At 51.7% G+C, this 121,896-nt stretch overlaps 1 protein-coding gene across 1 annotated transcript; it reads left to right on the forward strand.

Annotated features, from left to right (window-relative positions):
* Nucleotides 1-32,821: 32,821 nt before the first annotated feature.
* Nucleotides 32,822-121,382, forward strand: RNF165 (ring finger protein 165). Its single transcript, XM_036245388.1, has 8 exons — nt 32,822-32,882; nt 104,780-105,095; nt 106,611-106,721; nt 111,789-111,918; nt 114,848-114,952; nt 115,280-115,375; nt 120,637-120,743; nt 121,265-121,382. The coding sequence occupies exons 1-8, from the start codon at nt 32,822-32,824 to the stop codon at nt 121,380-121,382; spliced, it is 1,044 nt and encodes a 347-aa protein (XP_036101281.1).
* The last annotated feature ends 514 nt before the right edge of the window (nt 121,383-121,896 follow it).

The raw sequence follows: 121,896 nt of genomic DNA on the forward strand, positions 1-121,896 counted from the left end.
CGGGGTGGCGCCTGGCAGCAACTCTGGCACCGCTGTGCAGGAGGTGGTGTTTCTCAGGCTCCAGCCTCCCCCTGCCCCTCCTCTCTGGCAGCCCCATCCCCAAGGTGCCCAGGCCCTCGCATTACCAGAGTGCCCATTCAGGAGAAAAGGGGTTTAATAAACTAATTTTCACGAAGGTGAAAGGAGTGCACTTCATTTAAGACAAGGCGATACCTTGTAGTGATTTTCGAATGGCAGCAGGTCCTTTCTTCAAATGCTCTCCCGGCTCAGACTGGGGGCCTGGCATCCTCCCTGAGATTCCTCTGTGGGACTCTAGGGCTGGGGAAGCAGATTTGAGAGGCAGGTGGGCCCATGGTCGGTGAGCAGTGGGGACTGAGGAGGAGCCTTTTTCTGCTCACCTGCCAGGTCAGCTCCCGAATGCTTGGGCATGGCCCCAGGCCAGGCCCACTGTGCCCCACACCCTGGGGTCCAGAGCCCTTCTCTGGAAGCTTCTGTTCCCTGGTCCTGGGAGCTGGGGAGAAGGGGCTGAAATGAAAATCTGACCCCAACACTCGAGCCTCCCCTGCCCAGGGATCGGGGACAGGCAAGAAGTGCTTCAGAGACAGCTCCACAGAGCCCAGCTGAGCCGATGCCGTGAGCTGTCCCACCTCCACTCCCTCCTGTCCCCTGCAATGCCTGCTGGACACCCAGGTGTCCCCTCTCCACCCCAACAAAGGCCAACACCTCTGGAATTAATGGACCCATGGCAGCCACAACAGCTGATGGTAACTGTGGCTAATAAGCTGGACCCTGCTAGAGATTAGATTGGACAAATCAAATGTTTGAGGGCCTCGGGCTGTGCACTTTCAGATAACTCAAACCCTGGACCCTCGCAAGCCCCATGTGCTGCCCACCAGCCTCCCTGTTCTATCCTCGGATCTGTCCGCTGCCTCCCCATGCAGAAGTAACAGCTTTGATGTACAGACGGCTGAATGGAGGAGCTTAAAACAGAGCCCAGGAAAAACGTCAGCGAGTGAGGTCCACAACCATTTGCATCAATTGAAGTGATAGGTGGCCCAAACAAGCATGTTTGCTGCTCCTAGGAGCTGGGGGGAAGGGGGCCAAAGATGAAACCTGATAGGTGTCCCATGGAGAAGGAGAGGGAGAGGAGAGAGGGAGTGGATCTAAGGAAATGAGAGGAGAGAGTAAGAGAGAGAAGGAGCAGAAGAGGAGGAGGGGGTGGAGGGAGGGAGGGAGGGAGGGAGGAAGGAAGGAAGGAAGGAAGGAAGGAAGGAAGGAAGGAAGGAAGGAAGGGAGGGAGGGAGGAAGGGAGGGAGGGAGGAAGGGAGGGAGGAAGGGAGGGAGGGAGGAAGGGAGGGAGGAAGGGAGGGAGGAAGGAAGGGAGGGAGGAAGGGAGGGAGGAAGGGAGGGAGGGAGGAAGGGAGGGAGGAAGGAAAAGTCTCTACAAACTACCTCCAAATGTTTCTTCTGGGAATACAGTTTGGATTTATTTAACATGTATATTTTTCACATGAAAACATCAAGCACATACAATTAAAAAAAAAGGGAGGAGATGTATTGATCAATAATTTCTTAAAGGCATAGTTTTTTTTCTTCTTTTGTCCAAAAGCCATTTCAAGGCTTGCACAGCAAAGAACAAAGGACAGACATAACCTCCTTAAACACAGTTAAAAGCAGAGACTGTATCTCCCTGCGCAGGAAGGAAAGGAGCACGGCGGCCGATCACAGGTGAGCGACCACCGGCCACGCTGTCCCGCGTCAGTGCCTCTGACAGTGCTCCTGTGAGATTCAGGCTTTGCACCGTTCCACCACGGGACCTGGGCCAGTGGGAAAGATGGGAATGGAGAGCTGCGCGCTCTGCTCTGGAGAGCTACACTCTAATGAGGGAAAGGGTCCTGCAGCCTGAATGACGCTGCAACCTCCATAGATCAAACGTGAACCAAATACTCGAATCCTCACTGAGGCTTTGCATGGAAGGCCGTGGTCAGGGGGTGTTAATCCAGCAGGCTTCCTGGAAGAGGTGAGTGCAGAAGCCAAAGGCACAAAGCCAGAGGCTGACAGGCGGAGTAGGAAATATTTTCGCGGGGGGGGGGGGGGGGGGGGCAGCTGATTTTTGCCCTTTGATCTGTAGGGGGACAGGTAAGACCGCCCTTCCTGGCACACTCCCTTAATTAGCCTTGCTCAGCACCACTGAAAGGGAATGAGCCCAAGAGCTGGGGCTGCTCCTGGAACAGGAGGCCTCTCTAGGGCACGTGTTGAGGGTCGGCTGGGCCTCCTGGGGAGCCGGCCAGTTCACACGCGCTCGTGTGTCTGTGCATGCACGCACACGCGCTTGTGTGCATGTAGGGTTTGTCAGGGTCCAAGTTTGCCAGTGAAGAGAGCCCCAGTTTACAGTTTTGGTCACCAGAACACGTGGCGATCCAGCCCAGCAAACCCCAGGACAGGACTTCAGAGAGCAGGCTCAGTTTTGAGGAGGCCATGACCAGCAAGGGCAGGGCAGGGGCATGATGACTACAACAGGGCCCATTAGAGGAGAGGGCTCAGAGTCCCAGGTACCTGGAGGGGCGGCCGCCACCTGCAACGGTGTCAGTGGAAATGACATGTGTCTTCTGGGCTGGAGCTTTTAAGCAGTGGGCGTTCCCCCTGCAGGTCTCTTTCCACCAGGCAGTTGCACACAAGAAGGCTTAGGTCACGGATGGTGGAGCCACAGAGGGACTGAGAATGCATCACCCCGTGGAAGAGAGTGGCTTGGACTGCGCCGTGGATTTCTACTGTGTTCTACTGTGTTCAAGCCTGTCTGCGTCTGGGATCCGTTCATCACGGCAGTTTTCCTGCCCACAACGACTCCAGCGTTTCTAGGTTTGCAGCTGCACGTGTCCTAACCCTCTGGGGTCTGTCTCAGCTTGGGTCCCCACAGCTGCTGTGGGCCTTCCTCAGCATGCACACTGCTGAGTGCTGGTCCCTACTTTGTCCCATGTGGCTTAGACTCCCCACTGCCTTTTCAGCTTCTCCAAATCCCACTCAGCAGTCACAGTCTGGTTCAGGCTCCATGTGTGCCCAGAAGCCCTCGCTGACCGCTTCAGGCCAGGCCTCTGGTAGGTCTGACCCTCCCTGCCCAGCCAGTCCATGAGTCCCCTTCCTTTCCTGGTAGAGCATGTGAGTCCTCCCCAGCCTGGGGTGGTGGGAGTCTCAGCTGGCAGAGGGAGGCGAGAGCTAATTTTAACTACAAACCCACAGGTTGCAGGCATATGGAGGAAACATGACCTCTTGGTAATGGATTACATCCCTCTTGGGTGTTCCTGGGCATGTGCCCCTTGCACGCTCTCTCTTGCGCTTTCTCATTCTCTCACACACAGATATCTTCATGCCCGCAAACAAGGCAGCAGTGCCAGTTGTGCCTGAAACAGCTGAGCAGTTGGGTCTAGAGCAGGAAGGTGCCATGTCCACTGCCCACCGGTCTAACCAGCGTGGGGAAGTAAGTGCTGTGGCAGCTGGCAAGCCTTGGCTGACCATGGGCCAGGCAGAAGAATGACTCCATGAAAGGACACTGGAGTGGCCCAGGAAAAGGGCTGGGTGGGAGGTGTCTGGGCTTGGCCTCTAAGCCCATGAGTCGGAAGGTACTGGAAAGGACCTTGGGGCCCTGGCTACCTCATTCTCTCCCCCAGTCTTCTTCCACCTGCACCTGTTTGCCTTTCTATGTTTGCAGTTTTGATAGCTTTCTAAAGGTCACCGCCTCTGTGAAGCCTTCCTGAATTCCACCAGGCAAAGGCATTTCTCCTAATTTTCCTGTCTTCATTACAATTTTTAGGATGATGTGTCGAACTCTTCTTCTAAACTTGACCTCCCCAAGTATGGTGGCTGGCACAAAGGAGGTAGAAGCTACACAGTCGTCGTAAAATGAGATATACATACTCCAGAAAGAATGTTAAAAAACTGAAGGAAAAAAAAAAAAGTAAAACTTTATAGAAAAATGGGCAAAAGGTATGAACAGACAAAAAATTGAGACAGCCCTTAAACAAATTTAGAGAATTGCTGATTAAAACTACACCATTCAGCCCTGGCCGGTTTGGCTCAGCGGTTAGAGCGCCGGCCTGCAGTCCGGAGAGACCCGGGTTCGGTTCCCGCTAAGGGCACGTACTTCGGTTGCAGTTTGTCCCCGGCCCTGGTTGGTCGTGCGGTGGCAGCCACTCGATGTGTCCCTTTCACATCAATGTTTCTCTCTCTCTGTCTCTTCCTCCCCCTCCCTCCCACTCTATCTGTACAAAAAATGGAAAAATGTCCTCGGGTGAGGATAAAAACAAAAACAAAAACAACAACAAAAAAACTACACCATTCAGATTGGCAAAAAGTCAGTAGCTTGACAAGCTCTTGGTTGGCGGGGATTTGGGGAGACAGACTGACTTAGACATTGCTGGGGGCGCCGCACAACAGGCAGCCCACGGAGAACTGTCACCTAAGAAAACCACAAGTATGTTGACCCTTCCACCCAGGAACCCCAACACAAGAACTTACCCTGAACAAACACCCCAACGACATGGAAATACAGGAGCGCACAGGAATCGTCGCAGCGTGATCTGTGATCTCGGAACACAGGAAGCTCCTAAATGTCAGAGCGGGAGAGGCTGGTGGAATCAGCCAGGGAACCCCTCCCCGCCCCCCCCCCCCACCCGTGGGCTGCGCCGCAGCCGTGAACTGAACAAGGAACAGCTCTTTTACTTGCTATGAAGTGATGTTCAGAATACATGGTTAAGTGTAAAAAGCAAAATGCAAACAAGAACATTTCTGTGTAGTATACTTACTGCCTTTTCTAGGAAAGAAGGGAAAATAAGAAAATATGAATGAATTTCTCTATTTTCCCCCGCAAAAAAACATATAGGAAGGATAATCTAGAAACTACTGAAATTGATTATCTACAAGGGGTAGGTGGGGGAGGGAAGCTGGAAGGAAGATTTATGAGGGTAACTTTTTATTTAGTTTTTACTTTTAAAGTTATGTTAATATCCTATGTATCAAAAACAAAACAAAACCCTACTATTCAATCAGCAAGGATGGGGAACCCTGCAATTGAGTTCGAATGGAAAGAAATGAATCCAACTGCATGTCAAATGAATAAAAGAATCACACTGAAAGAAAAAAGTAATCTATGTAGTTTTTTGAACACAGTACTTTATCCCTCAATCTACACAAGAAAAGAACTAGCAATAAGTCTTGATCTCTTAGAAAGCTTGCTCTTTGTAGTGGCATAAAGAACAATATTGGGACCACTGACAAAATTGGAATATGGATGTTAGATTTTAAAAAACTGGATTCATATTACAAATGCAAGTAAAGTTCACAATGTATAGAATTCTCCAGATCTGAAAGCTATACTGTAATTACATAAAATAATATTTTTTCCTTAGGAAATACATACTGAAGTGTTCTTGCAACCTTTCCTAAATAAGTTTGAAATTATTTCAAAATTAAATTAAAAAGAAAAAGGAAAAACACACTCAGTTTGTGCACTTAAACCGAGCTAAGACTTCCCATCACCTCATTTAACCTCGACAACACTGAGACAGGAGCTCAGCGAAGTGACATGATTGACCCACGGTCACGCTACCAGTTATTTTGGGGATAGCTTGAATCCAGGTCCAATGAACTCTGAAACCTTTTGCCCATACCTACTGCCCTCCCAAATGCTGAATGAGTGGAGAACCTAGGGCACCAGATACTACCTTGCCATGTCTCCCTAGCCATGCCATGGGACTTGCTCACGCCTCAGTTTCCACATCTTTAGAACAATCCCCTGCCTCGAGTGTGTGATAGGCTGAGGTGACAGCAGTGCATGAGGTGTGACAAACAGAGGAAACCTTCTCAGTGTGTTTCAGGGGTTGTGACTTAGCCAGGGGGAGGGCACCAGGGACACCGGAGACCGAATGGGGCCTCTCTCCAGGACAGCGAGTGGGGCTCACCGGTGCCAGTGGGTGTCCCCTGTGGGCAGGAGGGCGGGGGGAGGACCACATTGGAGAAGCGAGTGGGCCACTTCTCATTGTCACTCTGGCCTCCCCTCAACTCCTCCACGGGGGAGTGAGCCCTGCGCAGGGAGATCCTTTCTCCACGTGTGCTGGTCATTCTGTTTCTTCCTGTGGTCAAACAAGGGCAGGGATCATTCAGCTCATTCTTCACCGACGTGAAAGAGACAGGTGGGCTGGGTCTAGACGCTCAGGTACCTGGGGTCAGGGTAGGGGGCACCTGATGTCTACCCCAGGGACCTTCACTTTGCTGTCAGGACCCCTGTTGGCAAAACAACAAAGAGGTGCTCTGATGGAAGCAAGGGGGTTGGACGCCTCTCCCCCCCTGCCCCCGAGGGACCTCCACTCAGTCTCAGCACAGCCTGGAAGCCACTGCCCTGGTCACTAACGAAATCCTTCATCTCCCCGCCTCCTCCCTGGGGTTCCCCTGCCTTCGTGAGGCTGCCGGACATGAAATGAGCTTCGTTTCCCCTGGACTGTCACAGGAGTGGGACGTTTGGACACACCCCTTAGCATCGGCAGCAACTCGGGGACTGCGGCCAGACCTGGGACTTCCTCACCGCAGGAGGGAGGGGAGAGGAAGGAGCTTGGACTGGAAGGGACTTGCCTGGCTACAGGCCTGGCCCAGGGATGGAGTGAGAAACAAAGTATCAATGTGTCTTGGGAGGAGTCTGACCTTTGGGCAGTGTCGCCAGGAAATTTGTCTCCAACACTCAGGAGAGTAGAAGGTACAATATTAATAACTACACCGGGTACTTTTCCCTGGAAAAGTGGGAGGAAAGGTCACCTGCCTTTGGAGAATCCATAGGAAATTAAGGCGACAGGCTCCGGGGTGCCCATGGGAGTTGGTGGGTGTAGTGGGTTGAACAGGGGTTCCTCCAAAGATATGTCCAGCCATCGGAAATCATGAATATGACCTCATTTGGAGAAAGGTTCCTTGAAGATGTAATTAAGAATCTTGAGATGAGAGCATCCTGGATTACCCAGGTGGGCCCAAATCCAATGGCCAGGGTCCTTGGAGAGACAGGAGACAGAGACACCGGCAGTGATGGGAGCCATGTGGCCACAAGCCAAGGAACACCTGGAGCCAACAGAAGCTGGAAGAGCCCAGGAAGGGTTTTCTCCCAGGTCCTCTGGAGGAAGCATCACTCTGCTGACACCTCGGTCTTGGACTTCCAGCATCTAGACCTGTGAGAGAGTTCAGTGTCTCTTGTTTTAAGCCACTAAGTGTATGTAATTTGTTATGGCGGTCCTAGGAAACATAGCGGGCCAGGAGGGTTTAAAGACACATTTCTCCAGAAGCTCTGTCCCTCCCAGGGACTGCCTCCCAGATTGCATTGTTCTCATGCAACAGAGGTCACTCACCACCTCCACCTTCTGGGTCCCCTCGTGGGTGTCGCCCCTGCGCAGAGAGCAGGTGGGGCTCCAGGCCTGAAAGGGTCTCTCCGGGAGCTCCGAGCCACTGGAGCCCTGGCCCAGCTGTGAGGGGGAGCAGCTGTGCAAGCAGCTGAGGATCTGAGGGGGGCCCTGTGTGCTGGAGAGAGGCCTAATCTGCTCTGAAGGGGCATCTGGCCAGGCGCTGGCCAGGACGGGAGGGGGCGGGAAGCAGGGTCAGCAGGACTGGCCAGGAGCCCAAAGGAGAGAGCAAGGGAGGGTGAGGTTAGACCATCTCCAACCTTTCCATCTGCGCCTTGTCTCTCCTGACCGCAGGCATCGGGCCCCAGAGGACCTGCAGCTCTGCCCTGCCCCTTTCGTCACTTTAAGAGGATCTCATAAACGTGTTGGTTCCTGGGCTTGATTACAAAGCTTTCCCTCCCAGGGCACTTGTAGTTCTAACCGGGGTGGGGAAGGCTGCCTCAAGCTTAGGGTGGAATTTCCCAGGGACTCATTTTGGGGCAGCGCCCTCCCACCCCTTCCCCCTGGAGGAGCCGTGGTCCTGCATCATGCTCATCACCCTTCCTAACGTCTGAGGTTCCTGCATGATACCTATCAGATCGGTAATGACCTGCGGTGTCTTACTGCGCAACTTCTGCGATGGAAGCCACTGAGAGCCCCTGTCTGGATCCCCTGACGGGAGGGAAGCAGAGCCCTGGAAGGAAGGAAGGAAGGACGGGAGGGAGGGAGGGGGGAGGGAGGAGGAAGAGGTGGAATCCGAAATAAACTTCTTCTTCTGCAGCTCACCTGGGCCAGTACTGGTGCCGAGAACAGAGTTAGAGGTGGCTGGGAGTGTTTGCATTCGCATTTCCAGTGGCTTCTCCACACATGCCCAGCCATGCTCTTCCGGCCCGCCTTCTGTTTTCCCCAGGCGGAGCTCGGGGGCTGGCCTGCTGGCGTGACTCGGGGCCTCACATCCATCCCCCGTTCACTGGTGTGACCACAGGCAATGTGCAACTTCCCGAGCCTCCACTCCTGCTCTGTTAAACCGGGACAAGGGTCCCAGCCTCGGAGGATCTCTGCAGTACATGGACAAGACATGCTGAATGCTGAAAAGGTCCCTAGGTCTAGTGAAAGCTCAAGAGGTACAGGTTTTCATTGTGATCAGGCCCTAGAGGTTTGCCTATGTTATTGATCTTTTCAAAGAATCAGCTTTTGGGTCCCTTAGTTTTACCTATTGTTTTTCCGTTTTGGGTTTTATTTTTTATTATTTATTTATTTTTTTATCCTCACCCGAGGACATTTTTCCATTTTTTTGCACAGATAGAGTGGGAGGGAGAGAGAGGAAGAGAGAGAGAGAGAGAGATACATCAAGTGGTTGCCACCCCGCACGACCAACCAGGGCCGGGGACAAACTGCAACCGAGGTACATGCCCTTAGCGGGAACTGAACCCAGGTCTCTCCGGACCGCAGACCGATGATCTAACTGCTGAGCCAAACCAGCCAGGGCCGTTTTGGGTTTTATTGATTTCTGCTCTTTGTTATGTCTTTACTTGTGCTTGTTTGGGGTTAATTTGCTCTTTTGTTGTTGTTTGTTAATCCTCACTTGAGGATATTTTCCCATTGGTTTTTAGATAGAGTGGGAGGGAGGGAGAGAGAGAGAAACGTCAATGTGAGAGACACATCGATTGGTTGCCTCTCTCATACAAGCCCAACCAGGGCCGGGATCAAACCCACAACCCAGGTACCTGCCCTTGATCGGGAATCCAACCCGCGACCCTTAGGTCCTAAGGCCGATGCTCTACTTACTGAACCAAACCGGCCAGGGCTGCTGTTTTCTTTTCTTTTTCCTTTTTTTTTTTTTTGGTACGTGCCCCTAGCGGGAACCAAACCTGGGACTCTCTAGTCCGCAGGCTGATGCTCCAACTGCTGAGCCAAACCAGCCAGGACTGCTGTTTTCTTTTTTTTTAAAATTTATTAAGGTGAAAACTTAGACTACTAATTTGAGATCCTCTTTCTTAATCAAAGTATTTAGTGTCACAAATTTCTCTCAAAACACTACTTTATTTGCATTCCACAAACTTGGATATTTTGTAGGAGAAAACCATTTAAATAGCAATAAGATATTTTTTAAATAGCTGGAGATGGGAATTGGAATAAAAGTGGAATAAAAGGCTTAGGCAGATTGGAAGGCTGCATAGGGAGCTGAGACCACTGGAGGTTGGGGGTGGGGCAAGGTTCACTGAGTGAAGTGGGCTTTCGAGATGGAGTGGCAGAGGCTGCCGACTGCCCGGCAGTGTCTGTCCAATCCCTCCTCCCTAGTTACAGAACCCCGAGCAGCGTGCTCAGTTGAAAGACTGCATTTCCCAGCCTCCCTTGTAGTTAGATGTGGCCAGGAGCCAGGTGAGATGCAGGGAGGTTGGCTGTGGGACTCCTGGAAAGGCTTCTTAGAGAGAGAGAAGACATAAACCAAAGAACTTATATGTATATGTGCATAACCAATGGACATACACAACAATGCCGTGGGGGGGGGGGGCGGCGAGAGGAGGGTGTCAATGGGAGAAAAAGGAGAAACATCTGTAAAATAAATAAATAAATAAAACCATTTGAAAAAAAGAGAAGAGACTCATGGGGGAGCTGTGGCTGTCCTTTCTGCTTCCTGGGGGTCATCTTGGTCCATAGGGCAGCCTTGGGTATGGACTGTGCACACTGAGGATGTGCAAACAGACAGAGGAGCCTGGGTCGCTGCCGACCTATGGAGTGACCACACATCATCCCTGATCGCTCACCTGTAGAAACCACACACCAATTGTCCAAAAAGTGCTCCTATACGGGATAATTCTATTTATTGTCTCAGAAGTCTTTTTTTTCCCCTCCACATAACAAAAACATTATTATTTGAACCCTAATAGATTACAAAAAAATGACTCAATACATTTAACAAATTTCCCCACAAATACTAGCAGGCCACTTGGATTAATACAGTTCAGCAGACCCTCAGCGTTCTCCACACACCAAGCCAAGATATTTTCTGTTCCCAGACGTGCTCTGCCCAGAGAGACTGCAGCCCTGGGGGTTTGAGCACGCCTGCTGGGGGGGGGGGGGTCGTTAGAGGCAGCTGAAGCCAATCTTGATACAGATGCAGAGGATTTGGAAGGTGGAGAGGAGGAGAAAGGGCATTTAGCACAGAGGTGGGGAGCAATGTCTGGGGGACAGCCTGGAGGTCAAGTGTGTTGAGTAAAGCAGGGAAGGTTGGTGGGAGCTGGACTGTGGATGGCCTTAAAGGTGGTTCTCACCCTTCCTAATGCCGTGACCCTTTAATACAGTTCCTCATGTTGTGGGGCCCCCCAACCATAAAATTATTTTTGTTGCTACTTCATAACTGTAATTTTGCTACTGTTATGAATTGTAATGTAAATATCTGATATGCAGGATGGATTTTGAGGGGTCGCAACTCACAGTTGCGGTTGAGAACCGCTGCCTTAAAAGGACCTGAATGCCACTAGCCTGCTGGCAACCTTCGGTAACTTGCTTTCTCTCTCCTGGCCTGGGATTTATGTGGGGATTTGTGAAACCTGGGCATTTGCTTAGCGCAGAAGCTTTTAACCTGAAGTTCTCAGACAGATTTCATGGGATCCAAGAACCTCCTGCCAAATCACGTAAGACTTGCATCTGTGTGTGTTTTTCTAACGCGAGGTCCATGATTTCCATCTGACTAAGAGTCTGCAGCTCCCAAAGAGTGAAAAATCATTACCCAGCTGCTTCTGCACGCAAGGTCTTCCTGACTGTATTACATGCACGCGAAGGAGCTTTTGGTGTTGGGGAGGGGGGGGAGCAGGAGAGTGGACATAGTAAAATTAAGGTTTTGGTACCTGGAAAAGAATTAATCTGAGAACAAATACCTATAGAAAGGCTGAAAAGCGCACACACAAAAAAATTCCCATAATTATTCCATGCTATTATCATTATGGTAGCTTTTGTATTTTTATGTGTTATATATATATATATATAGTCTGTGGCGCACATATACCACGGTGGTCCCATAAGATTATAATGGAGCTAAACACGTCTTATCATGTAGTGATGCTGTCGCTACTTTAACGTGGGCACAGCACAGTGCGTTGCTCGCGTGCGTGGTGCTGCTGCTGCAGACAAACCTACTGCACTGCTAATTGTATAAAAGTACTGTGCGCACCACTGTGTTACAATTGCCTGCAGCATTCAGTACAGTAACATGCTGTACAGGTTGGTAGCCTAGGAGCAGTAGGCTGTACCATCGCCTAGGTGTGTAGTAGGCTAGACCATTTAGGGGTGCTGGGGAAGGGACCTCTTCCTCCTGGCGCACTCGGGCTGGGGGATTTGCTGGAAGCCCCAGCAGAAAAGCCGCTAAGCATTTCCAGCCTGGGTCAGCTTCCCCTTCCCTGCCCAGGGACCTCCTCATGGGAGGAACCCCCAGCCTCGAAGCTGCTCTTTATGCTCTGGTGACAGGTAGCCCACTGGAGAGTGCTGGTCAGGGGCAGGGAGGGCCCGGAGCCCTGAGCTGCAGGGCACATGGATGACACCCAGGCTGAGTGAGGACCTCAAACTAGCTTCCAGTCCTCCTGCTCTCTCCCTGCTCCACCGTTCCTTGAATGGAAGGAGCTAGTTGGCTTTATAATGAAGTGCAAACGTCTGCGGGGTCCCGTGGTTAATTGAACCTGGCTCTGCAGCCAGAGTTTGGGATTGTAGCCCTGCTCCTCCACATCCTGGCTCTGTAACCTTGGGCAAGTGATTTAACCTGGGTGCCTCAAAGCCCCCGCCGGCTGTAATATGTAGCACAACAGCAGCTCAATCAGAGGCAGGGAGAGAGGTAGTCGAGTTGACAGTGTCAAGTTCTCAATGCTGGCATATAGTAAGTGCCCAGTAAATGTGAGTGATCATTACGGTTTGGCCATTATTCATGCTGCGCTGCTCTCATGGCGGAATTGCAGGCATCCACCGATGAGGAACATTTTAGGGACAGGGAGCCCTCAGGGCCATTCTCAAGTTTGTACATTTGTAGGTAGCTCCAGCCCTAGTTAGAAAGTCTTCTGTTCCTATTGTGTCTCCAGCTGGTGAAAGGATTTCTGGGAGCATTAATCTTCCCCTCTCTGTTGTGTCCTGTGACCCCTGGGAGGGAGATTGACCAGGTCTTTTGTCTCACGAAGATTGAGCTTGGTGTACGGCTTAACACATGCAAGACTGGCTGGAAATTATGGAGCTGATGACATCAGGCATGGAGGCTGTGTGTGTGTGTGTGTGTGTGTGTGTGTGTGTGTGTGACAGAGAGAGGCAGAGGCACAGAGACAGAGACACAGAGACAAAGAGAGGAAGAAAGACAACTTGATGCCCGTCGGAACTTGTGCTTCTGCCTCCTTGGCTCTAGTTGTCACTAGAAATGCCTGTCTAGCTACGGATAACGTTTTCAGACCTCTCCTCTCTCTCCATCTGGGCGGAGCCATGTGACTAGTTCTTGCCTATGGCACTGTGCAGAAGTGATGGCACGCTTCCCAGACAAGTGCTGGCTGTTAAGAAGCAGGTATGTCTTCTCCCTGCTCTCCCTCCCACCTGTCCAGAGGAGGTTGGAAGGTTGGCAGGAGCCTGGGACCCAAAATCACCATATGTGAAGTGCTAGCTAGAAACACCCACTGCTGTGTGTGGACTGAATATCTGTGTCCCCAAATTCATATGTTGAAGCCCTAACCCCAGTGTGATGGTGTTAGCAGGTGGGGCCTTTGGGAGGTAATTAGGTGGTAAGAGTGGACCCCTCGTGAATGAGATTAGTGCCCTTATAAGAGGAGACATGAGAGAGATGCTCTGTCTCTGCCTTTGTCTATGAACCAGGAACTGGGCTCTTACCAGACACCGAATCTACCAGCTTCAGATCGCAGGACTTCCCAGCTTCCAGAATTGTGAGAAATAAAAGCTACCCGGTCTGTGGTATTTGGTTATAGCAGTCCGAGCTCTGACCCCACGGTGATGAGGAGGGATGCAGTCTCAAACATCTGAGGCTAACATTTGAGGCTACTCTGATGAATGTGGAGGAAGCTGGGGCTTAGGAAAGGCTTCACAGAGAAGTTAAAACCTGAGCCAGGTCTGAAGGATGAGTAGAAATTGCAGGGGTGGAACCAGAGTGGTGCGGGCCAATGTCAGTTCAAGGTAAGAAAGAATTGTTGGCCCTATACAAGTTCTGTTTGTGAAGCTTCTTGGTCTTAGGAGCATGGAAGCAGAGACTGTCAGGGATGCTACTCTGGGTTGCCATCAGCTCCTTCCCTTGCAGAAGGAACGGGTGGGGTACTCCGCAAGGTTGCCCAGAGTATCCCACACCCTTCTTCAGGGCTCTCCGAGCCTGGAGGGAGAGCCCACTATGAGCTACCCACAGTGACCATGTTAATTGGGTATACTGAGGAGCCACCTACAGTTCCCAACCAGGCAGTGTTCCAGAAATCTCAATGTGAACCAGTTGTTTGGAACTCAGTGCATTTTCCCATAGAAACCAAGTTATAAATGGTGGTTGGTTTTTTAGGCCAGTCCACAAATTTCTGCTTAACTCATAATGTTCCTGAAGTTTATCACTAACAGTGCAATCAATGTTAACTGCACTTGGTCAATATTTAAAGGGGGTTTCATGTGAGAAAATGCATTTCAGGTTCCAATTTGGAGTTCAGGTATGCATCTCACTTCTAAGTGGCATCAGGAGGTCGGGGGCTCCTTGGGGAGGCTGGGGGATGGGACGACCATTTTGGATGCCAGGAACTCCTTATTTCTCCTCCATGGTGAGTGGACAGAGCCCATGCCTCAGAGGTTCTGAATTGGGGAACAATGGGTCAAGTCCCCACAGTGAGATAGGGCAGGGGTAGGAATTCAGACACAGATTCCACTCCTCACCTCGTTGGAGCAGATCAGTCATGGTGCCTGCACACACTCAATGGCCCTGCCCAGGGAAGCAACTGAACCCTGACTGGTCAATGCAGGTCCCAGACTGCAGGCAGCCTACGTGCAGGCCTCGTGGGGACCATCTGGCTGGAAGAGCTCAGCCCGTCAGGAGCGATGGAGGTGTGTAGAGCCACCCACCTGACTGCCTCCAGAATTCGGACTGTGGACTAGAGAGGGGCCAGGTCAGCTGGTAGCCAGGAAGGACTGCAGTGGGGATATACATTCATTAGCCAGAGTTCCAGGATGCAAGCAACAGACCCTGACTGGCTGATTAAACATGAAAGAAGTTCCTACAAAACACACTGTAGAAGGCTCTGTCAGTGCCCTTCGCAGACCTCCTTGCAGTCACCACCACGGTCTGGTTAATGGAACAATGTGCAGGGCTCTGGCCATGGGGACATGCTTGGCCTGAGAGCAGGGCAAACCAGAAGTGCCAGAGAGCTCATGCCCCTGAAAATGGCTCTCAAAGCATGATGGATGGAGAGCTGGTGAATAAACACCCCAGCTCTCTGAGGCATGTTCTACAGTGCCGCCCAGAGTTCCCCCACAGGGTTGAGCTCCAGTTGCCCCAGGTGGTAACTAGCTTGATAGAACAGTTATCTGTTGCTGTGAAAAAAAAAACCACACATCAAAAATTGTGTGGTGTAAAACAATAATGGTTAATTATTTCTCCTGCGTCTGTGAGTCGGCTGGCAGCTCTTCTGCTTTCTCACCTGTGCTCCCTCATGCACCTGCATTCAGCGGGAGGTTGGCTGGGGTGGAGGGTTCACAACAGCCGTGCTCACCTGTCTGGCAATTGGCTGGGTGGCTCAGTTCCCCTCCACGTGACCTCTCGTCCTCCACGCAGCTAGATGAGCTTCCTTATGAGGAAGCTGCTTCTGGTGGCTTCCCCATCTGGCCTGTTCCATGGCAGTTTCAGTTGTCACATTTCCTAATCACCATGTCGCTTTTCTTAAGGTGGTTCAGGTGAGTCTTGGTTTGTTTCTACCAAAGGAAATCAACTAACAAAGCCCAAGTCCCTGTGTACCCCATGCCATGGGGTTAGTTGTCCCACGTGGGTCTGGAATTGGGACCACGCGACCTCCTACAGAGAGGGGGAGTTTCCTGGGTCCCGACTGAGGCTGCCTGCTCTTGCGGAGTCATCTTTGCCTGGGCCCCTAGTGGATGGCTTCTGTGACACACCAGTCTCCACTGGGCTCTGATGGGTATGTTATGCTTGACCTCTGGTGGCTCCCTGGCTTTTCAGTACATTCATTCACTCCACAAATGTTTATGATATATGTTGGAAACATTCACCCTCTTGGGGAGAATCACAGACCCAAAGCTATTAAGTAAGAGCAAATTTGTGAGTCTTGGTACAATTCAGTCAAATCAGACACTGGAACAATTGCCAAGTCATAGCCTTCCAATATGCTTTTATTTGTTTAATTTTAAAAGTCTAGGTGATATATACACACATTTTAAAAAGTTAAACAGTATTAAAAGGTATGACATAATGTGATAGTAAATTCCCTGCTCTATCCAGTTCTCTTCCTTCAAGGTAATTACCGGACTCCATTACCAATTTCTTCTGGAATTTACTCATTTTTCTGTCTGAAGAATATGACTATGCTGTTTGTCATCTTTTGATTGCTTAATTATAGGCCTTATCAATTGATGTCTTATTATGATAGATGAGGCTTAGTGCTCTCACACCAGTATTCTCTCTCCGTCCCCTCCTCGCCCTTCCAATATAGTTATTTTACAACTTTTGCTTAACCCAACACTCAGAGTCTAGTTATTACGCTTATTACACTGAAAAATTATTCACAGCTGAGCATTGTAATGCCTGCTATTGTTTTTGTTTTCTTTCTTTTTTGCTTTTGTTTTTCCTGAAGTTAATAATTGTTTTGTTTTCATCTGTTCCAACTTTCTTTGAGCCCATTGCATCTTCTTCCCACAGCAGACTTTTCCATAAGGTCAATCATGGGAGGTAATCTATCATTTCCATTTTCTTCCCTGAACTTGTCCCTCCTGGAGACTTTCGTTTTCCTCCAAGCTGGACTTGCTGTTCTCTCTGCCATCCAGTTGTCATCCTGGGACTTCCTCTTGCTGTTGTCATCTTTACAATGACCTTTGCCTTTCTTTTGAGTCGGGGGTCTCTGTGCCCTGGATCTCATGGCTTCTCTTCCTTGGTTTACTCCCTTGCTCTGGTAAAGCACGTCGTCAGGCGAACAGGGGCCTAACAGTGGAGGGCAGGATTATGACCGTTCTGGTCTGGACTGACTGCCTCCGGGGCCTCCCTCCATTGTCCTCCCCGAAATCCATCTGGCTTTTCTGTCGGCTAGATCTCCTGTTTCCTACATCCCTCTTTCTTGGTTTTAGTGGTGAATAACTTCTTTGAACTTTCTAAAATAGGGTTTGGAGTGGTGATTTTGGAGACTTTGCATGGCTGAAAACAACAGCAACAACAATCTCCCAACTTTATTGATAATCTGTCTGGATAGCGAATTCTGGGGTGGAAATCGTGTTCCTCTGGAGTGACGAGGGCCTTGCTTCATCTTCTCTACCACTATGGATGCTGAGAGGGTCCAATCCATTGAGCTCACTGGCCCCTATGTGATCTGTGCTTTTCTCCCTGGAAGCCTGAAAGGTTTTCTCCTTGTCCTCAGTGTTCTGGAAATTTCCAGGGACGTGCATTGGAATGTGACTGTTTTCAGCCACTATGCTGGAAACTCAGTGGGCTGTTCAGTCTGCATGGTGCAGAATTATAAAAAGACCCTGGGTTGCCTAGATATGAGCCAGCTGGACTTCAGGGTCCCCATCTCCTTGTAGCAGGAACTACACCTAAGCTTAGCTTCCTACAGGACCACCAGCTTTATTTCTCCCACTCTTCCCTAGTGGGGTTCTGGGGTACACCTACAAATCCCCACAGACTCCAAGGACCCCAGATGCTGGGCAATTGGCATTACCCAACAACTGCAGACACCAGGCACCCTAAATCCAATCTGTCCGGTGTTCATTAGCCTGTTGTTACCCGGTTGACAAGGCTGCTTTCCTCCAGTTGCCTATAAAAGGGAGACCCACAGTGAGGGTGAGGACCCTCCATTGGAACGAGACCCACACTGTGCCCCAGTAGTGCCTTGGCTCCAACATGATGTGAGATTCAGGGGGTTCTCACCCCTTGTCTTCATGTCTCTTCTTACAGACTCTGGCCTTGCGGTTTTGTTTGTTTGTTTCTTTTTCCAGTAAAGACTCTTCCTTTACCACTTTACTGTGAGATGTCGTGAAATTCTCCTTGAACCCTGGTGCACGTCAGAGGTGAAGACCCCGAAGGACCTGTGTTTACATAGCTCTATAATGCATGTTCTTCCGGGTGGGGAAATACTCTTTTTTTAAAAATAATTTTTTTTTGCATTTATTTTTAGATAGAGTGGGAGGGGGGGAGAGAGAGAAACATCGACGTGAGAGAGACACATCGAGTGGCTGCCACCCACACAACCCCAACCAGGGCCGGGGACAAACTGCATCTGAAGTACATGCCCTTAGCGGGAACCGAATGGGCCTCTCTGGTCTGCAGGCCGACGCTCTAACCGCTGAGCCAAACCGGCCAGGGCTGGGGAAATACTCTTAAATAGTTTTGCGACTGATTTAATCATCTCCATTTGCTCTGTGTTTCTCTGTCTCTTATTCTGATGCTGGAGCTCCTGGGTTTCCTCGTATCTGTCTCTTTGTTCTCCTTTCTGGGAGATTTCCTCAACTTGATCTTTCGACCTTCACTGGGTTTCACATGTCCGCTCCCATGTTTTTTATTTCCAAGAACTCTTTTTTGTTTTCTAAATGTTTCTTTTAAAAATAACATTCCATTCTTAGTATGAACCATCTTCTTATTTCTCTGGGGACATTAATGATCTTAAATTTTTTCTTCCTCCTGCACAGTGCCTGCTGCCTCCCGTCATTTGGTCTCTGTACTAGAGAGGTTTTCCTGGGCAGTCGGGCACCCTCTGAGTGTCTGATTACGACTGAGTGTGGTGGTGGTGAGGAGGAACCAAAATGCTGATAGGAACCTGAGTGGTGAGTGGGGCACTTTGAGTTTGAGCTTCACTGTAGGATGATATTGGTGGGCTCTTTGCTGGGAAACCTCTGGGTCAATGTCTTATTTTGTTTTGATTGATTTTTAACAAGAGGAAGGGAGGGAGAGAGAGAGAGAGAAAACACACACACAAACAAAAAACCACATCGATTTGTTCTACTTATATATGCATTCATTGGTTGACTCTTGTATGTGCCCTGATCGGGAAAGGCACCAACAACCTTTTCGTATTGGGACAATGTCTTAACCAACTGAGCTACCCAGCCAGGGTTGGGTCAACGTCTTTGTATAGGTCTTTTCTTTTGGATGGTCAAATGCTCAGAGAGTTCTTTTCTGATCTCCTGTCTGGAGGGCAAATGTCCAGTGCCAGTGTTGCGGAGGCTGAGTTGGGGAGAGAACTTGGGGTGGGGCACTAATTAATTCCCGGCCCAAAGACTCTGTCTGATCTTCGGTGGAGAATAACCCTCCAGACACCCTGTGCTGATGGAGAAGGGGCTGATGCCCAGCACTGTAGGTGCTTCTCAAATCTGGTGTTCAGCAGCCCCTGACTCCCAGTCCCAAGGACACCAGCGCCATCAGCTCTTGAGCCCTGAAAATTCTGCAGCGAAACCAAATCCTTTCTCGGGTTTTCTCCCCTTGACTTAGGATTCAGCCCCCTTGGGGCTGCTCATTTCCAGTTACTTCTTGTCCATTTGCTTTCCAACCTTTGCGAATTTGTTGCGGCAATATCTTTTCCTGTCTTTCCTGTCGTTGTAGGTTTATGTCTTTAAAAACTGTCTTAAAAATTAGTTTTAGTGAATTGTAAAAGGCAACAAACTCAGGTGTGAGGGTTCAACTTGTCAGTTTGGCCTGATCGCCCACTGTGCTCTGATTGTTCTGTCAAGGGATCCGGTCCTCTTGGAGGCCTCAGTCCCGTTGACTTCATCTGCCTGTGGCCTGGCAGTTGGGCTGGGCTCCTGCTGGGCTGCTTCTCAAGTTGCTGCAGCTGGGAGGCAGGGACAGGTTCCCTAGGGACAGAGCCCCCCGCCCCCCACTCCGCCCAGGCTTCTCAGAGCCTCAAAGACCTACAGCTCCTTCACAGGGAGCAAAGATGGACCAGCGGGTGAAAGGGGATGGAGTCCAGCCAGGCACGGCCAAGGACACCCAGTCCAGCTGCCACGTGGCCATGTGGCCGGGTGCGGTGATGGCAGGGAAGATGGAGCACACACTACCAAGAAGATGACATCGTTCTTTCTGGTCTTTATCCAAATGCTTGTCTTCTGAAGCTTGATCATTTTGGGGCCCAGGTTCCTTCTTTTCAGAACTGGGGCTCACTCTCAGGTCAACCCCTTCCTGATGACAACGTCCTCCTGTGTGTCAGAGTCCGCAGTCTGCAGATTGTGTTTCTCCCTGAGGGACAGGGTAGCTCTTGGGACACTGTTTGTACCCGTCCAACAGCCATGGCTTCTCTTCCTGCCTAACAGAATATTGATTAGTGTGGCTGGTGGTGGGCCAACCCCAGGGTGGGTCATGAGCGGTCGAAGCCAGTCACAGCAATCCCATTCCCCTGTGTCAAAACCAAACCAGAAAGATGTAGGAGGCATCAAGCAGAAAGAGACTAAACAGGATTCTCCTGATGCTACCACTGAGTACATCAGGCCACGTACAGGGCAATGCTGCATTCATTTTGCACACCAGCCACTTGTGGTGGGTAGTGGTATTATCCCCATTATACAGATGAGGAAACTGAGGCTCAGAGAGCTTCCAAAACTTTTTCATGGCAGCACAGCTCATAAGCATTGGATCCTGAGCCCACCCTTGCTCATTTCACAGGTAGACAGGTAATGAGTGTCCCTTTTCCAGCCCAGAACAAAAGGAGGCGATTTGGCCGAGATAATAGGGAGAGTGCTCTGTTGGTTCACTCAGTCAATCAGCCAAGCAGCTAGTCAGTGAGTGAATGAGCACTGATCACCCACCAGTCAAGTACACGTGGATTCATCACTGGCTTACCCTGTGCCAAGGGCACCCTAGGCTCTGGGAACATGAGGCTGGAGAAGACCCTGTCTCTCCCTCAGGGTACTCACCAGCAGACAGAGGACAAGAGGTCGTGTGACAAGGGCTGCATTGTCCTAGGCATAGGTGCCTCGGAGCCCAGGGAGGGCCTGCTTATTTCGATGTAGGAGATGGGGAGAGAGCTGGAGATGGAGGGTTCACAGTGGAGGGGATGTTTTGTGGAGTTAAAAGCAAGTCTCAGGAAAACAGTTTGGTGGCTCCTCAACAAGTTAAATGTAAAATTACCATCTGACCCAGCAATTCCTCTCCTAGGGATATACCCCGAATAATAAGAAATGGGGCTCAAATACCCATGCGCACCCATGTTCACGGCAGCCTTATTCACAACAGCCAAGAGGAGGGAGCAGCCCCATGTCCATCCACAGATGGCTGGACCAACAAAAGCTTGCCTGTCCACACAATGGAATAATATTTAGCCCTAAAATGGAGGGAAATCCTGACACATGCTACGATATGGGTGAACCTTGAGGACATTATAAGTTAAATAAGCCAGTCACAAAAGGTCAAATGTTGTTACAATTCCACTTAAATGAGGCACCTGGAACAGACAAATGCATAGAGACAGAAAGTAGATTGGAGGTGTCTGGGCGCAGGGGGTAGAGGAGGGGTACTTATTGGGTATAGAGTTTCTGTTTGACGTGAGGCATAAGTTTAGGAAATAGTAGTAAGGGTTGTGGATGTGCATAATGTTAATGTGAAGACAATTAATATGAATGTACACTAAAAACGGTCAAAATGGTGAGTTTGATGTTATGTATATTTGATTACAATAAAACAAAACAAAAAAGTGAGGCTCCGATTTTTCCCCGGTTGAGAATGTTTGTACCTTCCACTGGACAATGTAAGGAAACAAAACCACACAGACAGGCGGGGGCCTGGAGGAAGCAAGGTCAGTGAAGGGATTTAAGAACATGGGAAATAAGAACCCAGGGCTGGTTTGGGGGGTGAGGCGAGGGCCAGCAGGGGGAGGTGTCAATCTGGGAGAGCATCCTGGCAGAGGGATGAGCCAGGAATAGCAAATTCAAGGGCCCTCAAGGACCCTCAAGGGCAGGCAGGCGATGAAATGAGAGTGTGAGTCTGGGTGGGGAGTAAGACCATAGGGAGTGGGACTACATGGTGGAGTGAGAAGCTTTGACACAAAAATCAAACACCACCAAGGCTCTGTTGGCTAAACGGTCATGCACATAACCCCCCCTCCCCTTGTCTCACCCCCCCACACACACCTCTGCTGCCCTGGACATCTTGGGGCTGCCAGATTGTGGCCCGCCAGGAAATGGCTTCAGCTCCCCTTTTCACTACAGGTGGTTCCAGGTGTCTCACTGGCCCCTGGGCCGTGTGGGGAGCTGGGACTCACTCTTGCAGCCTGGTCTGAAAGCTCCTAGGCGGAGCGTGGCGCAGACCCCTGGCTAGACGCTGCAGAGCTCCCTTCAGCTGCAGCCTCATTTAAGGGCAAGTCTTCTGGGTCAGCGAGTATTAGAACATTTGGATAATGACTTTCTCAATGTACAGATGGGTAGATGGGACCCAGAAGGACAGGCACATGGGGGTAGGAGCTCTCTGTCACCCTAAGTACTTTTGCAAAGGCTGAGTGACGACTTGTGGGTGATGCTACAATGAAGATTCCCTTCCTCATTTGGGAATAGACTGGATTTTATGGACTGTGTCTTCTGGATCTGGGAGTCTCTGATCCAAGGCCCCCCATGAAGCCAATCTCCCTGTGGATGGCAGCTCATTTCCTTCTTCATTCAGTTTGAACACTCCCCATCTGGCTTTGCTTTGGAGCAGTTATTACTGGTAATCAACCATCAATCCAGCCCTAATGATGCAACCTGAACACATTGTGCAGTGAAGGCTGGACATCTGCCTTGCAGGGGGACATCCCCCCGATGTCTGGCTGGCCCTGACTTCTTCCCACCTCCCTCCAGGCCCCTTAGGGGGTAGGGGCCAGGCCTCTGCCCTAAGCCTTTCCCTCTCTCTTCCTTATCTTAAGGACCAGGGTCCTCTCAAATCCACCTCTGACCCAAGGCAGAGACTACCCAGAGAAGTGGAGACAAGAGACTCAGGAGAGGGGAAAGGGAGACAAGGCTCTGGAAGCCAAGTCAGCTGGTGTGGTCAATATGCTAAGGAGGGCTGGGCATGCGCTTTCTGAGCTATGGGAAGACTTGGCTTCTGGAGGGCTGGCAGGTGGGTGGGGCTCATGCAAAAATTTACTTGAACTTCTAATGCTTTATTCCAAGGCCACCTTTTCTTAAAAATCCTCACCCAAGGATATTTTTCCATTGATTTTTTTAGATAGAATGGGAGGAAGGGAGGGGGAAAGGAGGAGAGAGAGAAACATCAACATGAGAGAGACATACCGATCGGTTGCTTCCCACACCACCCTGACCCCTGACCGGGGCCAGGGATTGAACCCGAAACCAAGGTTTGTGTCCTTGACAGGAATCGAACCTGTGACCCTTTAGTCCACAGGCCGATTCTCTACCCACTGAGCCCAACCGGCCAGGGCCAAAGGCCACCTTTTAACCCAGTGAACAAAAGGCTTTACTGGTTCCACCACTGACCCCAAAGAGGTGAGGGAAGGTGGTATTTTAAAGCACGGTGCCTGATTTGGGGAGAATGCTGAGGGCAGGAATCCTAGGCCCCCCCAGTTCCATTGTAAAGTGAGGTCAATGCCTTCCCGAGGTGTAGGCCAGCCTGGCCTCTGGGGGTTGGGACAGAGAGTGACACAATGAGCAGTGTCCCATGGTGGAGTGACCAGGGCCACGGGCACGCCTGGGTATGACTCTTTGCCCTTGACATGGACCCAGTGACCTAACCTCTTGGAGCCTCGGTTTGCTCGCCCGTGAAATGAGAACAAGCAGAGTCCCCGTGCCCACCGCAGGGAGGGACGAGGACACGGCGCAGAAGGCCAGGGGGCGTGGGGACTCGGCGCGTGTGGGGCCGCAGACCCTAGACCCCGCCTCACCTCCACACTGGCTCTTTCCTCAAGGTCTTCTCAGGCCCATCTCCAAAGGACGAACCCCTAAGACCGACACAGAGTTCACTGCGGGTCAGTGACACACTGGCTGCAAAGTCAGAAAGTAGGCTGAGATCAAAATGCTGTCCTGAGAATCGAATGCTTTTTAAAAAGAAACTCCTCCGTTCCTCTGGGACTAGACAGTTCTGTCGGTTCTCTCTCAGCAGGCTCAGAGCAGCAGAGCCAGCAGGCGTGGGAGTGTTTTGAAGTCACCCTCTTGCTGGAGAGTGCACCGTGGCTCCCCATTGCCAGCAGATAGGCACTGAGCAGCCACCAAGCCGACGGCGTGCCAGCTGCTGGGTGCTGGGCATATGGTGGAGAGTAAATCACCGTGCAGGCTGCCCGTGGGCTAACAGTCGAGGTCTTACTGCTGGGCTTTCCCAGAGGGTCCCTCACCATCTGCATGAGATTTACCTGAGTGGAGGTTGGACTTGCGGAAATATAGGTTCCTGGGCCCCTACCAAATCACAGTCTTGGGGGCTGGGACTTGGGGAATCCACTGTTTAAAAAAATCCTCCATGTGATTCTCTGCACACTGAAGTATGCCAGCCCCTAAGGATGGTGACTCTAGGGATTGCCCTCTGCCCCCCATGAATTTTCACCCCTCACCCTCCCTCACCAACCAAGGAAGAAGAATGATGGAACTAAGGAGCTAAGATACAGTCATAATGTCCCCATTGCCTTCAAGGACAGGCTCAGTCATCACCCGTCACATCGTTTGTTTGATCTGCCCTTAGCATTCCTTGACTACTTTCCTCATGCTTTTCCCTTTCTTGTTGCCTCTTGATGCACACGAAAGTAATGCCCCTACTTAGGAGCTTACAATGGACACATTTCCCCCTGAACGAAACCTTGCATCATAGCCGAAACATGTCACTTCTGTCTGGTACCCACAAAGGCAGAAATCAGTGGTCATGTGGTGATTTTACACCTGGCTGCACATGGAAAAAGTGAGAGAAAGTTGCAAAATAACAATGATTTCAGTGAGGTGGAAGTGTTATTCTTATTTTAAAGAAGTCACGGAGAAATTGTCTGGGGGTTACAGAGCGGGTTTATGAAAGCATCCAATATCCAGGCTCTTTCGAACTTGCTTCTGAACCATCTGCATGAGGTTTACTATGTACTTTCCACTGAAGGTTCTATATGGCTGCTCTAGCTCCAGCCCTTACATACACCTTCCAGTTAGTACAAAGAATAAAGAGAAGAAAGACACACCTTCTTGCCTTAAAGACACTTTTTGGGAATCACACATGACTTCTGCTTACATCTCATTGGTTAGATCTTTGTTTTGGCTCAAAGGAATCTGGGAAATGTAGTCTTTATTTCAAGTGGCCATATGTCTAATTAAAAGGAGAAACATCTGTAACAAAAATTAATTAATTAATTAAAAGAATAAATAAATAAAGTAAAAATGGAACTGCCATTTGACCCAGTGATCCCACTTCTAGGAATATATCCCAAGAAGCCTGAAACACCAATCAGAAAGAACATATGTACTCCTCTGTTCATAGCAGCACTATTTACAATAGCTAAGATCTGGAAATAGCCCAAATATCCATCAGTGGACGAATGGATAAAAAAGCTGTGGTACATATATACAATGGAGTACTATGCAGCTGTAAAAAACAAAGATCTCTTACCCTTTGAGACAACATGGAGGGACCTGGAGAATATTATGCTAAGTGAAATAAGCCAGTCGGAGAAAGACAAGTATCACATGATCTCACTTATTTGTGGAATATACTGAACAAAATAAGGTGGTGAACAAAATAGACCCAGAGACATAGAAGAAAGGTTCAGACTGACAAACTTCAGAGGAAGAGGGGAGCAGGGAGATAAACCGAAGAACTTATGCATATAAACATAACCAATGGACATAGACAACAATGATGGGGGTGGGGGAGGTGGACAGGAGGAGGGTGTCAATGGGGTGAGGGAGGAGAAACATCTGTAACAAAAATAAATTAATTAAATTTTTAAAAAGATCTAAAAAATAAAAGTCATTCCGTGGCACAGTTGTAGACTTCTTCAATCTGACCCACGTTTGCTATGGTGATGCTTACATTTGAGGTGGTTAATGAATATATATGACTGCCTCACATCTATTAAGAGCAAAACTGGAGAAAATGTGGAAAAGTTAGTAAGATCATCACAAAGTGAATAAGAGTAAAGTATAATTTTCAAATGAGTATATAATCACTTTGGATTTCTGACCAGCTGGGTGTGGGAATCACCTTTGGAATGTTATGTCCTCATGAGGGGAGCAGTGCCCACAGAATATTCTTTTCCCTAAAAAATGTCAGACGTGTCCTCTGTTCTTCCTTCACACCCCCACCATCAGGATCAATGTACCATTCCTAGGCTGACCTTCAACCCTACCCCATGATGTATCCCCCTGATTTCCCAGCCCCTAGAATCTACCCTCACCCCCTTTACTTTGTGCATAGATTACTCCTTCTGATCAGTTCACTCCTCTGCTCAGAAACCTCCAGGGCTCCACACACTATTCCCACCAAGTAAAACCACCCACTGTTTCCTTAACTCACCCCGGGCCGTGGCTTCTCTGGGCTTCTGCACAGGCTGCCATCACTGGCATGCCTTAGCAAGTTTCCACTGGCCCTGAAGAGATGAGCAAGTCCTGGCTAGCCAGAGGAGGGGGAGAGACACGTGGAGGTGAGCCACCAGCACCCCACAGCCGGAGAAGCAGAACCACCACACTGCCTCTGTGCAGGGCGGAGCTGGCCCTGGTAGGTCTATGGGAATAAATGCCCATTGTTGTGTGCCTCTGTGACTTTATACCTATTTATTATGTAATATCTTTGCAGCAAGAGCTAACCTATCCACCTAAACAGATATACTCTTCCCACAGTGGTTCAGACAAGAGAGTTGATTTCTCTCTCGTAGGGAGGTTGAGGCTGGTGGGCTGGAGCAGTCTGCGGTCCTGCGCCCTCCCAGCGGCAGAGCGGAGACAACCCCGGGGGGTCAGAGGGAGTGGAAATTCAGCCCCGGCTCCCAGCCCAGGACTGCGAGGAATATGAGGAGAAGCACCGATCTCTAGCTAGCCCAGCCAGAGGAAATAGCTTTCTGTGTCCCCGCAGAGAGCAAGGATGTGTGCCAGCTGTCTTGTGTTTTAGTTTTCACTTTGCCTTTTGAAGAATTTCAAATATAAACTGTGTTACTCAGGGTTCTCCAGAGAAACAGAACCAATAGGTCCTGTGTACAGATACACAGAGGAGATTCATTATAAGGGATTGGCTCACCCAATTACGGAAACTGAGAAGTCCCACGGTCTGCAGTCCGCAGGCTGGGGAACCAGGAAAGCTGACGGCTGAGCTCCAGTCCAAACCCGGAGGCCCTAGGACCAGGGAGCAACGGTCTAAGTCCCAGTGCGAGTGTGAAGGCCTAGGACAGGAGCACCATGTCCAAAGGCAGAGATGCATGTCCCAGTTCAAGCAGAGAGAGTGAATTCACCCTTTCTCCACCTTTTTGTTCTATTCAGGCCCTCCGTGGATTGGATGATACCCACCCACAGGGGTGAGGTGATCTTTGCTCAGTCTACCCATTCATTTGCTCATCTCTTCCAGAAACATCCTCACAGACACACCCAGGAATAACGTTTTGCCAGTTCTCTGGGCATTCCTTAGCCCAGTCAAGTTGACACATAAAACTAACCATCACATAAACAAAAGTAAAGAGAATAGTATAATGAACCCTCCTGTATCCTTCATATAAAGCCAACAATGATCAATTCAATGCCAATTTGGTATCACCTATACCCCTCCCCCTGGAATAGATAGGAACCTTCCAGGCATCATTTAATATCGTCTGTAAAGCATCTGCAAATACTGTGTAAACACAACCACAGTACCATCATCCCATCTATAAAAACCAACATTTCCTTAACATCATTAATATCTAGTCAGTGTCTTCATTTCCTCAATTATTTTTTAAAATGTTTTTATTGATTTTTTTTTTTAGAGAGAGAGAGGAAGGGAGAAGGAGCGAGCGATAGAAACATTGATGAAAGAAAACACTGAATGGCCGCCTCCTGCATGCCCCCACTGGGGACCCAGCCTACAACCTGTTCAAGTGCCCTGACCGGGAATCGAACTGGCGACCCCTTGGTGTATGGGTTGATGCTCAACCACTGAGCCACACTGGCTGGGCTCCAATAGAATCTTTTAATGTATTTCTCCATTTCCTGTGCTTTCTCTCAATTGGGAATTTAATCTGAAGGGTTGATTAGGTTCAGGTTCCATTTTCCAGAAAGATTACCTCATAGGTGCAGGTCCATTCTTCTATCAGGAGGCAAGTCATGTCCCAGTGTCTCTCTTTTGGTGATAGTAATAGCTGTTGATGGCTATTGCCTAGAACTATTATTTCATTACAATGATATTTTCATTATATTGTTTTTTCTTCATTTACTAGTCAATAGTTCTCTAAAGACAAACTTCCCCTCACCAAATATTTCATTATCCTGAAATGAAGTCTTAGAAGGAAAGGCAAGATACATGCTTGATTCTTTCTACTTACCAGTTGTTTGTTTTTAAATGATCCGTTAGCATCCTCTTAACCGGCTCTGTTTTCTCAGAAAGCCATCCTACACCTTCCTGCTTCCACCCTTTCCCAGGACACAGTCCCAGGACCCCACCTCACTGCCTGGGGGTCTGGGATCTTCAGCATTTAACCTGGGCAGCCAGGTGCTCAGACACTTCTTCTATTACAGTGGAGAAGGATCGTGGGCGGGTTCCTCTTCATTTCCTGTTAGACCATTGAGTGCTGAGGCAGTTCCTGGCACCCAGGGCTCTGCTCAGTGAGTGCGCTGACCACTCGAATAACCGGTCCAGTCCTCACTGCTCCTGTGCATTGCACACCCCCAATTTCCAGTTCAGCACAGGGTACTGAACTCCCTCCTACAGCCTCACTCAACCCAAGCTGCTGCTTCTCCCTGTTCCTTCCCGCTCCTTCTTCTCCTCCTTCTTTCCTCCTCCCTTCCGTCCTCCCTCCCTCCCCCCCTTCTCTTTCCCTCCCCTTTTCCCCTTTTCCAAATTCTCCTACATTTACTTCTGGGCCTTTGTTCATATTTTGCTTCCTTGACTCAATGTCTCTCCATTTTCCCAGCCTGTTAGAAATGGACCCACCTTTTAGGGTTCACTCCTACTGTGTCACTTCTGTCTGACTCCCCATTATCCTTGGTCATGGGAAGCCCCTCTTGAACCCCTCTTCATTTCCTTGTGGTTATGCCTTGCCTCCTGAGTGACTGTGGACCGTGCCTCTTCTGCAACAGGCTGCATCTAGACGCCCCCCCCTCCCCCCGCCATATTTAGCAAAGGGCTGTTGTGACACCATTCACAGGGGTGCACTGATTGAAGCACAGCTGTTTTGCACAGATGTTGAAAGCTGTATCTACCTGATGCCAATACAACCCGGAGAAGAGCAAGAATTCTGTCCTCAGTCTTGGGAAATGTTTGATGTCTACATGACTTGGGTGGTAGATTTACTTTCATTCATTGATTAAAAGGTAACGGTGGTCTTACTCTAGATCTGATGTTGGGCTCCAAAGAAGTTTTTGAAACAAATGCTTCTGGGCTCCAAAACAGGATGCTCTAGAGAACCCTGATGCAGGTGGTCAGAGTGGAGACAGAGAATGAGGCATCAGAGTGTGGGTCATGGTTCATGGTGCCAGTGCTATTTCTACCTTAAAGGGTCACGTTTCCCATTTTGGATCAAGAATTATAGGTTGACCTTCACCTTCCATTTTTTAATATTTCTTCCTGAGTCTTACATGCTAAGCCTGCAAACATGCTCTAGGTATCGTTTTAGGAAGGGGCAGAAAGAACATACAAAGAAAAAACCCTGATGAATGGAGTATTCCCTCGAATCTTTCTGTTCTCAAGAATATGCTTTACTGTACTTCTGTGGACTTTAACTAATGGGAGGGGGAGTAGAAAACAGTCATCTCAGCAAGATGGGAGACAATGGAAAGTAGGAGCAATATTAGGCTGTGTGCTGGGAAATATGGATTCTAGGCCTAACTCAACCAAGGACAGTTGTGACCTTGTTGATAACCCCATTTCTGAGCCTCAGTCCCCTCATTTGTTAAATAAGGGATGGGCAAGATAATAATCAAGTTTCATTCTTGGAGATACCACTGTATTTATGTTTCTAGAATTCTTTGTATTATTTACAGACTCCATAGCTATATTCTCATTTGATCCAAACCGTTAAGAGGTTTGACAGGGATTAGTATTATCCCATTTAGACAGATCAGTGCATTGAGGCTGACGAGTGGTAGGTGTTTACCACAAATGTCCTTAAAAGTGAGAATTCTCTTCCTTATCCACAATAATTCCTTCCTAGCGGGAAGCGTGTGCCTGCGTGTAAATGTCGGTATATGGGTGAGTGTGGGCATCTGTCATGTGAATATGAAGGCTACAGTCAGTAGGTGGGTTTCCCTAGGTTTACAGTGCTGATCTGTTCCTTGATCACTGCTTTTGTCTGATGGATGTTTCTATGTTATGGTATAATTTACACTAAATGTAATAAAATAACTAGGCAATCGTGAGCAGTAACAAGAGGGCAAGAAGTGGAAAGGAGAAATGAACAAGTAAAGAGGGAAGAACGAAGAGCTGAACAGCCAGGCATTATTCTATGTACTCTACAAATATTAACTTACTTGGTCCTCATATTAATCCTGTGAGGAAGGTGGCTACAATCATGCCCATTTTACAAACATTGAAACCAAGACCTAGAGAAGTTGGATAAGTTGTCCAAACTAGTAAGTGGCAGAGCAAGAATGTCAAGCCAGGTAGTTTGATTTCAGAGTGTGTACCCTGGGCACTCTGCAGTCAAGGTCAAGTTGGGTAGTCATAAGCCTTTGTGAGCTGTTCTTTAAGTAAGATTGAAAGAAAGAACAAATAAGCCAACAAACAAAGAACAATACGCACCCAAAGCTAGCAAGGCTGCGGAGGAATCAGCACACTACATACTGCTGGTAGCACTGATGAGCTTAATCTTTTTATAAGCAATATGTGGTAAGAGCCATGAAGGTTTCCATGCTTGTCAATTTAAGAATACCAATCCTAGAAGTTGATTCTCAGCTTGTAGTTTAACAAAAGCAATAAGCCATGGGCATGAGAAAGTTCATTGTACAATCTGCAGTAATGGAAAACTGGGAGCAAATTAAGTGTCTAAGAATAGACTATAATTAAGTAATTTCACAGTACCACTCACTTGTTGGAATACTATGAAAACATTTAAAATGAAAATTACAAAGGTAATTATATAGAAGGACAGGGAAATTTCTGGTAAAATTTTAAGTTTAAAAATCGGGATAAAAGATTATGATGATGAATCTGGATATATATATATATATATATATATATATATATCTCCTAAAATAGAACAGGAAAAAATTCTAGTATTCAGGTACTTGTTCAGTCTTCATTTTTAAGATTTTTATTAGTGGTGACATTGTGTTTTATTTGACAGATAATGGAAAAGGAAAGAATTGGTGGCGGGATTCGGTTGAAATGATCTAGAGTGAGGCTTGGGACTGTTGGGAGGTCTCCCCTGGCTGTCTTCATTCCTGAGTTCTCTGGGGACAGCTGGGGGTGGTTAGAGTAGGGAAGAGGATCTATGTGAGAGGAAGATGTACACTGAGATCCTGCCCTGCTGTCACCACTGGGAATGTGCTGTCACCCATCTCTGCACCTGGCAGGCATTCTGGTGATTGCATTCACATTTTAGCAGCGCTGTCTGTGCTGCAAGGGTTGGGGTCTCAGGAGGATCTGCTTCACCATCCTTCACGCCAACACACGCACAGCATGTGTTCAGTGAATGGTCCTCCTCCTTATCTCTGAAAGGGGGCAGATTGGGTCGAATTAGATTTCTTCCATTTTGTGATTTTACCATCTAGTTTTTACAAGATTCATTAAATAAAGGAGCCACTGGGTTTTGAAGACAAGTCCCAAAGCAGGAAATGGGCTCTGTCTTTCCCCTGTGGATCCCCCCATCGCCAAGCATACCTTGGTGTGAACTGCAAGCCTGATCCGAGGGTCATGCTGGGAGTTTTCTTAGCAGGTGGGCTGAGTACACGGAAGTCTTAGCAGTCCACTTGACCACAGGGATGCAGGGTGAGAGTTTTTTGCTGTCTTGCTTGTACTTGGAAGGCCAGCCACAGGCCACACATGACAGCATGGCTGTGCCTCCACATGTGAATCTGAAGAACCTCGTTGTCCTGATGTCATGTTTGTACCTGCCCACTGTGGAAGTGGGCGTGTCTGTGCACATGGCTGGCTGTGTCTGTCAGAGTGGGGCAAATGTTGCCTACATGATTGGGTTTTCTGGGTGAGCGTGTTTCCGTATAGCATGTGTGCACATATCTCAGGGGATGAGTGGCTTTCAATTCAACAAATGATTATTGCCAGCTCTGTGCGACAGGCAGGGTGTGTACATATCTGCATTGTGTACATATCTGCATTGTGTGTCCCCTCTGTGTGTCTTTGGGAATGTGTTGTGTTCTTGGCGCGCACGCTTCCTGCGTTCACAAGGCTTTTGGTGCGAGCATGACTGTGTGGCAGTGCCTGGATTCTGTGTGCGGCTGCTGGCTCGCTTTCCAGCTTAACTCGTGCCCGCAGTCAGGCTTGGCACGTGCGCCAGCCTCCACATGCAAGTCCCAGAGTGACCCATGTACAGTGTGCAAGGACCTCCGGGTCGTGTGCATTTGGTGCGCTCGTGCTTGTCTCTTCGCACGCACGAACGCACCTCCACATGTCTGAGTGCACGTCCCTCTTGGTGTGTGCAGGTTGCGTGTGCACGCCGCTCGATTCTGTGTGCAGGACGCTTCACGCGCGCGTGCTCCGACCTGCGGGCGACCAGGGATCAGCGCTGTGCTTCACGCGTCCCGCGGGGCTGACCCCCACCCCATCCCTTCGCGCTGGGCCGCGGGGCACCGCGATTGGCCGCCCGCTCCCTCTCAGCCGTCACCCCTCCCTCCCCCCGCCACCCGCGCGCCCGCGGTCCCCGCTGTCCCCCGCGGTTCCGGCGAGGCCGCGCCGCGCTGCGCTCCGCTCCCATTGGCTGCGCGCGCCTTTGTGTGGCGGCAGCTGCGGCCCCAGCGCCTTTGAATGTCGAGAGGGGCCGGGAAGGGAGCCTTTCCATGGGCCATCTGTCTCCCCGCCAGCCGCCGCCCCACCGCCGCCCGCGCCCCGCGCTCCGCCTCCCGCCCCGGCGGCTCCCGCAGCCCCGCCGCCGCCCGCGCCCGCGCCCCGGAGCCGCGCCACAAAGGGCCCGCGCGCAGCCGCCGCCGCCGCCGCCGCCGCCGCGCGAGGAGCCAGGATGGTCCTGGTCCACGTCGGCTATCTCGTGCTTCCAGTGTTTGGCTCTGTGCGAAACAGAGGTATCGCTTTTTCCTTTCGGGGTCCGCTTCGGAGCGTGGATCGCCGCAGGCACCGGGGCGGGGGCGGGCAGCGGGGGCGGCGGGGGGCTCAGGACACACCCGCGGGGACGCAGGGCTAGCGGTGGCTTCTCCCCTCTCCCTCTTCGGGGGACCCCCGAGTGTGGGGGCGGCCGTCCTCGTGGGAGCTTTTGTAGTGAAGTTAGGGTTTGGCGAATTTGAGTCCCTCCCTCCCCAGCCCCATTTTTAATTCTTTGCGGCGGACGCAATTCCCCGAAGTCACACAGCCCCTTCCCCTAATTCCTAGCCCTGTATGATCGAAAGACGGAGATACATGACTGTGTGCGCGCACGCGTGCGTGTGTTTGTGTGTGTGGAAACATACTTGGTTTTCTGTGATTTGCTTTTTTTGAGGTACATGTGTGTTTTGTGTTATTTGTGTTTGTATTTCATTTTCTGGCCATTAATACCGATGGCTGGGTATCTGGGATCTGGTATCGGTCCCATCCCATGCCCCAGCCCCCACCTTCTCTTGGGCACTGCACGATTTCCCGTCCCATCCTTTTCTCCCTTTAACCCTTTCTGTGTGTCGCCCTTGTGCTATCTTCCTCACCCCCCCCCCCCATTGTCTTTGTATGACAGTTGGATTCCTGGGTTCAAAATGCTTGGGTGTGTGTGTATGTGAATGTGTGCAAGAGTGTGCGCGCCTCGGAGAGCCAGGCATGCACTGCTGTGCACCCCTGGGCCCAGCCAGAGCCGGTGCCCGGCCCTTGGGTGTTGCTGTGTGTGAGGATGAGGTGGTAAGCTGCCCCACGCCAGGCCGCTGCCCGGGGCAGGCGTTGACCAAGCAGCAGGCCGGCGCCGGCTTTGTTTTTAACTGTGATATATGGGGTGTGTTTGCACGGTCCCCTTCCCCACGTCCCTTTCCCTCACGTTCTGCCACAATAGCTTGATACCCCCTCCCCCCATTTCTTCCATTTTCTTTTAATCAAAAAGTCCCACCTCCCAAAGCAAATCCGAGATGCATTTAGATTCATTTTTTTATTCTTTTTTGTATTCTGCTTCTGGACTCACATTTCTCTTCTTGGAAATGTTTCTTCTATCCTCTCCCACTCCACGTCTGCTTAAATCCCTGCTGGCTAAGGCCCTCTCCCTCCCCCTCCCTCACGCACAGAATGGTGTCTTCCCCTTGCTACCAGGGCTGCTCCTCCAAGACCGAGTGGGGTGGGGGTCGGGTCGAGGGGCCAGCGCTTTAGTGCGCCCCAGGGGCCCGATTGGGCGAGAGAATGAAAGCCCAGCCCTCTTTCTTCCAGCCCAGCTGTCCCCAACCCCGCACCTTTCCCCAGAACCAAAAAGGCAAGGTTGACCCTCTTAGGCCTGTTTGAACCGCAATTTTTTTTGTGTGATGATAGAATGATGACATTCTGCATTTATCAAATCTTTTTTTTTCTTCATTGTGTAGCTCAGTGAATGGTCAACTCGCTGCTGTGTGCGCTGTGACCCTCTGCCTCCGCATTTAGCTGTATTGTGACACCCCTCTTAACCATCTCCTGTCTCCATCTGAGGAAGGCATTGCTATTTAAGCGGCAGTATCCCCTATCTCAGGCCAGCCTAGCACTGGGGGGCGGTGGTGGAGTGGGTGTGTGAGCAATAGAATTGGGGGACTGGATGAGGTCTCCCTCGAAATGCCAGTCCCCCTCCCTCAAATCACAATTATGTCTTGTTACTTGGCATTTCCTCTTAAAACGGGTGTGGAACATTACACTAGGCAGAAATTCAAAAATGATTAAGAAGGATGTTGAGCCTGAAAGTATAATTATCTTGATTAAATCATTATCATCCTCATTAATACCACTGATCTCTAAATACCATTGCAGGATGCCGAGTCCATTTTTTGAAATTCAAATTGCTCAGCTGCCTTTAAATTTTATTTTTAATACCCCTTGCTTCGGACCCCCCCCCCCCCAATTCAACGACAACAAAATTCTGCCCTTTGGGTCAAAGTTTACTTTCATGGCAAACATGCCCACAGGAAATTCAAGGTCTGAGGGTGACTGGGCTGTGGGTAAAATCTAGCACAATGTGATAAGAATTCATGACCTTCTGATAGAGGATACTAATGCTTAACCCAACAAGGTCCTAAACCACAATCTTCTTGTAAAACTATTAGATAGCCTGCAAGCTTAAATCTGTTCTTTTTTAGTTTCCATTGTAGTAATATAGGATATAGGCCATTTCAGAATAGATGTAGAGAAATAACCATTTTTGTATCTTCATCTTGTTTAGCCGAGTACATTGCACTGTAAATCCCTGTTAAGTGGATTCCTTTTGCCTTGGCTTGGAGGCCATAGCACCCATTTCCCACTTATGTGGGTGGCCATCAGCTAGCTCTCTGGCAGCACCCAGGCATAAGTGAACAGATCACATTTAGTCGGAGGCAAAAGATAACAAATATATATCTGTGAAAAAAATCTTTGATGAAATGACAGTTGTGCTACTCCCTAGCCTCTGAAAATTTGGTGCAGCAAGGTCTCTGGCTTAAGGGGGAGCCATGGCCCAGGGTGTCTTAATTGTTTAAGTGTACAATGTCAAGAGCATCTTTGGACATCTGCCCTGGCCCTCAGAGCTGCCCCTTTAACAGCCGGCTCCCTTCTTCAGCCTCACCAGCCAGACCTGCTTGAAACAAAACAGAGCAATAATGAAAGAAGAAGGCCCCTATTCCAGGGCCCTTCCAAAATAAAGTCACAAGTGGCCTCCCCAGATTGCCATGTGGCAATCGGAAAGGAAAGAGGGTTGGGGAGAAGAAAAAAGAATCCCCAGCAAAATGGTTTTCCATTAAACAGGGATAGCGTGTTCTGCTGTGCTGAATTACTTCCTGTTCTTATTTTGTGGGTAATTTTTTTCTGTATCAAATATCCTTTTGGTTGTGTATCTTTTTCACCTTTTCTTGTACTAAAACTAAAGCATGATCTGTATTTTTTTACATCCCCCAGTTGACAATGTACAGCGCTCGGTTAGAGATGTTACCCTGCTGAACCGTACTGTGGTCGTGTAGCCCGGGCCATCTGCTCATTGTACGCTGCTTTGTTCTGTTGCCCTTCGAAGCATGGTGGGCCCAGCCTTTTTTTTTTCTTTTTTCTTTTTTTTTCCTTTTTTTGTATCGTGTGCATGACAACATTGTTACACACAGAATCCACTAATACTAATATACAATCTCTCAATAAAGAACTAGTTTCCTATATTAACCTAGTGTGCTTTTTCTCTTGCTGTTTCCCCATTTATTGTCGTATCCTGCTGTTTAGATATCCCCCTTGCTTTTCTATCCCCACCCTCACCCACCCACCACTCCCACCTCCCATTGTAAGATTCGAGTGAATGCCTTTCTTTTTTTTTTTTTTTCCTTCTTTCTTTTGTTTTGTGGTACAGATATGGTGACCTTAATCTCATCTAGTCCACATCTTTTTACAATAGACCTCTGAGGTGATGGGAGGGGTCAGTGGTCCTGTCACACCCAAACAGCTCAACTGCCTAGAGAGAACCCCTATCTTTGGCCACCTGTGTAGCTAGTAGCGTCCACATTTCATGTTGGTTTCCAAGTCACTGTCACTGGGTTTGTAATGCTGGTGAAGAGAAGGGGATACAACACTTAAGTTGAGAAAAGGGATACTGTTCTTAACTAGCAATCTTGTAGCATTTCAGACTCGCTTGAAAAACTCATTTTTAGTTGTGTTTTAACTTTTCCTTTTACTGTCTCATTGATTTACTGTCCTTTTAAATCATGTTGGGGCGGGGTAGGGGGGATGACATGTTACATGTAATTGAAACCATGATCTGGAATTTTAAAAGTACCCTCTTCTATGTGCATATTTACATTCTTGGGACCGGCAACGTAAGGTTTGCATTGAGATCCTGCATAAGGAAGATGTTTGAAACAGAAACTAATTCAGACCACCCCTGCATTCAACCCAGGGCCAGCAGCCTGACCTGCTAGCATAGGAATAAGAGGGTCTGTGCCCTCTGCAGGCTGGGAGCCAGTTAAAGCTGATTATAGCCTAGTCCCTGACAGCTGCCTCATCTGTGGCCCTAGTGCCTTTCTTGAGAAAGAAAGCCAGATCTTTTGGCATTGTGTGTATGTGTGTGTGTTGGGGAAGGGGTAGGGGGAATCAAGAGGGAAGCCAGGACCTACCTGGAAATTGAATTGGAAGAAGAGTCCTTAAAATGTATCTTTATCGGTAATTACATTTGAGAAGCCAGTGGAGAGATATTTTTTCCCCAGAGTGGAACCCAAATTCAAGCATTTGTCAATTATACCTATTCAATTTCAGCCCAGAACAAGCCTTGCTAAATGAGGCGTTTTAGACACCGAGGAAATCAGTTGATTAAAGAAATTCACGGTTCCTTCAAAGGGTCATCATTCTGGAGGCGCTTTTCCTTGGGCTGACATGCCTCCTCCTCTCCCCTCTGGGCCGGGTCTCAGGGTTGCCTCTGCCCTTCTGCCAGGTTCCTTCCTGGGCAGGCGCACCCCTGCCTGACCACAGTGCTTCCTTGCTGTCTTTGTGGCTTGGTGCGACTCTCCTCTCCCCCCACGGCTGCCCTTGCGGCTCCAGCCCTTTGTTCTCGTGCTCTCCCCAGCCGGGTGGGAAAGCTGAGCTGATTTACTGTGACACAGGGACACACATGGAAGTCCTGGTGGAGCTCATGCTGTCGTTATACAAGAAGAGAGATGCAGAGCTTCCAGGATCTTTCTTTCTCCTCCTCCTCTTTCTTTGCGTGAAACTTTTAATTTTGTGCCTAGTTTAAGAAATAAAATAAACCACCCCCAACCCAAACTTAACAATAATAAAACTACTCCAAATTGGGTAGTAGGACCTGCATTTTTGTCCTAGGGAACCGAGCTCATTAGAGCAGTATTAACCAACGCCAAGATTTTCTTTTTCTAAATTAGCGTGAGGTGTGTCAGAATTGCGGGATCAATACAATTCGAGATGGTTTAGTAACCTAGTAATAATATAGAAAATCATTGGGTTAATGGGAAGTCATGTTTTAGCATCTTATCAAATGCATGCTGTATTTTCACCCAGATTGTCAGAATAAACACTTTCATATGAAGGAGGCTGTTCCCCTGACTGGATGATCCCATCATCACAAAGCCATTGTACGTTACATCTACTCTCTCAACCATCTGACATAGATCTGTGTTAAGAACTTTTGACTCCGGGATTTTGGAAAAGCCATCTGTTATGTAGATCTGATGCCTCAGACTTTGTAATAAGATGGAACACAGCTCTTGTTCACAGCCTCCCCTTCTGAACCAGAGCACTTCTCTCTTGAAACTAGCATCAGATAAGGCCCACTTACCAATGAGTTGTTTTAAATAATAGTTTCCCACAAACCAGCAGATACTGGTTATGGCATTCAAGGTTAGGGGGAAAGGCCACCGAGAGTCTCAATGCCCTAATATGCAGACGACAGAGCCTCGGCCACTTGTCTTACTTTTGCATTTGCCTCACCTCTTGTCCCCTGACCCCCCACCCCCCACCCCAGCGTCTTTCCCATCTTTAAGCAAGCAGGCTGCAGTGTCCCATTGGAAAACGGAACGGTTTTCTGGGCTAGGGAAGCAACAGCTCCATGCGGGGTCCAGGTGCAGTGTGGGGCCCCTTCCTGGACAGGAGACGCAGGCCCCCGACTCTGATTCGGGGAGTAACTGTGATCCCTCTGTCCTACTCGACCACTGATGCACAAATGTGTGAGGCCCTTGTGCCTTAGTTTTTCTATGGATTTAAATAGCTTTTTAAAAATTCCTGGCTTAGCCCTGGCCGGTTTGGCTCAGCAGTAGAGCGTCGGCCTGCGGACCAATGAGTTGCGGGTTCAGTTCCTGCCAAGGGCACGTGCCTCGGTTGCGGTTCATCCCTGGCCCTGTTCGGGGTCGAGTGGGAGGCAACCAGTCGATGAGTTCCTCTCACGTCCATGTTTCTCTATCTTTCCCTTTCTCCCTCTATCTCCCTCCCACTCAATCTGCAGATAAATGGAGAAGTATCCTGGGGTGAGGATTAAAAAAAACTCCTGGCTTAACATAGTATGAATGTGAATTAGTATTTATTAGTTTCCGATACGGTTTAGCCACAGATGAACCAATATATTTCTAGGACAATTGGGAGGGAGGGCAGCTAGTGAGGAAGGCTTATCTTAGAGAGACCGTTTTTTTAGATGACTTAAGAACTAAAAGCACACATTCACAACCCCACATCTGAAGCACTCCCATTGCCCATACCTTCATGTATTCAGTCATTCATTCATTCACTCGTTTGTTCATTTAGCTAATGAGTGTTTATTGAATACGTTCTTGGGGCCAAGCAAAGGGCGATAGAAAAACCATGTAGGACCTGGGTGCCTGCCCTCCTGAGGCTCATGCTGAGGCTGGGAGATGAATGCTCAGAAAACCAGATGCTAACACGTCCTGTGCCTAAGATGCTCTGTGACATTCTGACTGGTGAGGTGGAAAGAACTTGGAGCAATTCAGAGGTTGAATAGTAGCCCAGGCTTGACCTGGAAGGGTGAACTTAGGCCACTGTTCTGAGCATCACCTGAACAGTGACTCTCATAATACCTACCTGATAGGGTTTGCAGACTATTCAAAGGCCCCTGACACACAGTAGGTGCCTAGGGTGTGCTAGGTGGCTGTCCCCCACTCCCCACACTGTAGGAGTTTACTAGCCTCAGGGATCAAATAAAGTCAGAGATGACCTTGCTGAGGAGGTGGGGTTGAGGTGTGCCTCAGAGCGGTGTGTATACAGGAGGGAGGAGCTCCAGGTGGGGGTGGGGAGGAGTGAGATCTTGGCCAAGGCCAGTGGCTCTGGTTTGGCAAGAACAGAAAGTACATAGGAGGAGGGAGGTAGTGTGTATGTGTGTGTCCAGGCCTGTGGCATCACAGCTATAGGAGGCATCAGGACCATTGGCCTGTCTTTGAATGGTTCTTTCTGGAGCACAACGCCAGGAATTAAGCAGCAGGAGGTCGAGAGAATGGGGGAAAGTCTGGCAGAGATGCTGAAGCCAGGTTCTGAAGGCCTCTGGAACTCCAGCAGAGTCTGGACTTGCTCTGTCAGCCACTGGAAGCGCTCTGGGAAAGGTTCTGATTCAACAGCTCATTCTGGCCAGCTGATGACACAGGGGTGACCCTAGGGGCTGGGGCCAGGGAGGAGGCCATGTCAGGCTTCCAGGGGTGACAGAGCCCAAACCATGGGTATGAGAGATTGGCACGAGGGGCCTTACTGATGAAGGAAGCAGACTGAGTAAGCACAAGCCTTTCCATGTTTGTTGGGTTATTTTCACAAGCATCACTTATAATGACTGCATAATATTCCACTTGGTGGTTCTGCACTCAGGCTCGGTGGCTTCTGAGGTGCTCAGATGGCCCTGGGTTACAGGTCCACTCCGTGCTGGTCTGCCTACCACCTCCCTTGGGCTGTTTGGGAGGAGGTAGTTGGTAGAACGGGTCTGATGGCCCCCATGCCTCTCTGCCCACCGTCAGCCCCTTCCATCAACAGGCCCAGACAGGTGGAGGGGAGGGCAGATGAGAGAGTTTGGAGAAGGAAGAAGATTTGGATAAACCCTTCTGAGATCTGGGTTCTGGGCTTTTTGTTCTGTCACAGACTTCCACTGTGATCTCGAGCAAGTCAACTTCCTCCACTGATCTCAGTTTCCCCATCAGTGAAATGGTGTTCTCTCTGCCCAGGACTTGTCTGTCACCTGAAGTAGTACATATGAAACAAAGCGAGAAGCCAACCAAAGGCAACAGTAACAATAATGACTCATTATTTGCAGCGGTGGTCCTCAGACAGGCCACCCAGTACAGTGGGAACAGTCTGGTCTTCAAGTCCCGCTCTGCCAGTAACACGTGTGACATGTTGGCGAGCCTGGCTGCTCTGTGCCTGTACTTCCTATCTGCCAAGGGATATAATTGGCCTAATTGCCCCTTCCTGCTCTGAAAAGCTGTGATTTCCTCTCGATGAGAATAACTTACATTTCCATTCTTTTTGCCTTTTTCCTGGGCAGCAGCCGCTGGCTCTTTAGTGCCCACTGACAGGCACAGGCCCTTCTGCTGGCCAGTTGCTGTGCTGCGGGAGGGCAGGGGAGCGCGTTACCCCTGATGGCTTGTGCCAGGGCAGTGAGTACAGGCACCATGGGGGCTAAGCTTAGGGTGGGCTGCTTCCTGGCCCTGCTGCTCTTGCTTGGCCTCTGGGATATCACTGCTTCCTGCCGTGGCCCTTGGACGGTCTCTTGAGGTGTGCAGCGGGGACGCCAGCCCTCCAGGAAGTCACCCACGTGGTGGCTTGTCCCAAGGTGGTGGTGGCAGTGCAGCACGGGCCTGGGAGAGGAAGTAAGTGGTGGCTGCTGACTCAGCACCAGACTGCGGGTGGAGAGGGGTGGGCGGAGCTCTCAGAGGCGGGAGGAAGTGAGAATTCAGCCAGCACCTGTCTCCAGGAAGGGCAGGAAGCGTTCAGCAGCTGCTGCTGGAGCTGGGGCTGCGAGTGCATGGGGAGGGGCGGAGGCGCTCTCCAGACAACCCCCTCCCAGCCCAGGGCTTAGCTCTGGCTCCCCTCCCCCAGCTGCCCGGCCTCGCTGCCAGCCTTCCCTCCCGCCTAGGGTCCCACAGTGTGCCGGACCCCAGGACCACCCCACTTCTGGAACAATTGCTTTTGCTCCCAAACTCTGTGGGCAGTAATGGATTAACGTGCTCACCCCCACCCCAGGGCTGGAGATACTGGCTTCCTTAAGTCGAAGGGTGGCCCTCCTGGGGGGTCCTCAGCCTCGTGGCATTCCTGGGGCTGGGCTGGAGTGCACTGGGGGGAGGCTGCTGGGCCTGGCAGACCTGCCCCCCACCTGTGAGGCGTGGCCCCGCTGACCAGAGCTGGGAAATCTGCCTGAGGGAGGTGAGGCTGTGATGGGAAGGCCAGGCCCAGAGGCTGGTCCCCTTTCTCCTTGCCCAGCAGTGTGTACGTCCAACTCTGTGCCCAGGGAGAGGGACAAACCGAGCTGGACAGGGCCTGGATCGGCTGGCATTCACCAGAGCCCCCTTTGGACACCAGGGTGGGTAGGTCCCGGCCTTGGCCTCGCCTTAGGTGGAGGTCAGGCTGAAGAGGGCTCAGTGGGCTGTTCTGAGCTAAGCTGGGTCTGGCAGGCAGCCCCTGCCTGACTCTTTTGGCTGAGGAGATACTGAGGCTGCCCCAGGCAGGGGTGCCCGGGGGCCAGGCTGTCACAGCCCAGAGCCGTAGGGGAGCAATAGGCCACTGGAGGGAGCTTGGGCCCCACCAGGACCCAGGAATCCAGCTGTCTCCCCACCAAGAGGAATGGGATCATGGGAGAGGTGAGGGGAAGAGAGGCGGCGTGGGATGAAGGGAGCAACAACCAACCTGCCCTCACCTGGGCAGGTGAGCTGGGAGCGTAACGGAGAAGGTAGAGGAGAAGCCCAGGCATGACCCTAGGCTGGTGGTTTCCTATCCTGTCTCCATCCCGTCCTGAAGGGTTCCTGACCGGTGCACGCTTTCTGTGGGAGGGAGGTGGAGGAGACGCCGGCAGAGGATGGGAAGGTGGAGGAGGAAGTCAGAGACAGGCTCCGTGTCTCACTCCTCAGTGGATGCCACTCACCTGGGTGCTCGCTGGGTGCGTACCTGCAGAGTCTGGCCTCCGCCGGCCGTGGGTGTGTGGCCTGGCCTGTCCTCCGGAGCATCCAGGCTAGAGGGGAAACTGGACAGCGGTGCAGCAGACGTGAGCTTGAAGTCCCCCAGGGTAAACACAGCCTGGCTTCCTGTTTTACTGCTAAATTTGGGGAAAAGGAGATTTCATATTAAACTAAACAAGGAACTCTGATGTCACCAGTTGCAAATTTTGCATGAACTTTTGAGTGAAAACATAGAACTGGGATGACATATTTCAGTCCCAGCCACGCCTCTGCGGCTGGAGGGCTGGGGTCGGTTCACACTCCTGCAACCTTTGGGCACTTCTGGGGAGGAATCCCCGCCTGCTCCACTTCTGGGTGGCACAGTGACCCCTCTCACAGAACTAGAAACCCCAGTCCATCCAGTGGCCGGAGTCGCCAACCAAGCTTCCAAGAGCCCCGTCCGGATGGGGACTCTGAGGCCCGGTGCTCTTCCAGGGCCTTGAGCCAAGGTCAGTGGGAAGCAGTCCGAGTCCCAGCAGCCCCAGCGGGTGTGGTCAAGGGGTACTTTGTGGACAAGGCTGAAGACGACATGGGGTTTGCCTGGGCAGAGGGAAGGGGTGGGGTTTCAGTGTTGTGGCTGATCCTTGTGTGTTTGTAGTCTGCAGAGCCAGGGCCAGGACTGGGAGTGAGGTCCAGGGGACAGATGAACCCTATGAACAGGTGTACGAAGGAGGCCTTCCTGTGGGGGGTGCCCGGCGGGGTTGCCCCTGGTACTCTAAGACTCTCTCTCTCTCTTTTTTTAACTGTGGTAAAATACATTTAGCATAAAACTTGCCATTTAAAAAATATATTTTTTCCTTTATTGATTTTAGAGAGAGAGAGGAAGGGAGAGGGAGAGAGAGATAGAAACATCGATGAGAGAGAACACTGATTGGCTGCCTCCTGCATGCCCCCTACTGGGGATCAGGCCCACAACCTGGACATGTGCCCTGACTGGGAATTGAACTTGCAACCTCTTGGTGCATGGGTCAACAATGCTCAACCACTGAGCCACACCGGCCAGGTGATTTTAGCCATTTTTATAGTGTACAATTCAGTGGCATTTAAGTACATTCACAGTGTTGTGCCATCATTATCACTTTCTATTTCCAAAACATTCTCATCTCCCCAAACAGAAACTCGGGGCCCTTTGACTTTGAGGCCTGCTCCCCGACCAGGCTGCACTGCCCGGGGCGCCTCAAGGATGGTTGTGGGAGACTAAGTACTTGCAAGAAATGCACACATTTTGGCATCAGGCAGTCTTGGGTTCAACTCCTGGCCTTACCACCTACAAGCCAGGTGACTTTGGACCTCTCTGAACCTCAGTCTTTTCATCAGAAAACAATGGAAAGAACTGTTATTAATACGCGTCACAGGAGGAGAGGACGCAGGAGAGTTAGGATAGAGTACAAGGCACACACAATCCTGGGAAGTGCTTTGCAAAGTTTGGCCACCCCCAACTTGCCTTGCCCCCTCCGAACACATGCCCCTGTCTGTTTGGACCTAGGTCACTCCGAGGGGTCCTAAGGGAGTGCAGAGGGGACAGCTGGGAAACAGCCAGGGATGTTTTAGCTTCGTTGCATACAAAGTTACTGAGACTCTACTTTGGGCTGTGGGCAGACGAGGCGCCGACAGCTTAGCTGGGGAGACCCCCGAGCACCCCGTGAAGAATGCACAGACTGAGCTACAGGCAACGGTCACGCTGACCAGAAAGTGTGGCCCAGCCTGGAGGCAGCTGGCCAGGGATAGGGAGAGGTCACTGAGGCTGGGGGAAATTAGGAGGGCATCCCAGAGGAGGCACAACTGGAGTGGGGAGATCTGTAGATCAGGTCAGCCTGCCCCCTGCTCCCCCCTTTTTCCCCTGTAAGCCCATGTTCTCAGTCCTGTGGCTGTCACCTAGTCTGATTCTTCTCTTTCTGGAGCTTTGGTCCCTCTCATTTCATTGTCATCCCGCTACTTTTCAGTCCCTTCTTCCCTGCCACCTACCGTGACCCTGGCCACTTCCCCTGGAACTCTCTGTCTCCTCTCCCACCCCTCTGCCCAGCTGGACTGTCTGGGTGCTCCCATGGGTCCATGCTCTGTCCCGTGGGAGAGCTGTGCAGCGGGTGAGGCTGGCCAAGGGGTGTTATGTCTTCCCTCTGACATGGGCAACTTTCTTGGGGCATTGATTCTGCTTCCTCCAGATCGGGATACTCATTCTTACCTGCCAGGCTGCATGAGGACCAAGTGAGATGGTGAATGTAATGTGCCCACCATGACACCTGGCACCGAGTACAGGGCTACACCTTACTGTATGTGGCTCCCTACTAGGGAGTTTGTACATGCAGAATCCCCCACCTGCTCCTACAAGAAGCTTTGAATTTGGTAAGGGGAAGGAAAAAACTTCGTTGAGCCTCAGTGTTCTCATCTCTAAAATGGGAACAATCCTAATAACCCCAAATAGGGTTATAATGAGGCTCAGATTTGATCATGGATTTGTTCAGCTCATCTAAACGATGTGCACTGAGCATCTGCACTGGACCAGACACCGTGCCAGGCACTGGAGACCTGGGGATAATAATAACGACAACAGACGCTCCCGTCACACTTGCTCTGTGCTAGGTACTCTTCTAAGCGCCTTACCTGCCTTAAAGGTACTCAGTCTTGTGGGAAACAGACACAGGAACAGTCGGAAAGTGTGCTCCAGGGTGTGTCTGGATGTGCTCTCAGCCTGGGGAGAGCCATTCTGGGGAAGGAGGAGCCTGGAGGGGCTGCTGCTGAGCTGAGCCTGCAAGGATGTGTTGGGTTGCCTGGGTGTTGCAGGCAGGCAGCCTGCAGGGACACCAGGTGGGCTGAGAAGCAGAGTACTACAGAAGGGCTTGGGGAGGAGGCTGGTGTCCTGTGAGGGAGGGGACCTTGTCCCTCCCCACTGTCCGCGTAGTAGTGCTGCCCGTTGATCAGCGTTGCTGCTGGTTGATTGGCTTTTGTCTAAAACAGAGTGCACACTATCTACCCAGAGCTCTGTGTCCTGAGCTAAGGGCTAAGGGTGAGACCTGGGCATTGCCCTTAAAGATCTAGATAACAAGACCCCTATGAAACAATGAGGAGGCCTACGACTACCACCACCACTACTACCACCACTACTACTGCTGCTATTATCATGCCTACTGCTGGGGTGTCTGGGAGGAGTTCAGAGGAGGTGAAGAGGAGGGGTTTGTGGTGTCTGGGAGACCCGGAGGATGCAGGAGGTGGGGGTGTTAATCTGACCCTTGCAGTAGGGGCCTGGTGCAGCATTTCCCACTGTCCAACCAAACACCAGGACCCCTTGAGCTATTAAAAGTTGTTTGTGTAAAAGAGTTACGTGTTCCACCCGGCCGGTGTGGCTCAGTAGTTGAGTGTTGACCCATGCACCAAGAGGTCACCGGTTTGATTCCTGGTCAGGGCACATGCCCAGGTTGTGGGCCCGATCCCCAGACGGGGGCGTGCAAGAGGCGGCCATCAATGTTCTCTCTCATCGATGTTTCTGTTTCTCTCTCCCTCTCCCGTCCTCCCCCTCTAAAATCAATAAAGAAAAAAAAAAAAAGTTACATGTTCCAACAACTTGGAAAATGCTACACATTACACCCCATCTTGGAGAGTCCCCAACTCATATTAGCACATTAAAGGCTCTGCTAAGTCCCACAAGAAAGAAATCCCTTTGGTTCTGCTTTAGTAGCATTTTCCCAAACTAGCTGAGCACAGAACTTGGTGTGTGTGTGTGTGTGTTTGTGTGACTCCTAGAAACGTGCCTTGAACTTGGGGTGTGTGTGTGTGACTCCTAGAAATGTGCCTTGAACTTGGGGTGTGTGTGTGTGTGACTCCTAGAAACATGCCTTGAACTTGGTGTGTGTGTGTGTGTGTGTGTGTGTGTGTGTGACTCCTAGAAACAGGCCTTGAACTTGGTGTGTGTGTGTGAGACTCCTAGAAACAGGCCTTGAACTTGGTGTGTGTGTGTGAGACTCCTAGAAACAGGCCTTGAACTTGGTGTGTGTGTGTGAGACTCCTAGAAACAGGCCTTGAACTTGGTGCCTGGAGCAGTTTGGGAAATGCTGGCCTGGAACCTGGGTCATTTAGCTGAAGACTCCCCAGAGCAACTCCCTTAGATTGAGGGGAAATGGCGACTGAGAGCAAGGCCATGAAAGGTGGCTGGTGGTGACTGCCTGGCTTGAAGTCCCCTACACCCCAGCCTTCCCCAGGAGAAGACGCCAAGGTCAGAGGTCAGTGGTGAGCCGGTCACTCACTCTCAGTGACACCCTTGCTGGCAAGCCAGGGCAATCTCTGCCAAAGCCCCCTGTGCTCAGTTCCTCCCTCCTGCCTTCTGTTCATGACCTCATCCAGGTTCCTTGGGGGCGGGCTTTCTCCCTGCCAGCTGGGAGCCCCATGGCCCTGCACCCTCAGCTACGTTTGATACACTGCACACGGTCCTTGTAGCACTCGGTGTTCACAGAATAGTGCACCCAGGTACTCGTCCCTGACACACACCCGTCCCTACATAACTCCCATGTAATGCACATCCATATACAATCCACAGACATTCATGACATAACCATGTACACTCATTAGTATCTGTACACAGTATATACACACTGACATTCACAGATACCAATATGTACCCACGCTTAACCACACGCTGCTCACATACATGTGTACACACAGGTACACACCGTAGTTCCTACATACATTATCTCAGGGAATACAAATGTAAGGGACACACACCTGCTGAAGAGCCTGGGCCCGTGGCACCCAATTGTCACTGTCCCGAGGACTCTGCTGTCAGGGGCCCATGTAGGGGCCCACGTGGGGCAGTGTCCATCTGGACTAATGAGGGAGGCACAGCTGATTTGTCGTGGTCTCCACTGTAGCCGCCTGGTGATGGATAAAACAAACACTGCAAATGTTTGGGATGCTGTGTGGTTGGAGGGCTTCATAGAGGAGGTGAGTCTCAAGCTGGGGTTGAAGGGCGAGGTCCATGTCAGTAGGAGTGAGAGAGGGGAGGACACTGAGGTGGGGAGACTGCCTGAGGGACATGGGGAGGAATGAGCTTGGCTGCTGTCACCCCAACCCTGAGAGTCCTGCAGCCGTTATGGGGACCGTTTGGGCACAGGTGAAGAGGCAGGGCCCGGAAGTGGCCAGCAGCCCCACTTGACTGGAGTTCCTGTGCCCTGACCAGGGGTCCTGCCTCCCAGGAGACTCCTCAGCCAGTGCTCAGCCTCTGCACCGGGTGGCTGGGAATTAGAGACAGTGCAATATTAATGCTGCTGCCCGGTTTTATAAAGTGTCCTAACAAGCTGGTGAGCCAGGCACACTCGGTCTTATTTACGGCCACTATTATTTCTCTGACATAGAGATTAATTTGACGACAGCTGTTCATAAGCTCTTCTATCATCCGAGGGGCTCATTACCTGGGAGGAGAGGAGGCTGGGTTTACTTTGCGAGCGGAGCGCTGGGTCCTGCTGCTGGCGGAGTGTGTGTGGGAGTCACGCCATAAATCACGGACAGCCCAGCGGTGCTGAGACCAGAGCCCGGGAGCTGGGGGGGGGGGGGGGGGGGGGGGGCGGGGCGCGGTGTGGGAAGGGACGTCCTGGCAGGTGGGCGGGTCTGCAGACCCACGTGGTTGATGGCAGGTGCACACAGCCACCCGTGCTAGGAAAGAGACCCCGGGACGTCACCTGGCCAAAGAGCTTCAGACTGTAGAGTCTACACCAAGTAAGAATCATCTGGAAGCTTGTTAAAATACAGATTCTCTCAGCCTTCCAGAGAGTCATCACCTCCGGGGGTGGGGCTTGGGACTTCCCACGTCTGGACTTTTCTCAGAGGACGCCTGCCTGGTATACTCCTGCCTCAATGAGGTTTTTAAAACATTTTTACCTATTGATTGATTGATTGATTGCTGATCTGTGGAGGGCAGGGGAAGGCTGCGGACAGGCCTGAGTCGTACCCTCCAGGTTCCCCTGCTCCAAGCACAGCTTCCCTTCCCCAGATGTCTGAGGAGAAAGGGACAGAGGTCTGGCAAAGAATGATGTTAGGTCTTGAGCAAGATGATAAAATTGGAAAAAGCTATTTCCTTCTCCCCATGGAGCTCCCCTCCCCCCAACACACACAGTGTCACCCTCAGCTGGCTGTGAGCCCCTCCTGCCAAGCAGGGGAGAAGCATCAGTTCATGAATGTCACACTGGGAGCTTATAGGCATCATCTCTGTCATCTTATGTTGATCTTTGGGTGACCTTTTTAAAAATCCAATTGAAAGATAAGAAAACTGAGGAGTTGCAAGAGGCAGTTTTGAGTTGTGTGTCCTAGAAACTGCGCCCAGGGTTTAACTCTGGCTCGTGCATCACAGAGGTCCCTTCTATGACGGGGGCAGGGCCAGCCGTGAGTCCGCACACGCAGACATCGTATCCCCGAGCGGACAGTAAAACTGCCGTGCGTACGGGATGGGTCCACAAGGGTCTGAGGTGGTAAAGGCCCTCTTGCTCCGGGCATCTAAGCAGGCTTCCTCGGAGGGGTGGACGTGTGTTCCTGGAGCCTCTGAAGCCGGAGGCAATGGTCCTTCTCCACTCGGGCCCGGAAGGCCCTGTCACTGCAGATCAGCAGGAGAGGTAGCTGTGGGCAGGAGGGTCTGACTCGCGCACATAGACCCGGTCCCGCTCTGATGGAGGTCTCTGCCCATGGACAACACCTTGCTCCTTGCCTGTCCTGTGTATGTCCTGGGCCGGTCCAGGATGACAGCTTTATGTCCTTGGCCTCCCAGGCCCTGGCCTTGTCTTCCTACCATCGGTTCACCTCTTGGCAGCCTATGCAGGGCTCTGTTGGGCACTTTGGAGACTACTTCAGGTCAAGCATCGCCAGTCCCTTCTCCCTTGGACCCCATCTAGGATACTTTCCCAGATGAACTTCAGTTGTTTAAAGCCTATAAAAGGGAAAGGTAGCCAGTAAGAACTCCATCAGACACCCTCCCCTTATCGAGAGTACACTCTCCCATGAATGTAGCCTAAGTTTGCACAAGATGTTTCGGGCACACTTCATCGTCACCAGACTTAATTCATGGGGACCGGAACTCTCAAACCTGCTAACACTTACTATGGAGAGGCTTTTATCCTTGCCTAACGGAGCTGGTTGATTGGGAAGGGTGTTAGTTTGACTCTGGTGACAGAGACTCAAAGTAACGATGGCTTACAGGGGATACCAACTTAGTGGTCCTGGGAGGGCGTGGCAACCAGGTACTTGCTATCTGGGATTTAGGCACCTCCTCTCTTGCTCCAGCCGCCCTAGAGTGTGCCCCTTTTCTGCATGGACCAGGACAGTTCACCCCACATCCACCTTCCAAGCAGCAGGATGGAGATGGAGGAGGAAGGGAAAAGGCAAAAAGAGCCTGACAGTGCTGCACGTCACTCCTAGGCACATCCCATTGGCCAGAACGAGGACACAGGTCCATGCGTGACTGCAAAGGAGGCTGGGAAATGTAGTCCTTATTCTGGAAGGACGTGTGCCCAGCTAAATTTGGGGATTCTATTCCCTCAGAAAAAGAGAAGAGATTTTGGGAGGCAACTAGTCATTTTTGCCTCAGTTGGTTCTTAGGACCCACACACCAGGCCTTACGTTGATCCCAGTTCAAGGGTGTGCTGTCGGCCCTCTCAGTTGAGTGCTGTGGTGGATGGGGCTAGCATGCCCTCCACGGCTTCACTGACAGGCCGGGACAAAGCCCTAAGTGGGAATCGAGACGCCACCAACCACCCTGCGAGTTGGTGTCAGACCACTAGCCTGTACTGAGGGGATGTGCTTATTCATTTAGTTACCAGTTCTCCCTGTTGTTCAGGTGACTAGGTCTCATTTCCCATCTCGTCCGCAAGACTACAGTAGGATGCTGGAGCTCAGAACGAGATGATGCCTGTGAGTGTCCAGCCCAGGGTGTGGTGTACAGTAGACCCTCAACGAAAGTGTGTGTCCTTGGCCAAGGTATTTGACCTCTTGGTGCCTCAGTTTCTCATCTGAGAAATGAGGGTGTAATCATGACCCACCCCGTGGGTGGTCGGGTGAATGCAGAGGTGAGAGCAATGTCTGGAGCAGGGAATGGGAGCTGCCACAGAGGAAGGATGGCCTGGGGGTCAAGAGCCTAGGCCCTGGGCCAGGCTGCCAGGTGAGCATGAGGTTCTGCAACCTCCTGAGAACTTATTGTGAAAATGAAATGGGATACATTCAGCTTTTAGCCTGGCGAGCAGTGGGTACTCAATGAATTCTAGTTTGCTCCCTGTCCCCTACTCCGCTGCCACTGGTAAGGGACCTCGCCTAGAGATTCCTTAATTCTGCACCACCCCTCCACAGATGGTTTGTGCAGGCCAGCAGGGAGACTCAGAATCAGAGCGGAGGTGATGGGGCCACGGAGGCATGAGCTGCAGGTGGGTGGAGGACCAAGACTCTGGCTGCTTAGGCCAGCGGGATGTCCCCCTGCCCCATGCTCCTGCCTCGGGTCCGCCCTCTGGTGAGGGAAATGAGGTGCGTCTCCAGAAGAATTAACCAGACACAATGTCCTATATTGACTGCCCAGGGACCTGGGGCTTGGGGTGTGGCTCCCAGGGACTCGTGGCTTTCACCAAGACACAGCTCTCAGGGATTGTATGGGGAGCCTGGGATGACAGGGCTGGAAGGGACTCCAGAGATGTCTGGCCCATCATCCATTGCCTCACTTTATAGGTAACAGGCCCAGAGAAAGGTTGAGGGCACTAAGCTGGGGTAAAGACCAAGGCTCCCTCCCCCATTCTCCATTCTCACTCCTGAACCAGGAAGGCCAGAGCCACAAAGTCTCCATGTCTGGGGAAGGCCCAGGGAGGGGCATGCAGGTTAGCAGAGGCACCCACAGGACGTGGGGGTACACCTCTTAGGGGAGCAGCTGTGATGGGGAGGAAGCATTGCAGGGTCCGGGGCTGGAGGCTGGGCTCGGATGCCAGCTCCCAGTCTCACTGTTGGGTGTTGAAGGCAGAGAGTAGGCAAAATAGGACCTGCCTGCCAGGGTCAGTGTGGATATTAACGAACCTAAGTTTGTAAACTATGAGGGGTCATTGCGACGTGAGGGCTTCTGTCCACTCGGGCTGTAAACATGAATTTTCTCACGCACAGGATGGGAGGAAGAGTGATCAGGGTGTGTAGGTGCTGAAATCCATTCGTGCTATTGGCAACACGGGGCCCCCTTATATTCTCCGGTCAAGCCTGAGAAACCTCCACAGTGGTTGGTTAGGACATCTCCAGGGTCTCTGCCTGATACACGTCAGGGTTTTCAGAGAGGACACCACTGCTGTCTGTCGCCGCATCGTGAGCTTCTCTGATGCACACTCTTTCACAGTTCACATCTGAAACTGGGATGCACCTCATACATACCTGTGTGTCCTAGTTTTAATTGCCTTTTAAAAATCTTTTACTGGTTCATAAAGTGATGGTGCACCATGCAATTGATGGCCTCTTAGGCTGCAAATTTGGCATTCTTTTCTTACACATCCTATTTACAAACCTCGGGGGCCATGGATAAGTCTGAAGAAGCCTCAAAGGCAAACATCAGTGCCTCATCTGTGATTCATATCTGGGTTTCTTTTTTACTGTACACATTCCCCTTCATCTTGTGTCTAACTTGTCTCGACACCTCATGCCGAGGGACTCGGGAATGAACGCATCCGGGAGGACCAGAAGTCAGCTAATGGGAAGATGGGAGCCCAGGGACCCTTTGACGAGGACCATTCTCGTCAGCCTTTCTGGGGGCCTTGGGCTGGCCCAAGGGGAGGAGCGCCCTCTTTCTGCCTCACTCTTCAGGGGCTGGTGAGGATCACAGGGGATACTCATTGTCTAAAACACTTCGAACCGCCCCAGAGTTAATATTCTAGAAAAGAATGCTAACTTCATTAACCTCTTTCCCCTCAAGCCAGCAGTTCTCGCCCCACTCCTATACCTGTCTGGGGACCAGCAGCCTTCCAGCCACTCAGGGCCCTTCCTGGGATGCTGACCCCCCCCCCCCCTTGCTCTTCCGGCAGCATGGTCTCCCAGCACTCCGGGATGTCCCTTCCTAGGGCCTCTGTTGCCCCTGCATTTAGTGCCCGCTTGGCCTCCTGGCACCTCAGCAGCCTTCTCTCCACCCCTCCTGGACCCAGCTGTCCTCCCGAGTCCTTCCCTAAACCCAACACTGCACTTGTGATCCGGGGCTTTGCATGGCCCCACTGTGCCTGCAGGACCCCACACCTAAATACCCAGGACAGCTCCACCACGTGGGGTATCCGACTTACAGAGAAGGTGATGATGTCACAGAAGGGTCCCCGTGGTGGGTGGAGGCCTGGGCTGCTGCTGGGCCAAGGCGACAGGGCGCATCCTTGGCAGGGTTGCCATGGCCCTCGGCTCTAAGCTAGGGTGAGGTTGGCTCAGTGCAAGCCCAGGTCTATACCTCCACCATTCCTCCTCGTTCACCCCTTTATTACTTAAATGTTTCTAAAGCCCCTTCTCCGTGCTCGGAACTGTGCAGAAGCAAAAAAGAGATGGGCTTGTCTTCCTTGCACTCGCTCACTCGTTCATGCATTCCACAGATGCTGATTGGCTGGCCAGCCCTGTTCTAGGCATGTCCTAGGCAACGAGGACGCAGCAGTGAACAAGACACTGTCAGCTGAGGGTCGGGAGGGCCCTGAGGTCTCAGCACCCTCTTCCCGGGCCCCGGCTCACTGGGCCCTTCGCAAGGGCATTGCGTCCGCTCCTCTCATAACGTCACCTCCTCTCCCCCGACCCTGCCTCCGTTCTAGACCTTGGTCCCATCTGGCCAGGGAGCATGTGACAAAGGTTTACATTAAGGGAAACTGAGGCCCCAAAGACTAGAGCAGCTTCCTCCAGGGCCAGACAGAGCCTGGGGGGAAGGCAGCCTTCCGTGCCTTGGGCTGCAGCGTTGACTTCGAGCCGGGACAGCTGGCTTGGTCCAGTTCTTACACCTGTCACTGGGGTTACCTGCAAAGCTCGCAAAACTCATATTCCCGTGTCCCCCAGCAGAGCTACCTGTCTGGAGTAGGACTCTGTATTGTTATGTATTTGTGAATTTTAGATACAAGCTGGTTGTTTTGTCATTAAAGAGGAAATGTAAGCAGTATGGAAGACTCATCGCTGAACAGTACAAGTTCACCTGCTCCCCCACTCACTTCACCTTCACCCCCTGTGCCCTCCCCAGAGGTGATGACTTCATACTCCTCCTGGGGCAGGCGCTGTGCTAGACATTGTATCCATTGTGTTGAAGAGAACCCACATGTCCCTGCCTCGTGGGGCTCACAGTCTAGTGGAGGTGCCTAGGAGGGAGCAAACGACCCACAAATACACACGTAATCGTGCAGTGTGACAAAGGTCAGGCATGAGCAGAGCAGGGTGTCAGGAGAGAGCCGCAGGGAGGGCCTCTTTTGGTGGGCGGTGCTGGAGGAGATGGGTGTGGATGGGATGAGGACTTCCCAGCTGCCTGTCAAAATCCCAAATAATTCTGAAGGACCCCCCCGGGGTGTGTGTGTCTCAGGACCCTCTCCACTCATTTCTCACTTGATACCTGGGGTACAGAGGGGAGCAAGACCCTCCTGATGCTTGGGAGTCACCATCCAGTTAGGTAGACAGGACATTCTCTGTGATGGGTTTCCTAAGGTTTCCACAACACAGTGCCACAGCCTGGGTGGCTTCACACAACAGAGAGTTATTCTCCACAGTTCTGGGGGCTGGGAGCCTGAAATCAAGGCCCTGACAGGGCCGTGCTCCCCCTGACGTCTCTAGGGAAGGACTTCCTGTGTCTTCTAGCTTCTGCTGGTTGGCGATCTGGAGTTCCTTGGCTTGTAGACATGTCACTCAGGTCTCTGCCTCTCATCACATGGCATTCTCCCTGTGAGTCTGTCTCCACATGGCCTTCTGGTCACCAGTCATTGCTTCAGGGCTCACTCCAATCTGCTCATCTTAACTTGATCACATTTACAAAGACTCTGTTCCAAATGTCACGTTCACAGGTTCTGGGGGTTAGGACTTTAAGGTATGTTTTTCGGGGGAGAGGACACAAACCAATCCACCACAAGGATGAGACCTGCAGGCCCAGGGACCAGGGCAGCCTATGAAGGCCACAGGATTCAGGGAAGGGACAGGTCCCTGCGGGCTGGGAAGGGAGGCTCCGGTACATGGGCAGGAGGGCAGAGTGTGTGCAAGTGAGTGAGTCGAAGACGGCAGGGGTAGGGATGCACACAACACACACTGCCATGGGAAGAGGCCCCAAGGGCCTCCCCAGAGCCCCTCTAGAACGGAGTCGGTAAAGTGAGGCCGCAGCAGCGATGAAGGTCGCAGCGCAGCTGAAGGTGACATCCTCTCCTGAAGGAAGTGATGGGGTGCGGGCTGTTCTCAGCTTCCTCTGTGACCTTTCCCAGCTCCCACTGGCTGTGGCCTTCAGGTATGGTGACTGTCGCCTGGGCTCCTGTGATGAGCTCACACATGTCCCCATAGCCCAGAGAGTCATGCTCCAAACACTCAAAATAATCCTGTTCTCTCGTCTATGCCCACACTACCCCGCTTCCTTTTCTATCCCCTCCGTCTCCCACACTCAGGGAGAAACCTGTAGTTGGGATGACACCTGCCTTGTTCATCACTTTGTCCCCAGTGCCTCAAGAAGGTCTGCTCTGAAAAGTATTACAGATGTCCTCCCCCTCCCCCTCCTTTGCCCTGCTCCACCCAACCCACGCCCCACCCAGACCTTCCCCACACTGTTTTCTGTGTCCGTGGGCTATGCCTAGCTGCATATATGCTCTTTTGACTTAAAGGAGGCCGACAGCAAGGTGAGACCCACCTGACAGTCACATCCTCAGATCTTGTCCCTGCAGAGACCCAGATCCCCCAGCCCTCCACCCGCACCCCAGTGTCAGGAGGACGGGGCTCGGGCACTACCACTGCCGCGGAGCTGACAGGAAGTCGGGCGGGCACTTGTCTGGGCCTCAGCTGTCCTCTCTGTAACGTGGAGATAGCCACAGCCCCCAGCTGACACGAGAGGGAAATGTGAGTGGCTGTCAAGAAGAAGCTAGGGTTGTGCAGTTCAGTGCAGTCCACGGCCCGAGCTCTGTGCCAGGCCCAGGGGCTGCGGGGCGGACGTGCTCCCTGCTGCAGGGTGATGGTCTGTCTGCTGGGAAAGGTGGATGCTATATAAAAAGCTTACGCAATGATGAGCACTACAAATGGGCGGGGCGCAGGCAGCTCTGAGGAGCTGTACCCAGGGTTTCAGCTGGGTCAGGGGGCAGGTAAAGCCCTCCCGAGGAAGGTACAACGGGAAGGGAGTTGCCCAGTAGAGAGTGGAGAAAGAGTTCCCAGCAGAGGGAAGAGCATCTTGGAGGCTAGAGCTCATGGCCTGTCCTACAAGTAGAGAGCAGTCTCGTGTGGTTGGAGCACAGAGAGTGAAGGGGGCGTGAGCATTAAGGCCAGAGAGCCCAGGTGGGCCCCATCTGAAAGGCCATTGTATTAATTAGCACTTGACTTAATTTAAAATCTGCAGTTTGCTTCTCTCACGTGTTATAGAAGTAGCAATCCAAGGCGGGAGTGGTGCCCCATAGTGTCAGGAACCCAGGCTCCTTCTATTAATTGCTCTGCCATTCATGAGTTCCATTCCCCAAATCACTCCTGGCCCCAGATGGCTGTTAAAGCTCCAGCCCTTATGTCTGCATCCCAGCAAATACAAAGGAGGGAATGTTTTCTCAAATGAAGGCTCTTCCTAGAAATTGCATGTACCATTTTCATTCAAATCCGATTAGACAGATTTCAGTCGCACACGGTCATGCGTACCTTCAAGGGAAGCTGGGAAAGTATCTTTCTTCCAGACGGCCATGGGCAACTAAGAAGGAGAGATTCTATTACTATGGAGAGAGAGAAGATGGGTGCAGAGGATAACTCATGGCCTCCACCATAATTATCATGTTATTACTTCTGTTGAGAGGACACTCTCGGTCCAGCATGTCCATGTCATGAGCTGCAGCGTGAGCTCACTGCAGGGCTGGTACGCTTGGGGGGCTTCCAGCTCACTCCTCCAAATAGAAGCATCCTCCTCCCACCAACGTGGTTCACTCAAGGGCCAGCCTCCTCGCCTCCGTGGCACCCTCCCTCCCTACCAAGGGTGCTGAGGCTGTTGCTAGGATGAGAGGAGACACCGTGTACTCAGGGCTACTGTGGAAGAACAGAGGCTGTTCTATGGACAGGGGACTATACTGGTGGTCCAGGACCAACTGGAAAAGCAGTCTTACTGCTTCTGTGGACTAACCTGAGAACCCAAGTTTCCTTAGGAAAATGCAATTGGAATTCCAAACAACTCACTTACAAACACACCCTTGAGACCCAGGTTACCTGTGTCCTTTCCTCAAAAACATTTCCATGGCAAGCCCTGCTTTCCAACCTGGGGAATAAAGCAGCAGACAGCACTAGGCAAAGGACCCATGTGTTAGGAAAGCTGTCCGAGCTTCCCTGGGGCCAGGAGGTGGGGTGTGGGAGAAGCCTCCCTTCCCTGGGACTTCTCTTGGAGGCACGCCAGGTGGGGTGTGAGTTCTGTCTGGGTGATGCCAGCAGAATTGGGCACTGCAGGGGTCAGGCTGGACGCAGGGCACTCAGGATAGGAGGGGCTGAATGTCATCAGCGTCGGAGTGTTCAAGCTGCTCTGCAGGATCCCTGGGGCCCACAGCGCTGTGGAGGGGAGGAGTCCAGGGGCAGGGCTTTGGCCTGCAGCAGGTTACCCCTCATCTGCTTTCGGGGTGGGCTTGCATGGACATTGCCTTTTCAGGAAGGTCTAGGCAACCAGGAGACGCTGAAGACTCCAGTGAGAGCTGGTGGGCAACAGCTGTGAAGGGGAGATGGCTGGTCAGATCCACACGGCTCGCTGGTGGCAGAGCTGGGGCGTGAGCATGTTCTCCTGCTGCCCGATGCAGAGGGTCTCACCCCTCCAGCCCTCCCTGCTGCCGGCCAGCTGGGTTAGGCAATAGCTTCCTGATCCCCGATGCTCTGAGATGGCTGCTTCCCAGCTCCCGATGGGAAAACGAAAGGGAAAGATGAACTCTCGCCCTTGCTCCCAAAGTGAAATTTCAGCTCGATGCCTATAGCACAGCTGTTCTACAAAAGAAGAGAAAATATTAATTGTATATATTTATAATAAGTTATATATATGTAGGCATATGTGTATGTAACAGATATGTGTGTATATGGATACTAATGTTTGCCTGGGCATTATAGGCATACAATGCACGATCTAAAGGCAGAGGGTGCACACGGGAAGGCAGGGCCCCCTCCTTTTCTGTGCCCAGCTACCTGGTGGCTCTCCACAGTTTCCTCTGGACCCCGCCAAGGATTGTCATGCTTATTCCATTTGGCCCTCTTATTCCTGCGAACGAACGTTATTCTCAGGCTTGTTATTAAATACACAGGACGGTGGAAGGAGAGTGGAGCAGGCCGACTGCAGGGAAGAGCCTGCCTCACGGTAGGGAGGTGCTCCAGGTGCAAGGCCTGTGCCTCCCCAGGTGGGAGCTAGGACCCCTGCCGGTGCTCGCTCCTGGGTGAATGAATCTCCAACCCTCCCCAGCCTTTTGTCTCCTGCAGGAGCAAATGAGGGGGTTGGGTGAGATGCTCTCGAAGATCCCTTTTAGCTCACATTTCCATGATCCTATTATCTACTTCATGCCCCATTTCCCCATTTAAAGAAATTAAGAAATAGGACAGCTTTGAAGATAACAGCTCATGTTATGTCCCTGGAGGATTTCAAAGGCATTTACAGATTGTAAGAAAAACGGAACTCGAATTCGGCTGGATTTGGCCTGCCAAGTGCACCCTCTCCCACCTGGTCCCCACTAAAAACTAGGGGGTGCAGTGAGGAGGCCCAAGGCTCTAGGCTTGGGAGCAGGTCCCAGTGAAAGGGATCAGTGGTGGTGGCCGTCTTTTCTCCACCAGGCTGTGAGGTGTGCCACATGGGCCTTTGGGATCTATGCCCGAGGAAGCCCGTTTTTCCTTTGGTTTCCACTGTGATTCCCTAAGCCTAGGTTGACTGTTGGCGAGCCAGCCCCAGGGCACTCCTAAAAGGAACTTCCCCAGATGCTTGCCTTCCAGGAGCGGTCGGGGTGGGCTAGTTGCGGAGAGGTCCCACAGGCCCCAGGAGCTTGGCCTGCTCATTAGCAACGACACAGCTCTGTCCTGGATGTCCTCCTTGTGACTCATGCTCTGAAAACCCCGAAGAGCAGCATGGAAGAGTCCCAAATAGATGGTGGCTCAGCCACACCTAGCTCGTCTGAACCAGCGAAAGCCTGGAAGCTTTGTTTCTTACAGACACAGGGTAACTTGGCCTTGGCCCACGGGATTATGGGAACCTGCTTGGGTGAACAAATAAAAGAGATCTGTGATAACCGCACCCAGCTTAATTGTACTTGGGTAGGTGTGTTCAAAGTGCTTGACAAGTTTTCCTTTTCAACCCTCTGGCTCTTTTCTTTAAGTTACAGAAACAGCGTACTAGAATCAGGACTGTTTCCTCAGCCCCTCGGTTTAGCAGAGGTGGAGACTGAATTGTGACGGAGAAGAGACTCATAGGACAAGACAGTGGCAAAGGGGAATGTAGACCCCAGGGCTCCTGTATGGAGTCCTCAGAGATCTTCCCACACTTCAGAAAGATTGTAGGGTTAAACCAAGGCCAGCCTCGGCTGCTACCAGAATGGAAGGTCACAGGGCATAGGTTTTGCCCGATTTGTTGACTGCTGTATCCCCAGCACCTGGCCCAGGGTTGACATCTAGTAAATGCTCAATAAATATTACTTGACCAAATGAATGGGAGTTACAACACTTCTAAATCAGAGGGGTCTCAATAAATGTGGCTTTGCTGTGCTGTCAGTCAAGAAAACACCTTCTCTGAGTTTTGAATGTGGCCCTGAAGGTGAGCATTCTTAAATTCTTCCACCTCCTTTGGCTTCAGAAGAAGCAAAGTCCAGGTCTTCTATCCTGGCAGGATAGATGGCTCCATGTCAGGCATTAAAAATATCGAAAGGAACACACCACACAGCGTCTCCAGCCAGATCTGCCTTTGTTTGCAAAGCTCCGGCTTTCACAGGAGTATACAGCCTGCAAGAGATGCGTGGGCTTGGCTTCTCCCAGGGCCTTTGCTGCTCCTCGACTTAAGGTGCCCACGAATCAGGATTCACCCTGTTCACCCCTGTACACCCCCTCCCATGTGTGGTTGATGCCTACCCTGTAGGCTGCCCTGCATGGGCCCAGGGGAGGGGACATGGGAAAGAGCAGGTGGTCAAGTTGCAGTCCAGCCTGTGGGGGCTGATGGGCTGGTAGAGGAGCTTTGACTCTCATTGTCATAGTGAGCCAGCCTTGTCCCCCAGCCTGGCTGCAAGGTCCTAGAGGCTCCCGTGTGGGCTCTTCAGAAACCCAAGTTCTGTGTCAACCACCCTTCACCTCTGGCTCAGGGTCACATAGGGTCAAGGGTCCAGGGGTTTTGCTTTGGGATGACCTACATCTGTGTCCAGAAGTCCCTGGACAAGCCTTTTCTATGCTGAGTGAATACTTGCAGTTATTTCTTCACAAGGATGCTGGCTCTTTAAAAAAAAAACAAAAAACAAAAAAAAACTTTATTGATTTTAGGGAGTGATGAAGGGAGGGGAGAGAGAGAGAAACATCAATGCGAGAGTGAAACATCCGTCAGCTGCCTCCTCCACATCCCCTACTAGGGACCAAGCCCACAACCCGGGCACGTGCCCTGACTGGGAATGGAACTGACAACCTTTCGGTGCCTGGGACGATGCTCAATCCACTGAGCCACACCGGCCAGACCAGGATGCTGGCTCTTGATACTCAGGGTCCTGTGTATAAAATCTAGCCAGAGCACCTTCTCATTTTGTGACCTTGGACATGTCATTTCACTTTTGGGTTTTCACATCCTCACTTAGTAATGGGGGACCTCGAACTTTGCGGCTAGCGAGATTTTCCTGAAAGTGCAGGGTGTGGGCAAGGAGAGGAGCGGACGCAAGAGAAGTATCCAGCCAGGTGGTGGCCCTGAAGGAGTTAAACTCATCTACAAAGGAAACATTATAGTTCGTGAACAAGCAGTTGAGGGTCAGTACAAGTTGGGATCTACTTAAGAGCTGACTCTTGTGATACAGGCTTATGCTCTCTGGGACATTAGGGAGAGAAGCCGGAACAACTGATAGCGTCCAGTCCTCCTCCCCAAGCCTTGCCCAGCCCCAGAGGACATTGTGTTTTTCCCAAATGCCCCCTCAGGTCCTGTAGTTTATTTTACAATAAGCCCCTGAGAACTTGGTGAGGGGTCATGGACAGCTGCTTCTTGGTTTCCTTATGCTCTTAGTAAGTGGGAGAGCCCATCAGTGTCTTCTGGGAGATTCCAGGAGAACTTCTGGTAGCACAGAGGTTATTAATGCCGGAGTCAATACAGGAATAGTAGAATTTCTAAAAAGCTTCTAAACTGGAAGAAAGTGTTTCTTTCTGGAATGGCTCAAGTGTGGCTCTTTTTTGAGACCTTTCTCTACCCTTCCTAGTCCTGAGATTAGGTGAGTTCCTTCATTCACTCATTAATTAATTAATTCATGTATTCATTTATTCACTCATTCATTCACTTACATAACACACACCTATGAATTGTCCACTGTATGTCAGATGCTGTGCTAGGGGGTCAAGGAAATGAGAGGAAGCGGAGCAGTCTTGGAGCGTGAAAATGCAAGTCTAGCAAAAGGACTTCTGTGTCCTGCTGGAAAGAATGGATTTTCTGAAACTGGCTTAGGGCCCAGTCCTCTCCTGTTGGGCTTCTGGGATTCACACCAAGAGGAAATTCATCATATACTTAATTTCCAAGAAAAAGGAAATAAATCACCAAAGCAAAACAACACTGTGGACCTTATAAAGCAAACACAACAGGAAGACACTGGGGTTGGGTGGATGAAAGGCTCCTTCCAGGCTGCCCATCTGCTGGGGGATGTGGGATCTCTTCTTACAGACGCCGAGTTTTGGGGCTTTTCCAAGGACCTTTTGGGATTTAGCTTCCTATTCAACTGGTTCAACCGACTCCAGATGTTGGGTAGACCAGATGACCCCTGAGGTCTCCTTCTGCTTTAAAACTCAGCAGTTTGGGGATTTTCGGGATCTGAGCTCAAACGAGAAGATTGCATTAATGTTCAGCACGATTGGTGGAGAACAATTTGTCCATCGTAGTCACCTGGGAGGGAAGTGGGCTCCTACTTGGAAGAAAGGCAGTTCTCTGTTCCATGCATTGGTGCCAGAGGCTCGTACCGACACCCGCTGTGGCAGGGAAGAATTGGCGTTTGAATGACAAGTGGGTCTTTTGGACCCACTGCCTGTTGTCCTCATACTCAGGCAGTTTCAGTGAACAGGTGGCCCCCAACCTGGGCCTCAAAACCCACATTGCCTAAAGCTTCCAGCATGGAGCGTGTTGTATGGTACAACCTTTGGCAACACACTTTACCAAGTAGGCTTTCATTCTCCCCCAGCCCCAACTTCTGTGCCTCTGTGCTTCAGTCAAGGTCAGACTTCCGCCTGCTTGAATATCAGGTTAGAGGTTTGGTTCTCAAGCCTTCTTAAGTGTCGGCATCACTTCAGTGCTTTAAACAATTCAGATCACTGGGCTCTACTCCTTGGTATTTACTGCAGCTGGCTTGGGGTGGGGCAGGCATCTATATTTTTATCATCTCCCTATGGGCTTTGGATGACTGTTTCTATTGAGAGCCACTACCTGAGGACAGCGAGTCTCCAAGTGTGGTCCCCTTGGCAGCACCCTTTCCTGGGGAGCTTGTTAAACATGAAGATTTCTAGGCTCCTCCCCAAAGCTACTGAGAACCTATGTAGGTAATTTTGATATAATCTGATAGTGGGAAATGACTGTGTTAGGCCTTGTCTGCTTCCCCAGTCCTCCATGAGCCCATGCGCTTGTGCAAGGAAATCCCTCCCCAGAGAAGTTTATTGGAAGTTCACTAAGTGAGTTTATCTTAAAGATGTAGATTAGGCCTGCCTGATGTTGGCTGAGATTGTGTTGGGGTGTGAGGTCCGTAACAAGGAATGAAAGATGTTGGTTAAATCATTCACTCTTCCCTCGTCTGCCTCCTTTATCACCCGCGCCCCGCCCACATCACTACCCTAAACCCCAGAGCCATTGTGCGGGTAACCAAGACTCCAGGACACGACCTAGTCATGGGATAGAGGAGCAGAAAGAAGTCCATGAGTGCCCCAGCTTCCTAGTGGGCCTGGGGTACCCAGGTCACCTTGACCAAAGTTTGTCATGGGTGCTGTCCCTGGCCTCATCAGCTATGTAGCAGAAGCCAGCTGGACCTCCGGAGGCGGTTCAGTCTGTAGTTCTATTCTCTTCAGGACAACCCATGGGGTTCAGTCTTCCCAGGCACACAGTGGATCATGAAGCACCTACTGTGCCCCAAGTCCTTGCTGTGAATAAGGAAGCGGGGTGACCTGTGTTGAGTGTCCAGCATGATGGTTGGAATAGTTCGGAGCGAGAATGCTTACATTCAAACCCTGTTCTGCGAGTCATTAGCTATGTGACCTTGGACAAGTCACTTAACCTTCTTGAACCTCAATGTCCTTATGTTTGTTTACTTATATCCATTCAACCCGCAGCTGTTTATTAAATGCTGATGCACAGTGAGCTGGTCTTGACCACATGTCATTTCTGAGAGCTGGGTACAGAGTCCTGGGTGGGCCATGTCAGGAGGCATCTTGAGGACAAGGCAGAGTTCCTTTGGGTAGAACAAAGGGACTGATGTCTACACAGGAGTATACCACAGGAGTATCGCCGGTGGGCTGTGGGTTAGCTGCCAGGCCCTCAAAGGCTGGACTGTCGGCCATGCTTCAGCAATGCCAAGTTCAGGGACACTCCAGAAGCCACCAGCTCTCACAGGGGTTGTTCAAAGAGTTCTGAGCAAGAGCTCTGGTTGGAAACTGGGGGAGCTAATTATAGTGCTGACCCTGCCACTCACATCCTTAGTCAAGTCACTTCATTTCTTTCTGCCTTGGTGCTGGGAACCATAAACCTGCCACTACCCCTCCCTGAGGTCCTGTGCAGGGGACAGCCTAGAAACAGTGCTCAGTGACATCAGGACATCATTGTCACCTCCACCATTCCCTGTGTGGGGCACCTTAGGCTCACCCCCAGCTCACCCCTCATTCTAGCGGTTTTGGTCCTCGAAGAGAGAGCCACCATCTATAGAACTAGCTCACGTTACCCTGGCAACAGGCAGGTGCAGTCCTGGGAAGGGCTGGCCCGAGGGGTTAGGGTTCTCCTGTCGGACGGTAGAGAGGAGGCAGGGCTAGGGACCCAGCCTTCTCTTGCTCTGGCTACAGCAACAAAAGGTTCTGTGGCCTCTGCCAGGCTGTTTCATCCACACTTGTTAAACCCTGTACATTTCGAGAGGGACAAAATCCACATGTTCCCTTTATTCTGACCACACTGCAGTGCCGTTATGTAAGGGCTGCGTGGTGTCCAGGAAGCCTCCTGGGGCACAGGGAAAATGAGATTGCTCACCCCTGCACCCCTCCACTCTCCCTTCTTTCTTCACAGCCTCCCAATGGCACCATCAGCCCCACTGAGGGAGGGGGGCTTCCTGCTCTGAAATAGGAAGCTGTGAGTGAGTGAGTGTAGCAGGAGGATGTGGACTTAAAACTACAAAGGTACTGAGTGGACAGAGGGCCCCCTCATCCTTCTGATTACATACCCCAGGCCTCCTGCCCCACTCACCCGCCCCTGCAAAGGTGTGGTCTCTTCCAGGGCCATGCGCTTCAAACCATGGCTCTTGGTCCAGCATGGCCAAGGCCCAGCCTCTGGGGAATGGCCGCGCCAGCCGAAGGCCAGGGCTCATCACAACGCACATTTCCACAGAGCATCACGCAGGCTTTCTTTCATCCCGACAAGCACCTGTGAAGGTGGCCAGCTGGCCAGGCCGATGAGAAAAGTGAGGCCCCAGAGGTTGGGGGACCGGGCTGGACTGGCCCAGTGAGTGGTGGGCTCTGTCTAGGCCTCCTGACTCCCAGACAGCAGGTCACCGAGATGGTGTCTTTTGCTTTTGATGACCCAATTCAAAGTGATTAAGTGATAAGAGAGGGCACAGTGTGAAGGACATAGAGGGCTTAGTGAAGCCTGGCTGATGCTGAGGATGGGGCCACGCACCCCAACAGAGGCTCCATGACAGCCTGCCAATCACCCCAGAGCAGACACGTGTGCAAGTAGCCCTCTCTGCTCCGTGCCAGGACTGGACCCTCCCCAGCATCCAAGGGGTGGGAGGAGATTTATCTGCATGGGCCGGAGGCGGGCCTGGCCCTGTCACCGGGCCCCCAGCCCCAGCTCTGCGCCCTGGAGCTCCGGCAGCTGTCCGCTCTCCCAGAAGCAGATGGACAGTGGCTCCCACAAAGGGGATGTGGCACGCGTGCTGCGGTCCTGTGGCAAACTCCAGCCCCTCCTGCTTCTAATTACGCCTGGTGTTCTTTTCTTCCCGGTGAGAGCAGGGGCCGGGGCAGCCTGTCATCCTGGCCCCTCCTCCCTCCACCAAGGGCCCCCCTGAGGAGCCTTCTCACAGTCCTGGGGCCGGGCAGCTTGCACACCAGCGAGAGGGCTTTTGTTTCCTTTTAATTGTTTTACTTTAATACACAATTTTTTTATTGTGATAGAATGTACATACATTTTTTTTCCATTTTAAGTGCAGTTTTAGATGCAAATTTACCATTTTAAGTGCACGGTTTGGTGGCGTAAAGTACACTCACATAGTTGTGCAACCGTCACCACCATCCACGCCGCTGAGACTGTTTCCAGCAGAGCTAACCCCCGTCCCCCGTGCCCGCCCCCGCTAAGCTCCAGCCCACCTCTGTCTCCCTGGGTCGGATTGCTCCAGCAACCTCTGTCAGTGGAGTGATGACACATCTGTCCTGTCTGGTTCATGTCACCCAGAACATGGTCTTCGAGGCTCATCCACATTGTATCCTATGTCAGAAATGCCTGCCCTAGCCAGGTAGCTCGATGCTTTCTCTTTTGCTCTAATTCTTTCGTTTTTAAACTTAAAAACAAAAAAGGCAATGGAATTCTCTCCCAGCTATTTTCTTCCCTGAACAAAACCTCACCTGAAGCGCAGGAAGTAAGGCCCACAAGAGCAGAGGTGAACTGAGGGGGGGGGATTGGGGACCCCACACCCGGACTTTGGTGTCCTCGGATGCCCTTTGCAGGAGTTTTTGGGGCCCCCAGCTGGCCGTGTCCTAGAGAGAAGGGCCCCTGTGTTGACACCGAGGGGCCTGGGTTCCCCCCATCTCTGCACTTCCCTCCTTTCTCCTCTGCTTCCTCCTCAATGTTCTCATCGCGTCTCCAGCCAGGACCCCAGACCCTTCTAACACCAGGGAAGGCCCAGAGAAAGTTACACACATCCTCTGACAGGGGGCATCTGGAGTTTCTTCTTGCAAACCTCCCCCAGGCTGGGTTTATCTGCTTCTGTCCGGGTCTCCTCCAGGCCTGGCAGGAGCCTCCCCTTCCCTCCATCCCCCATTCAGCTCTTCTCCTGGCTCACCCTGCCCTCAGAGCCTCCGGGCTCCACCCAGGTGCCCCGGCCGTTCTGTTCCCATGGCCTCGTCTAGATCGGCTCCAGACAGTTCCATTCCCTTTCACCAAAAATCAGTTGTCCTGAGTTCCATGTCCTCAGCGCCTTGTGGCATTAACGGCAGTGTTAGCTGCCACATGGGTTTACATACAAGGGGATCTCCAGGTCCGTCAGAGGCCTCTCAGTCCCAGGCACTTCTGTGAAGGTCCAGAGCACATAGAATTTCAGACTCCACGACAGGCAAGGTGGGGTGACATGTGGGAGGGAGCAGCACTTGGAGTAGAGGACCTTTGGGATATCCCCTAAATTCGTCATGGCAACCACTGATCACCAATTGTGTGCCTGGCCCTGGGAGACATCATAACGGGCTCAGACCCTGGCCTCAATGAGACTGGGATCTGGGGCAAGTTACTTCACCTCCTTCTGCTTCTGCGCCCTTATGTACGAAATGGGGTGGTAATAGCTCCCAGTACGAGGGTTAACTGAGATAGAACTCATAGAGCGCTCGGACCGGGCCTGCTGTCAGCCACAGCAGGCACCGGCCTCTGAGTATCACCCCCCCCCCAACCCCCCACCCCCCCGGGCTGAGGGGCCAGCAGGCTCTTCTCTGTACCTGCCGTTAGGCCCTGGCTTTTAAACAGCAGAACCATCGCCCGCCCTTCCTGTCCACTTTAAGTCCTTTCTAAAACCAACATACAAGCGGAAGGAAACGACATTAGTTGGCTGGCTTCTCTGTGTCGAGAATCTCTGTGAGGTAAGTGTTGGTATGCCCACTTTACAGACAAGGAAACTGAGGTTCAGGGTGGTTAAGAAGCATGCCCAGGACAACATGATCAGGACGTGGGAGAGGTCCCGGCCCAGCCCCGGCCCAGCGTTGACCTTTGCTCCTGGTGAGTCAAGAGGAGGAGCAGAGAGAGACACAAGGAAACGGAAGATGCATCCCCGGGCAGATATTTTTTCGGAGGTCTTTTGAAGCCTTTCTGGAGGGGACCCCAAGGCCCGCCTCTGCACTGGAATATTAGACCAGAATTTGCAGGATGTTGCAAAATTATGGACTGTGACTTGAGAAGGAATTTCTTTGGGGGCCTCAGTTCAGTTCACTTGAAGTTAATTCAGCGAGCATTAGTCGAGGATACTTTATATGGAGGGGTTGGGAGGAACTCAAAGACGCAAAACCACAGCCCTGCCTCTAGGGAGCATCCAGGCTCCCGGGAGGGGCCACAGTGCACTAGATAAGCACCCAGACAATGGCCACTGCAGCTTAGCCCCGCGAGCGAGCGAGCGCAGGGCTGACAATGGGTTACTTTGCATTGTGAATACACTTCTATGAAAGATCTTAAGGAGGTATAAATGTATCCCATTTAATTACATCTTTAGTAAACAGCCCATAATGAAAAGAATAAAGTTTAATAAAACGGAGCCTGGAAATTTGAGACTGACGGTGAGTGGTGTCCCTGCCCCCCTCTGTGCTGCAGGTATTTACTGGAACCTGCCGCGTGCTAGACATAGACACTCACGGATAAGTAGCTTTCAGTGCCGCGAGGGAGGCGGACAAACAAAAGGCAATATCCAAACAGGAACTGCTCTAAAGAAGGAGTCTACTTTCTAAAAGAAAGGCAGTTATCAACAGTGCTCCCAGTGGCTGGAGGTGTCACAGGGGAGTTTCTTAGATCTGAGGCTGGGAATGGCTAGAGGAAGTTTTCTGGGAAGAAATGATGTAGGAGAGGTGACGAGGACAGAAGTATTTTGTCAGGGGGTTGCTGTGGGGAGTAGACAAGAGGGTATCAGGTAGAGAGGGAGGAAAACATGCGTGAAGGTTCTGTGAGCCAAATGTGTGGCAGGCAAGAGGAGGGTGAAGTTAATTTTGCTTGAGGGCAGGTGCATGGGGGATAGACAAAGGCTTCAAGGAGGGCCTGGTATTGGACTGGGGCGTTGTGGGATGAGTAGGAGTTTAATAATGAAAAGTTGAGAGCACTCTGGGCAGAAGGAATGGCATAGACCAATTAAATGCATAGCCTATTTAGGGTGTGGTATTCAGGCCACCATGCCTAGGGCAAAAGGTACAAGCAGGTGGGATGTGGCATGATCAGGCATCCAAAAGGAGAACTGCTAGTAGGTGATGGGGGGCTGGTGCAGGGGTGGGGAGGCATTTAGGAAGAGGGTGGCAGCTGGCGAGTCACCACAGTTGAGGGATGAGGCTGGTGGATGAGGGCCCTGGGGTTGGCATTTTAGTCAGCTGCTGTGTGGTCCTGATGCACGCTTCATTAACTCTCCAGGGCAGTCCCAGCTGCTTGCTAACTTGTACTGGGGGAGCAAGCTTAAGGGCGCGGTGTTGAAAAATGAGGTAAGGACCCACCCGTGCCCTCTGGCCGCCCAGCTCTAATCTGCACAGTCACACACAAGTTTCTACTACAGGTGAGGAAACTGAGGCTGGGTGGCTGCTGAAGGCCACATTGCAGGTAGGGTCAGCACGAGGGCTAGAGGCCAGGCACTGGGGGCACATCCTCCAGGACATTCGTCCCTGTGAACATCCTCCGTGGGAGGACAGAGGGGCAGCCTTGTGCACCTCTGTCTCTGTAAGTTGCCACCAAGATCGGAACGGCTTCGGGGAGGTTGGTGGGGAGCTCCGAGGTGTCTTTGCTGGGGCTGTCTAGACTCCCACCCCTCCCTTCCCCTCGCCCTCCCCCAGTGCAGATGCCATGGAAGGGACTGAAACGAACCACATGTCAAGTGAAGGGATCCGAGGGCCCACATGGGGCTCACCTGCTTCTAGTTGGGGCTGGAGTGGGGAGGGCAGGGGGGCCTAAGGGCAGCAGCTGGCTTCTGTTCCCCAGGACGCATGGGACTGGGGGGGGTGTCGAAGGAAAGGGACGGCTTTGGGGCCTCACTGTCCCTGCTGAGAGCCCCCAGCCCCCCAATCCTGTCCCCTTATTCTACCCAGTGATGAAAGAGGGGAGCTGGGAAGGTATGGTCCAGGGAAATTCCTCACTCGATCAAGGAAAACCCTCTTTACTCTCTACTGGGGAGACCCTAGTCCAGAGGTTTTTAAACTTGTTGACCCCACTTGTCCCCACTTTGACAAGCATAGGACTCTCTTCTTTAATGTAACTTAGAATTTAAGAAAGCAAATCCATCTCTTAGGGCAAAGTGCTAGTTTCTGATTTTAAGACACCTCCCCAACCCTGTCCATTTTACAGATGAGGGAATAGGTCCAGAGAGGTTGAGCGACCCGTCTGAGGTCACACAGTGATCTGGCCTCCGGGCCTGGTTAACAGTACTGGTTCTTATCTTTTTCTCCTGACTTTGTCTCTTTCCACCTGGTCCTGCATAGTAAGGTTCCCCCTTGAGGCTACTTTTCAAGTTGTTTTCCCTGCCAAGGGCCCTCCCTGCTGACCACAAAGGTATGGTCTCTCCAGAGGTGGCCACAGTGTAGAGAGCCACCCCGGGGAGCCACTGAGCTTTCTGAACCTAAGGGATGTGACTTCAGAACCACAGACCACAGGGAGGAGGAACGGGAGGCAAAGGGTCTGTTTCAGTTTCCCTTCAACAGCTTTGCCCCGTGAATACTTGCTCCTGAACCTCTCACTGCAGGAGGGGTCATCCTGCCTGCGGGGCCCCGGCCCACTGGGAAGTTCCTGTCACCAGCCCTGCTTGCTGACTTCATCTCAAATGGAAGAGAGCAGAGACATGAAGGAAGTCAAAGGCGGAGGCCACCCCCTACCCTGAAATACCTCTCAGTCCTTGGTCTCCAAGTCTCTCCATCAGTGACCCGTGCTGTCGGGTTACACTGTTTGCTTGCTAAAAGCTTTTCAAAGCAGCTCACTCCCCCACCCACTCGCAAGGGGCAGGTGGAAAAGCCTTGAATCTCTGCCTCCCTCTCCCCCCTGCCTCTGGGCCTCAGTTTCCTCCCCCACAAAATAGGACAGTGCCTTTCAGCTCTGCCATCTCTGACTTAATGACTCCCATGGAAAAGGAGAAGGGACAGGCCTCCGCCAGGAAGTATGGGAACCACAGAGGAGGCCCGAGTCGCTGTGTGTGCCCCGTTGGGAGGGGATGAGGTCTCCAGGGCCAGTCTGGCACTGCTGGGGTTGGGGGCCTGGAGGAGGGTGTCCCTGGGGCTGTCTTCCATTCTCCTCCGTGGGCTTGGGTGGGGTGTGCAGAGGTGTCCACGAAAGGAGGCCCAAGGAACTTGCTCCAGGTTTCACCGAGATGGAAGGAACAGTGGTAGTGATGTAGACAACCACACTGCCAAGGCCAACAGCAGCGGTGACATCATAGTGGGCGCCTATGTGGCTCTTACATTGTGCCCGGGGCCCATCTTTCCCCAGGTCCCCGCGCTTCCCCACCTGCTGCCTTAGGGCGGCGCTGTGTTCGCTGTTGGTGCTGAGGAATCTTGGGAGCTGGACACGGTGACCTCCGAGGTCTTCCACCTCCCAGTCTCCGGGACCCCAGAGCTCCGAGACAGCCCGCAGGCCCTGGCCTGGATGATTGTGAGTGGCATCCAGGGGCCAGAAGGTGAGGGCTGCCCTCCTGGTCAGGTCCTGTCACTCTCCCAGCCCTCCTCCCCAAAGTCTCAGCAAAGCCTAGCCGGCTCCATGGTGAAGGAAGGGAAGGGACAGGAGGCCAGCCCGGAATGCAACCCCAGCCCAGCCTGGGTTTCTTTCTCTCAGAAACGAATCTGTCACAGAGGACACCTTTGACTCTTGGGTTCTCTGGCCACACGTGGGAGTGTAGGTACGAAATGTGGTGCAACCCTGTGCTTCACACTTTCCTGGGTCTCATTCTCCACATCTGTAAATGGGCCACCACGATCGCCCTGCCCTCCTGTTCTGAAGTGAGGAGGGATGCTGTTACTGCCAGCTCAGCCGGGACAAGACCAGGTGCGTCCTCTGGCGTCCACACCCACGCCAGCTTCCATCCTGACTTGTCTCTGAGGAGCCAGGCTTTCCTGTCTCAGGCCACAGGGCAGGTCTAGCCCCAGGACAGTGACCTGGGCCCAGGCAGTGCTGTGCTCTCTGCTCATCCTTCCCGGGCCTGCGTCCCCGCAGTCACTGTCCAGCTGCCCCCGGCCCAGTGCGCCCTGGCTCTCAGCTGATCCCTGTTAGGCCCTGCTCAGGTTCCTCCGATTTCCAGAGAGGCCTCCTGGAGAGAAAAACATCCTTCAAGATTCTCAGGAACAAAACAGCAGTTGTGGGATTTCAGGGACCACCCATGAGAAGGTATTTTTGGAGAGATGCATTTTCCCTTGGCTCTCTGCCCCAGGACTCAGCTAAGGTGCGTGCAGGACCGCTCCCCTCCCCCCAGGCCTCACGGGCAAGGTGCTCCTCAAGGGCCCATCCTCTGAGCTTCCAGAGGCCTGGGAGACTGCGCTCCTGGCACCGCCTTCTACGGAGCCTGGGGCTCTGAGAGGCTTGGTTTATAAATGACAGGCTGCGAGGATTTCAGACACAACTTTTGGCGGCTGAGTAGCTGGGTCCCTGGCTGCAGAGATCCCTCCGGGATCACGCTTTCCCTTCCCCCTGAGAAGGATGGACCCTCAGGTCTGCAGCTGGGGAGGGCAGAGGGGCGCTGCAGGAGGCCCCACCCCAGGCTCTGGGCTTCAGATTGTCCTCAGAGCTCAGAGGCCTGTTGCGTTTGGGCTTCTGTGGATTCCAGAGATGAGGTGTTTTGTTTTTTAAAAAAGAACCTTTCCCCTTGTGTGTCGTTTAATGTTTGCAAGTTAATTAGTGACTACACTCATCTAGGGTCAGTCTCTCGTTCCACTGTTTCACCTGCTGCTGAGGGAGAGCGTGTGCCCCCGAATCCTGCAGGCTCTGTGGACACGGGTGTGTCCCACGTTTCCATCTCCTTGGATGGCCACCACATCCCAGGAGGTGGCCCAGGCGTGCTCTGCTCTGTGCGCAGGGAAAGTGAACAGGGAGGTGGTCAGTGCTGGGGGCGGAAGACAGCGTCACGTTTTAAAATGTTCAAAACAGAATTCTCCTACAAATACACATGAGCGTGAGCCAAAGATTTATTTCAGTCACGTACAAGGGAACTAGCAGGGCGCTAGTTCACAAGAGGAATTAAACAATTATGTACACCCATACGCATTAATAAGAATAAAGAATAAAGAAATGAGATCGCTAAACTAGATTCACAGCCGGCAGGTGATGAAGCCACACCCTCTGGTGTTATATTGTCCACTGGACAAAAGTCATTCACACCTTATTGATTTTCTAAAGATAATGTCTAACTTTACAAACTGGGCTCTACCAATAGCCAAAATAGTAGTCAAAATAGTCGTCAAAATAGTAGTCAATCAGACAGTCACATTGCTCTGGGAAGCCAGAAGGCTCCGAGACAGGGCTATCGGACAGTGTCCTAGCATCACTTTGAAAGGATGCACAGCCTTCTTTATGCCTCATGTCAACGGTGGACATTTTTTCTTAACAGCAGGAAGCCAGAGGTGAAACAGGGCTTCCGGCCAGAGGGAGCCAGGGCTGGTGGCACAGCGGGTTCTCCAGGCTCAGGCCACTCACTGCCCCCTCCTCTGGCCCCGCCTTCACTGCTTGCTTGACGCCTCCCCCATCTAGAACCCCAGTCTGGTTACTAGAACGGCCTGGGCACTTTGTGAGGGACAGAGGGCTGGGATGCCCGAGACCGCATCTGGGGCTCCCGGTAGGTGCCTCGCCTTCCGGAGGATCTGCGGGCTGCTGTGTGTGGGATTCCACTTCCTTTCATCACAGGGACTCAAGAGCTTCTTTCTTGAAAACCTCTGGTCCCTGTTTTCTATCCTTTGCCAAATCCATGGCTCTTTTCCCGAGTCTTTCCCGAGGACATATGACCGCGCCACACACACAGGCGCACATATGACACCTCCCATACAAACCCGCTCACTGAGGTGCTCTGAGAAGCAGCACAGCCAGTAAAAGGGGCCCTTAGCTTTCACTTCTTGTCGCCCGGGACCTGGGCTGGCCCATCCCGCAGCTCCGCAGGCACTAGAAAACGGTTCTCCTGCCCCAGGCAGACGCAGCCGGAGCCAGGGCGTACACCCCTTCGGGGACAGCACATGTACAGGGAGGGACCCCATTGCCTCCTGCTCCAAGATGTCCAGCGTGGTCTCCAGGGCTCCCTTCAACCTACTGGTTGGCAAACCTTTTATAGTCCCAATGGAAGAGAGTCCAACCAACACTGCATATGTTCTCCAGGTCCTGCTCACCATGCTGGTGCCAGCTCTTGTCTCTTGGGTTAGAGACTGTGGTTGCCAGGGCCATGTGATGTCAGGGGTCAGCTGAAGCCCATCCTACACCCAGCAATTACAGGGCTGCTTCCTGGGCCTTAGGTAACATTGCTCAGCAATGAGTGACAGAGTCTGTTCTCTTGGGACATGAAGTGGCAGCACACCTTCACTGTGGGGAGAAAATGACTGTGACAGATTGTCTTGTCTGGAGGCCCTGGGCACGAGGGAGACAGTGTGTGTGTGTGTGTGTGTGTGTGTAGAGGAAGGTGATGTACAGCACTGAGGCTGAGACAGGAGCTTTCTGCACTGGCTCTCCTGACCCTAGTGGACAGAGAACCGCCTCTGGAGCCTCTAAATTCCCCAGACCCGGCTCCTCTCTGCTGATGGGTGGAACGAGGAACAAACCTTGTTTTAAAACGCATGGAGAGAAACATGTAAATGCAAGCCCACAGCCCCTCGTCTGAAGGTGTCAGCCTCACCCTCTGGAGTGTGAGCTGAGCACCCACCACCTCTTTCCAGAGCTCTGCCACTCACCCCCCACCCTCTCAATCCACTTTCGAGATTTTGGCAGGACCCCCTGGAGGTAATTAATTAATAAATCAGCGTTTGCCTTCTTCCTGGAAGAGTGATTTTTATCCCCTCTGTAAGTGATAAGTATTTCAGCTGAGCCCGGAGAGGTGTCTGGTGCTGGAGGAGCTGCCTTTATGAATAAGTGCCAACCAGACGGTAATACTGCCTCCGTAAGTGAGGGGACGAGGCTCGATGACTTCATGGTGGTGTAGGCCAGCCCCGACACTCTGGCTCCATGGACCCCGTGTCCAAAAGGGGGAGCTTCCATGGCATCTGGGCCGCCCTCTCAGCTGTTTTGCCAAAAAAAGGTATTGGGGCCCAGCCATAGCCTCATGGGGCCTTGGCAGCAAATGCTTGGTCCATCGTGCAGGGGGTGCTCTCCTGGGTGAGAAGGGAATGCTGCTGGCACCGACGATGCCAGGGTTCCTCCTCCTCCTCCTGGCTGCCTCGGCGCCCACACTGCGAGCAGGCCCATTGAAAGGCTTCCCCATCCATGTACAGGGATCTGAACTCTGGCCTCCCCGGCTTCTCTTCAGTCATCTGCGTCGTCATCATCATCACCATCATCTCTGACATTTATACAATCTGACGACTTACCAAATACCACCATGTGTGTGGTTATCCCGTGTGAGCCACAAACTCCCACTCTGATGGAGGTGGGCAGGTATAACCACTACCATTCCGTAGGAGGCAGTGGCTCAGGGGGGTTCATAGCAATTTTCTTCTGAGGCCAGTAAGTATTGGGGCCAGACTAGAATTCAGGTCTCTTTCTGTGGTATCTCGTCTTGACCTCAGATCCTCCCTTCCTGCCTCCTTTTCTCCCTCTCTCCCTTCCTTCCAACCATCTATTCATCCACCCAACAATCCATCCATCCATCCATCCATCCATCCATCCATCCATCCATCCTTCAATCCCTCCCTCCCTCCACCAACAGATAATTACTGAGAACTTATTTCATGCCAAGCCAGTGGGTAGGCGGAGGGTCGTAAACAAGAATAACCTGTTCCTTGCCCCTGGTTGCTGTCAGTTAAGTGAGGGGTCTCTTCTCTGTACATAGAAAGAGCCAGGGTGTGGATGGGAGCCCAGGCAGGAAGTGCTTAGAGGAACATTCAGTTTCTTTTCTCACCACCTTTTCTTTCTTTCTACCCTCAGCAGACTGGATTTAAGTCATTTTGGGAGCCCTCCACCCTCTGATGAGTAGGGTTTGGGTGGCGGAGGAGCAGCTAAACACTAGCACACGAGAGGAAGGGCACTGAGGTTTGGGGCACCCACCCAGCAAGCTGCCGCACAACTCATCTGATCCACTCTTGATTCCCCCCGAGGGGACAGGCAGCGAGGTGACCTGGAGCGCAGGCTAGGCCAGGGACAAGGAATTTCTGGCCGGCTCACAGCGGTGGTACCCTGATGTGCTCATAAGCACAGGGCCCTGGTCTGGCCAGTTCAGCAGACAAGTTTCTAGATGCCCTGTGGTTCTCAACTTCAGTGTGCGGCTGGGGCACGTGTGAAGTAGGCCAGATAACCAGACAGAGCCATAGTGGGTGTGGGGTGGGGATCTGCATCGAAACCAGCCCTTCCCCCTGAAGCCGGGAAGACAGCTTGTCCTCGGGGCAGCGGAGGCCTCTGGGAGCGAATCCAGTCTGAAAACAGCACTTAGTCCGGTGGACAGGGGACTTGTGCAGAACTCGCGGTGTCTCCGGACGCGTGGGGAGAGCCTCGCCAGGCTTTGGTGCCCAAGGCCCCTTGGGGCTGTGCTTCCAGCCTCACCCGAGTGAGGGCTGGAAGGTGGGAAGTGAGGACCACAAAACTGGAGGAGCGCCAGAGCAAGCAGGTGGTCGAGGGTCCCAGGGCCCCTGGAAACCCCAGGCAGCTGCCGCCGTGGAGGCAAAGGCCGAGGGGGGAAGGGCTTCCAGTCTCCACCACCCAGCACTTCTGAATCCCACGCTTGAAGCAGAAGGTGATTTCAGGGACCCCCAATGTGGGCATGCAAGCTGCCAGCCCCGCTCCTGGGACACGATTTGAAGAGGCTGAAAAGTCCTGAGAACTCGTCTTGCCCAGCTGGGCTCTGGAGTCAGACAGATCTGGGTTCAAAACCTGTCTCTGCCACCCAGTGGCTGTGCAGTTGCTTAGCCCCTCTGACTCCGGGAGCCTGAGAAGGGGGCAGGTGCACACTGTCCGCTGGGCTTAGGCGGCTTCATCACGCAGGCTCCGACCATCACAGAAAGCAGGGTGCGCTCCCCTCAGACGCTCCAACCTTTCCCTCTCACTTCCTGCTGCAAACCAGACTCCCCCTAACTTCCTAATTCCAGAAACTTCTTTTCACGTAGGAGCAAGTGCTGTGGGATGGTGAGGCACGGGCTCCTCCAGAGGGATTGACTTCAAACGGGGAGGAAAAAAAGCCAAAACGGTCAGGTGCGTGCCTCGATTTCACCTCGAGAGGTGCTCTGTCAGGGACACGGGCAAGAGCCCTGCCAGGGCATCCAGATTTGTGTCCCAAGCCCCGCACCAGCTCACAACCCAAGACAGACAGCTCCCTCCTCGCCTGCCAGGCGTCCCTTGACGTGGGCGTGTCCTCAGGACTGTGAACCGAAGCTCGGGCAAGGTGCATGCAGGACTTGGGAGCAGGGATCCAGACAGCATGGCAGTGCTGGCCCCGCCAACCACACCCGTCTTGTGACATCCCGGCCATCCAAGGAAGGAACCACAGAGGCCCGAGCCTCTGGAAACTTCCCAAGTTCTTGGCACCATGTGGACTGGGTGGGTTTTCTGCTGACTTTCCAATGGGCTCAGTTAACCAAATCCAGCGGGTGTCTCCGCAGCCTGCTGGCTTCCCTGTCCCTTTGAAAGCCTGAGAGCTCTGGAGAGGAAATCTGAGACCGTGCTCGAGATGCACCACAATGCTCCCTGTGTAAGGCGGACGGGAAGGGAGAAGCCCTTCAAAGCCCCAGATTCTTAGAAACAGGAAGCCGCCTGCTGCCTGCTGCCAGGAGTCGAGGTTCGCCCCCTCGAGCCCGGCCCGGAGTCCAGGCTCCGCGCTGGCCCAGGGGGCCGTGCGTCCCTCCTTCCTGCCCTCCAGCTCAGGGGAGGAGGGAAGGGGTCTTAATTAGATGTCATTCTCCTCTCTTATCTCTCTCTTCAGCCTTTCCCAGGGTCAGGAGAGGGCCCTGGGGGTGGGCGGGGAAGTGGGGTTCCCTGCAGATCAGGAAATACCAGACAGTGTGCGTGGCTTCAGTGGTGACTGAGCAGGGGTCACTATGTCGGTCTCTTAGGGCAGGGTGGAGTGAGTGTGTGTGCACGTGTGGCCGCGGGAGGTGGCCGCGTAGAGGGGGGAGGAAGAGCCAATACCAGGAGACCAGGTGTTAAATGTCAAGTGTGCATCAGGTGGCCTGAACCCTTGCCAGGAGCTGTGGCTGGTCCAGGAGGAGAAACTCCCGAGGTGCCCACCACTGGTTGGGCAAGAATCTGGCATGTGTGAGACCACTGGCCAGCAATGTTAGATGGTGTCCTGTGAAGGGTCAGAAGGTGTGGCTCTGACTGCAGGGTCGGAGGGACACACACGGGAGGTCAGGGAAAGCGTAAAGAAGAGGAGAGTGAGCTGGGGTGACACCGAGGGGTCGGGGTTCTGGAATTGCAGGGGGCCCGCATGGCCACCTGCTGTTGAACTGAGATCACGAAGCCCACTCCCCAGGGGCTCTGTGGAGACTAGCTGCCTGAAAGCAGTTGACATCAAGGCATCTGGTCCTGGTGACCGGAGAGGTCAGCGATGCCTCCTGCTCCACTCAGCACTGTCCTTTTCTCCCTGGGTGATCTGATCTTCAGGCTCTTGGGGTGCTGGGAGCTCTGACTTTTAGGGCACTCCCAAGCCTGGGACCCCCCATCTCTTAGCTTTCGCCTGGTTCCATTTCTCCTGGCTGGCTGTCCTGGTCTCCCCCTTAGCCCTGACTTCTCCTGACTTCTAAGAATGGGCTGGATATTTCTGACTTCATGTTTGTACCCCTCTCCTCTGAGCCCTGTGCTCTGACCACGTGGGCAGTCTCTGGGGGCTGTCTTAGTACTGGGGCTTGGCCTGTGTCTGCTCAGGGACAGGGACCTGGGTGCTCATTTCTCTGTGCCCCCAGAAGAGGGACTGGGCAGCCAGCAGGTCCCTGTGACTAGATGTGGCTTTATGAAGGACTCCTCTGGCTCTTCCCTGGCCTGTTAGAAGAGTGTTTTGCTGTTAGGGCCTGAGTCCCTTCTCTGACAGATCAAACAGGGATTCTCCGTCTGTTAATGGGCAGTTGGTGAGATTGTGTGACCTGCTTTTGATCCCATGTCACATGCTTTGGGGGACAGAGAAAGAGGAGAGATGGGGATCAGCATCTCCTAGATGATGTCGCTTCTAGGCAGTTAGAGTGCCTTCCTGTTCTCATGAACATTCCCTGTGCCTCACTGCGCCTCTTGGTGTGGCAGAACCGGGTCGGATGATCCATGCTGGTAAGGGGCTCAGGGTTAGGCTCATGGAGGCATTTACAGCTCCCCCCTCTGGGTTCACTGGGGAGAGCAGGTTTGGGCTGGGCAGGTGGAAAGTGGAGAATGGGATACAGGGTATCTGAAGCCACTAAGAGGCAAAGATTGCCACCATCGAAGCTGAGCCTGGTACTGGAAATGCTGGGAGGCCCGACCACCCCACAGGGAATGAGGGTGCGTTCTGTGCAGGCTGAGAGCCCCAGGGCATGGGACATGGGCTGGGAACCTAAGGGAAGGCAAGGGCACAGGAAGACTCATCCCCACAGGCCTGCTTGGTCCTGCTCAGGGTGAGGACAGAGCCTGCGGACCTGGGGACCTGAGTCCATTTCCCAGAGAGCCCTTTCCCCTGTTGCATCAGCCCAGGCATGGCCTGGGGCCTCCTGGACACCATGTCAGCTGTGGAGGCCACACCAGACTCTGGGTCAGCAGATCAAATTCTGGCCGAAGTCATAGGGTGCCACGCTGCATTTCACCCCACCCTCTATTTTGCCAACCACTGGTGTCACTGAGGACTTTTTTTTTCCTTATTGTGGACTTTTTTAAGGGTTTCAGTGTCATTCAATTAAGAATGAAGTTTCCACCTCCGCCCTGGCCGGTTTGGCTCAGCAGTTAGAGCGTGGGCCTGCAGTCCAGAGAGACCCGGGTTCGGTTCCCACTAAGGGCATGTGCCTCGGTTGCAGTTTGTCCCAGGCCCTGGCTGGGTCGTGTGGCTGGAAACCACTCAATGTGTCCCTTTCAAGTTGATGTTTCTCTCTCTCTGTCTCCCTCCCACTCTATCTGAACAAAAAATGAAAAAATGTCCTCAGGTTGAGGATAAAAAAAAAAGAATGAAGTTTCCTTGTATTTAAATTCTACAGTAGATACAAGAAATGAGGGCACAAGAGGACCTGAGGAAATTCCTGTCCTCTTCTGGACAGGCAAAGTGACTTGCCCGTGGCCACCCTGCTACTCAGGGCCAGGCCGAGTCAGGGGACTCACTCAGAGCGAGCTGGGTCCCATTTCATCCTGGCTCCCACCAAAGCTCTCCACCAGCATCAGCCACCTGCAGACCTGCCCTTTGAGTGAGTGCAAACCATCGCGGGCCTTGGTGAGCTCAAAGTTCTCCGTGGAGCTTCCTGGGGCCACGGGACAATAGAGGGGAGGGGGCCTTGGAGGCATCTCTTGCTCTGGTCCCCAAGCAGAGCAGGAAGGCACATCCTGGTCCAGCTGACAATAGGCACGTGCTGCCAGAGTGGGGGGCTTGCCACTGTGGGAGGGCCATCAGCTCTCATCCGCTCTGAATGGGGGGGCTCTCAGTAAGACCTGTTCACACAGAAACCGCATTGAAAACCCAGATCCGCTGCGAATTCAGGACATCTCTGCTCGCTCTCCCCGGAGGCCTGGGGCTGAGCTTCTCTGGGATAGGCCTCCGTGTTTCGAGGCAAATCCATTCCTCCCTCTTCCTTTTAAAGGACGTACTGAGGGATAGCTGACGCTCAGTAAGCTGCGCCTATCTCAAGAGTACAGTCTGATGAGTTTCACATATGAATATACCTGGGACATATACCAAAAAATATTCACTGTCTATCTGAAGTTCAAACGGAACTGGCATACCTTACTTTTACTTTCTCACGGGAGCCCTACGCCCCACCCTGCTGAGCTGTGGAGCATGCGTGGTTCCCTTGGCCCCGGCCAGCCTGGGGGCCTGTGAGGACACGTCTCAGTGCCCGCGTGTCGGGCACCTTCCAGGTGTTTCCGGTGCCGACAGCACTTCCTCTGGTCTAGGGCCTTGAGTCTAATGAATCAAGATTGTGTTAGTCTTTTTGAGTCCGGTCCCATGGCTCCTGCTGAGCTTGTCACACTCAAAACGCATGGCTCCCGTTCCCTTGGCGGCACCAGGCAGGCAGAGATTTTTGAAGTCTTGGCTTCTTCTTCTATGATGGTTACATTTCATCTTGTTGGTTTGTCTCTGTTTCTAGGCCATTGGAATCTCATGGAAGCCAGAGTCTGTCACCTGGCCAAATGTCTCTCCTTCTCAGATTAGAGTACACTTAAATCCGATCAGCTTAACTAGACATCTTCAGTCAAGTTGCTGGTGGGAATGTGGACTAGGCCAATGGTGTGCCCTGGAAAGAGCCCTCCTTCCTCCCTACCTTCCCCCCTCCTTCCCGGTTTCCTTCCCTCTCCCGTTGCTCCCCACTCCTCTCCTGTAGGTTGACATTAATCAACAGTCATTGGGCCAATTTACCTAAGTGTGGTATCTATTACCCAGACTACATTTCTCATTTTTATCTATAAACAGTTCATAACAGTCTTCTTCAGTTTCCTGATTCATTCATCTCAGTGACTATTTATTGAACGCGTCCTTGTGCAATGTGCCAGATGCCTGGGGAAATCAGCTCCATGACACCCGGGCGTTCTTCATGTCCCCACCTGGGTGACCGGGTCACGAAGCCTCTTCGGGGCCTCCGCTGGCCCCGAGCCATGATCAGTGCCCCCCGGCTCCCCTCTCCCATTTCAGATGATCACACACCATTTAAAATCCATAAAAATGTGTCAAGGTGTTTTATATTCCAATTTAAAATGTCTGGATTTCATCTTTTTACCTTGTGGGAAAATTTAAACACAGTCAAGGTCTGAAACGTCTGGCCCCCCGATGAACTTCTGGGTTCCTCGGGAATCTCTCCGTCCTCCGGGGGTCACACCGGCCCGTCGTCCCCGTGTGCCGCCCGATGTAACCTGGTTGGGAGATGTGGGTTCAGTGAGTGTGCTAGGTGGCTCCCCTACTCTTTTTGACTTAATCCAGTGAATTCTCACTAAGTAATTTGATGCCTGTAGGTCAAGGACAGGCGAGAGGGTGACAGAGGGTAATTAATGGATACTGAGCACCTATGTCTCAGACAGGCTAGGCATTTAGGATTCATCATATCACACCCTCACTAAACCTGGATTGCCCCATTTTCGAGTTGGAGAAACTGAGGCTGACAAGTTCAGAGAAGTTAAGTGAGGTGCTCGAGGTCACGCAGCTGGTCTGGCTCTGTGATTTATGCAGAACTCAGTGCAGCTCTGTTCCACTCTAACACCTGTGCTCGTTCTACTGTGCTACAGAACTGAGCTTAACTTTAAGTGTAAATAACAAAACCCATTTTGGGAGGAGGATGAGATTCATCATAGAATTTCTTTTAATGGAGGATCTGATTCATAAAAGGAGTCTATTGGTTTTAAACACATCTATGTGTACAGTATGGCAGACTGTACACAGACTGGATTGTTGCTCTCTGGGACACAGAGAAATTGAGTGACTTGCTGAGTGTCTTAGCTGAGAGTCAGCTCTGAGGGCTCCCAGTCACAGCGGTACCTGTGGCAGGTGCCTGTGGCCAGAGAGGTAGTCGGCGCAGCTGCTGGGAGCCGGAGCTCTGTAAGCCGTGGGCCGGCACCTGGAAGGTGGCTGGCCAGAGTGTGCAGGGCAGTGTGGACTGGACAGGAGGCGGGGCCAGTGAGGGCACAGCAGTGACCCAGGTGGGGACAGTGAGGGCTGGAGGCTCAGCAGAGGCAGTAGAAACAGTAGCGGTGGGAGAAGGATTGAACAGAAGGGGTGGAAGAGAGAGAGAGACAGCAAGAGGGAAATGCTGGGAAGGCCCCCAGGGTGCTGCCTGGGCCGGGTGCAGATGAGCTCTGCACACCGCAGGGGCAGGACAGGCGGAGGACAGGGCGCAGGGGCAATGCATTTGATTTGGGTGGGTTGGGTCTGAAGTGCACATGGGAGAGCCAGGCAGGCACAGAGTTTCTTAAGGTCTGGGGCCGGCAGGAGAGAGTCGGGGTTAGCGCTCTGGGGGTAGCCGTTTCCTGGAATTATTTGTGAGACCTTCCCTGCAATAAACCTCCTGCAGAACCAACATTCTCTCTTCCAGCCAGAGTGAGATTCTGCCTGGGCGTGTGCACCCTTACACACTCACCCACACGTATCACATGCTCCCCTCACACACATACTCACAGCCACACAGTCGTACACACACATGTGCACCCTCACACACTTCCCACACACTCGTACACACTCACATACATACTCATACACACATGTGTGTACCTTTACACACTCACATACATACCCATGCATGTGTACACCTTACACACTCACCTACAATCCTCTTTGTATACACACATTCCTACCTAGAACACATTTATATGCACACAATACATTGTGCACACCCTTACACACTCATCCATATAGACACATGCTCTCTCACACATATACTTACACTCACACATTTGTACATATTTGTACAATGACACTCACATATGTGTATACTTTAACACACTCCCCCCACGGTCCTCTCATACACAGGTTCACACTCACACACACACTGCATGCACCGTTACCCACACAGGCACTCATATAGCCCACTCACACAATCCCTCGTCCACACCTGCCGACACCCCCCTCACTATCCACATCACACATTCGCTCATTTGAACACACCCCCTCACACACGTGTATCTTATTCACTCCCTCCCACTCATAAACTGCTCCTGCTGCGTAAAGTCAGCCCCCTCCCAGCCTCCTGGTCAGCGGCCATATCAGGGAACTGAATACCTGGGCAGAGTCGCTGCTCCTTAGTCAGGCGGCCCTATGGGGTGGCTCCTAATTGCTAATGACCCCGTGCATGCTGGCTGGGGCTGGCTCCCGAGGTTCAGGACTTGCAGCCCTCTGTTCTCGAACATTCCAGGCCTTCAGGAAACCAGATCGGGGTGTCCTTGGCGTGGAGCAGTGTTAGCACCAGAAGAATCCATAGTGAGCTTCTCACCCGCCTTGCTGTACAGATGACAGGGCCTGACTTGCCAGGGTCACCTGGCCAGACAGTGGCAGGTTAGGGACTGGAGCACACTATCTGGGGCAAGGGCAGCTCTTAGTGCCCTGGCTACAAGTGTGGCCACAGAGGGATCAGAGGTGGGCCCACATTTTGAGGGCTGGACACAGGGCCCACCTGCAGCCACGAGGCCAGACCACGGAGCTGCCTTCTCTGGAGCAGGGCCTGGCTGGCACCCGGAGTGGGCAGCGCGACAGTGAGCTCCAGCACTGGCCCGTCTATCCCAGAATCCTGACCCCGATGGGGACACCTAGAGTAGGGGAGGCAAGGGTAGCTGTCTTTCCTGACGTCACCCTCTTTCTGTCCCCGAACAGCCCAGTTCCCCTTTAAAAAATGACTATTTATGGAGCTCTTTAATTTAAGTTATCTGAAACCTTCTGGAACCTGACTTTTGCCCTGCCTCTCCCACCTCCTGGGGGGAACGAGGACTATAAATGGCATCCGACCGCATACAGTTGGGCTTCCTTTGGCTGGCCTTGAATTCCCTGTGTTTGTGATCTATTTGAAGTCCTGGGATCAGTGACAAGGCCTACTGCCTCCCTCTGCAGGGCATGTGCAGCCCTCGCCGCGGCGGGGAGCCCAGCTCTGCCCTAGGCGTCCAGCATCAGCCCCCCAGCCCTTTGGAGGAACCAACTTTCCCTTCCAAGCCAGGCTCCCGACATTCCGCTCAAGCCTTTCGGCTGAAGGCTGGTTCGCACGTGCTTTCTCTCTTTGCTACATGCTGTCTTTATTAATCATGCCTGCTCCTCTCACCGACAGGACCATGTTAACCCGTTGGTGCTTCCTTCTAGATGGTCTCCCTAGGCAGATGAGGCCTTGTTTCGTTTAGGGTTTTTTGAAGTTGAAGGTTAATCCTTTCCAATGCAAAGGCCATTTCCAGACCTGTGGCTCCAGCAGCTTGCAGGGGAAGCAAGTGGATCGCAGCCGCTGTTACTGGCTGGGAGCTGGCCTCCAGGCCTATCGAGTAACCCCTGCCGGGGAGGGGCCTACACCCCTGTTGGGGTGACAGGATCCACCCAGGGAGAAAGCTGGGTGACGTCACAGGCATTACGTCACCCCACATGTCACTGGCTACTGGGGGAGCCTTGCCTGTGGAGAAGCACAGAGACTGGTGGCACCTTGGGCAGGAAGGGAGGCAATGATCCGGTGAGGTGCTTGGAGAAGCCTTCCTGGGGGAGGTGGGGTGGGGCCGAGCTCTGAAGTCTTTGCAGATGGATGTTGGGGGAGGGGTGATTTCCGATTGGGGAAACAGCCCAGGGACATATTTGGAGGCAGACAATCTGCCGTATGTCTGGAGGCCTGGATGTAGCTCAGTGAGGCGGGGCTGGTGGGCCTGAGTCAGATAGAAGGGTGGTGCTGACGTGGGGGGGCGGGGCAGGGAACCGTGGAGGTGCTGTGATGGAGGCTGCTGACTCAGGGGAAGGGGAGCAGAGGAATCCTGACTCTGCTTTGAGAAATACTGAAGATGCCACCCACGCCACCCCGCTGACTGCCTCGAGGTGGTCGAGGTGAGACACTCAGCGCACAGCTGGACGCTGGATTCCGGTCCCAGGGGGATCCTATCAAAGCCCACCAGCCAAGACCACCAGGAACACACCTGCAGCCAAACACAGCGAGGGCGCACACGTCACGAGGCAAACCAGAGGGGACATGAAAGGGGGCACTAGGAAGTCTGGGGCGGCGTAACTAGAGCCGGCCTTGGTCAGCCAGTAAACGAGCAGGTGCTGGATCTGTCGGAAGTCGCATCGCCAGAACACACAAGCCGATTCGGCGTTGCTGTCAGATCCACTTGTCTGAGGTCTTATCTTGGAGCACGTGGTGCGAGTGAGCCAGGGTGGAAAGAATTGGGGTTTAGATAGTCCCCGCTGTGCCCTTCTGTTTTATGAGTCACCCCGGGGCCTCTTTGCAAGTTGTGGTTTCTGTGTCAAGTCTCAATTCTCTATCCCTGGGGCCATTCCTACTTCAAGTTCGCCTGTGGGCAGGGTGCTTGTCCTTCTGTGCCTTGGATTCCTCGGGTCAGTGGGGATGAAGCCACAGCTAGGCCCCAGAGTCCTGAGGATTACGCGAGCTAACGTAGGGGAAGCTCACAGCAGTACGATCCGAATGTCAGCCATCCTTATTGCTACAAGCCTCTAAGACCGAGAGAAAGAATGTTGATGTCTCCACTGCCTCAAGAGAAAGGACTGTCTGCAAGTTTATTTTCCACTAAAGGGGGGAAATTGTGTGCATTATGGCACAGTGATGTAAGAAACTGTGGCCAGAGAGAATGAACATGAATGAATGAGAGAGTTCCAGGTGTTCAGGGTCTTACCAGTGAGGTGCCAGCAACTGTCATCATTCCCGCCTCTGTGTGCACACACCTGGCTCCCCACAGTCAGGGTGGAGGAGCAGGAGGAGGCCAGCCAGCTGTGTGTATTATGGCGAAGGTCAAAACTGCTTGGGCAAACTCCCCATCAAGCTTCTGCTATGGCCTTCAGCCGAAGGATTATCACGCTTAGTTTAACAAGGCTCCTGACACTTACTGGCAACTTCACCCCAGGAAGGTGCTGGTAGAGCTTAGATCTTGGTGGTGACCTGGAGCCAAGCCTAGAAACACTCCAAGCTATCGCTAGTAACCATCCGTGGGCTTAGCTGCGGGAGGGCCTCCCAGACAAACACGGAAATCTGTCACAAAGGAACTGTGAACGCCACCGGTGAATGGGAGTGCCGCTTGCTTCTCCCGTTGTCGTTAGCGTGGCTCATGGTGAACTTACTTTATGCATCGTTTCCTCAGTTGTCCAGGTGAATGGAAGTGGTCAGCAAGGAATCCCTGTGTTATTTACATGTATCTTTGTAATGTTTATAGGACCCTGCGCGCGCGCGCGCGCGTGCGCGCGCGCACACACACACACACACACACACACACACCAAACATGTCCTGGGCACCAGTGTGTGCTAGTTGTGGGCTATGAGTGGGTAGCAGATGACTAAGACCCTCTCTCCACCCTGGGGAAGTGGCTAAGTCAAAGCTCCTGATGACAAAGCATCGGGTGAAAAGTGACAAGTGTCATAGACAAGACTGGCAAAACATGCCTGATGGGTTCAGGCAGCTCTACCCCGCCCCCTCCATAACAGCTCTCTTAGTTTGTGTTCCCTGAGCATCCAATCGTTTTGAGAGTTTAAGGAAGGAGCGGACAGCCGCACGGAGCAGGGGGGCTGAAGCCTCGCGGGAGAGAACTTCGGCTCTAGCATTCGCTGGTTTAACAGGGTCACTGGCAAGTTGCTTTGGGCTGGGCGAGTTTGCTGAAAGATAACTGCAGTGGCCTTGGCCAGAGAAAGAAGAGAGACAGAGGCCTCTGTGCTTGGCCTTTGTTGATGCCATGATGCCATGTGCCATCATCAGTAGGACATGAGCTTCTGGGTCAGCTGATTATTTCTCACCCTTGCAATTGAGAGGGGGTTGCATGGAGCCATGGGCATCTTCTTGCCAAGTCCCCTTGATTGTGGATCCGTCCATCTCAACACACATTTGGTAAGTACCTACTGTGTGTCAGCAGTGAGCCCGACAGCAGAGGGCCTGCCTCATGGAGTTGACATTCTATTGTGTCCCCAACTGTGATTAAGTACCCATCCTGGGGAGGGTCACTTGGATCTTAGTGGGGAATCTTGAAAACATCTTTACATTCCAAAGGGGTGAAGCTCTACTGATGGAATCTCAGGCATGGGTCCGATATGTGGGGCTATTCACCCAATGGGAACCAGATTCAGCCAAGTAGCTAGACATGTCTGAATTATGGCCTGGAGCTGGGCCATCTGTGCACATGATATTTCTGTCCCTTTCTCCCAGGCCCTTGGATGCCCACCGGGAGAAGGGGCTGGGAGACCACGGTTTCCAGCCCCCTGGAGTGACTTTAGGATGCCAGGTTGCCTGGGCTAAAAGCCTCTTGTCAGGGGAGTAATTGGATCTGACTTGCAGCAGGCAGGGAGCAGAGGTATTCAAGTCAGTCACGCTATTTTTAAACACCCTCTCTTCCCCAAGTACAGTTCTTGAGCTCAGTGGGAGAGCATGGCTCATCTCTGAGCTTTGGGAATAAAAAAGCAGCTCCCTCTTCCCTGGGGTTTAAATCTCCCCACCCCCATCCTTCCACATCAAATCTCACACTGGACAACCGCCCATGAGTCTTGCCATGACCACATGTCCCGATCTGGGAAAGGGTAGGCTCCAGGGGCTATGGGTTCAGAGGGACTAATGCTGCTTTGTGCTGGCTGCCCAGCTGGCCAAAGTGGGCCTACAGCCCTGGTCCCTTGGTTGCCTGGCAGCGCCAGAGGCTCACTACTAAGCCTGCAGGCAAACATGTCCCTGCCTGCCTGCTGTCTGCCACTGTCTTTGACTCTTGGTAGCAGCTTTCAGCTGCCTGTCAGGCTCTGAAGACAGTGGGAGTCAGGGCAGAGAGCAGGCACCCCCCTGTCCAATGTCCCTCTGGGAGCTGAGCCCACACTGAGTGCAGCCCAGGGTGGCGGGGAGGGCTCCAGGGAGGCCAGCACGGTCACACTGCTGATGAAGCTGCCTCCTTTGTTTCTTCTCGCTGGCTGTGCTTCCTCTTCCCAGCCCCCCCACCCCCCAAGCAGATGCAGCCTCTGGTTGAGGGTCCCCTGAGCCACAGGTTGGCTGTGAAATATTCCCCCTCTAGGGGACCCTGGGAGGACAAGGAGGGCAATTGCTGGTGGTCCTGACTTACTCCCACCCTTAGAGAAGGACAAGGCTACCCCAGGGCTGGAGCTGTCATGGAAAAGGAGATGCTGTTAGCAGTCAATACAGAGTGAGCACCTTCCATGCTCTAGATGTCACACCTGTGGGCTGGGAATCACTGTGATCTGTGACAGAGGAGGACACAGAGTCTCAAAGGGAGCTTCTGGGCACGTCACTGGCAGATCCTCCCTGTCTCCCTGATGGGGATCCTCAAAACACCCCAGAAGTTTCAAGGCCTTGGATGCAAAGAATGAGGGATGCTTCAACTCCGAGCAACACAGCCCCTCTCTGAGAGGCTGGAGGTGTTCCAGGTGTCCTCCCGCCTACCAGGGGGAGCCAGGCTCTGCGGCGTTCTGCTAAGGTTTGTTGCTTCTGGTGACAGGTCTGGAACTGTTTTCAAAATTGTTTGGTTAAAACAGTGCCAGCTGGGAGCCCTCCAGACCTCTTCTCTCTGGAGCGGGATTAGTATGAGGTGGCTGTCCCAGCCCTTTCCAAGGGCACTGTTGCTCAAGTTCATACCCAAAGCATCTTTGATAAAGCAGCATCACTCCAGCCCAGCCTTATCCAGAAGTAGACATGTGGAGACATCTCAGGGGCCCTGGGAAGACCCTCTTCACCCCAAAGTATGTCTGTCCCGTGGAGCCTGAGTTCACAGCACGGCAGGGGCCCTCCTCTGGCTTCCTGAGCAGTTCTGTGTCATCGGCTCTAAGTGGAGTCGGGCGACACTCTCTGGCCTTAGACTCTACAGAGCTCTCTGGAGCGGAGCCCAGACGCACCTTGTGTTAGCCGGAGGCCCGGGACAGATGACAGCAGCTCGTTTACTCTCTTTGCGCCTCAGTTTACTTATCTTCTAATGAGGGAGAGAAGGAGAGTTGAAATTTGGGGAGAGGAGATAAAGACAGTTGTAGGAGGCTCTGGGAACCTGGGAGGTGAGAGGATGAGAAAGGGGCAGAGCAGCACTGAGGACTGACCATTTACATTATTTTAATTTAAAATGACTATATATATATATTTACAGGTGTCCCAAAAAATGTATACAGGGTATCTGTAGATTCTATTACATTTTGCAAATAAAATGTATTTTAATAAACACTGGCTTTATAATTATTCAAAATTGTGCATACATTTTTTGGGGAAAAAAAAAATATATATTTTAATCCTCACCTGAGGATATTTTTTCCATTGATTTTTTTTTTTTTTTTAGAGTGAGTGGAAGGAAGGGAGGGGGAGAGAGAGAGAGAAACATCGATATGAGAGAGACACATGGATCAGTTGCCTCCCAGACTTGCCCCACTGGGGCCGAGGATCCAACCTGCAACCCTTTGGTGCACGGGCCGGTGCTCTAACCACAGAGCCACACTGGCCAGGGCTACTCAGTATATTTTTAAAACCACATAACATATACACATGGTGCAAAAAGATATACATGGAGAAAACCATATTCCCCTTCCTTTCTTGTACCAGCCACCCAGTTTCTCTCCTTATGGGGAACCACTATTGTCAGATTTCATGAATCCTTCCAGAAATCATCCGTGTATTTACTTTCTCTGTACATATACTGTACTCTAAACCACACCATCATTCAAGCTGTTGCAGCATCCTTGGGTTTTCTCGTACACAGGTTTAATCCCGGGTCTCACAGGTATAAGCCACTGTACAATATTCAAAGCACCTTATCCTCACCTGTCTCATCTGAATCCACAACACTCCTGCCTGGAGCTAGAGATGGCCATATCCTTATGCCCATTTTGCAGGTCAGGAAGCTGAAGTTCAGAGAGAGTAGGCTACTTGTTTAAGGCCACATAGCAAGCGAGTAAGACTGGAATTGAATGTAACTTCCCTGACTCCCCAGGCAGACGTACCCCATTGCTTTCCTGAGGTAAATACCTCACTCCCCCTATATTGTGTTGGATTTAGAGTAGGTATTTCATAAAAAGTAACTGGCCTGGCAAACCAGGATTGTGTATAGTCTGGCCTGATTAATCCCAGCAGGTCATGGGGCAGGTTGTGGTTACTGAGGTATGTGTGCGTACACACACACACGCCTCAGACTCCAGAAGGCAAACACAGTGTGTGGAATCCCTTGCTCTTGTGCTGCTTTGCCCTAGTGGAGAGGGAGGGGTGCAGTAGTAGCTGGGAAGGGCCATGTGAGAGGGCATATTAGGTTAATCGGGCCATTTTGGCCCCAATAAACATCTTCATTTTGCACCCCTCAGCATTGCAAAGGGGGAGCATGCATTCCCACCAGGCTGTGGGAGAATGTGTGTGGGGCCAGGGCCTGATCTCAGCCATACGTCCTGTCCTGTGGGCCCCTAGAGAATCTGGCAAGATGGACCTCTATTCCTGGCTCATGGACACCCCACTGGCTTCAGTTGACACCTGGAGCCCAGGAGATGGGGGCAGGGGCAGGTTCAGGGCCTGAGAGAGCCCCTGTGTCTCTTGGAAGTGCCCTCTTCCCTGGGGCTGGATGACCTTGGCCAGAGGTTAACTGACACCAGTTAGAGGCCCATGTGAGACCTAAGACTAGAACCTTACCGGCACTTTGCATAAGAGGCTCTCTCCTCAGTGCACTCGGCCCGTTGTGGAGAACATGTTCGGATGGTACTGGCAGCCAGTGCGAGAAAGACAGCACACCGGGCTCCAGACTCCCAGCCCTGGGCCAAGTGATATTACGTAAGTCTATCCAACCCTCCGAGCCTCAGTTTCTTTATCTCTAAAATAGGATTGTTTCCATAATCCACTGTGCTGGACGACTGTGGGGCTGAATTTGGGAAATGCATTGTAAGAGGTGATGTGATGCACTCGTATTATGGTCAGCATCAGAGAAGCACCCAAGTGGAGTTCTTAGGGGATCTGGAGCACTTGGGGTGGAGGAAAGACCAGCAGAGAGGCAGAAAATGGTTCCCAAAGCCATGGGCATGAACATCAACCTTGGATGGAAGAGTCAGGATGCCCAGGGTGACCAGCTGGCTACTGGAGGCTGGGGATTGTCCTCAGCCTTTTTGACTTTGCTGTCGGCATTTTTCCTGCTAATTAAAATGTCATGGGGGTGGAGAGGAGGACAAACTCAAAACAATTGATCTGTCTGTTTGCCAGCACATCTGGGAAAAGGCTGGGTATGGAAGGTCAGAACAGGCCAAAAATCAGCGCTCCATGTTCTCACGGAAACACACCGAACTGTGGGTTCAGTTCTTTGCTGCTGTTGCTGATGAAAGCTCTAGGAAATCGAGGTTCAACTGCAACCCCCCGGGGAGCAACAGAAGAGGGAGGAGGCATTTAAAGCTCTCTGGCTTTGCGGGGGGAAGGGTGACTACGGGCCATGCTTGTGCTTAGAGAGCCATCCATGCATCCACCCAGTACGTGTGCAGTGAGCACCCAGATTCCACCCAGCCCTCTCCGGAGGGTGCTCTGGATGTTGCAGGGAGAAAAGACAAGGACTGTGCTCTCTAAGCATCCAGACTCATATTCAAAACAGTAAGAGCATAATTCAGAGTTGAGTCTGCATTAATAAATGGCAACATCATCTGAATCAGTTAGTTTTTCTGTATAACAACCACTTCAAAGCTTGGCTTTAAGACAACCATTTATTCAGCTCACAATTCAGTGGGTTGATAGCTTGGGTTGGGCTCAAAGAACTCAGCTGGGAAGTTCTTTCGGTCTTATCTGGGCTCACTCACACATCTACAGCCTCTATGGTCATGTGGGACAGTTTATCTTTGTGGCACGTGGTCTCTTATTTTCCAGCAGGTTAGCCTGGGCTTATTCATATGGTAGAGGCAGGAAGAGGGAGAGAGACAGCGAAAGAGAGAGAGACAGAGAGAGAGACAGAGAGAGAACAGTAAGGTCTCTTGAGGCCCAGGCTCAGAATAAGCATGATGTCACTTCCACTGCATTCTATTGGCCAAAGTTGGTCATGTGGCCAAGCCCAGATTCAAGGGATAGAGAAACAGACCCCACCTCTCGAGGGGAGGAGCTTCACGGCCACCTTGCTAGGAATGTGCATACCTAGAAGGGAGGCTTTCGAGCCACTTTTGCCAACTGTCAACTACACCATTCTTCTAGTTGCTCAGGAAAAAAGACCTGAAGTCCTGTTCTCTGTTTCTCCTTATGTATGTCCAGTCCATCAGCAAATCTGGTCACCACTCCCCTTGACCTGTATTTTGGAATTGACCACTCCTTCCTCCCTTTGCCCCATTCCCACCTGCCTGGTCCAGGTAACCCTCGTTTCTGTCTTGCTTCTTCCCTTTTATCCTCTCGCTTATTCTCAACACAGAAACCAACGTGGGTCAAGTCTCGTCACTTCTCTGCTCAGCCACACTCCTTTTGCTCCTACTCTCACTCAGAGTAAACACTGACATCTCACAGAGCTAACGAGGTCCTGCACGATCTGTGCTGAGCCCTCAACATCCATCTCACCCAAACTCCTACCACTCCCCTCATCTTACTCTGCTCCAACCACACTGGCCTCCAAGGTCCTCAAAACACCAGGCATGCTCTCACCACAGGGCCCTGAAGCTTGCAATTCAGTCGGCTGGAAAGCTCTTCCCCTGAGGTCTTCATGCTCCTCCAGCTCTTTATGCAGAAGTCACCTTCTCAGTGAAGCTGTCCCGGCCACCTACCTAACGTTAAGGCATCCCTCACACTCATCTTCTCCCGGCTTCTGTTTTCTCCACAGCTTCTATCATCATCGTCATCATCATCATCATCATATCATCATCATCATCAATAAGTGACATATTTTCTTATATAGCTACTTATTGTCTAGACCAGTGCTGTCCAATGGAAATATAATGTAAGACATATATAATGTAAATTTTTCTAGCAACCATATTAAAAAAGTAGAAAGAAACAGGTGAAATTTATTTGAATAATATACACATTATTTAGTTCAATGTCCAAAATTTACAATTTCAACATACAAGTAATTTGCAAAGCTGCTGGGGTTTTGTTTGTGTTTTGCATTATTTTGTTGGTCCTAAGACTTTGAAGTCTTGTGAATAGTTTACACTGGCAGCCTATGTCAGTTTGGACTAGCAACATTTCACATGCTGAACAGTCGTGGTGACTAACCTAGACAGTACAGAACTCGACCATGGTCCCATGAAGTCAAGGATTTTTGACTTATTCACGGTGCATCCAGAACAGTGCCTGGCACATAACAGGCATGCAGCAAATATTTGGTGAGTGGATAAGTCAAGTTCAAAATCAAATGCAATTGACTAATCAATACATGTGAAGAGAGCTGTTGTCTGGCTATCTTCATTCTCAGGATGCTGGAGCAGAGCTGTGAAAAGGATAATTTTAGTTTTCTCTCCCAGCCTGGCCGCCTCACTCAACATCTCCATGGTTTTCCATTCTCTCTGGACAGACAGAAAGACTTGCAAGTTCATCCACACTGAATGTTAGGGATTTAACATGTTGCTCTCTTGGGGCGTTTGCATCTTAAGCAGGAATGAGAGAGAGAGAGAAATGTTTAATCCAAACCATCGACTTCCTGGAGAATTTTTGGCTCCAGAGGGAATGCTATTACTGGATCATGAATCTCTCTGGTCCCCGGGTTCATCTCAGGAGTAGGAGGCCAGCCAGGGTGCTTCTGTTGGCAGGAAGCCTATTACTGGGTGCCCTGGGCACTCTCTCCTGCCTGGCGTTTCACTCCAAACCATGCTTGGGCTTGATGGGGACAGAGAGGACATGTGTGGAGTGGGTGTTCTCTAAGCCCCATCTCTGCAGCCAGCCCTGGGCTGAGCCCAGTGGAGGGTGAGAAGCATTTGTCCTCGGTGAGGCACTTTCACAGGTGGTGTCCCACAACACCCCCTGCCGGGTGGGCAGGTGAGGCATTGCACGCTCATTTTGCAGACCAGAAGGCTGCAGCCCACAGCTAGAAAGCCAGGTGCCTCCGCTGCTCCCGAGGGCTTGCTCGGGGCTGACCTCCACGGGAGCGCCCACAGTCTTGGCCTGCAGTGGCTCTCAGTCCAGCTTCGGTGACCTGGCTGAAGGCTCACTGGCCTGAAATGGAAACTATGGGATATGAAGCAATGAACTGAGCGGACAGGGGCACAGCTGGACCAGGCCTGCTCAGGGAGGGCCAACTGGGCGGGAAGGCAAGTGCAGTCACAGCTCAAGCCAGTGATAGTCAGTTGAGGTAACTTGAGGTGGGCCTTTGCTGCTAGTTAGGTGTCCTGGATCTGCCAGTTCTGGGGCACCTATAGCTCCCTTTCCCAGACACCTTGCCTTTCCACATCCCCTTTCCTCCCCTTCTCCCTCTTATCTCCCTTCCTGCTCTCTCTTCTCTCTTCTGCCTTTCTCTCTCCTCTCTCAATATTTCATCCACTGTCCTCCCTCACTCCCTCTCTGCCTTGTCTCTGTCTTTGTCAAACACACACACACACACACACACACACACACACACACACACACACCAGGGTGTTAGACCGAGGTGCCCATGAGCAATGACGGTTGGGAATCTAGTTTAGTGGCCTCTGCTTCCTCTGGGAGCTAATGGATACCCTCCCACTGCTGTGATTTGATTTCAGGGGCACGGGGAGGCCAGGAGCTCCCACAGTGCCCAGACTCACTGGCTGCTGTCTAAAATCCCACTATTAGAACTTCATGATGTAATCTTGCCAAAACACAGCTGCTCCTGAGAAAAGCCACCGTGTAAACATTTCTCCCTGGCAGTGCAGAGTGAATGGTCCCGGAGAGCCGGGCTTGGAGGAGGGCGGGGGCGACACGAGAACTTGGGCAATGGGAGGCAGACACGTGATGTCACCCTCAGTCCCATGTACTGTTCACGGGGCCGACGTGTAGGCGGACCATGTGCCTTGCTCACCTCCGGAGGAAGAGTCTCAACCGAAGGGGCTTTCTGAACTTGGTCTGCCCATTTGGGCACCAAGCAATACTAATGCGTGCGCCCTACCACGTTGTGAAAGTTGCTGGGATTTGGGGATTTGCTTTTTAAAAAAAATTTACTAGAGTTTTTATCAAGAATATTAGGAGGATGGAGAATGTCTGAACTCATGACCTAGGAGGAACTACACGTGGTTTACAGCCAAGGACGTCAGCAGGCAGACCCCGCCTTCCTCGTCAGGAGGGTGCTGTTCTGGCTCTGAAACCGCTTTTTCTTCTTTTTTTATCCTCATCTGAGATTTTTCCATTTTTTGAGCAGCTGGAGTGGGAGGGAGAAAGAGGAAGAGAGAGAGAGAGAGAGAAACATCGACGTGAAAGGGACACATCGAGTGGCTGCCACCCACACGACCCAACCAGGGCCGGGGACAAACTGCAACCGAGGTACGTGCCCTTAGCGGGAACCGAACCCGGGACTCTCAGGACCGCAGGTCGACGCTCTAACCGCTGGGCCAAACCAGCCAGGGCTGAAACCGCTTTTTCTTCCGGGTTAGTTGGTTGTTATTTGCACTGACCATCTCGTGCGCTGGGCCCCCCGGTCCATGCTGGACTTGCAACAGGGCCCTGAAATCACTGGAAGCCAGTCTTTCTGTCAGCGCTGTTTCCAGCTCCTTGGGTTACATCTGTTCCGCTGCCGTCATGCGAACCCGTGCCGGAAGCCGGGAGGCAGCTCTTTTGCATGCTACCAGGGCTTTTATTTTATTTTATTATTTTTTCAAACTATTTTTTTTCTTAATTGATTTATAGAGAGAGAGGAAGGAAGAGGGGGAGAGAGACAGAAATATCAATGAGGGAGAGCATTAATTGGCTGCCTCCTGCATGTCCCCCACTAGGGATTGGGCCCATAACGTGGGCCTGTGCCCTGACTGGGAATCGAGCCGGTGACCTCTTGGTGCATAGAGTGACGCTGAACCACTAAGCCACACCCACCGGACCTACCAGGGCTTTTAGCAAGATGCTACTTCCTGCATGTTCATTCATCCATCCATCCATTCATTCATTCAGCCAGCAAGTTTGTACTGTACATTAAGATCTGTGCTGGACACCAGGGATATAGGTGAATGAGACAGAACCAGGTCCTGTTTGCATGGAGTGAGGTCTTCTGACCACAGAGCCCTCCATAAAGTGTCCTTTTTGATGGCGGTGGGAATGTTTTTATAAACCTCTTTGGCATTAGATGGAGAAATGGCGTATCTGGGATGGATGACGTCTGGAAGACTGTCTTATTACTCACGGGGATTTTCTGGTAGACACCACCCTCCTTCCTTCCCTTACTCCTGACCCCTGACAGCAACTGGAGCCAAGTACTGGCCCTTTGCTGCTTAATCGTCTCATGCCCGTGAGCAAGGAGGCTTCCTTAGGATGGACCCTCCCCTCCCATCAGTATGAGAGTCTGGAATGCAGTTCCTTGGAAGAAGCTGAGGTTTCCATTAGACATCAAAGGCTGGCTCTGGGGAAGCTTCACAAAGCTGCTTGGTGTGAGGGATCCCTTGGGCATATCACTTCCTTTCCAGGCCTGTGTATCCTCTGTTGGTCAGGGAACCAACTATGGGGAGGGGGAAAACAGACCTCTGGTAGCCCAAGGAGCCAAGCTTGGGAACAGGCCTCTCGGGGTTGATCAGACTGGACACATGAGGTTAAACTGATTTATCTGGGGTAGGTAAGGAAGCCAGGAAGCACAGCCTAGGAAGCGGGGTTCTGGGTAAATGTCCCCCTCTCCATATTCTGCATCTCTGATTTGTCTGGTTTGTAGTTAAGCAGTTAACTCAGAGTATACCCCAAACTCCTGGTCCTGCCATTCAAGACTCCCCCCAATCTGCCCCTCCCCATCTTTCCTATATTACCTCTTCAAGTAGCCTGCATCTGGATAGATCACAAAGGATGTGCTATCTAGTCACATGGAACTTGGATGTGTCCCAGGCTGGCAAAGTCAGTGTGGGCCATTGGGAGGCTCAGAAGATGCAGAGAACGGAATTCTGAGCTGAATCAGTGCAGCAGGTAGAGGAAGCTCCTGGGGGGCCAGTCAGTGGAGAGGGAGTCTATGTTTGGACAGCTGCCTGTGGCTTGCACTTCCTCCTTGCACCTGGACTCCGGCCTCCAAACACAGGCCCTGAGTACTTGGGCTTGCTTTCTCCTTGCTACCATGCTCCTCGCTCCTTTCCCCCACCACGCAGGCCAGCATTTCTCTGCCTGCATAGACCAGTTTGGCAGAAGGTGGATGTTGCAGTGAATTGTATCATCTCATGGTGGGCTTAGAATGGGACCTGGAGGTGTTCCAGTTCATCCACATGCCTGTGCTGGCCAGTTCGTTGGTCTCTGCATGGACATCCCCAATGATAAGGAACTTTGGGGCAAAGCGACACCCTAAGAAAGGTCTTCCTTTTACATTAATCCAAATCTACCACTTTGCCAGCAGCTACGACCTGACCCAGGTTCTCCTCTTCCCTGCTCATACTTGATTCTCATACCAGACATTGAGTCCCCTAGCAACCCTGGTCTCCATCATCAAAATCCAGCTTACCCATGTCCATATTAATACGAGGTGTCAAGAATTGGTGCCAGTACCCCAGAAGTTCTTCCATCCATGAGGATTTCTAGGGGCCCCATGGGAATTGCCTTGCGACAGAAGTACCCAATGGGCTGTAAACACCTTGGCCTCCTCCATAAAGTTGGGGCCTGTTTGGGGCATTTTCTTAGGCCAGGGAGGAAGCCTGGGGCCACTGGCCAAGGTGGACTGGGCTGAGCCTAGGCAATCTTACTCTCCAGGGTCGTTCTGCAGCATCTCCCACAAAAGAGATTCAAAATCCTTCCCATGGCCCCAGCAGTCGGTCTCTTGCCAGTTCACGGTTTCTTCCTTAGGCAGGACCGTGCTTCTTCCTGGGGGGGCTCGGGAGAGGGATGAGGGACGGGGAGGGGGTGGGGCACCAGGGCCAGGGCATGTCATTCCTGGGCCGAGGGTTTCTCTCTGGGAGTGCTGCGTGTAGACGTGTGTAGGCATATAGGAGCTGGGTGCTGGGAGGGGGCTCTGAACTCGGGAGGCCTGAACTACAGCCCCAACTCAGACAGAACCACCCAGAACACTGAGCAAACCATCTACATTTCTGGCCTCGGGTTCTCATCTGTAGTGAAGTCTGTATGGTCTCTGAGCCTCATTTAGCTGGAATATTTGATGATTCTATGAAGAACCATATTTTCTTAAGAGCTAATCATTTGATATCTAACATGTTAAGATAATGGAGGTCTTTCTTCCTCTTCTCCCCCCCCCCCCTTTCCCCTTCTCCTCTCCTTTCTATTCTCTCATTCCCCCTCCCTCCCCCTGGGAAGATTCTTAGGCCCCCTCTAAGAACAAAGGACATTTACTGCATGGTATTTGCCCTAAAAGCACTCACTTCACAGCTTATTATTGGAGATAAAATTTGTCCACAAATAAAATGCCAAGTATCACAGGCAAATGCCACAAGTCCAGTGGAGAGGGGAATCCATCCAACGGGGAGGTTACATCTCGGAGCTAAGCTCTGTCCTGGGTGGTTGATGTTGGACAGGGTGCAGCTGTCCCACGAGGTCAGGTAGCAGGGCAGGGGGCAGAATGACCATCGTGGGCCAGAGGCCGGCAAGGACACTGCGGGTCTGGGCGATGAGAGAGGGAAGGTGACTCTCAGTAGAGGTGGAGGCAGGAGACCTAGGTCTGGGCGGCCCAGCTGTGGGAGCCGGGGCTGTCACAACGTTCAGTTCATAAACACTTTCCCTGAGCAAGATGACAGGCCGGGCCAGAAGGTGCTTGTGGCCACAGCTGCAGAGAGAGTTGTAGGAGTGGAGGACGCTGTGTCATCACTGTGGGTCACATGTCTAAGAACCTGGGCCTGGAGAAGTCTGGGGTCCCATCCAGGTCTGCTGGTGAGGGCGGCACCCTGACTGGAGGACAGAGGAGCCCTCACACCAGTCAGCCCCGCCCGGCCCCGAAAGCCTCTTTGGCAGCCAGGTCTTCCTCGCTGGCCTCTCATAAGCAGATGTTTGCTTTTCAAAAGACAGGTTTTCTTTGCAACGTGAGAGCTGGACTTGCAGAAAGGAGTCATCTGACTCTGGTCGTAGCTTCGAGGAAGCGCTCAGCAGTGACAAGCCTGAACCTTCCAGTCCCTGGTCGCTGCCAGCTAGCTGCTCCCCACCATCCTCTCTCCCCACACCATCCGGGGCCTTTGGGAGGGAGTCTCCTCAGCCCTCTCGGCAACCCCCCTTCCCAAGGCCTGTTCTGCCCCCACAGGAGGGAGGGTGGTGCTGGGTCACTGAGCTGAGTGACAGCGGGGAACCTGACACCCTGAGAACCGGCCCGGGGAGGATGGGACACGCCAGACTGGCTTCCCTGGAGACCGGGAGGGTTTGGTTCCCACCCTGCTCTCCCAGGGTCCCACATCCCTGGGAGAAGCGGGGCAGCTCTGGCCCTGGTTGTCTGGTGGGCCTGCGGCTGGAGTGCCCACCCGTGTCCTTGCTCCACAGCAAGACCTGTTCTTCCCCTTCCTCTTCATCTGAGGGCTTGACAGTGCTTGCTGTCAGCTCTGGAGTCTTGAGAATGAAGCCACCTTCCTTCGGGCAACCACACTGGTGCAGAAGACAGAATGTTGCTGCGGCTCAGGGGGCTGCCTGCCCAGGGGAGCCACGGCTAAGCCTCGTGGCTCGGCCGCCTGGGCCACTGCCCCTGGCATTCTGACTTCTTTGCCTGCCCAGGCCCCATCTTGAGGCTTCTCTGCACCCCCTTGACTCCATTCCCTTCATCCCCAGAGGAAACCACGGACGGGTCTGTGCGTGCCCCGGGTGTCCTGTGCCCGTTTCTGCACCCCCTCCTCCGTGGGAGGCCCCCTCACCGCCACCTCTGCTTTACCGAGCGCCCCGGTTCCCTGGTTCTGCCCTCTCCCTCCCATTGACGGTTGGCTTTTGGAAAAGCCCTCAGTTCAAATTCCCCATCCATGAACCTTCCAGAGACGCGGGCCCTCTGTCACTGTCCTCTCCTCCCACCTGCCCGGAGCCCTGGGCCCTAGCGCTCCGCTTCTCCCTTCCCGGTCCCCCCGGTGAAGCCGGTACTTTCTTTCATCCTCTGATTCCCTCCCCAGCCGTCAGCCTGTTCGGGCTCCCTGCCCATGAGACCCGAATCAGCCCCAGTCCCCGGGCACTGTGAGCACCTCGATGTCCAGTGTGTGCCAGGTGGGCATCAGGGGAGCCCCGCCTGTGGCTTCCTCTGTCCCAGCTGTGCAAGGCTTGACCTGGGCCTCCCTCCCCAGCCTGCCCCGCCCCCTCAGGCCCCAGGCTCGAAGGTGCTGCTCCCAGCTAGCTCTCAAGGGTGCTAACTCTCAGCATCAATTCCCCAAATTCTAAGAGGCACCTGTTTTTCTTCACATTGTTGAAATGAATTTGTGTCTTCCACTTGACCTGTTTCTTTAGTGTGGTACTTGGTTTGTTTCTAGGAGACCCTTCTCCCCACGCCCTAAATATGTGACTTAGCTCATGGTGAGCCTCGCAATCCATGGCATTTCAGCCCTGGGGAAACATAAATGAATAGTACAGTCGGAGACATCTGGAGATTATTGTAACCCAAAGGAAGAACTCTAGGGGGGGAAATTGTAGGTTGTCTACCGATGGGGAATTTGGGGATGTAAGTATTGTTCAGATGTCATTGATCTTTGGCTTGTCATGGGCCCAGATATTCCACCCTTAGGACTTCAAGCCTCTGGACTGAGACCAAATAGAACAGGGATTGCCTTCTACTTTCACAGACCCACATGGCACAGGCTGCAGAGAGGCAGGGGTCCCCGAATGTGTGTCTCCCGGCTTCCGTTCCTTTTTGAGCAGGGTGCTGAGACAGAGAAACCTCTGGGGATGAAGAGGCCGGGGAAGAGGAACAGAGTCCCCAAGAGGAAGTTATTTCTGCAGGTAGAAATAGCCTGGAACATTATGGGACAAATACTTTTGTTCATCTTTCTCTTGCTGCCCATTCTGGAGGGAGAGCACCTGTTCTCATGGCCCAGTGCACCACCTGAAAGGCACAGACTGCAGAAGAGGGGCCCCCTTTCCAGGCGAGGGCACTCATCCTCTTTCTAAAGGGTCCCCGTACAAATCTGAAGACAGGGTGGGCACCCTTGTGTGCCAGGAGCGGCTTGTGGAGGAGCTGCCCCTGCTTTTCCTGGTGGTGAGAGAGGCTCCAGCAGTGCCCAAGGGGGAGGACGCTGGCCAGCCACGCCTGACCTGTCCCTGCCAAGCCGCAGCCAGAGCTCACAGGAGCCTTCCTCGCCACTCTCCTCCCCACTCCCCCCATTCAATTTCAAACCGGTTTGACTTCCAGCCGCATGCAGTGCATCGGTGCCCATGAGCCCGTTTCCCGCTCTGCCCATCCAATGTCAGCCAACCAGGCCCTTCCTGAATGCCGGCTCCCAGGCAGGCGTGTGGGAGTCCAGAGACAGTAAGACAGGAGCACAGCCAGCTGGGGGCGGGTGTGAAGAAGCAGCTCAAGGTAGTGCTGCCAGGTGCCCCCTGAGTGGTGCAGACAAGGCATTCTGCGGGAACTGGAGGAAAAGGCATTCTTGGGGGCTGGTGGGCAGGGGAGGCATTTTCTGAAGAGCTGAGAGGTGACCTTTAAGGATGGTGGGGGGGACAGCCAGTGAGGCGTGAGCAAAGGCCCCTCGTGGGAATGCGCACAGCACGTCTGGAGATTTGAGTAGCCCAATGCAGCTGGCTGGGGAGGACTAGGTGGGTTTGTGGGATCTGGAGGAGGGAGCTTTAATATCAGGTTAGGGAAGTGCCTCTCACCTACTCAGTCAGGCCACAGACCCTAGGCTCATCGAAGCCAGACCTCACCAGGCAGAGGGGAATTAAGGTTCTAGAGAATTCTTTTCTGGCTCTTTGAGGGCAGCAGAAATTCTTTTTATTTTTATTTTGTTTTGCAAATATGTATTTTTAAAACTTAAAAAAGCTATCAATGACATGCACGCCATCTACAAAGTGGAACAGCACCAATATCGGCCTGTTAGTGAAACAGTGAGTGTCTGCCCGACCTCCCACCACAGTCCTGCTCCCGAGGCGCAAAGCTGCTGACTCTCCTCTGGGCATGCGCTTCCGGAAATGTAAATTACTAAGTGAGTTTCTAAATACATTCTTCTACTGCTCTTTGTTGATTTTCCGATTTTGACATTGGCTACTTTCTTCTTATCGGAAGAAACGTCCTTTAGTTTATTAGTGTTTGTTTTATTATTCGTAATAAATATTGCTCACTGCTGAGCCAAGCCGGGCATAACAGTTACACTTTCTTGTGCAACTTCTTCTCTTCCTGGTGGTCACATGGCCTCACTTTTAGGGGGATGCTTTGCTTTCTGTGATGTTTTTACAAATTCTTACCAAATCCTCTATCAAATTGTAAAATTCCTCCAAATAGCACTTTCACGTGGCCAAAGCTATTGGGGACCCTCTGGTTTCCATCTCCCCCAGCCAGGGGCCCTCTGGGAGCGCCCACCCTCCTGCTCCCCTTGAAACGCTTGCAGAGCCCCTGCGCAGCTGAGTGCCGGGGAGACCCCGTCTCTCTTAAGTGTCACCCTCCCCTCCAATTTCTTTGCTCCTCTCTCTGGGTTTCTTTGAGAAAGGGTGCCGAGAAGGTTAATTTTTTTGAGACCCTGCATGTTTGAAAATGGTTTAATTCTATTCTCACACTTGATTAGGAGTTTGGCTGGGCAGAGCGTTCATTCGACATTAACATCTTCCCCCTCAGGGCCTCGGAGGCAGTGGTTCTACTGTTTCAAACGTCCAATGTTGCTCTTGAAAACTCTCCCCGACCCTTTGTGTGACCCCTGCTTGCTTCTTCTCTGGAAGGTGCTAGAATAATCTCTTTGCCCCCATCGTGTGGACACTTCACAGTCAGATGCCTTGGTGTGGGGTTCTTCCCCCATCCATTTTCCTGGCACTCAGAGGCCTTTTCTACCTGAAACTCAGACCTTCGGCTCTGGGAAATATTTGTTTTTGTAATTCTCCCCTTCCCCCCCATCATTTTCTCCCTGTTGTTTTCTTCGTTCTTTCTCACTAGTCGATGTGGACTCTTCTGACGGGATCCTTCACTGTTTACATCCCTCTCGCCTGCTCTACTTCCTGGGACATTTCCCAGTGTTTCTCCCACCCATCTGTTAATTTCAGGCTTTGCCTCTTATAGTTTTAATTCCAAGAGCTCTCTCTCTTTTGTTTTTCCATTGCTCCTTTCAAAAGAACTTCTTGCTTTTTCATGGATCCAACACCTTACTTCTCTGAAGAGATTAATGATAGCGTTGTAAAGTTTATTTTGTCCCTCGTTCTTGCATTACCTCGGTTCCCCTGAGTTCGTTAATATTTGTATATCCTCTTTCTTTTCCCTTTGTAATCTTCCCCAAGGGACCGGTTGCCCTTGGGCTATCGATTCATACGGAAGGGTCCAGTTGTGCATATGGATTTTCAACGTACAGGGTTCATTATAGAGTGGCCAGTTGGGGACCCAGCCATTTTGTTGGGGTACTCCCAACCAGAAGTATCTGCAGAGCTCTTTCTGGGACCCGTTTCCAGTCCAGGGCTGTGGAGGGTGCAGGGAAGGGGCACCTGGGTGACAGTTCTTTCAGAACCAAGTGGCAGAGGGGACAAGGGGTTTCCAAAGATCCATTCATAGACTTCCACCTAACCCCCCAGTTGGAGCATGTGCTGTGCCCTGCCCTCCTGTATTGGAACCTCTCTGGCTCAGTTTCCCCACAAAATGTCAGGATGAGGGGAGGAGCCCCAGGCAGAAGTGCTCCTCATACAGACTTGTAACCAGCCTCCTGTTCTCAGCTCCAACCTCTCTCCGGCCAGTAGCCTCCAACTCCTGACCCTCCCAGCACCCGTGGCTAGATCTGTCCCCCTTCTTGCTGACTGTCCCTTTGGTTAGAGCTTGGTTTCTGATTTCTCAGCTCTGCTAATTCCTCCCCTGCTTTCCAGCTTCTAAAAGTGCCTATTCTCTCTGTCCTTGTCTGCGGATCTGCTCTTGACTCTTTTGCTCTCATTCCAGCGGGGTTTGGGAAGGAGCCGAACCTGCCATGTTTAGTAGGAAGCTCTTACAAACCTTCCTGAAGGGCTGAGTCCTCTACCTGGCCTTGCCGAAGGTCTCCAGTGCCGAGAGCTACTTCTTTGCTCCTGGAGAATTTGTAAGGCCTTCTTGTCATCAAGGTCAATGTCATTTAGAAAAGTAATGGAGACTCGAGTCAATGCAGCCTGAGCCCAGCTTACTCCTAGAAATGGTTGCTTTTAAATAAATTATAATATTATATTACATTGTTTAATGATTATTTATGTGGTTAGTTTTGTTCTTAAAACTGCATGGAAAACAACTTCTGGTTGTGTTCTCTCTGGACATGAGGGATCCCTGCGGGCTGGGTCCTGGCTAGCCAAGGCTGAGGTTCAGAGCTTAGTTAGGCTGGACTTGGGGTTCTCTCTGCAGCATCTATTAGGCAAGGTAGTGAGGTCAAGAGGTTGCATGGGAGGGGTCTGATTCAAGAAGCCAATCTGCCTCAGGGATCTTAAAATCCCTTAACACATGTGTTAATTGTTAAAAGGGTACTTACCTATTCAATAAAGAAAGCACCCCTCTCTCCTCTAACACATAAGGCACAGGGCCTTTACTTGGCAGCATTAAAGATGACCATATGGATATAAAAGGGATGACACTGCTGTGTGCTAATAAAGGTCTTGAGTTTCACCACCTGCAGCGTGTCCCCTGGGCGGTGTCAGCGTCCGCGTGGGAGGGCGCAGTGCTGGTCCTCATGGAGTCTTTTCTCTGTCCTTGCCTCTCCAGGTGCCCCCTTTCAAAGGTCTCAGCATCCTCACGCTACCTCCTGCCGCCACTTCCACCTGGGCCCCCCGCAGCCGCAGCAGCTCGCGCCCGACTTCCCCCTGGCACACCCGGTGCAGTCGCAGCCGGGCCTCAGCGCCCACATGGCCCCGGCCCACCAGCACAGCGGCGCCCTGCACCAGTCGCTGACCCCGCTGCCCACCCTGCAGTTCCAGGACGTCACAGGTCCCTCCTTCCTACCTCAGGCCCTGCACCAGCAATACCTCCTGCAGCAGCAGCTCCTGGAAGCCCAGCACCGCAGGCTGGTCTCCCATCCCAGGTGGGTGCTTCCTGGGGTGGGCCGGGGGCGGGGCGAGGGCGGGGCCAAGGGCAGGGCCGCAGTCGCAGGGCGGGTCTGTGCAGGGGCAGCTTTTGCTCCCTTTGGAGGAATTCGTTCAGGCTGTGAGTACTACCTCGACTCCACACAGGCTCCCTCCGAAGCTAGTGTGTGTCCCTGTCACCTTGACCAGGTACAGGGACAGGAGCTGGGTAACTGGTGGTCAGTGATCCTTACAATGGGATTTTGCAGGTTGTGGGAGATTTGACTGGGTGCCCTTCATATGCCCACTAGCTCCCTGATCACCTGGTTCTAAAACCCAAGACCCCTAAGGAACACCAAAGGACGTGGCTGGTTCAGCCCTGCCTTCAAAGAGCCCCCTGTCTGGTTGGAGAGACCAGCTATGAAGCAAATGGAGAGTTAAAGTTAGACAACACTAGTCAGAGGGTCTGAAGGAGCTGGGGAATCCCGTGCAAATCCCTTCCCCTCATGAGCCTCAACTGTCAAGAGAAAGAGTTGGACTAGCTCAGTGGTTCTTGAGCTCCTGTGTTTATGGTTGTGACTACTGATACTCATTATGTTCAAAATTAAAACAGAAATTTAAAAACTATTAATTCATTAAAAAATAACAACAACGAACTCATTATATGTTAACACCAATAATATACTTTTGAAAAATAGCTATATATTAATGTGGTAAGAAGAGTGACCCTTTTTCTTTTTTAGAACATATTTGCAAATCTCTTTAATGCCTGGCTTTATAGAAGACACCTGTGTTCTCATGTCGCCTTCTGCTGCAGAATCACATGTCACATAGTTACTGGAAATCTCCAGTGTTCACTTGTGAGAGAATGAAAAAAGTAAATATCATCATAGTATTATTATGAAGATAGTTTTGAGCTCACAAACCCTACGAAGGGATTCCCAGGGGTGCTGGCAACACACTTTGAGAACCTCTGGACTAGATGATGTCTAAGGCCATAAGCATCCATAACTGTAGGGGTTGGGGGCCTGGGAGATGAATATTGCAGGAGGTCATAGGGAGGAGATGTCACCATGACTGGAGTGTTCAGGGAGACCTTCCTGTAAGAGGTGGCTTTGACCTGGGCTGTGAAAGCTGGGAAGAGTGTGAACAAGGGTGAAGGAGAGAAGAGCATGATGGGAACAGAGGGTGCACAGAGATGGGAGAGCCTGTAGGAGACAGATCTGAGTATGTTGAAGACAGACCACCAAGGACAAGGGGAGTAGGAGAAGGAGCAGAAGAGACAGAGAACCTGGGTGGGGCAGGTGACCTGCAGTAGACAAACCCAGGAAGAGGCCTCAGTACAGTGGGCAGCTGGAGAGAGCAGGAATGTCTGCGTTATTGGCTGCTGTCCAGCTGGGAAGCTTCCTTAGAGTTTGGGAAAAGGGGCAAAGCCCACTGCTCTGTAGGCCGGCTGGGGCTGCTCAGAGCTCCTGGGAGCTGGGCTGGCCCTGGGCAGCCCTGACTCCATGGGACCTCCTTCCCTTCTGGTGCAGGCGGAGTCAGGAGCGCGTGTCTGTCCATCCCCACCGACTCCACCCCAGCTTCGACTTTGGCCACCAACTCCAGACACCTCAGCCCAGGTATTTGGCTGAGGGCACTGACTGGTGAGTCTTTGAGGTCCCTGGGAGAGGGAGGGTGGGTGGAGGGTCTTGCCTGATCCATGGAGTTCCTGTTTCCTTCACTTCAATGGTGCAGGAGGCCTGGTCTTCAAGCCCCAGGCTTTGCCCCTGTCCCTAGTCACCCTTAGGGGAAAATGGCCCCCCACTGGTCCTGGTCCTGACAATTAGCTCAGATGTGGCTGGGTGTCCATGTACCCAGACTGGGGCTCAGTGCTCATGCTCCTGCAGGGGGTGATGGGAACAGACACAAAACATTTTCTAAGTTCATTGAGGGCTAGGAACCAGTGGTCCTTGGGAAGGGAGCAGAAAGAAGAGTCTCAGGAACTAGAGTAGTCAGGGAAGACTTCCTGGAGAGAGTAACATCAAGGAATCCACAGAGAAGAGCCAGTAAAGAGACAGAGCCAGCCAGATTGGAGACAAGGATTGAGGGGAGAAGCTGGGGAGAGAGCTTGAGGGTGGTGTAGGCACGGGCCCCTGTGAAGTCTTTCTGCAATCTCCTGCACTTGGGATGGAGGTCTTTGTTGCTGTGGGATGTAGTGTTGTTTCGTTTTGGATCCTTGGTTCATCAGACTCTCTGATTAGAGGTCTAGTCTAAATTCGGGTTAGATCTGAACACCCAAATACTAAAAAGACGTGCAGTTCCCTAAAGTAGTTTGAGGTAAAGGGCATCATGCCTGCAACTTATTTTTAAATAGTTCAGAAAAAAATTCATGGAGAAGTGTCTGTGTGTATGTATGTATGTATGTATGTATGTGGGGAGGGGGAGAGAGAAATAGTAAAACATTAACACTTGGGGAATCTGGGATCTGGGTGAAGGGTATCCAGGAATTCTTTGTGCTGTTCTTGCAACTTGGAGGTCAAAAACTTTTTTTTTAGAAGAATGTAGAAACAGCCATACAAAACCCCAGAAAACCCTCAATGGGAAGGATGGACTATTAAACAAAATAGACGTGCAGTTTTGTCATTTCTCAGCCATTTAGTCACACACACTGGCTTAGTCCAGGGTTGTTTTGGGAGCAGCCTAGGACTGGACACCTAGGACTGATTCGAATGGATCGTTCTGGTTGATGGAAGGTGAACGGTGCTTCCAGGGGCAGGAAATCGTCGTTTCACCGTGTTCTGTTGTCCCCAGCCCCTGCTGGTTCTCAGGCACACTCTGTTAAATCGAACACTCCATTTAAAGACAGACTGCGTGGCGGCGGACTTCAGCCCAGCCTCTTCTAATTAGCACATTCAAATCAGGAAGATTTAATTGCAGTTTGGATTGAATTCTGTCCCTCAGCATCAAGTCAATCCAATTTAATTCAATCCAATCTGCATGGAGCACCCAGGGTCCTTGCATACGGCTGAGCAATCTGAACACACACGGGGTCCAACGTGGCCCGTGGGACTAGACAGGTGAACAAGTGACAATTGTCCTGGAGAGACTTCAGCGGGAGCAGGGCAGGCGTCAGGCACAGCCGCTTTCTTTATTTAGCCAAATCTTGTCACTCTTCTCACTCATTTCAATCACTCTGCATTTCTGACCCCTGTTTGTCTAGAGAAACGTGGAGACTGAGGCCCCAGAGGCTGGTCGGGGCCCCAGCAGGGGATGCTGGGAGGCCCCTGTCCTAAGCCCACCTGAACCCACTCCTGGGCCCTTTCTCCCTGTTCTGTGCCCCCCTCCCATGTACAGGAAGCCCTTTCCAGAGGAGTAGGCGACAATTTCTCCTCCTTTGTAATTAGCTCTGCTCCAGCAAGGGCCAGCCTCCTGTGACAAGTGGCCTTTTGTCATTGCGATCATGCCAATGGCATCCTGCCCCTCTTTCCCAGGGTGGCCTCTTCTGTGGGAGAAGCGCAGTGTGCAGATGAGGTGGCAGGAAATGAATTATAGGAGGGCTAGCCTCACCCTCTGCTAGGAGTCCTGGGAGGGAGGCGGTGGGGAATGCGTCTGCAAGCCCCTGCCTGCCCCTTTCCGTTAGAGAGCCACCGAGAGCACTGCATTCTGTCCCGAATCATTCCAGGGATTAAGGCGCCGCAACTGCCCTTGTCCAGCCTCGGGCTTTCCCTCTGACTTTGATATTTTATGTTATTTATTTATTTCTTTATTGATCTTTAGAGAGAGAGGAAGAGAGAGGGAGAGAGAGATAGAAACATCGATGAAAGAGAACCTCGATTGGCCGCCTCCTGCATGCTCCCCCCCTGGGGATTGGGCCCACAACCTGGGCATGTGCCCTGACTGGGAATCAAACCAGCAACCTCTTGGTGCATGGGTCGACGCTCAACCACTGAGCCACACCGGCCGGGCACTTTATGATATTTTAATTTTACCCAAGCAGCTTCTCTCAACGAGGATGCATGCTCTTTCTGGCCCAGGCCTGATAACCTGACCCTGACCCTGAGCCACCACTCCAGTGTCCCCATCCTCATCATGCTCCCTCTATGACTTAGTCCTGGCTTTGCAGTTCCAACTCTGACCCCCGGGCAGATAGCACCCTACTCTACCCCCCAACCCCAGCCCTACCAGGCAGAGGCCTCTGGCACCGGGCCTGTGAAGGAGGGAGGGGGGAGGACAGGAACCCCCTGGCTTTCCCCTGCCGGCAGCTGTGCCTCAGCAAAGCCCTGACTCGCCTTGGGAGTGAGCTCCTGCGAAGAACGTCAGGTTCCGTGGCGCAGCCAGGCTGCTCCGCGCTCCAAGGCCGCTGACAGCGGAGACCAATCTCAGATCCCTGTTTAGACACAACTGATGGAAGCTGTGCTTTGAGACAGCGTCCACGAGAAATCTCCAGGGCACTGGTCTGGGTAGCCCGGTGGCTTCAGGCCTTTGGGTTGTCTCTACGACCCCTTTCAAAACTCAGCCAGGTTCTCACAGGGCGGTGGCTGCAGCGGGCAGGTGGCAGTCGCTGCTTCTGCAGGGGCTGACGTCCCCTTGGGCAAGTGCCAACCCAGGCTCCTTTATTTAGGCTCTGAGCAGCACCTGCTGTTCAGGGACCCTGGGCTTAGGAAGGAATTTTCTGAGGGTAAGAGAGAACCCCGGAGCCCGCCCAGGCCCCACCTGGGCAGATCGTCCCTCTCATCTGAAGGCCAAGGTGCCTGTATTTCTCTAGTGAGCATTCTTGGAATTGGGCCAACTCTGTTCCCAGAACTTTGGGACTTGGCTTTGGTAGAATCCTCTGAATGTCTCTTTGCTGCTTTGAATCAGCTGGGTTCCCCAAGACTGCTGGGTAAATGCTAAGAGTCAGGGTGTCTGCACCATGAGGGTGCCCCGTGGAGTTCCTTCACTGAGGCAGGTCACAGGATGAGCTCAGGCAAGGGCCAGGAACCCCGGTGGCCTCAACTGGCTAGTCAGGGACTATGGGTAAGGCACTGTCCTTTCCGGCCTCAGATGGGCCTGAAGAAACGGAGGCTGGACTAGTGAATTTCTAAGTTTGCTTCTAACTAGTTCCAAGAGTTTAACCTATTTCCCAAAGGACATACTCATCAGGAGTTATTCTAGAGATCCAGGCTAATATAGGAATATATATATTATATTATATTTTTATCATGGCAGAAATTCCTTTAATACTATATGTGTATATATGTAATACATATTGAAGAAACCAGGTATTTTTTTCCTGTAGTTCCCCTCATCTGGATTTTGCTGGTCACACTCAGGTGGTATCACATACAATGCGCCTCGGTTTCGTATGTCCCCCACACATTGGCACTTAGATCAAGGCTTGAGCAGATCAGGTTCAGCTCGTATTTTTTGGCAAAAAATAATTGACAGGTGGTGTTGTTTTTCACCCAGGAAGCTGGTTGTCTCTCCTTCTGAGAGTTTCGTACTAATTTATGATCTTTGCCTGCAAGACCCGTTATTTCTTCAGGGTATACAAAAAGGAGATAGATAATCCAATCATTCCTTACTCATTTATTAGCTAGAAAACTTTTATAGAGAGAAATGTCCCTTCATCAACTACTTCAGGTTACCCTGAAGTGCAGTTAATAGAAGAAAGGCAAGAGAAATGCTTGGTTTTCTCCCTTTGCGTAGTTTCAGCATGAGGAGGTGGTTCCCTGGCATCCTTCAAAGGGACCGATTTTCCTTAGCATCAGTTCACTCTGGTGGGTTTGTACCTGTTTGGAGTTTCAGCCTATTGCAGTGATGCTCATTGACATACAAACGTCCAAACTGTGGCCGCTTTCAACCCCTTCAGGATGGTTTTGATAGGACCCTGGTAGTGTTTTCAGTTATGATAAAATGTTGCACTCAATCTCATTTTGCACATTTCATGCTCCAGACCTAAAATTAGCCATTTTCCCAAGGAGCCCTGGTTCTTCTTCAGTTGCCTTAACTGATCGATTTTTCAGTAAAATAAAATTTCCTATACTGTTAGGAGTGGGGTGGGGGCCGTGGTCCAGGGTAACTTGTCCTGCCTCACAGCTGTTGAGTTCCTCGTCTCTTGTTTCTCCAGGGGGTAGAAGCATGGCCTCTGCCTCCTCCGCTTTATTCGGACCTTGTCTTTGCTCTGAATCCTTTACCAGCTGTATTTGGAATTTTCTTTTGCCATTTCTCTTGGGGTGGGCTGTGTCCTGGGACGGTGCTTAGGTGCATTTGTTTTATTTTATTTAAAAGTTTTTTTTTAATTGATTTTTAGAGAGAGAGGAAGGGAGAGGGAGAGAGAGATAGAAATATCAATGAGAAAGAACATTGATTGGCTGCCTCCTGCCTGCCCCACACTGGGGATCAGGCTCACAACCTCGGCATATGCCCTGATCGGGAATCAAACTGACGGTCTTTGGTGCATGGGTCAATGCTCAACCTCCGAGCCACACTGGCCAGGCAGGTGCATTTGTTTTAAGAAGTTGCATGAGGTCTCAACTGCTCTAGCCCCTTCAGACCTTGCAGAGCTTTTCTTCGCTGAGTCTCATTTCCGTCTCTATAAAGGGAGGGGACAGGTGAGCTGAGGTCCAGTTTTTACAGCTCTGGCCGTTTGTGATTCTGGTTCTACACCCTGGGCTTGATGTCTGAAGTCCCTTCTGTAACCTGACGGCTGAGTCACTCACCTGTGGCTCACTGTGGCTGTGTCCCTGCAGGGATCTCAGTGTGGACGCCGGCTTGAGTCCTGCTCAGTTCCAGGTGCGGCCCATCCCTCAGCACTATCAGCATTACCTAGCAACGCCTCGAATGCACCACTTTCCCAGAAACTCCTCCTCCACGCAGATGGTGAGTGACAGGCTCTGCCCGGAAACTGACTCCTGCTGCCTGTGGGGGACTCGGTGGGCTGAGTCCTGAGGTCCCCTTGTGTCCTGTTCCCTGTGTCCTGCTCCGTGTATCCTTCTCCCTGTGTCCTGTTCCCTGTGTCCTGCTCTGTGTTTCCTGCTCTCTGTGTCCTGCTCCATGTCCTGCTCCACGTGTCCTGCTTCGTCTGTCCTGCTCCATGTGTCCTGCTCCATGTCCTGCTCCATGTGTCCTGCTTCGTGTGTCCTGCTCCATGTCCCGCTCCCTGTGTCCTGTCCTGCTCCATGTCCTGCTCCACGTGTCCTGCTTCGTCTGTCCTGCTCCATGTGTCCTGCTCCATGTCCTGCTCCATGTGTCCTGCTTCGTGTGTCCTGCTCCATGTGTCCTGCTCCCTGTGTCCTGCTCCATGTCCTGCTCCATGTGTCCTGCTCCGTGTGTCCTGCTCCCTGTGTCCTGCTCCATGTCCTGCTCCCTGTGTCCTGCTCCATGTCCCGCTCCCTGTGTCCTGTCCTGCTCCATGTCCTGCTCCACGTGTCCTGCTTCGTCTGTCCTGCTCCATGTGTCCTGCTCCATGTCCTGCTCCATGTGTCCTGCTTCGTGTGTCCTGCTCCATGTGTCCTGCTCCCTGTGTCCTGCTCCATGTCCTGCTCCATGTGTCCTGCTCCATGTGTCCTGCTCCCTGTGTCCTGCTCCATGTCCTGCTCCATGTGTCCTGCTCCGTGTGTCCTGCTCCATGTCCTGCTCCATGTGTCCTGCTCCGTGTGTCCTGCTCCCTGTGTCCTGCTCCGTGTGTCCTGCTCCCTATGTCCTGCTCCGTGTGTCCTGCTCCCTATGTCCTGCTCCCAGGCTGGCCAACTGCTCCCTTCCCCTCCCACCTCTTATTCCCACTCTGACTGGAGGGCCCTGTTGGGCTGGAAGCTGTACTGCTGAGAGGACAGGGTGGGGCATGGAGGATGGAAAGGGGTGGCTGTCAGGTGTGGACTGTGGGGAGAGAGAGCAGGCAGGGAGGTCCCTGGGCTCTGTATGACCACACTTAGTTGATTTCTCAGGGTCAGCACCACTCTGGGCATTCGTTTTACTTATCTGTGAAATGGGGTGAAGACACCTGCCTGGTCCATCTCATAGGACTGGTGTGAGGAAGCAGAGAGACCCCAGAGGTAGCCCTTGGCCTGGCCTGCTGACCCAGTGTGCTCTCTGTAGGGGGATGGGCGACTCATCCCTGCAGGTGCTGGGCCTGCAAAAGGGGCAGGTTGGGTCTGGAGGCATCGCAAGCTGCATGGGATGAAGGTGAAGATGTTCCATTAAAGTAGTAAATAATAATAATAATGATAAAAATAATAATGATAATAATAATAAAGCAAAAGACTGGAAGTCTTCTTATTCCCAGGCAGCATCTTCATGTTGCTGCCCCACAGCTAACTCCTGCCAGCCCTTGACTCTGCCTTAACCACCCAGCGCCTCAGTCTCCCTGTCCGGAAAGCGAGGGGCGTGGCCAGCAAGCTCGGCAGTCGCTGAGGCTGTGACTCGTGTGGAAAGCATCATTTCCTGAGAATAAAAGCTGACATGTATTGAGCATTTGCTGCATGGCAGGCACTGTTCGAGCACTTTATTTTTTATTTTATTTTATTTTTTTTAATCCTCATCCGAGGACATTTTTCAATTTTTTGTACAGACAGAGTGGGAGGGAGAGAGAGGAAGACAGAAAGAGGGAAACATCGATGTGAAAGGGACACATCGAGTGGCTGCCACCCGCACGACCAACCAGGGCCGGGGACAAACTGCAACCGAGGTACATGCCCTTAGCAGGAACCGAACCCGGGCCTCTCCGGAACGCAGGCGGACGCTCTAACCGCTGAGCCAAACCGGCCAGGGCTGTTCGAGCACTTTACATCAATCAGTTCATGCGAGCTTCTCAAGGACCCCGCACGAAAGGGCAAACTGAGGCAGAGAGGGGTGAAGTAACAGGCTGCGGTCAGGCAGTGAGTAAGATGAGGGGCTGTACCACCCCTGGCCCTCACACCTGGGCCAGGGCGAGGTGCGTGAGGCAGTGCCATGTATGTACAGGGCAGATCCTCTGTTTAACATTTTGACATTTTATTAATTACACATTTTTATATTAATTTTGATTTTAAAAATATCGCATTAAAATGTTCTTTGTCTTGCCCGGCCAGTGTGGCTCAATGGATTGAGCGTGTCCCATGGACTGAGAGGACCCTGCTGGATTCCCAGTCAGGGCACATGCCCAGGTTGCAGGCTCGATCCCCAGTAGGGGGCGTGCAGGAGGCAGCCGATCTATGTTTCTCTCTCACATCAATGTTTCTCTCTCTCTCTCCCTACCTCTCTCTCTAAAACATCAATAAAAACACATTTAAAAAGAAAATTCTTTGTTTTGGTCACTGAGTCTTTTGGTTGTGCCCCTCCTTAAATGGTGTGCCCTCCCTTACCCACCTTGGTCGGGCAGTGCGGAGTTGAGGGGAAGGGAATCGACTCTGCTCCCCCCAAGTGCCTGGGTTTGATATGGTGGTTCTGCCACTTGGTTGCATAAGTTGGGCCACTTACTAAATCTGTCTGTGTCTCATTTACCCTATCCATAAAATGGGGATAATATTCGCACCCACATTACAAATCAGATGAGGTCATTAAATTTGTTAGTTGTCTGAAGGGCTTAGAACAGTGCCTGGCATGAAATACATGCCCCATCAGGTTAGGTGTTACCTTTTTAATGTTGTTATTCTTTCTGGGTCTGGCCCGGTGCGAGCTTGGTTCTTGAGGAGGTGAGGGAGACCTGGCAGCAGGAAATGGCACTTCTGCCTGAAGTTTCTCAGGATGCGCAGATGGGTGGTTATGGGAGGAGGAGGCAAACGCTGGGCTCAAGGAGCCTCGAATCTTATCTGAGGCATTTTCTTCCCAACAGGTCGTCCATGAAATCCGAAACTACCCTTACCCTCAGCTTCACTTCCTTGCTCTCCAGGGATTGAACCCCAGCAGACACACGTCTGCCGTGCGGGAGAGCTATGAGGTACGCCCACACCTGTCTGGGAATCCTCCTGCCAGCCTGGCTCCATCGGGGTTGGTGGAGAAGCAGTTATCACTCATCACTGCCATGTATTGTGTCCTCTCTCCTTTTTCCCTGCTGGTGGGCAGGGCATGGGTGGGGTAGGAGGAGCCTCGGGTTGAGAGGAAGAGGGAGAAAAAGAGAGAGCCAGTAGAGATATTTCGTTCTTTCAGACTAGTTCCTCGTGATGGCTGTGTGAGTGCTTCCTGCTAACATCTTTCAGTGTCTCTCTTTCTTATCACATGTGCCTTTGCCACATGAGTGCACACGTCCATATTCTTCTCTTTGCAGGAGCTTCTGCAACTCGAGGACAGGCTGGGGAATGTGACTCGGGGTGCTGTACAGAACACCATTGAGAGGTTCACCTTCCCCCACAAGTACAAGAAGGTAAGTCACCCAGCGGGCCTGCCTGCACAGCAGGGGTGGGGGTGGGGGGCATAGGTTGTTTAGCTGACCTTGGCCTGGTTGTCCAGAGAGAGGCACAGTCCAAAATTTAGAATTCTTTGCTTTGGTTAGATGCTCTGAAGCTGAGATACCTTCCCAGGGTCTTCTTTCTTGCCTTTGTCAGGTGTGACCAGTAGGCGAGATGGCAGCCTCTCATCAGTAAAGGGGGAGGCTGGGTATGTGTGTGCAGGTGGACTTGTGAGTAGGTGTATTAGGAAGGTGTACAGAAGGCTAAGACTTGCCTAGAAAAGAATTCAGTTCCAGTCTCACATGTGGACTAATGGGCAAGTAAGGTTTCAGTGTAGCTTTTCCAGTTCTCACTGAGCATCAGGATCACCTGGGGAGCTTTTAAAGCCACAGATTCACAGGCTCTACCCTAAGCCTACAGGGGTAGACTCTCCAGTCTTATTGCCAGGAATCTGAGGTGGTGTTAGAGGCCAGGAATCTAAGTTAAAATTTTTTAATTAAACTTTTAAAAAAGTGAAAGCAGCCCTGGCCAGTTTGGCTCAGTGGTTAGAGCGTCAGCCTGTGGTTCAGAGAGACCTGGGTTCGATTCCCACTGGGGGCACGTACCTCAGTTGCAGTTTGTCCTCGGCCCTGGTTGGGTTGTGCGGGTGGCAGCCACTCGATGTATCCCTTTCACGTTGATGTTTCTCTCTCTTTTTCTCTTCCTCTCTCTCCCTCCCACTCTATCTGAACAAAAAAATGGAAAAATGTCCTCAGGTGAGGATAAAAAAAAGAAAAAAGTGAAAGCAACTAAGATGTCCCTCAATAAGTGCATGGGTAAACAAACTGTGTTTGTTTCATTGTATATCCATACAATGAAATATTATTCTGTGATCAAAAGAAATGAACTATTAAGCCATGAAAAGACATGAAGGAACTGGAAATGCATATTACTAAGTAGAAGAAGCCAGCCTGAAAAAGCTGCATACTACACCATTCCAAATATATGACGTTCTGGAAAAGGCAAAACTAGAGACAAGAAAAAGATCAGTTATTGCCAGGGGCTTTAGGAGAGGGAGGGAAGAGTGGATAGGTGATTCAGGGGGGACTTTTAGGGCAGTGAAACTGTTTTGTATGATACTGTCATGGTGCACACATGACAATATGCATTTGTCGAAATGCATAGGACTGTTTAACTAAAATCGCAAACCCCCATGTAATCTAATAGACTTCAGTTAATTATAGTGTATCACTACTGGTTCATCGTTTGTAAAAAATGTATCACACTAATGCAGTAGGTTAATAATAGGGCAAACTGTGTGTGTTGAGAGGCAGAGGGAAATGAGAACACTATATTTCCTGCTCAATTTTTATGTAGACCAAAACTGCTCTAAAAATAAAGTCTGATATAAAAACAAATAAATGAAGTATTTTTAAAAATCTAAGAATTGAAAACTAGACAAGCACTGAGAATCTTAGAGCAGGAACCCTCCGTGTGGTCAAGCCAGAGCCTATATTCACCTCCTCCCAAGGCCCTAGGATACAGTGTTTATGAGCTTAGGTGTTGGAATCAGACAGTTTTACATTTTAGTTTCATTACTATCTCAGTCAGTTTGGGCAGCTATAACAAAATACCATCAACTGGGTGACATTTAAGCCAAGATGGAGGCACTGGCAGACCTGGTTCTTGGTGAGGGCTCTCTTCCTGGCTTGCAGACAGCTGTGCTCTTGCTTTGTCATCACCTGCTGGAGAGAGGAAGCTCTGGTGTCTTTCTCTTCTAATAAGGGCACTAATCCCATCATGGGGCTTCACTTTAGGGACTTGACCTAAACCTAGTCATCTCCCAAAGGCTCCATCTCATATCATCACATTGGGGTTAGGACTTCAACATCTGAATTTGGGTGGGCGGGGGCACAGACATTCAGTCAGTAATTACCACGTATAGCCGTGTAACTCTGAACAACTTCCCTGGCTTTGCTGGCCCCTCCCCTGCCCCTTTGGATGTGAGGTGGGAATGATGTATCAGTAGCTACCACATGGGGTGCTCTGAGGAGTCAGAGGACAATGCACAAGCTCAGCAGGAAGTGGTGAATGCTCAGCAGTGGTGGACCGCTCCCCTGGATGTGAGGCTCACTTGTTCTAGGCCCGTGGAGTCAACATCAAAGACCATGAATCTTGGCCTGTGCACTTCCTCCCAGAAGCACTTTATCCAGAAGTGATCTCAACCAACATTTGAGTACCTACTACGTGTCAGACATGGATAGTGGGCTAAAAGAGGAAATGACAGTAATTCGGTAATTAAGGGTATATCATCTGCATGGAAAATGATCATTCTCTGGAGAGAGAGCTTCAGGTTACGGGAGAAGAACATGGGAGGGAATGAGGTGTGTGCGGGAGCCTGGAGCACTTCTGCGGCCCTGACCGGGTGCGCTCACTCCTGCCAGGGCCACACCCTCCACCTGCCATCATTGCAAGAGGCCCCGAGGAAATAAGGAAAAGAACAAATACGAAGAATGAAAAGGAAAAATCAGTGAGATAGAGAGTTGAGTTAAAATTTATGAGAATAAAGGGAGAATTGGGGGAATAAGACATTATAAAAAAGCAATAAGAGTAATTAAAAATGAGAAATGATAAAGCTTAGGATCTCCATTAAATGTAAAATACACTTTAAATTTTTTAACAGAGTAAAATAATATTTTTTAGAAAGGGTGTTTTGCCCTGGCCGGTTTGGCTCAGCGGTTAGAGTGTCGGCCTGCGGTCCAGAGAGACCCGGGTTCGGTTCCCGCTAAGGGCATGTATCTCGGTTGCAGTTTGTCCCCGGCCCTGGTTGGGTTGTGCGGGTGGCAGCCACTCAATGTGTCCCTTTCACGTCAATGTTTCTCTCTCTCTCTCTCTCCCTCCCACTCTATCTGAACAAAAAATGGAAAAATGTCCTCGGGTGAAGATTAAAAAAAAAAAAAAATAGAAAGGGTGTTTTAAACTAGGAAAGATATAAGAAGAAAAATACAGAAAAATACATAATCAAATAGAAAAATATAAAAGAGGAAGAATTAGGAAAAGGTATGAAAACAACATAAAATTGAAATAAATAACATCAAAGTGAAAAGGAATGTTAATGAAAATGAGAAATAAGGGCAAAGGGGATAAAATAATATTAAATTCTGAAAACAGTTAAAATAAAAGTTACATAGATATCAAAAAGACAAAATCCAGAAAACCTAAAAGATTAAAAATACAAACCAAGAAACAGAGTAAGTTTTGAAAAGAGATAATGGTTTAAAGAGGTATAGAATAGATGTGGAAAAACGAGGTATGACTATTACGTTAAAATTATTAAATATAAAAAGAAAATGATGAATAATGGTGGGGGAAAAAAACAATAGAAAATAAGCAAGGAGTTGGCTGAGTCTTGATGATATCTTTTCTTGAACTTTTCTTTCTTCCCAGGCTAATAAAAGCAGGCCACTCCTCCAGCAAACACAAATGGGCTGTTAGGCGGGCAGATCATCATGACTCCATTCATACTCAAAAGCCATGACAATTACATGGGTCTAGGGATGTAATCCTGATTTTCTGCATTCTGGATAAGGGAAAATTATTGCAGTTGCCTGGTATGGTTTGCAGTGGGATGTAGAGCACAGGGAGCTTAGAGCAGAAGGCCTGGGTATTCTTACATGTTCCAGTGAGGTTACAGTATTCTCCAGACGAATCAGACTAGGAGCTTAGGACCAGGGACCAGAGTGGGGAGACCCGGCATCTAGGCCTGGCCCCAAGGTCATAGTCATTCTCTGGTTGTGGTTTTCATTTCAGGTCTCCCCAGATTTTCCTCTTGGCAAAATGACCTTCAGGTCTGCTTATCTCTGGAGAGAGGAGAGAAGGGCTAGTTTTCTTCCTATGGATATTATCAGATTGTTTCACAGCACAGCTTGGAGATGGCAACTTGAAAGGTAGCTGTATTCCGCCCTGGTCGGTTTGGCTCAGCGGTTGGGGCATCGGCCTGCGGACCAAACAGTCCCAGGTTCGGTTCCCGTTAGGGGCATGTACCAAAAAAAAGCAAGAAAGGTAGCTGTATACTATTCACTGATCACATTCCTTCCTCCCCAGAATATTTATTTTTTTAATTTTATTTTATTAAAAAAATTTTTTTTCTTTATTGATTTTAGAGAGGGAGAGATAGAAACATCCATGAGAGAGAACATTGATTGGCTGCCTCCTGCATGCCCCCCACTGGGGATTTGGCCTACAATCTGGGCATGTGCCCTGACCAGGAATCAAACCGGGGACCTCTTAGAGCATGGGTCAATGCTCAACCACTGAGCCACACTGGCCAGGCCCCAGAATATTTATTAAGCATCTTTGATGTACCTGTACTTGGCCAAGGGTGAAGTGATACCTAAAGAAGAGTGAGCCACAGTCCATGCCATCGAACTTGAAACTTCCCACGTTGTAGTTAACTCTTTTCAAATAATTATCATAGAATTTAAAACAGGACAATTAAAGTGAATAAAGTATAAACAGAGTACCTGCATGGTGACTAATCTCATGTTGGAACTAGTGCCTACCTTAAAGGAATTTCTGAATAGGAAGAGAAACCCAACAATATAAAATAACAATGTGGTACAAATTACAGATGTTAATGCCAGGTTGAGGATTTTTGCCTCTATCTAGTAATGAATGAAAAAAATGGAGAAACATTTGTAAGTGGAAGGCAGGAAGGGGGGAAGGCAGGAAGGGGGAAGGGAGGAAGAAAGGAAAAATAGATGAATGAATATATGGATGGATGGATGGATGACACATGCTGGACCTGAAAGTGGAGGAGAAGTCTGGAGTCAGGGATCTGGGTTGGAAAGAGTGTAAGGAAGAGAGGACGGGATAAGGGGAACAGAAAAGGTGACGCTGTTTACGCACAGCTATGATTTTACAAAGGATTGATTCATTGGTATCCAATTCCTTTACAAACTCTATGCTCCTAGGACAGTATAAAGTTTATGCCCAGGACACCGATTGCCTGGAACAAGAATAATAAAGTTCACCCTCTGTATTCTGTAGTGAGGAGGAGGGGCTGGAGATCAGGCAGAGAAAGGTCTGGGAAGAGCACAGATGCCTGGATATTACTTAGGAGCTTACAAAGAGATGGCCTCACTGGGGGAGTCTGATGGGGGAAGAGTCTACAGGGGGGTGGGGCTCTGAATGAGAGACCCTGACCACCAGCTGAGTCTCCTCCAGGTAACAAATGCTTCTCCTTTGCTTCTCATAGAGAAGACCCCAGGATGGCAAGGGCAAGAAGGAAGAGGGGGAGGAGTCAGACACAGACGAGAAATGCACAATTTGTCTGTCTATGCTGGAAGATGGAGAAGATGTGAGGTAGGAGGCCGGCCCCTTGCATTCCCTCTCCCTTCCCTTGCGGGTACTGGCGATCAGTCACGTGCTGTGTATCGGGGTGGGGCTTACCTGTGAGTGTGTGCATGTCTGTGTGTGTGTGTGTGCCAAGTGTGCCATATGTGCTTCATGGTTGTTCTAGGAAGGTGGGGTGTGGAACATTCTCTATGTGTGGTGCCTATGGGTGTGGCCTCATGGATCTAAGTTTAAGAGAACAGCCTGATACTTGGCCTGGGTGGGTCTAGGACAAAGTCATGGCTTTGTTTCAGGCTGAACTGAAAGGGCCTCAGGTGGCAGATTTTGGGGCTCTTCTTCCTGCCATGACTCCCCATCCCAGCCACAGCCTCCCTCCATGGCGGAGCTCCCAAGACCCTCTTTGGCCAGTCTCCCAGTAGTCCTGGGTGTGAGTCTCCTGGTCCCTTGAGTAGCCATTATCCCTCTGCTCCTGGTAGAGCCCTGGGATCCCTCCCCCCTGTCACACCTCTGACTCTTCCCCTCTCTTCCAGGCGCCTACCATGTATGCATCTTTTTCACCAACTGTGTGTGGACCAGTGGCTCGCCATGAGCAAGAAATGCCCCATCTGCCGGGTGGACATTGAGACACAACTGGGAGCTGACAGCTGAGGAAGGAATTAGCCGGTGGATGCCCCATTTTCCTTCACCAGGTCCCCCCACGGCCATAGCCCTTGCAGCCAAACTTTGCCTTCTGAGCCATTGACGTAGAGGAGAAGCCTGCAAGCACATTTTGTGGAAGAGGAGTTGGTGGTATCAGTGTCTGAGGGAAAGGAAGGGCGGGGGAGGACCCACCCATCCGGAATGGTGACTGTCCCCATCTGCCTCGCTGCGCGGGAGGGAGGGAGCTGGCCGTGCCCGGAGCAGGGGTGGGAAGGGGGGGCCCACGCTGCTGAGAATCTAGACGAGATCCTGAGGTCCTAGCTGATAGACCGGCCCCTCAATCCTGTCCTTCGAAGGATTGTATATATACCTCTCGACCACGTAGAAACCATGTAGGGGTCTCTAGCTATTTCTGTGGATGGCAGCCGGAGCATGTTAGCTTAAGAAAAATGTTGTGTGTGGTGCTCTAGTCATCTTGTGGTGGACATGTCGCTATTACCGAATTCGCACCAAATATTTCTCA

Source organism: Molossus molossus, unplaced genomic scaffold, assembly GCF_014108415.1.
Source record: "Molossus molossus isolate mMolMol1 unplaced genomic scaffold, mMolMol1.p scaffold_m16_p_6, whole genome shotgun sequence".
In the NCBI taxonomy this organism is placed as follows: Eukaryota; Metazoa; Chordata; class Mammalia; order Chiroptera; family Molossidae; genus Molossus; species Molossus molossus.

What these genes read in the sequence shown, in the direction of transcription:
- RNF165 (XM_036245388.1), top strand. Translation starts at nt 32,822, where the DNA reads ATGGTCCTGGTCCACGTCGGCTATCTCGTGCTTCCAGTGTTTGGCTCT. An exon ending in CCGTGCGGGAGAGCTATGAG is followed by an intron (nt 114,953 to 115,279) that starts GTACGCCCACAC and finishes TTCTCTTTGCAG; the next exon opens with GAGCTTCTGCAACTCGAGGA. An exon ending in TCCCCCACAAGTACAAGAAG is followed by an intron (nt 115,376 to 120,636) that starts GTAAGTCACCCA and finishes TGCTTCTCATAG; the next exon opens with AGAAGACCCCAGGATGGCAA.